This window comes from Telopea speciosissima, chromosome 1, assembly GCF_018873765.1.
Source record: "Telopea speciosissima isolate NSW1024214 ecotype Mountain lineage chromosome 1, Tspe_v1, whole genome shotgun sequence".
Lineage (NCBI taxonomy): Eukaryota > Viridiplantae > Streptophyta > Magnoliopsida > Proteales > Proteaceae > Telopea > Telopea speciosissima.
Genome location: NC_057916.1, coordinates 17,743,855 through 17,877,092, shown reverse-complemented (window position 1 = coordinate 17,877,092; position 133,238 = coordinate 17,743,855). Strand labels below are relative to the sequence as shown.

The 133,238-nt window shown below is 40.3% G+C and overlaps 4 protein-coding genes across 8 annotated transcripts; 2 read left to right on the top strand and 2 right to left on the bottom strand.

Moving 5' to 3' along the window:
- Positions 1 to 1,475: 1,475 nt before the first annotated feature.
- On the bottom strand, positions 1,476 to 10,818 carry LOC122669827. 3 transcript variants are annotated; one of them, XM_043866690.1, is made up of 7 exons: positions 10,597 to 10,818; positions 10,429 to 10,501; positions 6,334 to 6,780; positions 4,561 to 4,652; positions 2,580 to 4,332; positions 2,295 to 2,499; positions 1,476 to 1,866 (listed from the first exon to the last, which is right to left on the bottom strand). In XM_043866690.1, the coding sequence occupies exons 3-7, from the start codon at positions 6,719 to 6,721 to the stop codon at positions 1,611 to 1,613; spliced, it is 2,694 nt and encodes an 897-aa protein (XP_043722625.1). In that variant the 5' UTR covers positions 6,722 to 6,780; positions 10,429 to 10,501; positions 10,597 to 10,818; the 3' UTR covers positions 1,476 to 1,610. The 3 variants fall into 3 exon arrangements, with proteins under 3 accessions (XP_043722625.1, XP_043722633.1, XP_043722642.1); XM_043866698.1 differs by having other exon boundaries at positions 2,580 to 4,335; positions 4,561 to 4,634; XM_043866707.1 differs by having other exon boundaries at positions 4,561 to 4,634.
- A 28,364-nt stretch (positions 10,819 to 39,182) lies between these two features.
- On the top strand, positions 39,183 to 40,913 carry LOC122661354 (protein FAF-like, chloroplastic). The gene is made up of 2 exons (XM_043856723.1): positions 39,183 to 39,474; positions 39,538 to 40,913. Exons 1-2 carry the CDS (start codon positions 39,214 to 39,216, stop codon positions 40,864 to 40,866), a joined length of 1,590 nt encoding a protein of 529 aa, XP_043712658.1. The 5' UTR covers positions 39,183 to 39,213; the 3' UTR covers positions 40,867 to 40,913.
- A 6,820-nt stretch (positions 40,914 to 47,733) lies between these two features.
- On the top strand, positions 47,734 to 132,427 carry LOC122661362 (J domain-containing protein spf31-like). Of its 3 annotated transcripts, none has more exons than XR_006332871.1 (7): positions 47,734 to 47,884; positions 76,448 to 76,538; positions 76,622 to 76,682; positions 94,385 to 94,462; positions 106,872 to 106,945; positions 131,853 to 131,891; positions 132,292 to 132,427. XR_006332871.1 is itself a non-coding variant. In XM_043856739.1 (6 exons), the coding sequence occupies exons 1-5, from the start codon at positions 47,802 to 47,804 to the stop codon at positions 106,901 to 106,903; spliced, it is 345 nt and encodes a 114-aa protein (XP_043712674.1). In that variant the 5' UTR covers positions 47,734 to 47,801; the 3' UTR covers positions 106,904 to 106,945; positions 128,641 to 128,724. The 3 variants fall into 3 exon arrangements, 1 of the variants encoding a protein (XP_043712674.1); XR_006332873.1 differs by lacking the exons at positions 131,853 to 131,891; positions 132,292 to 132,427 and adding exons at positions 111,590 to 111,609; positions 128,647 to 128,724 and having other exon boundaries at positions 106,872 to 106,946; XM_043856739.1 differs by lacking the exons at positions 131,853 to 131,891; positions 132,292 to 132,427 and adding an exon at positions 128,641 to 128,724.
- Positions 122,935 to 124,533, bottom strand: LOC122665323. Its single transcript, XM_043861479.1, has 3 exons — positions 124,345 to 124,533; positions 123,984 to 124,282; positions 122,935 to 123,850 (listed from the first exon to the last, which is right to left on the bottom strand). The coding sequence occupies exons 1-3, from the start codon at positions 124,531 to 124,533 to the stop codon at positions 122,935 to 122,937; spliced, it is 1,404 nt and encodes a 467-aa protein (XP_043717414.1).
- Positions 132,428 to 133,238: the final 811 nt, after the last annotated feature.

Below are 133,238 nucleotides of genomic sequence, written 5' to 3'. Positions count from 1 at the left end.
CCTATGGTAGGCGTCCATGTATCATAGAGTTGTTGCCTGGGTGCGCAATCAAATTACAAATACCTTGTGTAATTTTCCTCCAGTTTGTACAATGTAACTTTCGTGTGAAGATAAAATTGACTTATGCTTTTTGTCCAAAACGTTTTCAGAAACAAAATTTGAGGGAGAAATTGGGGCCACGAGAGGCTTTGCTTTGTTTCCTGCAGAATGGGAAGAGATGAAACTTGTTACTGTTTATTTTCCCTTGGACTTGATTTAATGCTTGTTCTAATCCGTGTGTATGATTCAAACTTTCCTACGATCTCAAGGTCTGAAATCTGAACGGATGGTGGTTTTGTGTCTTTTCCTACGCCCCTTCTATATAGACCATTATCGCCCGCCAATAAAATTTTACGGGCCTACTTCCCTAGAAAATTGATTTTTTGTTTTGATAATATTAGAAAATTGACTGTCAGTTTTGGTTCTTTGCAAGATACCAAATATCTTGACGGGTAAATATTGTTGTAATTCGAGGTTGGTGGGAAAAAAAAAAAAAGTGGTAACAGTACTTTTTGCGATTAGTACAAAAATTCCAGAGGATTGCAGATGGGGTGAAATGACCACCCCGGCCTAGCCTGTCATGGTATTTATAGGAATTGGAGAGGATTAAAATTCATTTTTTGTCTCATCTCCAAATGGGAAACTGAACTTAAGTTGTAGGCACCTGCTACTACCACGACTAGTACCCCATCCCCTTCACAATACTCAAAACACCATTTACCTCCAACACCATCTTTTTACACCACCATAGACGCTCTAACTCTTACCATCCTAATATTTGACGGGATTTTTTACCCTAATACCATGGAAGGAGGATGGAGAACTGGGAACAATACTTATTTTTAACCATTAATTTATTGCAGCATCTATGAACTTTGGCAATGCAATGAGCGCTCAAGAGACTCAGGTCCGCGGGCTCAAACAATGGATCGAAAAAGCATCATCATTGGGCTACCAAAGACTAGAAATCTGGACAAATGTGCTAACGAATTTACTGGAGAATGGTACAGAGTTGTCCGGTGGCCATTTCTCCAGCGAGTGGGCCTCCGATCAGCAATTGGAGTGGGAGAGGGTTGTCCAGCGCCAGAGTCGGAAAGTCCAGTCCTCTCCAATTCGACATAGTAGCTTGGAGGTTCAAATTAGATGTTGCCTATTAGATGTTACATAACATGCACGAGAATTCTAAAATAAAAAAAAATCAATTTTAGCTAAACATGTATCCTAACATGTATCTCATAAAAAAAATCTCCTAAGAGGTAATATTTCCCCAAGGGCTCATTGGCATAACATGGTCATTAACACAAACGCCCTCCTCTCCCTTGGTCGTTCGACTTGTTACATCAGTTTTAGTGATATAAAGAGGGAGGGAGGGAAAGAGGGGGGGGGGGGGGGGGAGATCTGTACAGCCGTTACCAATTTTCTCACAACATAATTCTTATAATACAGACCTATGACTGCCAGTTCATAGAAAACTGTCAACATGAACAAAATCAAGCTTACAACAGACAATAACTTCAGTTGCATTTTTCCACTTGCACCAATTTGGTACACTCAAACAAGTTAAAAATACCTCACAGATCATCAGTTTCATCATTACTTTTAAAGTCATCGCTGTCTCTATCATCTAAACTATCATTATTATCTGTACTATTCCTTGCCTTCGAACTCAGAAGTGCATCAACGGGTACTGCTACATCCATCCAACTGAGCTCCTCTCCCTCAAGGACTCCAGGATCCTCAACCCATTCTCCAGCATCGTCACCCATTGCCTCCAGGCATAATGGATCATAAGCACAGCTTACGGATGATTTAGTTAGTGCTGATTGCCTGACGATATTAAGAAAAAATTGTCTCAGGTCATTCAATAGGAAACTTCTGCAACATACAACTTTTAAGAAAAGAGAGAGGCTAAGGGGTAGAATCCATGTCTCTGTCATCCCCAACAGAGCGCACCAGTTAGGGCTGTCCATGAGCAGAGAAAAGCTTGGCTCATTCATGGCTTGTTTAGCAACATGGGAGTTCAATCCAAAGTCTTGAATTAAGCTCAAAGAGCTACGTCCAAAATCGACGTGGTCCAATATCTCCGACTGATTGAATTATTTTGATCATTTTAAGGGACCTTGGCATGAACCATTAAAGGTTGGTCAAAGTCAAGTCTATGTACCTGTAAGAGGCATAGATGACATCCTGTTCCCATCTATTGCCCCGATGAGCATTCCTACTGGAAATTACTATTAGGGGCAAAATAAAATTACCTCTCCTGAAGGTGAAGGTTATAATGAACAAAGACAAGGTCATTGAACCTCTCCTGCTCCAACCGATTCTTTTTCTTTGAATGTATATGTTCAGATATCCACCATTTCCTCCCACCACGGGTTCCACTACATGTTTGACTTAAGATCCTTACAGCGAAGCGTTGAAGATCTGGACAGTCTGCTGCATACAGGGACCACCATGTAGCTGTAGAAAAAAGGGAGCACAGATTGATTATTGAATCAAATATAGAAATGTGAACCTGGAAATAACAAGTGAGCCCTCACCAGGGGATAATGACTCTCGACCTCTAAGTGCCACAGGTCGGCTGAAATCCCCAACAGCATCCTCATAAAATGTTACTTGTCTCGTAATCATATCTTGGGCAGTTAGGTTAGGCTCTAGGGTCTCAATGCAATCGAGTAAGCCCTTTTGTATCACTTTGTTAGTGCAGAAGCTAGGATTATAAAATACAGATGGGTTTAGATAGCATGCAGCAGCATGGAGGGGACTATGGAGTTCTTCTTCCCAAATACGATCAACAATCTTCAAGTATGGAAAATAGTCAGATTCCTTGTTGTTGAATGCCACAATAATGCTTTTCTTTGCCTTTCCCATTGCATCATATATATAACCCATAGAAGGCCTCTCTTCACTATCAGCTAAGCTTAAGACAGCCAAAAGGGGTTTTGTGACCTTCAAAATTTTGGCACAAACTGACCAGAATCCGGGATCCACTACAATTTCTGTAACCTCCAGCCCTGCTCTTTGTTTAGAGAAAGCTGACTGCATCCAAGTGCTACCAGTAAACATCTGATGAAGAGGATCTTTCAAAGATGCCATGCTTTGCAGTGCAAAGAAGTGGGTCGCAAATCTTGTAATGGCCGGTTTCACAATATCTTTTCCACCTGTCTTCTTCCTCATCAAATTTAGGACCCATGCATGGTTATATATGAACTGACTTATTCTTTTGGCCTTCAGCAGAGCCTCTTTCACCTCTTCCATTTTTCCCAATTCCTCCAGCATTAAATCAATACAATGTGCTGCACTGGCACTCCAGAAAAAGGTCTTGTATTTGTTCATTAACATTTTCCCTGCAGCTTTAAAGTTAGGTGTAGTATCTGTCAAAAATTGTACAATATTCTTCAGGCCCACCTCTTGAACAATACCATCAAAGAGATCAAGAAGTTCCTCAGAAGAATGTGTGGTATCTGATGCATCAATAGATTTAAGAAACATCGTACCCTTAGGACAATAGACAAAAAAATTTATAACCATATGACCAGTTCTATCCAGCAACCTATCAGCCATGACTGTACACCCAGTAACCTCCCAAGACTTTTTAAGTTCTTGGCATAGTTCTCCTACTTCTTGGATGCTTTTGTTTAACAAGTTACCCCTCAAAGAATGATAAGAAGGAATTTTATATCCAGGGCCTACAGCAGCAATGGCATCAGCCATCTGTTGGAAATATATAGAGTTTGCTGCACTGAATGGTAAACCAGCATCATACATGAAATTTGCAACAGCCATATCTGCTTGGTCTATACTTTCTTGCGAAGCAAAGTTTTGGAGCATTGGAAATTGAGAAATTGCTGTAACAGTTGGAATAAATGGCTTCCTGTGTCTCTTTCTTCTACCAGAGGTCTCTTCATCGCCTTCTTTTCCTTTTTTTATTCCACTACTTCCTAGTGTACAAAATGTGCTTGGACTCTTTTGCATATCATCACTATTTCCTTCTTCCTTACCTTGTACGTAGGGAGCCAAAGGATTTTTGATAGTTTCCAATTCTTTCTGCTTCTTTAGTCTTTCCAAAACTTTAAAACCTAAATGTTGTTGCATTTGCGCTTTAACATCATCAGGCACTTTTTCACATGGAGCTATGTTTCCCCTCTCCCCCGCTAAATGTTGCTTCAACCTGGAAATTCCACCCCCAAGGATCATCTTATGACAATATCTGCACTTAATCTTTTGCCGGTCTCCATTCACCATCACTCCATGGGCCCACCCAAGATCAGTGGCTCTAGGAGGTGCCAGTCCCTTCCAAGAATTCAAAGTGAAAAAGAAAAAATTAAGAACACAAAATTGAGTAAAGAAGTAATTTTTACTTAACAAGAAAACTTATAAAAGAAATTGCCTGTCAACATCACTAAAGCTACCCATTTTTTTTTTTAAAAAAAATTCTTTTCTCTGTGAACATAGAGGGTTATGGGTCAGGAGATTAAACCAAGACTCTGAGAATAAACACAAAAGACTATTGTTACACACTTGCTCTTCCTTGCTTTGTACAGTTGAGAAAGCATCAAAGAACTCCCGAGTCCCCACCATGAGCTGTTGATGTTCTGATTGGATTGGCACAGCACCACAAGGAAAATGATGAAAAATCAGCCAAATTTTAAGTTGAGAAACTTCTTCTTACAGAAGTGAATCAAAGTAAAATACTTCTACCCCCCAAAAAGAGTCAAAGTAAAATACTTAAATGATGAAGAGACTACTAAAAATGAATCAAGTAAGCATCTATACAAAACTGTTCTTTATTTAAGTTCAGGTCGTGGCTCATCATAAAATTCCTTGACACCATTTAGCAGGTCTCCTTAACAGCAATCCAGCACCTTCTGTAAAAATGTTAAATTAAAGCCCTGGCTGGATATTTTTTCCTTTTGGAAATTTTACAGCAGTAAACATTTTCTATGATCTGAATTAGCTGAAAAAAGAATAAACCAAGATATGATAATTAAACATCTATTATGCATGTGAATTACAATATCCAACTAATATAATAGATGAACCCCCCCCCCCCCCTCCTTTTCTTGTTTATGAATGTTTTCATCATGATTGGCAAATAATGCAAGTCTGAGAGGTTCTGTGATTATCACTGTGTCATGGGTAAGGGGTGTACTCAGAAACAGAGGCTGCAGTGTCACATTACAGATAAATTTGTGGAGCTTCTTCTAGGATCTTGTAAATGGCTAACCAGAGTGGTGGTTATTGTAAGCCAAAAAAACAGATTGGTTTTTACAGATCAAAACCTATGAATAGCTTGAGATAAAACAATTAGATTTCTTGCAGCATGGTATAGAAAAGATTGGCTCAAGTGGTGTGATCTGCTTCAGTTCTTCTTTGACTCTCCCTGAAAACTAGGTGTTCTCATAATGCACCATAAAAAATAGATAATTCTTTGGCTGATCGTATTTATGACTTTTGAGAGTTTCAAAAGACAATAACAAGCAAAAAAAATTATACACATACTTTTGTGAATGTGTTGGTTATAAAGAAGTGTGGCCAATTTGAGATATGGTATCGATAGATACTTCATAAATCTTTTAAGGTGTTTCCAAATCATTGACACAAATAACAGCAAGGTTTGTTCCTCAAAAACCATCCAGAAGGTTCATTCAACTTTTCCATTGGTTTTTCTTTTTCGAATTGTTATTTCAAATAGCACCTTTCAACATCTTAGAGGCATATAAAACTGTCTGAAGCATGTTTGCCATGCTTTTCAGTTAATAAAAATTGTGTTCAATAAATATATTGTGATAACAGAAATGTACAAGTAAAATCAGAGAAGAGATGATGGTAATGAGTATATCAACAGTGCTATTTAACCACTTTGGCCAATTGGTAATAGAAGTTCAGAAAATTCAAATCAGTCATAAACTTGGTCAACTAAAAAGAACAGTTGACACCAGGTGGTCCAAGTCTGTAGTGGTTATAGTGGGATTGTAAATTATTAGCTTTCAAATTTGATATTAGAATGTATAAATTAAAGAAAGAGATGTAAGAATTAAGTAGAAGAAAGTTGCAGAAGGGAAATACTAAATGCCATGTATAATACATAATATTTGACAGAAAATAATGAATAAAGTCCTACAGAACTCTATTTCTAATACACATGTGTTAATCTTTGCATTGTGACTCTGCCATAAATTGTACTACGTAAGAAACCAACAATAAGAATTTAATATTATATATGCAAGGAGAAAAAGTTATTGACACCAAGAGGATATGAAATAATTATAAGAACAGAAGAAGATAGTAGACCATTTTTCATTGACTGGCATGCTTCTTCTGCTTCATGCAAGGAACGCAAACTCTCCAGTCTAGCAGCTGCCATCTCTCGATCAGACTCATTTGACACTGTATCCTTATCTTCAGACGATAGCGCATTCAAAACTTCAGTACCTATCTTCTTTTGCTTCTTTTGTGATGTTTGCATCATTCCTGGGCCTAAGTGCTTTCTAATGAGATCTCTTACTTCTTTTGGCACAGCCTCACAACCCCTAATTTCACCCCTTCTATTTGCTAAGTGTTTTTTGAAGCGAGTAACACCTCCAATCATGCTCCTATGGCAATAATTACATTGAACATGGTGCCTATGTCCCCCAACCATTGTCCCATGTTGCCATCCTATGTCTCTGGCACGTGGCATCTAGTTAAGCAAAATTTCCCAATCCCTGTATACACTTTTCAATCCAAAAATCTGCAATGCTGCACACAATAGAAACAGAATATAAAAGATGCAAACCAAAAAATGTTCAAAAACATGTTAAAAATACAACAAGATACTAATATGGAAAAATACACATGCTTGTGAATAGTGGGTGTCCAAGATATTCTTTAAAACTATCAAATTCTCCCATGAATTGCAACGCCGACAGTCACAGTAAGTAGATGTAAGTTTCAGAATTTAACGATTATTCCCCAAACGAAATGGAATTATTTTAAAAAAAAAAAAAAGTGTCTATTTTGCGAGTTCACCCCCATCAAATTACCAAAAGAGTAGATAGCAACCACATTATACTATTATAAAAAAATATACACATTTTATAGCTGATACCAACAGATAAACCATCACATGCATACTCTCAAGAGTGAGCAAGATATAATTCAAAAAATAAAAATACCTACAGAAGGAAAGTGACAAATAAAAACATGAAAAATGAATCAATAAATTCATATTAGAAGGTAACTGGGAGCGCTAGCACATGTGAAACTAAAACAACAATAAGAAAGCGTGTTGTGCATGTGCATGAGTGAGCGAGCAAGCAAGAGAGAGACTACAGGCAGAAAACTACAAAAATAAACGATTTCTGCACCTCTCTCGTCACTAGATAAGAAGCAGAATGTACCATCACCTACTCATGAAAAAAACAAATCTGTAAAGCCTAAGCACAGTCCAAATGTCCAAGAGCCCAAAATAAAGGAAAGAGATAAAGGAATTTCTATACTTTATACGTACACAAAATAAGCTCTTAAAAATTAACAATAAAAAAATTCCGATTAGCCCTAATATCAAAATCTGGAACCCTTTACACAGTGAAGCCCCAGAAGAACAAACTCCTTAGCTTTAGAAGCTACCCGATAAGCCAGAAGACAGCAACCTTCACATCATAGTTGTCAAGGCAACGCCTTAGGCATCCTTTGCTGAAAGGGCACCTTGGTTGCCTAGTCATCACCTAGGTGCCTTCTTGTCGCCTTGACGTCCAAGTACCCTTCAACGCCTTGGGCCGCCTAGACGCCATGACAACTATGCTTCACATGATAAGCCAGAAGACAGCAACCTTCACATCATAGTTGTCAAGGCAACGCCTTAGGCATCCTTTGCTGGAAGGGCGCCTTGGTTGCCTAGTCATCACCTGGATGCCTTCTTGATCGCCTTGACGTCCAAGTCCCCTTCAACGCCTTGGGTCGCCTAGACGCCATGACAACTATGCTTCACATGCTAATAAATTTATTTCAAACCAAATGTACCAAAACACAGCTGGCAGAATTAATTGAAATAGCTTCTGACCTTTTCTGCTGCTCATCTGTAAGCCCCAGTTGGCAATAAATTGTTCCACACCCTTCGACTTCTTTAAAAAACTTGCCTCATTGGATCATAGTATTATTTTACCATTGCTTCCCATAAAAGGTAATTACAAAGTCACAGAACATACAGGTTAAGACATACCAGTCACCTATGAGTCAACAGTTACCAAGTTTTTTGTATGGTTGCACTTGGGAGATGAGTCCAAGCAATATGTCAACAAGCAATCTATAACCTCAGCGGCTCAGCCCACAAATAAAGTTAAAACATGCCTCCTTGATGTGGAATGCTTAGAAGTCTTTCCCCACAAGGATTTATTATGAGAGATTCGTAACACCTTCGTAGCATGTATTCCAATAATTAAGGGATGCCATCTGTAGTGCCCTTTTATATCAATATTTTATTACAATTTACAAAAGGTAAATGCCTTGGGAACCTCAGGGTCAGCCATCCAGAGGACCCCGAAATCTGATTGCGTTGCTTGCACCTCATGGAATAAAAAGTTCCTTAAAAGAAAACAATGGAATAAGAGATACCATGTGGTGCAATGCATTTGGGTGGGAAGAGAATCCACTAGATAGCTGACCAGATTGCTCTTAATAAAATAATTTATTATACCTAATCATATTCCAAGAAACCAAATTTAGTTTTCTACTCTTCACAATTACTAAAAAATTAATCTGTTTTAACAAATAAAATTTCTTCCCACCATTAGTTATAAGAGGGCTTGCTGTACAGGTTTTGGGATCCTAGCTGAAATGTAATAGGAATGTTTCGATGCTTCAAACCTCATCTCCTCCATTATATGTTATAGAAAATACCAGGTTACATTACAATAAGATTTTGTGGATCCCATCACAGTACTAACACATGGGATAAATTTGTTCTTTTGGTTGGCAGATGTCAGTGGTCAGTTGTTTCACTTGCTTGCAACATGATTTTGGTTTTGGGGATTGGTTTGGCAGGACACAGGCAGGAGTAAGACATATTATATATGTTTTCCACTTTTCCTGTCTGCTTGTGCATACACGTGTGTTGTGTGTGTGTGTGTGTGTGTGCATATGTTTGTTTGTGTCTCTTCACTTACTAGTTACAGTCTTGAGTGGTGATTAGGATAGTTTCAGGGGAAACTAAGTGTTTCCCATACTATAGTGGCAAGGACACAACAAAAGGACAGACTCTGCTCAGAGAATATTGATGTTTTGGTTGATATAGAGGGAGATCCTGTCTATTATGATGATTGTGTATGTGTGTATATGTTTGTGTCTGTCTCTTCATTTGCTGGTTTTTTCTTCTTTAAAGAGAGAATATACAAAGTTTCTTAATGACCAAAGTTTCTTTCTGGTTTATTTTTTTCCAGGTCCACTTTCTGCTCCAGGCCCTTGTTTATTGCAACATTGTAAACAAATTCATTATAGTCAATGAACTGAATGAAGTCTTACGGCACTCTAGGATGAGGATCAAGAACGTTTAAAGCCATTCTTTTAAGAAAGATTTATCCTAAGCATTACGAGCAGAGAAGCTCCACTATAGGAGCTTCTTTAACTACTAGTAATGTTGTCCCATTAAATTCTTATATTTTCAGATTCTCTTTAACTATTGCTTTCCGTAACTTGTAATACCAAAAAGCTACCAGCTCAATTTCAAACTGAGACACCATGTCTACATCTATACATCTAACACTAATCTCCAGAATGATCATCACCTCGGTACTATAATTAAAAGCTGGCCAAAATAAGAGAAAGCAATAACTGGTCAAGTAAAGGTAAAAACCATAAAGGAGAGAGGAACCAAAGAGAAAGAAGCAATCCTAGTCTCAAGTTATCACATATGTCACATAATCCTAACTCCAAAAACTTTCCCACGACAGTAAAATGAATGAACTACAAAAGGGGAACTAGTAGAAGATGTTAAACACCTCCTAGGCAAAAGCACAATGCCTTAGGATAGACCTCATTGCTCTGTTCATAAGGTGTCCACAGTGATAATTTTCTATCCAGAGCTGCCATTCTGAACAAAAAACGTGAACCTTCTGGACTGGGCAGTGAAGCTTCCCACAACATCTTCACCCGGAAAAGAGGTGCACCCAACACATCACAAGTACAATTTTTTATCAGACAAGAAAAAAAGTGGCTAGCTTAATTCTCAACTGTATGCAACACCAATAGACTCCAACACTGTAATAACAGAATTAGCCATCGCCAATTTTTACGTGAAAGGGAAAAGACCATCTACCTTAACAGATAAAGCATCTTTTGGTCCAATCCAGTTCTATTGCAATATCAAACTATTCTCATCAATAGAAAATGGCTCAAATCAAAGCGACTTACTCGTAAAAGCCCTCTTCCGGTACAAATATAAGAACCCGAAACGCCGGTTCCTTGATCGGGAACAGTAGTAGATCTGAAAGTAATCGAAGAAGAAATCAGAAGAAACCACTGTATAGAGAAACGAAAAAACGGAATTGATTCAGATTCATCTAGGTTTAGGTTCGAAACCCAGTAAATTCGATCAATTCCCGTCACGAGATCTTGAATTCTACGATCTGAAGCATGTCGGTGTTGGTTTCGGAGTTAATCGTCGGCAGAAATCGTCTCGGATGAAAGCCGATTGTTCGCGGAGGCGCAGAGTTTCGGAAAGAAGACTGTAGAAACCCTAGAACGGGACGGTGCGCTTATCGCCTCCCGTCAACGATCATAATCAAAGTTTGAGGTTTCGTATCGGTTTGTGTCGTAAAGTCAATTTTATTCGTTATCAGGACAAATGATGGGCCGAGAAAAAACCAGCCCATTCTAAATTGGGCTTCTTTTTTTTTGGGCCGCATGATATCTTGTTGGCCCAACTAGGAAGACCAATTTCTGCTAACATGGCAACTTGGCAAGTCAAGGGCTGAAATTTGGTGGGAAAAAAAGTCTAAAAGAGTAGGTAGACGAGCACACCTAATTTTTCCATAAAATGTGTCAAATGGGATTGAAATTGTGCGGCTAGAGAAACTCCAGCTAGAAGGAAAATGTACAAGACAAACAGATGGACCTCTTTTACAACATCTCTACTAGGGGTGTCAATTGGTCCGGTTTCTTAACGGTTTCAGCCTTAAGGGGTCAAGACTAGAATCGGACCAATAAGTTAATCGGTTTCACACTTGAGATCCAAAACCATTAACTAATGGGTGAGTCGGTTTCGGTTCCGGTTCTTAAACTGTTCCAAATAATCTAAAATTTAAAAAAAAAAAATTCCCTAGCACAGTCTACATATATTTAGTAATATTATAATAAGACACTAATTTCAATCACATGAGATATGCTTCATTCTTTATCAAAAAAATATATATATGCTTCATTTTATTTTTTTTCCTCAAATCACAGAACTAGTCTATATTATCTCTTATTTTGCAGTAATTAATAAGTAGGAACACCACCACCCTCATAAATGTAGTTTATTGGAACGTATGTTGTTAAGTTAGCATTCCCAAATAGACCTTTAAATTTACACCCAAATCTTTGGTAAAATAGTATATAAGACAAGTGGTACGAGTCAAAATTGAAAGACTAAAAATATAAAGGGTTTGACTTTAGCTCTCGTGACTTTGAGTCTTAAGAATTATATAATTAATAAATAGGGTTAGGATGTGAATTTGTACCGGTTCTTAATTGTTAGATCCAAAACCGGACCAATAAACTATTGTGTGGGGCGATTGTAGTTCTTAGCGGATCGATTCTTGATTTTGATCCAAAATTGACACCCTTAATTTCTACCAACATGACAAAAAGATACAGAAGAAAAGTAACACAAACAACAAAAGTATGCCATCAACGATGGTTGTTGTTGTCCAATCAAGAGGTGAGGCAAGCTTATTGAGAGCCCTGGTTACAGGTTGACTGTCTAAAGATATAACTAATGAAGAAATCTGAAGGCAGAGAACCCAACACTAGATTTGCATTTGGCCACCAAGAAAGAGCCAATTTCATCCTTTGAGGATAATAGGTCTGCCACCCTTGTGCCAGAGGGCAGAGGCAGCCAAAGCACCATCAATAAAACCTAAAATAGTAGCACGAGGGAATAATACCCTTTGAGCTGGGAGACCACCCAAATGCTGATCAATAGTAGCTAGACCACATGAAATCCCCACAAAACTATTTTCAACAAAGCTGAAAAAACAGGCGTCGTAGGTAATAAGTCTAGGGCAACAAAATTAAAGATGGCTCTATTGCTGAGTTTTCCAAATTTGCCATAAAAGGGAAGACCATTGAATGTTAAAATTCCAAGCCCCGATTCGGAATTCTTTAAACAAATTAGAAAGGTAAGAATCCAATCTTTAAATTGGGTACCTTGAAACGAAAGAGTATTAGGACACAAGGGGGACGTGCACCAAGACAAAAGGGACAAAAAAGGGTGAGGAGCCAAGTTCCTAGCAAGAGTAATTGATTTACAGCCAAAGCATCAGAGACGCATTTCCAAAGGAAAAGTTTACTTTAGGAAGTAGGTTGAAACTCCAAAGATCATGACAAAAGGGGGTCAAAGGAAACTGAAGCAATGAAAGCACCAAGGTTTCGATGGTGAAAGGTCCCATTCCTTGAATGGTTGATGAATGAGGGTAGAGACAAGGTCACAGGTGGATCACTGGAGGATAGGGGGATTTAAGGTGTATAACTTACCTATTCCCCCCCCCCCCCCCCACACACACCCACACACACAAAAAAAAAATCCATAGACATTGAAAATTGACTACCAAAAGGATGTATAATGTTTGCTACTGATACATAGACATAACAAGAGGTTTAATGATTTGAATTTAGGATTGAAATTTTACATGTGGCCGTCGACTCAAATCATTCCCTACTTATCCAACAGTTAAAACGACTAAATCACCCTTCCATACGACGCAATTGGGTGTACTTGTCCACTATCTTTCTAGACTTGCTCGTCAGGATTTTTTTTTGCTAAAAAGAAATCAAAGGAATGTTAAACTTGAGTAATTTGAATTGTGCTATACAAGTCTAAATAAATAAATAAAAAGAGTTGAGGTTTGAGACTACATTTGCTATATATGTGGGTTGTGGAGGGTTACGAGGCCCACTTGATAATTGTTAGCGACAATGTGGATTTGCCGGTGGTTAAAAAATTCGATCGTATGCGACTTGGCGTGGATTGTCCAATTGTCAACAACTTGATTATACGTCATTCAACCTTTCCCAAAAATTAAAAAAGGGTTCCCACACCCATTATTCTTTTGCTATGTGGGCATCTAATGAAATTATTCCGATCCATGGGATAGAGAGGTCATGGTTTGGATTAGCCATTTCTCAAATTTCAAAGATTAATTCAATCAAATACCCCATATATTGGAATATGTATTTCCATATATACCTATAGGATTCCAACAGCTATTTTGCATTCTCTCATAGCTTAGATTTTCCAAGCTTGCCTTAAGGCAGACTCTATAATGAAAACTTGATATGTGAGAGTTGAGGGGACTTAGGGGTCAACCAGTCCATAAAATTTTGTACCCTATCTTTTCTGACACTTGGGAGTTGTTGACATTTGAAATGGACAAGTGGGAAAGGGGTTTTATATTGGGCGTGTAGGAATTGGGCTCCCAAATTGAAATATACAGTTCTAATGTGACTTTAGTTGTTGTGGCTGTTAAGGTGAGGGACTATTTGTGGCTAATTACTTGTGCCCCATGGACCCTATAGCCCACCCAGCCCATCTACTAATTGTGGGTCTGGCTGAGATAATTGGGGTTTGTCTGCTAAATTTCTTTCAACTTTCCTATCTCAAGACCATGGTGCCAAATCTCCACTCTCCATACGAAGTTTTTCAAAATCCTCACAATACCCTTATAATGAAGGGCATAAATTTTGTTAATAGCTTGGGTTTGGATTGTGTTCTCCATACATTACTCCATATTCTGGCCCACTTATGTAATTAATTAAGTTTGACCCAGTTATTCCCCTTCTAAGATATGTGTATACCCTTGCCTTTACCTATAAAGGGTATATGGACTTGCCAAATCAATTTTCCACATGGCACAACTAGGTGAGCTGTGGAGGAAAGCCTTCCTAGCTAGGTAGATCTTGTAATTAAAGGACCATATGTCATTATATACTATAGCCAAATAACTCCTGTTTTGTATGTGTATGCGTGTGTGTGTGTGTGTGTGTGTGAGAGAGAGAGAGAGAGAGAGAGAGTATTGCTCATGTTTCTCAAAAATGAAAATATAACAGCAAATACATCTAATTCCTTGTAAGTAATTCTCACTTTATTTAGCAATTAGGATGACCACAGTAAAACTTTTGAATATAAATATTGAATAGGGTAAGAGAATGCTACCTGGTGACGTGGTCTCTGCACCAACTCAGGGGCCAATGCGAGCATGCGCACAAGCATCACGGGAGGCAGAAATTCTTCTTTTCCATTGGGCAAAATGGTCATTTCACACCCACTAGGATCTAGGCACTAGGACCACGCAGCCAAGTAGCATTATTTTTCCCATAAAATAATGTTTTGAACGATATGATATAGAAGGACAATTATATAGAAAAATCAGCACAAGCCCTATAGGAGAAAATTACCCATGAAATCTAAAAGGTCATGTATCATAAGTGGTTGATGGGCTTACTTTGTCCATCGTATATATGTTTCTATATCGATTTAAAAAAAAAGGAATTTGGAGTTCCTAGATTGGCAATTAGAAATAAATTCATGGTTTGCAAGTCTATATATATATATATATATATGTATATATATATATTTATTTATTTATTTATTTTTTTGGTAAAAATGCCTATATATATTTACTACATTATAGTTGGGGTTGAAAATTTTATGAATAAATAGATCTCCAAATCCTTGCTCAAATGTTAAGTTTCAATTCAAAGAGAATTTATCAAGTGGTAAAACAAATCTTTGAAAAATTAAGAGAGACCCAGTAGTGGTTGAAGTACTAATAGACATGCATGGACATACACATGAACGCATTCCAATATACATGAGCCTCTTTACTTGAATTAAGCTCTAAAATTTGATATGTAGCTAATCCAGATCAAACTGTCTATATCCAACGGTCAGAATGGCCACATTACCATTCCACGTAGTGCAAATGAATATGCTAGACCATGAATCTGTTTCTAATCCATCAGACTATGAGGAACGATCATCTTCATCTTCATCTTCATCATCAATTGACATAGGAAAGAAGAAGGATGAGTGATAGATACTATTGAGATCATTATTACACATGGGTGAGACTGAGATATTGGGTGTGAGAATTTTTGAAAAGGTTTTAGTTGTAATAGGTTGAGAGAGATAGAAGGTACTTTGTATAAATTCATGATTCATTCTCTTTGCATCCGTTTGATTGTAAGGGAAAATAAAAAGAGAAGGGAAGTGAAATTTTTAACATAAAAAGAAACATTTGTAACTATTATTATATTATTAACTTCAAATTATTTCAATTTTTTTTTAAATAAAAACTCACTTTACTCTACATTTAAATCTCTAAGATTTGAAAACTAAAATAAAAAATTACATCTAAAAAGCATCATTATTAAATATGGGAAGACATTTAAGTAGTTTATATAATCATATTGGACAATGATTACCAAAGTTTCCTTTTAGGATTAGAAATTTTCAATTCCCTTCCTCTTAAAAAAGCTCATTTGGATACTAAATGATGAAAAATCATTCTCTTAGGGATATGGTGGTTTGTCGAGGTTTTTGATTAATTAGGAAAATAAGGAAAACACTTCGAAGATGGTGAGAGGGATGAGGTAGGAAGCTTAAAACATCGAGAGGGTGGGGAAGGAACATGGGAATGTGATTAGAGATGGATTGAGGAATTGAAGGATTGTTAAATTATTGATTAATGAGAGAGATCTATCCTTCTAAAGAGGGGAGAGATTTAGTTTCCTTTGGTACTAGGAAATTTTCAATTGTTTATGAGTAAGAGAAAGTTGAGATATTTTCTAGAAGAATAATAGATTAGGACAGCATGGATAGTAGAGACTGATATGGACTGGTATAGGAGATTATTAGTTTATTACCATTCTTAAGTTTACAACATTAGTCCTTTATTAATCTTTTACTTAAATCATTTTAAGCTTATATTTTGATTAATCGGTCTTAATCGGTCAGTTTATATATTCGATATCGGTCTTAATCAATGAATCTATTAATTCGTTTAATATGATTGGACAAGGACAGGCCAATTAATAAAAAATTATATATCTTAAAACATAAATTGGATCATTTGATAATAGTGGAAGTTTGGTCTTGGTTTTGTTTAGGCCCCTGTCTAATTGGATTTGACACCTGAAGATGACACCCATAGTCGAGAATGGATCCTCTACATGTACATTTACTTACATGAACGAGTGAGGTGCCAACACATGTCTCTTTTGTTTTGATATGTACTAGGAGTACTGTAAATCGGTTGGTTCAAGGTGAGTCAATTTTGGTGTGGGAATGATGAATTCAAAAACCAAACCAATAAGGAATATTCGGTTTCAATTTAGTTCCATTTCGATTTGTTATCGGGTTGATTTTGGTTTTGGGTTTTGAATTGTTATCAGTTTCTTATTGGGATAGATCGATTTGGTTTAATTCGGTTCTGGTCTAGATTTTTAGTCGATTTCAGTTTTGATGTCGGGCTCTTTTTGGTTTCTGCTGTGGTTTGGTTCGATTTTAGGGTCGAAATACCCCAATCCGAAGCCGGCCCAATAATGCCTCATTTTGATTTGGTTCGGGTCGGGTCGATTTGACACCTATTTCACCTTTTAAATGGTAAAAAAAATAGTGTAAATTATACATCACCCCCTGGTTTTCAAACAAAACTCAGATCACCCCTTGGTTTTTAAAAAAACTCAAATCACCCCTTCTATAGTAACAATGTTAGTCTGATGTTTGTTATTGGTGTGAAAGGACTATTTTACCCTTATACTAAAACATTAGAATTAAATTTACAATACTACCCTTCCTTCATCTTCAACATGGGTCAAAGATAATTTAAGGATTTAAATTTATTTAACTGACTAACATCATCCCGTAATAACATAAAACTAACGATAGAGACTAATTTGTCATATTGGGGTCTAAACCAGAAGTTGATTTGAGTTTTTAAAAAAAACCAAAGGGTGATCTGAGTTTCATTTAAAAACCAGGATGTGTGACGTGTAATTTAACCAAAAAATAAAAAAGTTAGACAAATGTTGGCACTTAAAATGTACGTTCTTGTAGAGAAACTCTTCTATCCATTGTCTTTTTCAAGTTATCTCCAAGCGAAACACATGGACGGCTATAGCCTATAGGTATCATGTTATCCCTCAAAGGGGGAAGAATGAGAAGACATTAGGCATTGAGGAGTTGATTTTGAGAGAGAGAGAGAGAGAGAGAGACTCATCTTGGCCTTGGAAATGACCACATCACGGCTCCACCAAAACAAATTTTCTTCTAAACGTATGCACTACAGAAATGTACGAGGAGATCTCCATCTGATCTTCTGTTCCTGTCTTTTCTTTCTCTTTTTCTCTCTCTTTCTCTTTCTTGCCTGCTTGGACTATGGAGCGATGTGGATATATTGCTGGCATATTCACAATCACAAATCACAACGAACCAACCCTTTCGAAAACAAAAGAAACGATAGATGCTGGCCCTGAAACTCCCCCACATATTTAACCAAATTTCCGTGCGAAAATAAGTTTAGAGATAATATTGATATCGAACACCAAACAGTGACCTCTCACTCTCCCTTGTACGTTATCCAGGAACTCGTATTCCCCTCAGACATCTCTTCCATCAACTCAAACCCTTTGCTTTAAACTTTAAGAACTTTGATTTGTTTCATCACTTTAATGGAATGTGGGACGGGCTAGTAGTCCATTCCATCCTTCTATATATCCTGACCCACCAATATTTCTCATCAATCTCTCCTCGTTAGATAATATAACTCTGAATGAAATTTTTGCACATCATATTTATTTCTACAACTAGAGAGGTATATTCTACTACTTATGCTGTCAAGCTAATAAAGATATTCCTACTGTCTCTTCAACTAATAATAATCATGGAAAGTTGTTTTCCTAAATATCCTATGAGAGTGTGGTGTGGCCCTCTTATAGCTGTCTATCTTTCTCCTCTTCAAAATAAAGGGGCATATGTGTATTGTCATATGAGAAGGTGAGAGATAGAGACCACACTCCTAGAGTGAGTTCTTTTATTTCATTGGAAAGTAGGGATGGTATTTGTTTTTATTTCATTGGGGGGCATTGCGGTACTTTCACATTGTTATGTGTCTAATGGGATTCACTTTAGTGTATGGGCGCTAGATTGGACCAACCCAGTATAAGATAGGTTAAAGAGTTTGATTTAACATGTTCCATCAATTTCAGAATTTTTGGTGTATCGATCAAGTACCTAACATTTGGTATCAAAACTGGACACCACGTCACGGTTTCGAATCATAGAAAGAGGAGAGGGCTACCTGAAATAGAGTGAAAAACATCAAGAAAAAGTTACATGCTGTCAAGTTAAAAACCCTAGAACAAAGTGGAGCTCCTTAGAAAGGACTACCTACCACCACCATTAGAGTGAAAGCTACCTACAGTGAGAGCCGTCGAAGATGACGATTGCGAAAGTTTGATGGTCTATTATGTGCCTAATGGAGCCCATTCTAGTATATGAACGCTAGATTAAATCAATCTAATATAGGATAAGTTAAAGGACTTGATTTAGACACAGGAACCATGCATACCACGCAACCAGATAGGATTTTTTTCCCCTTCATATGTTTAATACTAAACACTTCCTCATACCTCGGACATTACCCTGTTTTTTAAAATAAATGGAAAACAAGGAAAAATAGACATCCATGCCATTTCATAACTTTCATGATGTGTGGCGGCCACGAATGAGTTCACGGGTTTCCCACATCACCATCACGGCATCACCTCATGTGATGACTACTTTCAGCCTAATTGGCTCTTTCGTATGATCGATATCAAATCAAGGGCATATCTTACCACAAAAAAAATAAAATCTAGGGCATAAGAAAGGAAAAAAATGAAGTTCACGTTATTTATTAGTTTTTTGGTTTTAGTAAAGTTTATTTATTAGTAAGTAGTGGGACAAAACGTACAATATGAGGACGTGATAATAATATATGGCTGATGTGGACAAAAGATTAGCGTGCACATGGCCAGAACAGAATGTCTCTTGTGAAACGAACAATCTGTATGGACCACGTCTACCCTTCACGTGGCAAAATGATTCTCTATTGTTGGGTAGGCCGTAGAGTCCGGCTCACGTGGAGGCAGTGTATTCCAGGTGGGTGGGTCCCAAGGACCGTCCTCGACGAGAACATGAGCCGGTTTAACTAATCAGTCTTCTTAGGTAAAAAACATTGACCTATTATAATTGATAAGTCGGGTTAACCATTTATAATCGAACTCATACCAAACGAGATTATAAACGTTGTAATTGGTTTGGGTCATATTCTAACCAATCAGGTTATGCTGTTTTGGTCCGTAATTATGGCAATTGGTCCATTCTTGTGGACAGTTTTTACTGGACTTCTTATAAAATAAGGGTGTTAAACGGTGTGGTTTCAGTTAAATGGAATTGTTTGGTTCACGAAATCAGAAGTATAAACCAAAATCAAAATTTTTATCAAAGAGTTCATATAATGAAATCAAAATCAAATCATTTAATAAAAAGTTATATAATTCCTAAACGGTTTCATAGAAAATGTCGCACCAAACAACACTCTCATAAAAAAAAAAAAAACATAAGTAATTATTTAGTACAAGGGAAAAAGAACTCTATCTAGGAGTGTGCACGATGAACCTAGACACGAGGGGCAAAATGACCACATTACCCCTTGAAAGGCGAAAAATACTACTCCTATTGATGCTTTTACACACGCTCCCATTGGATCCCTCATTGGCTCAAGGGCCACATTACTGGATAGAGAGCGTGTTACCTTAACATAAACCTTATCCAATTTTTTGGTGAATTTTGAAAAAATATTTTTTAAAAAAATAAAACATACAAAATTTCATTAATATGAGGTGAGGCCATCAGAAAGTCAAAGAATTAGAAAAATGTTATTTATTTAATATATAAATCAAAACTTGATCGGTTTTCATCAGTTTAAATAGTTAAAACTAATATCAAATCGTTTGTTAAATGGTCTCATTTTTATTTTTTTTTATAGAAAAAAAGAAAATATATATTAAACATTAGGAAAAATTACAGAGTTCATATTCTGGGCATTCTTAGCCAGGTTCATAGCTATATTTAGACAAAAAGTGTCTCCTTGAGTCCTAAAGTGTACATCTTGAGATAAGTCCAATATGTATACTAGGTCCTTAATAAGATGCCATGGTCAGGGGCATTTTTTAAATTAAAATCAAACCATTTATTAAACGATTTCACAATTCCAGTGTAAACGGTTCGTTCAATTTCAATAAACGATTTCAGTTTAATTTTAACAACCTTACGGCCCTTATCTCTATCTAAGCCCATAAATTTCTCAAAACAATTAGGGCAAGAGAATGCTAACCGATCATGTAGGCCCTACACCAACGTGAGGGTCAATGAGAATGCACAAAAGCATTAGTTTGGATGGGATTTTCGATTACACTAAGGGTTGGGTGGTCTTTTCACTCACTCCTATGTCTGAGTGCAAGAACCATGCAATTGGGTTAACTTTTTTTTTTCCCAAAATTTTATTGACAGGTTACCCTATCCCAAAATTTTTTTAACACATCTTATCAACCTTACCTAACTCCTTTATGCAAGCTTTTCTCAATCCTTGTTCCACTCTATCTAAATTAACTTCTATTTGCAACCATTTGTTTGGACAAGTCTCGGCCTCTCGCTTCCATCCACTAGAATACCATCTCTTCCCCAAGGTGCAAGGGGTTGGGAGTTTTCCAGTTTCTTATGCTTAAAAAAGATTTCTTGGCAAAAGTTGTGTGGTGGCTAATTCAACATTTGCATCATCTGTGGGTCTCTAGGCCAGGTCTCTCACAAAAACATTTTCTAAATCCATCATCTCAGACATTTCACTGTCTCATGCTTCTTTTTAGAGTTGGAGGGGACTTTAGATAGGGAGTGATGTTCTAAAATTGTCTTTAGTGGCATGTAAGCGGATCTGGCTCTCCTTCAACCGTGGTGGTAGCTGGAGGGTTTAGCCCAACAAAACAAGGGAGGTTTTGGTCTTTCTAACCTAGCTTTCCTCGTACGGTTTTGACATCATTTCACATGGAGACTGGGACCTAACCTCATTGCAAGAAATTTTGGATACTTGGATCTTTCCTCATATACAAAGCATTACTTTTATCTCCTAATTTTCCTATGATACTCTTCTTTGGAGATCAACATCAAGTGGTATTCTAATATCATTTCATCCATTTATCGTACTTTTCTTTCTCACTTATCCCTTGATGCGGATCTGCACTGGAATTGATCCTTCTCATAGAAACTATCACGTTCACCAAACATGCATCTATTTTTATGTCATACTCTTAAATACAATTTGATACCTTTGGCTCCAAATTGCTTGTCACGACTCACGATGGTTGTTGATTTCTTAGGTAGGTGGGTTTCAAGGCTTACCCACGAATTAATGGTGTCAAAAGCTGACCCGCATCTGTAGGCTAGACTAGGCACGATTATTTAAATTAAGTTCGAAAGCAGACCAATCATTTAATAGAGAATGAAAGTATTAGTGGTGAGTCTGGTGACGGACCAGGATCCTCTGCTGTGCCGTCGGATGTGCATTCCCACCTCACCGGTACTACAGAGGATTTTAACGTTCAATAATAACAAGAGACCCTAAGTACTTACCTGATTTCTGAATAGAAGGCATATTTAGAATGTTGGCTAAAAAGATTTTGCGTTGAGGGACAAATTTAGGACTAAAATAAATCGACGATTTAGAGTAATTAATTTGTTATTCTCAGAAGCACAAAACTTAGTGAGAATGGACAAAATAGAGGGACAGTTCCTTGGTGTGGCCTTAAAGAGTTATAAACTATCATCAACAACAAAAAATTGTGTGATACATAGGGTTAGATCGACAGATATTAATGGGTGCAAGGCGATTAGGTATATAATACCGCATTATTAATAATAGTAGTGAGGATCTGGAGCGATATAATGAATAAGAATGAGGATAAATGGTCACCTTGATAGATTTCGCATTTGGGAAGAAAGGTGTGAATTGGCAAACCGTTAATCAAGATGACTAATCTAACAGCCAACACATTCTATAATAAAATTAACCCAATTAGAGGAAAACTGATAAGCTTAATGGATAATCTGTAAAAAGTCCCATTTAATACGATCAGAAATCTTTGAGAGATCAACTTTAATAGGAATTTAGCTCGTCTCCAGAGAGCCCAGCACGCCCAGGGTACTGTCAGTCATTGGACTGTGTTGCACACATCCTTAGACATACACCGAAATATGTGCAGCACATTTCAACCGTTGGATGTCCCTTGACAACACCCTGGGCGCTGGGTTCTCCGAAGACGATCCTGATCCACTTTAATAGCCATTAACCCGGTATGAACAGGCTGTTTCACTTTTGGTGTCACTTGTCAACCGTGGGATATCATAAGAGTCATCTTATAGCTCAAGTCAACTTATGATCACAGTACTAATTACACAACAGCTGTCCCCACCAACTTCTGCCCATCCTTTAGCATCACAAACCCAAGTCAAGGTCCATTTTCAACACTGGTTACCCAGGCTTAGTTTCTTCCACCTTGGCCCATCAAATAGGTTTGTAAACGGATCGGATGTAATCAGATTCGGATATTTTCTAGTCGAATATGGATACCTCTAAAAGGATTCGGATGGATTCGGATGCGGATTGCATTTGGATTTTCGATCATCCGTTTACACCTTTGCCTTGTGTAACCCGAACCTTCCTCCCCCTAGTGGATACAATTCACTCTCAATCCATAGTTTTAGATCATGATTCTCTTCTCCTCATATCCTAGAACCTGTTGAATCTTAAAAAATCCTCAAGATCGTTATTTATTTAATTTTTTATAATTAAGTATTCGGATTCAGATTATTATCGGAGTATTTGGATTTTTTTTCGAATATCTCTAATCGAATACGGATGCTCCTAAATGGATACGGATACGGATACGGATCGAATTCGGATTTTCGGTTATCCATTTATAACCCTACCATCAAACACAAATTGGATTGGCCAAGACCATCAATCTATGTGGGGGGAGACATGGGTATCAATGGTTTGAAAACCAGGAGAAGAGATTCCACACCAACATCCAAATGTTATTCTTAGTAATATCTGTATGGGTTACACTTGGTGGCATATAGAGGGAGAGAGGGAGAGAAAGAGAGAGAGAGGGAATATGATTGTTCTGTATACAACAACTAATTAGAAATATCCAATGGATCCTTGTACCATCAGAAAACAAAATATGCCCTTTTGACATTGGAAGAAGATCCTCTATAAAGAAGTGTTGATTAGACCTATTGTTGGATTTATGTGTTCATCAAATTTAAATAAAATATATTTTCATTATTTTATTGTGGAGAATAGAATTTCTTAAGGTTTGATGTTAAATTGTTTGTAATCAGTGACACAATGTGATTGTTATATTGTATAATTTTAGAATATGCTTTAAAATATTAGTGTGAATATTCATATTGTGTGTGTATTGAACTGATTATTTTGAGATACAATATTCTTTGTGATAGTTATTCTTGATTCCCAAACCTAGAAGTCCTTAATGTTATAGTTAGACTTTGTGTGTTTTGATGTACTAAAAGTATATGCATTTACTAGTTATATATCAGTACGTATGCTAGATTCTCAACGTTTATATGTGAATGATAGAAATACTCAATATGGAATCCACTTTCCAAAGAAGATGAATATTTTGAGAGAGATTCGACTTTGATTGGCTCAAACTCCAATCCCGACAACACTTTTTGGCAAATGGTTTACAAAAGAATTTAAAATATTATTATTTATTAACATTTTCTATGAAAAAAGAACGCTGCTTGATCATGTGGCTTCTACACCCAGACATAGGAGCGCACAAAGTGAACCAATAACCCGTCCTGAAATAAAATATTTTATCCATGGTGATATTCCTATGCACGCTCTCATTGGCCCCCCGTGCAGGTGCAGGGACTACATTACCAAGCAGCGATATGTTGCCCTATTTTTATTTTAAAATAGTTTTAGAAAATTTTTCATAACTAATCAATGGTCGAGATTATCTAACTAATTAGTTTCTAGTTTCGATGACTAGGGTGGCAATAATATTTCCATTAGGTGATATTGTTCAGTGGAGGAATTTAAATATAAATACTAGCACTTAAGGGGTTTGTTAGTTATATACTTCCTATGTTGTACTTATAAGTAGAAATTGTATTTACTTAGATAAAGTTAGACTCATAAGTAAATATTCCTATTTACTTATGACTCACCGTGTACATATGTTTTTTTGTTAAATAATGTTCTTATTTTCATTAAAAATACAAAACAAAACAAAGTTCCAAATGAGAAAAGTTAAAGGTGAAATATGAGATATGAGATATGGTGAAACTATATGTTTAGTATGATGGATCTTTTGGGAAATTCTACATGGAACAATGATACCTGATCAACAATGTATTCCACATGACGTGGAATAGTTTGATGAGGTCCATCGATCGGTAATAAAGCCTCATCTTATGGAAGTGGCGTTACATCGCTAATCCACGACACTATCTTTATCTTGGGAGCTCTAAAAGGTTAAGAGATCTCTACTTGGTCGCATGGTCTCTATACAAGCGTCTAGGCCAATGGATGAGCATGTCTAGGTATCTACCTACGGGGCAAAGGCGTCATTTCACGGTGCTTGTGAGAGGGCGTAGGAAACACCAAGTAGAGATCTTTTTTCCACTCTAAATTTTGGATTTAAATACTTTCCAATTCCCCATGATGCACACCTGACAGGCGTGAGTGCATGACATCCAACGGTCCGAATTGCACTGCCCCAATTTTTTTTTTTTCTTCTCGAGCTCGGCACCGTTGGATGTCACGCCTGCAGGTGTCGACAGCTCCTCCCCGAACTACACCCTACACTGCACTTTTAGGGAATTAGAGGAATTTTTTTCCCCATTTTTTTTAACATCATGGCAACTCTAAATATTTTTGCATGGCAATGCACGTTCGAAAGATAGTAAAGGGGAAGAGAGGTATTAATGAAAACAAAAAAGACAAGTGATTACCTCTCACATGTACATTCACCTGCACGTACATAGAGATGATCCATTCTCCAATAAAGGCATTCTGGTAGCTATCATTATTTTGCTTCGTTGTCAAATGGGGTTGTTGATTTAAACGATTGAGGTACACTTAGGATAGATTGGAGAATAGATCATCTGCATGTTCCACCAGGTGAACGTACTTGAGAGAGCCAACCATCTATCTTATTTTTATCATTTACAAGGGGAGAAGGGGTTTTTATGAAAATAAAATTAAAATGTGATTGGCTCTCATATGTACGTTCACTTGTTGGTACGTGCAGAGAAACCGAACTCGATAGATTGCTCATATTCATAATATTATTATTATTATTATTATTATGATAATCTCATATTATTATATATTATTATTAATATGAGCATCGTATTATAGGTTTTTTGGTAAAAAGATTGCTCATATTAGTGCTCCTTCAACATCGAATAATTACGGTCGTTCTTTTGACTAGCAAAAAAAGAAAAAAGAGAAAGCAAAAGAAGGGACAAAAAAAAAGGAGTTGGAACTTGGAACAAACAGATAGGGTGAAAAAAGAGGGTTACATAACAGCCGTATACACCAAGTGGTCTGCCATGCAAGTTTCAAACGAAAAAATAAGCATCCTTTTCCAGCTTATGCATGCATGCACACTACGTTCTCTAATTTTGATTAGTTTGTTTATAAGACTCTTAACTGATTGTTAATTTTTTTTTTGGGAAAAGTTTTCATACACGTCTGTGTAAGTCGTGTATGTGAGAGGGTGGAAGTTTCAAGGCATTAATTGATGGGTGGGGGTTTATGATTTTTCCAATTTTTTATGAGAGGCGATACGATCGTGCATGCTTACATGGCCGTGTATGAAAATTTCCCCCTTTTTTTTTTATAAAAAAAAAAATATTACTGATAAAAGAAAGATAAAGCCGAAACATTTCAACTACATAGATCAAGAAATCAAGGAGTGACATTTAACCAAACTGTCTTACGCGCAATAGTAGCTAGAAAGTCTAGAATACTGTTGGAAGTATGAGATAACTGAAGCCACAAGTGAGGGAGCTAACTTAGAGGGAGAGGTGATGAAGGAGATGAGTTCTTTATTATCAATTTCCCACCTGAAGTTTATCATAGCATTCTAAGATGGTGGGAAGGAGGGCAACCTTGATAGCTAAATTCGGCGTTCCAACAAAATTAGTACTTCTAATTTTTTTGTGTAAAAAATTAGTACTTCTCTCTTTAACTGATATTTCTTAAACCCACAAAAGTAGAATCTAGAAGCTACTTAGGTAGACTCTTTATTAGGGAAAATTATCACCTCCAGTTTGCTGACCGGCCCAGTTCCCCAGTTCCTCTAATAGGGGGATGGTGGACCCCACCCGGGCAGGGTGTTTGGGCATGGGTAGAGAGGTCATTTCAGCCCCCCTTTGTTAGAGGAACTGGAGAACTGGGCCGGTCAGCAAACTGGAGGTGATAAAGATCCCTTTATTAGCTTCTTTCCTTCTTCAGCGAAAAAAATCATATAGTAGAATCTAGAAGCTACTTAGGTAGACTCTTTATTAGCTTCTTTCCTTCTTCAGCGAAACAAATCCTTGTTATTTGTTATCAATTATTTTTCTCTTCATATTTGGAATCGCAGTCACTTGAACCCGGCTTAGTGATCCAAGATTTTATGGTCCGGTGAATTTTTTCTCATAAGGTTCCAAGGGAAATTAAAAGGAAAAGAGAAAATTTTCATTTCATATTTGATTATTAAATATACTTTGCTTTGTACCAAATTCCCTTAGATTTAAAATGTAAAATAAATATTACATCTAAAAGATATCATTACTAAATATAGTAAGAAATTTAAGTAATTTATAAAAGATCATGATTATAAAATTTTCTTTTTAAGATTAAAAATTTTCATTTCTTTTCCCTTTTAATTTCCCTTGCAATCGAATATAGCCTTAAGGATAAACCTATGGAAGGAGGTCTTCACTTTTGTGACTTGAACTCATGGCTCATGTGACACAACGGGGTAAAAATCCCAAGACAATCCTCAGTCTCCTTCGCTCAACTTGGCCTAATCCAACCGAAGGATGAGTTGGGATATTACAGCCTAGACCTAGCCATACTAGATTCAACCCAACCCACCCAGGCTTTGATTGACCCAGCTAACGTCCTATTTTTGCATTTCTGGGATAGCCATTTTTTTTTTAACCAAATTTATGTTATTTTATGCTAATTTTATATATATATTAGGAAAATCTTATTATAAACAAGGTTGGTTACAACAAGATTTTGTCTTATTCTCAAAAGTTGTTTTAGTCATGGATAAAAAAAAAATTCTAAGATAACTTGAAAGTAATTTATCCTTATTTCATTTTTGGAAATTGTCATTGGCCATGTGAAATGACAAGATTACCTTTAAATTAAATAATTTATGAGAATAAGACAAAAGACAAAAAAAAAAAAAAACACGTTTACAACTTAATCATGGGTAAAAAATTGTTTTCAAATTTATGTTATTATTATGCATATATATAACAAGATATTGCAACCTTACTTTTTTGTGTCTTGTCATAATTTAAAAGTTAAGTTGTTTTCGTTATGAGTAAAAATTTGTTTTTAAAATAAGTTGAAAGTAATTTATTATTATTTCATTTTCAAAAAATGTCATTGTTCATGTGAAATGAAAAGATTATCCCTAAATTAAATAACTTTTGAAAATAAAATAAAAATGGGCAAAAAAAAAAAAAAAAAAGATTACAACCTGTTATTTCATCTACTTGGAGACAACAAGATCCACCCTACACACACACACAAACATCTAGGATCTCACAACACCTATAGGTGCCACATCCATACATAGATGGATCCCTCTATCTAACTCTGAATCATCGCCACCATCGAGGACTTGTGCAAAGGAACTAAAGAAATGCCTTCTGTCAACAATGCTTGATCCAACCGAATCCATTACTTTCTAAAGAACTCTAATCCCAACCAGACCAGGATTAGAATAGAAAAAGGTGCCAGTTCTCTCTCTCTATCTCTAGTTTCAAACGGTTTTGGAGGGATAGATTCTTGTTTGGGACATTTTCAGAACGAATCGATAAAGAGACTTGATTGGAGTTATATAATTATATATCTCATATTAATAAATTATTAATATTATTGGTGCCTTCAAGACTTGACTTGTTTGGAGTTATATAGTTATATATCTCATATCAATTTATTAATATTATTGGTGCCTTCAAGACTTCATATATGTACGTGAGAAGCTCTCCACTTAATGCCCAATTATTTTGAATTAGAACCTCCATCAAAAATCATTTTTTATCAAACCTAATTCTATTGTCGGATCTGATTTGGTTTTCAAAACTATAAGTTTGACCATGATCATACCCATCAAACTCATTTAGGTTTGGCACTTAGAGTTATCCACATTTCATTCAAATTAATAGAAAGAAAAACAAAAAAAAGAAAGAGAAAAGACATTAACTATGTGGTCGTGTGACCAGCGTGGTTCTCATGCCTAAAGACAAAATCTCCTGTCCACATAAAAAGTCAGACATCTTATCTAAATCGATGCTTGCATGTGTTTTTTCATTGGTGAACGAACATGTATAGGCTCTAGAGGCCCACAAAGTGCTCTGTGAGTCCTTATGTGATCGTTCCTCTATTGCCACCTCCATTTGCCGTACTGTCGGCATAGAATTGCAATCTCACCCACCCAATGAAGACATTAATGTAAACTACAAGTCAAAACTTGTGTCCTCATAATTAATTCAATACCACCGAAGCAAATGGATTAGATTCTTAAATTTATAAGGTGGGCCCAAAAAATCCAAAAATTAACATAAACTAATCCACATTCTCCAGTCCTTTGCTCTCAATCACTTCTCTCCTCAAAGGAGACCAGGGAACCACCAACCGACCAGCCACAAGTAAAGCATATCGGCTTATCCCGACACTCTCACGGTGCAACCCACTATACCAACCAAACAATGAACCGGCCGGGCCAGTCCTAACCAACACGAGTATAAGCGCGTAAGGTTTACGTGCGCGTGCGTCTGCGATTGGGAGGAATATACCAAGAATCCACTAGGCTGTCCACCAACACGAGTGGTGAAATTTTCAAACCAATCAGCGAAAGGCAAAGGCAATATAAGCAATCGGTGGTCTCACCATCATAGGGTAATGGTTGGCCCACGTGGCGTCATAATGCACAATGAGTAACCCGTGTCTGGTCAACGTCCCTAACACATGGCATGTTCTCATTCGGTATTCCGTTGTCCGACCTATATTATTGGAGGATTAAAGCAAAAGTTGAGATCCCAAATTCCCCTCATCTAATTCGTGAAAGAATCTTCTTTTTTCTTTTTTATTTTTTCTTTCTCAATTTATATATATTATATATAGACTTTCTTTTTTATATTCACCCATTTATTTCAGTGCTAATTATAGATAATTTAATAATAAAGTGGAAATTCCCAAAATTAAAATATGAGATTTTCTAAGCCTGTATAAGCACACTGTGCAAGGGAAGGTAATGTAAAGGATTGGGGCGAAAAAGGCTTGAGAAAAGCTACCTTCAAAGGAGGCCAAAAAAAAAGAATATCTTCGTTTTTTTTTTTTTTCCCCACCTTTTCCAACTTTCTTTTCGCTGATTTTAAAATGCAAAGAAATTAAAAGGAATTTATAAAGGGAAGATGGTGGCATGGTGCCGTCCTTGACTTTCTAGGGTCGAAAAGCTTAGAGATAAACTATATAGTTAATACTAGGCTGCAGGTCTAGACCCTAAAGATTACCTAAATCTCTATATATTATAGACCAGCCAAATTTCATGACCTGGTAATCAATTTGATGACCTACATACCTATAAGACCATATATAGTATAGGACACGTGGCTTTGATAGATGGGATCTTGATACACCATTAAGTGGATCCACATCAATTCTTTACTTGCCAAATAGATGTGTTTGATATGCATTCTCAACTCCGCATTCTCGAGTAATAAAAACAATTAAAATCTCAATAAAAAATACTTGTAATTCATTTACTGAAGAATAATATTAAAATTTATTAGATGATATTGGATTGTTTGTTCAACAGTTTTCATCTGTTAGAGTCTCAAATATGTTTATTACTCAAGTTTTCTTGTTAATCCCCCCCCTCTACTCTAGAATTAAATCATGGTAGTTTTTTGTTCAAAAAAATAATATTAAAAATTATAAAATAAACTCAGTTCCAACTTCTCTATTGTGAAAATAAATTGATGTTTTGCACTTGAGCCATATAATAAACCGTTGTGAAACATTTTTTATTTTTTTATTTTTTTTGTAGACAATCGTTGAATTGATGCAACAGTTAAGTAGCGCTATTGCAATTTGTCGGCTACGGGTTCAAAATTAGGAAATAGCTTCTCGTGCAAAGTATGGGATAAGATTCTGTACATTTGCCTATCTTAGACCCTACAGTAACAGGAGCCTTGTGCACTAGGACACACGCACATGCACATGCTTACACACAGACACACACACACACAGTTTTTTGGGGTCTGGGAAGGGAAGTGAAGTGGCTTCAGCCCAGGTTGAATCGGTTTCGGTGTGATAAGGATGAATACGAAATTAAACCAATAAAGAAAGATTTGGGCTCGGTTTGATTTTGATTTTGATTTTAATCCGGTTTTTTTCACCAGTTTCGGTCGGGCTAGATTTTGACACCCGTAGAAGTGAAGTACGAAGGAATTAAGTACACACGTACAGGTCAGCGACCCTAGTGGCTGAGGCTAAAGTCTCTTTATATGATAAGAGAAGAGAAGAGACAAGGCTTGGTGGTTAATTTATATGGCTCTGAACATCTCTGTGTAAGTGGGAATCAGATGGAGAGCGAGAGAGAAGACAAGAATTGGAGTGTTGTGGAAAAAGCTGGTGGACAGAACCATATGCTCTCTTTCCATAACGTTTGGTCAGCCTTTTATCACTATTTATTTATTTCTTCTTTCTCTCTATCTTTTTTCATGCCGTAATTGCTTCGTCTTTCTTATCCATTGTTGTGTGCTTGGTCCTCAAGGGTTTTTACAAAAACCAAAGCCTCCCTTTGGTGTATTCTGTTTAATTTCTATGTCCGTGACCAGAGAAGGAAAATAACTGAATAAGGTCCCCTCTTCTGATTGAACTTCTATGGTCACCTCGTGGTAGAAACACTAATCATCTTGTTTAGCCTTAATTACTAGGGTACGTAGGTACTCAGAAACCATTTACTTGTCTTTTACTGTTTAGGTTATTTCTTAATCCATTTCACAAGGAGTCCTACGTCCTCAGCTAGCCAAGAAAGGAAGGAAACTGGCGTAGATGCTCTCATTTGATCTTTTTCGTCTGTGACCTTGACACTGAGCAGGGATGTCAAAACCCTAGCCCGAACCGAAACAGAAATGAAACGTATTGGATCGGCATCAGATTGGGGTTTTGTTAATCTGAACGCAAATCAGATTGCACCGGAACTGATAAAACATTTTTTTCCTGTCCTGTTCCCTGTTCTGTACAGTGATCCTGTTCCTCTCATATACTCATAGGGAGGCAGAAATGATGTAATAACCTCCTTCGGGTATTATGTTCGGGCAGGGGGTTAGGTCATCATTTCCCACCCCTTATGAGAGGAATTTGACCACTGTTCCGAGTAAGAAACAGGAAATAATAATGATCTGTGAAACTGACATTAGAAAACCAAACCGAACCAATAACACATGCATTAGAGAAACCGGTGCAACCTTATTGGTTGGTTTTGGAGAGACCTACTCTCAAACTTGTAAAACAATTTGAAACCGACCCAAACCAGTCTGAACCGAAACCGAAATGACGCTTATTGGATTGGCTTTGATTGGGGTTTTGTGAAATTGAACCCAAACTGGATTGCAATGAAACCGGTGCAACCTTATTGGATTGGTTTTTGGACTCACCCATTCTCATACCGAAGCTTATGAAACAGAATTGACATTTATTGAATCAGCTTTGGATTGGAGTTTTGCGAAACTAAACCTAAACTGAACCACACTAAGACCGGTGCCTTATTGAATTGGTTTTTGGATTCACCCATTCTCACACCGAAACATGTGAAACCAAACTGAATCTGCCTGAACCAAAACCAAAATAACACTTATTGGATCACTCTTCGAATTGGAATTTTGCATAACGGACCCCAAACTGGACCACGTAAAAAATGAGAAGACATGAACCGACATTAGAAAACCGGATCCAAACTGAATCGAACCTGATACCAAAGCGATAGTATCCCGATTCGAGAAACCAAACCAAACCGAAACCTATGTCAACCAAGACTCACCCTCACACCGAAACCGACCTAAACTGACAGATTGATACCCTACTTGACAGCCACTAATAACGGAAACGCTACCTTGTTTACAGACACCCTAATTTAATAAACCTGTTCACCATCATTTGGAAGATTGGAAACCGAATCATTATCCTTAAACTAAGAATGTAAGAAAGTTGACTGACGACTGAGATGCTTTCTCTCTCTTTCTTTTTTTTTATTTTTTATTTTTATCTTGTTTTATTTTAATGATCACTAACAAGGTAGGGAAACCCTAAACCGAAGACTTTAACTTGTTATGATTTTAATCAGAATTGGATCCTCATAGCTAAAAGTCAAGCCATGTGGACTTATGATGTGGCCAATAAAACCAAAGTCATAAGACAAGGGACCCTCAATGTCACCCCAATTTACTGATATGTTCAGCATATGCTTCTCTCCTTTTACCAAATTCTGAGAAACTATTGGACTGAAAACTGCCACTTAAATTTCAACTTTTAATCTATAAAAAGATTCTTCTAATCGATCAGCTTCACTCTTAAATATTGTTCCAAAGAACACCAAACAAATGATTCCCGGCATAATGATATTAATGTTTTACGTTATGGACAGAATGAATATTTTAAATTATTTTTTGGAGGACGTTAGGATTTCCACCTTTTGTAATTAAGGAACAATATTAAATATTGATAAACAATTTTGGTATTTGAAATTCTTAAAAAGGGAAAAAATAAATGTCACCATTGTTAGTGAATTGTTGTCAATTCAAGAGGCCATGATTTTTTTGCCATGTGATAGGCTTCGAAGGATATATGTGAGTGAGAATCAATGTGATAATAACCCCACAATTATAAGTAATACGAGGTCAGGTTAAAACATGGTTTGACATTATAGGTTCCTATATGTAAGTAATGAGGGAGAACGATGGTTTTTAACCCCCCCAAAATAAATGAGGGAGAACGATGGTCATGCTATTGGTGTCATGTGTGTCCTCAGAAAATCTCTCTCCTCTCTAACATGTAGGTCGTTTTAATCGTGCGACGCTTCCTCTTGTGCTCCCATTCACTTGGGAAGGCAGATCCTATTCCACGCAGGTAGAGTGGTGGTTCCCTACCTTTGTATTTGTATGGAATACTATTGAGGTTAATAGTTTTACTTGGTTTTTACAATTTCGGATGAATTTTTTACTCATATTTCATGCTCATTTTCGGTTAAGATTTGATTATTGAGATGGATATGGAATCCTCTATGTTGTGAACTCATCCATATTTTTGATATAAACATTCATAAGTGTTACCGTTAAAATCTAATTTGTCGAGGAGACCTACACACAGTAGACTAGAATGTAGACAATAGAAAGGGCCAGAGCAGGCTCCGATGGGGATGTTTCATTGCTTAAATTAGAACTCAAAGTAACAGTAGGAATACTGAAAGAGCAATACTTTGAGAGAGTTTGTATGTATGGTTGAACATAATGTACCTTATATTTTACCTCCTTATTTATAGAATAGATGATGAAGTAATTTGATTCCTGGTTGAAGATCTTGAGAATGAAGGTGAATCCTAGTAGGAGCCCTAAATGGTAGGAAAATGTAGAGAGACTCTCTAGGAAAGGTTTTCATGAGGACAGTTTCCTTTCCTTGAAGGAAATCCGATCCCAATAGGAATGTTCTTGTTATGGGAAGTTAGGATCCCAGTGTGTCACAATAGCTTTTATTATGATTCGTGGTTTTTGGTTTGATCTCCTCTGCCATGTTTCATTCACCCATTGGTGGGTGGTTTTTATGCATATCAATACATGTTAAATATTGAAACATTAAAGAAAGAGAAGAAACACAAGAAAAATATGATTTGGTCGTAGGCCTACATTCAAGGGGAAGGAAGAATTAGGATTTTATTTCAGTATTACAAGGGTATATATAGTCCTAAGTAGGGGTAATAACCCGACCCTGTTAGGTACTTGACAGATACTTCAAAAGCTCCGAAGCTGATGGAATGCTATAAATCCCCTTTAATCTTTCCCATACTAGGCTGGCCCAATCTAGTACCCATACACTAGAGTGGACTCCATTAGGCACATAACAGACCACTACGCCTCCGTAGCCGTCGTCCTCAACAACTCTCACTCTAGGCAACTTTCACTCTGGCAGTAGGTAGCCCTTTCCAAGTGGCTCCACTTTGCTCAAGGGTTTTTGCCTGATAGCAGATAGCCCTTTCTTGACGGCTTTCACTCTACTCCAGTAGCCTCCTAGGTAGCCCTTTCAGTGACTCGAACCCGTGATGTGGTGTCCAGCTTTGATACCAAATGTTAGGTACTTGACCGATTTGCCAAAAGCTCTGAAGCTGATGAAACGTGTTAAATCAAGCCCTTTAACCTATCCCGTACTAGGCTGACACAATCTAATGTCCATACACTAGAGTGGGTCCCATTAGGCACATAACAGATCCATACGACTCAACAATAAGAGAGAGAGAAAGAGAGAGAGAGAGAGAGTCACTCTAAGTATAACTTATAAAGATCATTTTTTGTTTTAGTTTTGCTAAGATATAAATATCCACGTTAATTAGAAACCAAAGTGGCATTTTTAAACCCAAGACCCCAGGTTGCCTCTAGAATCTTAAAAACCAAGGTGATAATAATAGCAAATGAAAATAACATTCTAAAGCCCAAATATTGGACTAGGGTTTCAAACATCAGAATCGGATCGGTCGATTCAGATCAAAATATTTGGATCCGTAATGATCAATCCTCTTCCAAAAACTAGGATTAAGGAATATTTGGGCTGATTCGGATCCCGAATTTGGGTTTTAAACCCTAGATTGGACTCACTATGTAAGTCCTCTCAGGTTGAATAAAATGAGTCACCTAAGGTCACTAAGTAGGAAAAAAGAGAAAGGTCCATACGTTTTGTGGACATTGTTACAACGTCTACTCATTTTTACATAAAAACTAAAATTAAAGTAAGGGAAAAAGAGCCTCGAAAGGCAGCATAGCCCCTCAAATAGAGAGAGGCGTGAAATGACAACCCCGAAGACAGAAATCCTGCCCTTGTTGATATTTCCGTACATGCTCCCATTGGCCTCCACACAGGATCATGTCCTTGTACAAATACCGTCCAAGGTCCTCCAGGCCCAGTCACAAGGAATCCACTGTGAGACCCACAAGAGTGGATTCCTTGTGACTGGCCCTGAAGCCTGGAGGGCCTTGGATGGTACAAGGACATGATCCGCGCTCTTTCATGAAACCATCTCCCATAAAAATAAATTTATAAATCTTATTTATTGTATTGAAGGGGTTTTCTTATTGACACCTTAGATTTGCAGCCTTACTTTTTTGCCCCTTGTTTTATTTGCAAAAGTTTTTTAATACAGTATTTAATGCAAGGGTTAAAAATGATTTTAAAAATTAATTAAAAGTCATTTATTATAACATTTAGTTCATTCCTATTTGAAATGATAGATTTGCCCTCATTAAAAAGACTATATTAAATGTTTTCGAGAATAAAACAAGGGTCAATTTAATGAATGCACCAAATTCTAAATACACCTATTAGATATGCCATTTAGACACTCCCATATCTGAATGATGCCTAATATGTTGTGTTAGTTTTGTATACACATCAAGATTAATTCATGCATGTGGCAAATTAGGAACCACACAAAAAGAGGAGCAGATTTAAACCATGTTCTTGAGATCATTATTAACATGTAGTTGATTCAGCTAAGTCAATCAACAGTTTGAAATATAATTTGGTCATTGATATTGAATGATGGAAATTAAAGACTTATTTAATACACCTAGTTTTGGCATGCACTCTCTTGATTGTCTAAGATTTTTTAGTACTTTATCTTATCCCTTAGTCAATTATCTTTGAATTACGTTAAAATTGGCCATGTCAACAAGAAACATTTATTGTCCGCAAAATTTTAGTCTCGAATCATTTACCACACAATAGAATGAGATGCCTATGCCTCTATAAAATCTATGGTGGGGGTAAATCACCTAGGAAATCTTTTTTCAGTATGTATTAAAGACTATCATGGGGAAAAGAATTTGTTTTCATTTAGAATTCTTATTTTGATTATTACCAATAATAAGTTTAAATTTGGAAGTTTTCCGTTAGTAAACTTGTCTAATTAAGTCATAATCCATATATCCTAAGGGAGAAAGGGATCGATTGTCGTCACTATCCCTTTATATCTACATCGATCATACATGTTTAAAGAAGAGAAGAGTTTCAATGGGTGTCAATTTGCACAAGAGGGGAAACGCCTCTAGGCATGGTGGTGGCACCCAGTTGTAGTCGAGCGTTGACCTGAGTCCTAGGAGAGGAGAGGTCGTTTGTTCGACTCTCCGTCTCTCACCCCTCCCCCAAAGTGACGCGGAGTCTTCAATATAGAAGTGCACTAGCGCAATGTTTTCTTGCTGGGGCGCGCTAGCGCACTCATGGACTATAGGTCTATAGTTTTTCTCCAAACAACGCGCAAATGTCTGTCATAAAGAATGAAAAATCCTGTGAAGCACTGAACTCATTTTTTTAGCTACATTATTAGTGGGATATCGAAAATGCGAGAAACACGGCGGATACAGCTTGAATTAGAATTAAACTACAGAGTTGGTGTTCGTAATCACTTTTTTTTTTCTTTGGGGGGGGGTCTATATCATCAGAAATACGCGTACAATGTCCACAGCTTGAATGAGGATTAAAATATACTAAGTTGGTGGATAGACTTGTTTGGATACAAAAAAGATCTGCTCTTCTTATCTCTTTTGCTTCTACCCCACAAAAAATTCATGAGAGAGAGAGAGAATTTGGAAGGTTGTACCTGTACAAGAAGAGTAGCTCATTGATTAGGGAAGGTGGTAAATGGTTTGATATGGGTGGTGAGGGAGACAAACCCTGCATTTCTGTTGGTATCTACCCTCAATCTGTGGCATTAGAGGGACGGGTTTGGGTTCTTGTGCTGATAGAGTTCTTTTCCTCTCTGTCTCTCTCTCTCTCTATTTCTTTCACATTCTGCTTTAAAGTGATCAACATTGCCTTTTCGGGCCAGTGGACGACGTATGGAAGCACCCCAGGCCTCTATCGTCTTTCCTTTCCTTTCCCTTGCGAGGTTGCTAATGCCACGCTAGCTCTCATTCAGTCATTCGTCTCAACCTGGCCTTCTTCCAAAATCCAAATGACATGACGTGTTCCATTGTTTCCAAATTACATTCTTCCCCAAACCCACCTCTGTTCTCTATTTAATTAATTAACCCCTTTACTATTTTATTAGATTATTCAGCTCAAACACCAAAAAATCCTCTTCATTCCTCCCCCTGCCACAAAACGGTATCCGTAGGATTGGATTATGAATGAAACAAAATGGGACCCAGCTATCATATATGACGTGCGTGAGACTAGCTTCAGATCTCAAAATGCTTGCCTGGTTTTGGGGCTGTGCTGAGCGGAGCATGCAGTAGAAAAGGTTGAAAGGAAGGAAGACCAGGGTCGAGGGTGGTGGGCAGCTCAATCAAGTAGGGGATTACCCTGCCCCTTTCTTTTGAGTTTGAGCCATCTTTCCTCCATGTTCTGTTTTATTTCATTTCTATCCAACTGTTTGGGTCGAGGGTGGGTGGGCAGCTCAATCAAGTAGGGGATTACCCTGCCCCTTTCTTTTGAGTTTGAGCCATCTTTCCTTCATGTTCTGTTTTATTTCATTTCTATCCAAGTGTTTGCTTCATCAGTAAGTGACGAACTTTTTAAGCACCACTCTGTTTCCTCTTTTTCTGATAAGAAGTAAGAAGAAAAAGGGCGGAAATTTTTAATAACGATCTTTTCACAGTGGTGGCATTGATGTGGAGCCCATTGGACATGATTCCAATGCCCTTTTCGCACCTACAAATACCACCCTCCCTTCCCTTCCTTTGTTATCCACCACGGCTTGTTCAGTCATCTGAGTCACTCAGTATCATCAACATCATCTCCCACCTCTCTCTCTCTGTCTCTCCGTCTCTCCGTCTCTCAAGCAAATTTTAAAGCAACTGAAGTGAAGAAGCATCGGTCTTTGCCCTTTGTTCTTCTTCGTTCTTTGTTGTGGGTTGTTTTGAGGTAGAAGTTTTTCCTCTTTTTTCTCCTTAATGATAACAATCAGGGCTAGCTAGCTGTTCTTGTTATTGTTTGCTGATGTTGCATGCGCTTGCTCTCCCTCTCCCAATTCCTCCTATTTATTCCTCTTATGGTAGTGATTTATGCCTGCCTTGGAAGGAATGCTTGAGGGGTGTGTTTGTGTTTGTTGAGAGTTTAAGGGCTTTGGTGTAGCTTAGTTTTTGTTGGAAGCTGAAGGGGTGTTTGTTCTTCTTTGACAATTTGTATTCTTTTGTGGTGGTTTTTGGGGCTTCTCTCATTTTTCTTGTATTTGCAGTGAGAACCCTTTCTACTTCTCCTTTCATCTTCCCGGCCAACCGGTCGGGCAGAGATGTCGACTTCGACTGCTACTTCAGTCAGCACTACTACTAGCAATAGCAGCAGGGGATTATTGATCAGAAGAATGGAAGAAGAGACCAAAGCTACCGAGCGGCAGGGCATCGGATCCATCCTCGGGTCCGAACCCGAGAGACCCAAGACGGCCGCTTCCTTGCGAAGGACTCTCTCCGCCGACATGTCCTCCAAGAAATGGTTGGGGCGTCACGGGCTCTCTCTCTTGAAGAAGATCCCTTCCTCTGAATCATTCCCTGTTCCCTCCTCCTCTGTCGACTCTGATTCCTCTTCGTCTTCTTCGTCTTCGGCTTCAGAAGGTGAAGGAGATGACGAGCAAGTGCTGAGACGAACCAAGCAAAAGCCTGAAGGTGATTGTGGAGGACAATTCGATAATTGGAGCTCAATAGTCCAATCGAAGGACGAAGAGCAACAGAAGAAGGAAGACCTTGAAAGGCCCAGGCTTTCAGATATTTGGGGTTCGATTCTGTCCCAAAAGACAGACGATTTATCGAAATCTTCGTCAGCACCCTACATTCACCCACTCGTGAAAAGATCGAAGAGCTCGTTGAGTCAGAAGAGTCTCGAGATCTGCACTGAGAGTCTTGGGTCAGAGACGGGTTCTGAAGGCTTCTCCTCCTACCCACCATCGGAAACTGGCGATTTCGAAGAGAAATTAACAGAAAAACAACAGAGCGCCAAAGAAACAGAGGAGTTGTCATCAACGACTGCTACTCTAGTGAAAGAAAAGGAGGAATTTGGAGCCGAAAGCTACAATTATTTTTCTGCGACCAGGAAATCACCCCCTCGATCATTCCCTCCTCCGTTACCGTCGCTTTCTCGACGAGAAGGACCGGGCGTCCTTATGCGATCGCATCGCAGAGACGGTCGTTTGGTACTTGAAGCCGTTCCTGTTTCTACTTACAATTACTTCCATGCCGAACGCCAAGGCGGTCGCCTTCTCCTCAGTTACATCAACAAACCCTCTGCAGAACTAATGGAATCCGACGACGACGAAGACGAAGAAGAAGAAGTGGAAGAAGAGTTAGAATTAGAAGAGGACTTATTTGATGAATTTCAAGGACTAGAGGAAGAAGAGGAGACTGAGAAGACTGAGAAAGTGGAGAAGGTTGAAAGAGAGAATAATGGAGTCCAAATCGAAGGAATTTTGACAGAGGTAGGGAAGGGTAGTCAACCAACACTGATGGTTACATGTGAGGTGATTAATTTGCAAGGGTCAGCCGCCCTTTTGACAAAAAAGAACCCAATTTGGTCTCTCTCTCACAAGAAGAATGTCATCCACGAGGAGGAGGAGGAGGAGGAAGAGCTAATGCAGCTGCCACAGTCGCTGCCATGTCGGGTGCGTCACTTGATGCCATCGCCCGCAGCAGCGGCTGCCTCTTTCAATGCTTACGACTACTTCTGGAGGCCAAAGCCCACAGCTGCCGCGGCAGCCATGCATCCACTGACCCAGCAACTACCACCACCACCCATCATCGACAACAACAATTACTACAGTTACTATTACCCCAATAAACACAATAACGAGATAGTGATATCAAATTCCAAGGGGATTCTTAACCCTCAAGAGCAGCAGAAACAGATGCTAATCTTGGGAGGGAACGAAGCAGATTGCTTAGTTCCTCAGATTAGGGGAGGTTGCAAGGATTCTAGAAGCAGGTCACTGTTCATATGGCAACCCACCCGTTGCATTGCCACCTCTTAACCCCCATCATCCACGTGTTTATTTCTTCTCTCATATAGTTTTTTGGATCGATTCTTCTTCTTCTTCGTCTTTTCTCTCTCTTTGTTGCTGTTATTTACTGTTACACAAATAATAAAACAAAGGGAAATTTATGAAATACCCCCTAACAATGGATTGAAACTCGGATCATCTCTGAAATTTGAAAATACTCAGATCACCCCCTTACACTAACGGTGTTAGTCCGCTGTTAGTTATTAGTGTAAAAGGATTATTTTACCCTTGTACTAAATCATTAGAGTTAAATTTACATTACTACCCTTTCCTCTTCTTCTCTTCTTGCTCAACGCCATCTCCGTCTCCGTTAACGGTGGCGGCCACCGGATGGCCAGGGGGTGATTGCAGGCCCAAACCCTCGCCCTTCACGGCTTCACCCCTACCCTAACTGCTGCGTCTGCCGCCCCTTCTTCTCTGCCGAGACTCTCCACTCTCTATTCTTCTTATCTGTTGCGATTCAACGGCGGCCGGCGGCCGGCGGCCAAGCTCAGACCTCATAGTTTCTGACCTATACGGCGAGTTGGGCGCTCGTATAGGTCAGAGCTAGCACGAGCAGCCTGGCGGAGGAAGGCAGTGAGTTTCTCCGTTTGGATTTAAGTTCGGCGCACTCCTGCTTGAAGGTTTGGGCATCGTCGGCGAACTTGGTCACCTGATCCTCCAATTGAATCGGCTTCGCCAGGATCTGCTTCACGATGTCCGCCATGGCCGCAGCTGTCCCGAACGACCCAAACCCAAACAGATCAACGATCAAATCCAATACCAAATCAAATAAAAAAGGAGACGGGAAGAAAGGGCCAAAAAAAATTCACGGAAAAATTGAAAGAATGAATGAAGGGGACTTTCTGTGTGTTTGGTTTTCCAGATTCTGAAGAAAAAGAAAGAGGAAAAAACTCGAGAAGAGGTATATAGCTTCTTCTTCTTGTTCTTATTGTTGCCTGAGAGAGGGCAGAGAGATAGGAGACTATATGGATTGAGTTCAAGAATCGAGAGGGCAGCTAGCTACTCAAGACCTGCAACTCATCTCTGTCTGATTTCCACCACCATCTAGGTTAGGTTATTCTCTCTCCATTCCAATACTCCAACTGAACCAATGCTACCCTTTTCCTTTCTTTTCACTTCTCTTCCATTTGAAATCCAGAACCGAACCCCATAAACCTGCAACCCATCTTCTTCCTCTATTCTGAAACCACTTTTTTCTCCTTCTCCTTTTCATTTTTTCCTCCATTAACCGAGTCTGGGTCTTTGGGGGGTGGTGGTGGGGTGGTGGCGGGGTGGTGGCGGTTGCTGGGGCAATGGTGGTTGCAGAGGAGAGGGAATATTCCCTCTTCAATTCTTTATTTTAACTAAGAAAAACCAAAAAAAGAGCACATGTTGGGTTTTTAGATCTAAGGGTAAAATGGTAATTATACTCTTTTCAAGGATAGTTTAGAATTTTCAAGAAATTTAACTAGTTGATTTAATTAGTTAACTAACAGTAGGGTCTAATTTAAATATAAGGCTCTAATACAGGGGTGATCTGAGTATTTTCATATTTCAACGGGTAAAAAAGGTGTTTCGTAAATTTTCCTAAAACAAAAGAGGAACAAGAAAGATAGTAAGAAAAATAGAAAATCCTGGTAATTGAGACTTTATTGATCAATTAAAGATCAAAGAGATCAATAAAGATCAAAGAATTGAAAGAGAGAGATATTGATTAATTGTTAAGTTATCACTTCACTTGTGGTCTTGAAGAATAATAATTGAAGTCGTCCCACAATTTCATCTTTCTTCTCCACTACTTATGGCTTTTACAAAAAGGAAATTTTTTTCTTCTTTGACTAATTCATGGGTGGAGCCACCATGGATATTTGGAGGAAATTTTCTGTGAAGCCCGCCGGCTTTTCAAGATTTATTGTGGATTCAACTGGAAGAAAGTAGAGGATGAGGGGAACTGGACCAGTTGATGGAGGTTATCTTTTTCTGATTTTGGGGGATTTGTTTTGTTGGGTTGATGAAGACTGGGATCGAGAGTGGTGAGGCGAATGTAACTCTATTAAGAATTTACGGTCGATGCATTGCTTTGTGTTTGAAAGCCGATGGGGGGTGGGCGGATTGGATTATATTTATAATAACGTCATGTCTTGTCTGATTGACATTAATTTTGGGAACAGACCTCCTCCATCTTGGCCATTATCGTCGTCCCATCTTATAGCTCTCCCCTTCTTTCTAATTTCTCCATCAACGTGTTCCTTTCCGAGTTCCGTGACGACATACTCTTCCTTATTTAATTACGTTTGATATAATCCCTGCAACGTGATCAAAAAACGAAAAAATTATGGTGGTCGTGGTTTGAGGAATCGGTATCGGTAGGATCGTGCTGTCTAGACATGGTGAGGCATGCAATAACTGTCTTATCTCTATCTAAGCATCTTGTCCAAGTGAGGATAAGACGATCATTGCACGCGATCCTGTATCCGTGCAACACAGACCAGATGGGATAACGCGCCATAGAAGATCTGTTTTTGTATTGGCACCCAACGATGATCTGATGGTGTAGCACTATAGTGGTACGGACTAAGGGTAAAAATGTCAAAACAATTGAAAAAAAGAACGTTAACCGATCCTGTGGTTGTTGCACCAAAATACAGGAGCGTGTGAAAAATCCATTCAAGTCCCAGTAAAATCGAAAATTCCATCCAAACTAATGCCTTTATGTGCACTTTGAAGGGCCTCACTGGTGCAGGGGATTGATATTGGTAGTGATCAATTGGCTGTAACTATGAACTTAATCTAGGAATCGATGGTGATTCCCTGTTTCCAGTCTTCAGCCCACCTCACCTGAAACACTAAATTATAGTAGTGGAAATTGACATTGAACTCTCCTGCCAATTACTAAAAAAACACACAATACATTTAACTCATGTTGCATGCTATCTTTGGGTTGAGACAATGTAAGAAAATCATGTTTTGACTCGGCCGAGTCAACCAAGTTGAATCAAAAAATTGAAAAACCTGGTCTCTAGTCATATTGATCGGCCAATATAAAATTGACTAGACTCAGTTAGAGTTTATCGCGATCACAAGAGACTACGTGTTTTGATCTTAGTCACATGAAACCCATTGACACCAATCATTTTTTTCTTTAATATGATCTATAAAAGGACGTACTCAATACACGAGACTCCGACTACTACAAGGTTTGGGGAGGGGTATATGTACACAGCCTTACTCTCCACTTTTATAAAGAGGTTCTCTTGTTTTAACCCACAACCATTTGGTTGCAATAGCTATAACAACCTTACCTTGTAGAAGTCCCCTTTTTTGTTTTCTTTTTTTTTTTTGTTCTATTTTTTTAATTTTTTTTTATCTTTAACATGATCTAAGATTAAATAAACCAACTGAGTGCACGAGACTTTCGCTATTACAAGGTCTGGGGAGGGGTATATGTACGTAGCCTTACTCCCCACTTTTATGAAGATGTTTCTTTGTTTTATCCCACGACCATCAGGTTGCAATAAAACAACCTTACCATCGTAGAGGCCCATCTTTTTTTTGAGGCCCATCTTTTTTTCTTTCTTCCTTCTTTAACATGGTCTAAGACTAAATAAACCAACTTGAGTGTATTGTTGGTCACTTGACTTGATCTTGAGTCACTGCACTAATCTCCCCCTATTCGAGACTGAACCTTGAAGTTTGACACCCTAAGGCTAAGTGGCTTAGCCTTCACTTCTCCTTCAGGTTGCACCCATGGTTCAAGGAATTGGTATTGGATTGGTCAACTCATATCAGTATTGGTCTCTTTCTGACCAATACAATACCGATCCAGGATACTGATCAAGGGTAAAATGTAAATAAAATATATTTTTATTGAAATTTAGGGGTACAACCGTCCGATCAGTATCGGTATCGGCTCTAAAACCCTGATTGCACCTCCCCGTCTGGCAACAGGAGGGCAACGACGAGACGACAGGTTTGGCAATAATTAGTTAGACTGCTCTCTCTCTCTCTCTCTCTCTTGGTGATCGATGACATAGAAGCTCGCATTGTAATGTTTGTGAGTTTGGGATGGATGCTTTCGGACATCGATTGGATGAAGGTTAAATGCAAAGATAAGTGAGCAAGGATGATGTGTGAGATTCAGACGAACAGATCAGAAGCGAAGATGATATGAGAAATTGTAGGTTGCAGAAAAGTAGAATAAAATAAAAGAGCAAACGCAATAGACTGTTCAACAAAAAAAAACTGTGAAGAATTTGTTCTTACAAGTCTACTCACATGTACTTTTAATTATTTTTCAATATTTTTATTTTGGGAAAAGGTTTGGTATGTTAGCGTAATCGTAAGCTAGCATCTTAAGTGTCTATCTCTCTCTTCTTCCCTTTGAGGGGTAAGGGGGTCATTTCCAATAGAATAGAGAGTTATAGACACATAGGGTGCTAGTTTACGGTATACCGCTGCTGCTAGCATACCCATGCCGCTCCTAATTTTATTGTTCCAAGCATCTAATTAAGTTTTTGCATACTTAGCTAGCTAATGGCATCTCTATAAATATTTTATGTTTGTGATTTTCTAGTTTTCTTTTAAGCATTGCTTAGTGTAGTCTATGTTCCATGGATATTAATCTCTGTTTTTTTTTTTTTTGTAGCCAAATGCATGAAGTATGTGTCGATCCTTTCTTTTAATTTAATTTTCTTTTTATGTGTTATGTGTAGTTTAATTTTAACCTCGTAAAAAATGAAGATTAGTTTAACCGGGTGGACCAATGTGCTTACCACCTTCTTTGGTCCGTAATTTGACTCGAATCATAATTCTTTTGGTTTGACCACTCGCCGTAGGATTCACATGGAGAGTCATATGTTGTGTTTTTTTAAGAGTCCTATACCACAATCTAGATGAGGATTCTCTACCAATATTCCTACTCTCCCAATAGGAGGATAAAAGGTTCCCTTTAGTATGACGGGGGATCGAAAATCCATTGTTCTCACACCCAGTAATTGCCGATGTATATCCATGCATGCATACTTATAGTTTGGCCACAATTATGCGTTCTCCTAATGTCCTGGTTGTGTCCTCAGTTACCGAATTCCTCGAGCAAAGGGAAGAAAAAGATAATGACACCAGTTACATACTTGTGTTTCTTTAGTATATTTAGTAATAATATTTTTAAATGGTATATTTATTTAGGTAAAGCTGTTTGTAATCGGATCGGTTACAACACATTATTGTGATCGGACTTACTTATCCATCCTATCCCCCTTACCAAGTATTTTAGACAGGAATTTTTTTGTAATTAATTATCACTCCTCCTCTGCTCTTCCCCTGACTCCCCTCTTCGACTCCGGCCCTCTCCCCCTCCCTCTTCCTATGACAGTGAGATGGATAAGAAGAGGGGAATGGTGGGAATCAGATTCCTCGATGATTTCCATTATTTCATCGCAGGCTCCACAAGAGCAAAATCCAGAACATAAAAACTCCCACAAAACTAGCTCCGTAAAAACCAAATTCCATGTTAATCTCTCCTCTCCAACCTCAAAATCCATGGTTGATGCTTTGTAACCTGAAGAGGATGGGAGGACGGAAAAAAAGCCCAACGACTAATCAAGTGTTGAAACCTGGAATTGGAACAGTTGCCAAAGATCGGCTCATGCCCCCTATTTCCACGAACCGTCCAGTAGTTGGAGAGGAGGGCTTGAATTTTGAAGGTTTTTTCTCTTGCTAGGTGTTGATGCATCCGGAGAAGAGCTCAGGGGTTTGGGATGAGAAAGAACCAGAGGCGCCCAATGCCTGCACCGCTTCATCTCTCTCCTCTCCGGCTTGCTTTCCCCATCTTATTTGGTCTCGCAGTGAGATGTTCTCTCCCTCCAATTATGAAATCACATTATTAGCCTTCATAATCTAATGCCACATCATGGTATGAAGGATATGAAAGTGCGATTACAATTTCTGTTTGTAACCTTCTTGGTTACAAACAGATGCAACCTATTTGTTTTACTTTTGAATCAAAAGATTTGGTTGTTGCTTCCTCTCTTTTGATAGTTTTTTTTCTCGTCTTTTATTGTAGCCCAAATGTTTCTGTGCTGGAGCCTGAGCCTAGACATGGTTGTGTGCAAAATGATCACCCAACCCCCTGAATGGCAGGCCCATGTATCTGAGCGCAGGCTGCATTGCAGCACAGAGAACATCAGCCTTTTATTGTATCATCCCCTTGATGATTATTTTTTCTTTTTTAATAATCTTGTTGGTGTTTTTCCCTTGGTTAGCCATCATGCTATTATGTTGCATTTTTTTCTTCTGTTATTTAATATAAGGGAAAAAGAACTATGTTCGAGAGTGTGGCCTACGCCAATACTCCCATGAGTCTATCTCTTTCCGCCATATACGAAAAGACACCTCTATCCCCATGTTTTAAGGAGGAGAGAGGTAGACACGTGGGAAACCAGACTATTTAAAACCCTTAGCGCACTCTCCCCTAGTGGCTCGTAAAGGAAAAATTATCTCTTACGATTCTCTGTCCGGTACAGTTCCCTAGTGCCTCTAATATGAGGGGTAGATCCCACCCGGATAGTGGGTTCGGACAGGGGGTAAGGTGGTCATTTCCTTCCCTATGAGAGGAGTTGCAGGATCTGTACCGGGTGGGGAACCGTAGGAGATAAAGATCCTAAAATAACCTTTTCCAAGATTTGAAATATACTCAAGCCATAGCTTGGAAGGAATTATCTCCTGCAGGTTTGTTTGGCGGGCAAAAACGGGTGAGAAAAGAAATTTTCTCTTACTGGAATTTTAGACAATTGTGAGAGACAATTGCTTGATTACAAAAGTTTTCCACTTTAATATTGATTCGTATCCCTTACTTTCAATTCCCTTGCAAGCAGACGGAGCCTTAGGGAGTAGCTAAAGCCGCGGTGCAGAAAGAGGCCGGCCCGATGGGCGAGATCGACCAGGATTTGCTGCTCAAGAACTTATTTGCTGAAGTTAGTGAAGTCGAAAGGGACAACGAGGTCCTCAGGTCCCCTCTTTCTCTCGCTGCAAATCTCCTCATAATGTACACCTTTTCTGTTTGTTATCGTTTAGGTCATCCCAATTTTTCCTGTCCCCTTGTAAACTTATTGAATTATGTGTGCTCATGGCAGTTAGGGTTTTCGGTATGTGAATTTTCCTTCTCTTATTATCTTTGTTAACTTTTGAATTCCAGTAGCAATTTATGCAGCATATAGAAACATATTTAATCGAACGTTATTCGCAACTCCAATTTACTAAAGTGGTGAAATTTAGACGTATATTCAATCGGAAGAGCAAGCATCTACAGTATGTTTTTGCTTTGTTTCCGCTTTCTTCTTGTTTATGTCCGATAATGTTTTGATTCTACACTTATACCTTATAACTATAGGAATAGGTTCGTAACTATGTAAACTTTGGCGGATCAAATACATGATATGAATGTAGAAACAAGATTGATCTTGTGAGGATGATTAGTTTGGATGCTTTCATGGAAGTTCAAAAGGATGGGACTGTCCTGGTGTATTGGATATGCTGGTCAGAGACACCATGAAATTATCGCTGAGATGACTCAGGTCCTGGTACAAGTTTTCCTTTTCCGTAGAATCCTGTGTGGAGTTTGCGCATATATAAGTGAGCATAGATGTCAAGATGACAAGGCGACCCAGGCGGTAGAGAGGTGCCTAAGCGCTTAGGTGACGAGGCACCCAAGTGTTATTTTTTATTTCTTCTATTTTCTAACATTATTTTGTATGCTACAATATGTACCTCATATCATAAAAAAACCGACATTAAGCCACATCAAGTCATAAAAATTCAGCAATCACAACATACATTTAATTTATACTGTTATTGGAAATGATCATTGCCCTAGTATACCTATTCTCACATTTGGTTTATAATGTTCTTGGAAAATATGATCTTATCTATAAGTAATTTAATTGCTGTCGATTTATAGAAATGTTCTTGTTCCTCAATAAGTTTGAGTAGTCAAATGATTTTATTTTTACATGAGACATTTTGTATTAGGTAAAGCACAAAACCAGCTTTCCAACAAATTCAAGATTGCTTTAAATCTGATTTATATTGAAGGAGTTATGTTTGGTAAACCTTATTTGGTGTGTGCGAATGTTGTTTAAAATTGCCTTGAATGGAAATAAATTTTTAGACATCAAAACAAAACATTATTTTGCCTCTCGTTTGGTTATTAGTGATGTTCTACCACAATAATATTTATGAAATTTTTAGACTTGGAGAAAAATCCTAGCATTTGAAAGTTGAAAATCACCCCTACAACCAAAAAATCAATTTTTGTTCTTGAACCGAGGAGTTGACTTTTTATCCTTTTGAATTTGTATTTTTAACTATTTTTATTAGATTCATTTGGAAGGGTGTTTTCTTATTTATGAATAATATCTTAAGTAAATGGAGAGATAATTCATTTACTTAAATGATGTTTGACATAAATCAATGCCAAACCTGGTTCGATACCAATAGAAACGTAATAAAAAAATAATAAAAGACTCTTTCCTCTTACTTTCATTTTCTATTTCTCACTTTTCTTATCTCATTTCTTTATTTCTCTTACTTCCCTTTCTTGAAAGGATCTATGAAGCCGACCCCATTTAGTTGCGATAAGGCTGAGTTAAAAAGATTTATCCTAATACTGCCTTGTGTGGGAATGCTTTTTATATGATCTTGTGGGCCCATTGGAGATATCAAGTGGAGAAAGATTCTATCCTAATGTTGCCGTAGTTTAATTTTTATTTTTCAGTTTTGGAAAGTATATTTTATTTCATTATAATTATAATAGAATATTAGGCAGTTTATAATTTCTGTTTGTTACTATTTTTGTTTTGTTCTCTATAATAGGAGTTTCTATTTTGATGTATGACAACTAGATTTTATAGGAAATTTCTATTTTGGTTATAAGCTACTTGGTAGTAAACACTTTCTATTTTGTAGCTCACACTTCTATTATAAATAAAGGGAAGAGGGCAGCCTAGCCCATGATTTTTGAGTTAAAAAAAAAGAAAGTGAAAGCTTTGGCTTGGAAGCTGTGAAATGCAGTTACAGTGAGGGGCCATAGGTGAGAGACCCTAGATTGAGATAGTGATGCAGATTCACTACCTTGGACCGACCCAAACCCACTTGGATATCCAGACGAAGATGAACTGGTCCAGTTTGAGTTTTTGGATCTCCTAGGATTTTAGGAATTTTTGTTATTTGGGGAAATAATGTCTTTTTGATGCGCGGATACATCACCAAAAGAGGCTTATTTTAGTGGGAAAAAGTCTGGGGTTGGGTTGTATACATGTTGGGCCTTTGATCCCATGAGTCTCCTATGTAATACATCACTTTTATGGACCTAAAATACAGGCAATAGGGTTGCATACGGGATTAGTTGTTTTAGTTCCATAGTTTTATTTTGGTGTTTTTGTAGGCATAGTTGTCACGTCGTCACGGCGATCCAAGTCGGTGGAGGGGTGTCATGTCGATATATCGACATGTCGCCTGTCATGGCCGCCATGGCGATCATATCGACCATGTTTTATTTTTTATTTTCTCTATTTTTAATGTCATTTAGTATGCTATAATATATACCCTTAACATAAAAAATTAACATTAAAGTGTACTGCTAATCTACTATGGTTTAATTCATGAAAGTGTAATATCCATTAGTGTATATGAAATCATGGATTATCAAATAATTGATAGCAATAGTCTTGCTGATAATAAAGTTGAAAAATCATGAGAGTTGAGATATGATTCATATGAAAGTGACTATAAAAGTAACAAAACAAAAAAACAATTACAAGAACGTAATTTATATTGAGTGAATAAAGCTAATAAACAACCCATCTAAATATAAAAAAAAAATTGCTGATGTGAATATGTGATTGTGTATTAGTCAATAGTGTATTAGTGTTTTCTGTTTTCTGTTTTTTTTATAAATTATTTTATTTTAAGGAAAATGCATTAAAATAAAAAATGGTTAAAAAAAATTATTGTTAAAAAATTAAGTTTTATAATTTAAAACAACCATGTCGCCCCGATATGGCCATATGTCGTGGTATGGCGTCCATGGCGGCGCCATGGCGACGACATGGAGGCCATATCGGTCGGTATTCTTACATCATCCATATCGGTGGTCGATATGCCCACGTCTCCAGCGATATGACGCCATGGCGATACCATGACAACTATGTTTGTAGGGGAGTCTATCAGTGAAGGTTACGTTAAGTTTTAACAAGTTTAGGCCTTTTAATTAGAATTGGTAGCAAGATTAGGGTTAGGGTTTTGGGTTTTTGAAAAGTGGAAAAGATGGATTTTTATTGTTTATGATGGTCAGATGAGGGGGCAACTTAATGCAGAGCATCCAGCTGGTCCAACCAACAGCCCACCATCAAGAAGGCCTGATCACTACTTTGTTAAGAAGTATGCTAGGCTAAAGGCCCAGTCCAAGCCCACAGCCCAGCCCAACTAAGGATTCATGTGCATAGGCCCAAGTCTGGCCAACAGTAGTAGGCCTAACCCATGGCTAATCCTCTTAGGCCTAGGACCAGATCAGACCACCTTGACTGACTCTCTTTATTCTTGTCTTTTAGTTTCTCTAAAGTCATGTTTGTAACTTAAAATCATTAGTGGTAGGTTACTAAAGTCTTGGTTGTAACTTAAAGTCTTTGGTGGTAGGTTACTATAGTCTTGGTTGTAACCTAAAGTCATTGGTGGTAGGTTACTAAAGTCTTGGTCATTAATAGTAGGTTACTCAAGTCATGTTTGTAAGTCATTGGTGGTTGTAACCTATAGGCATTTATGCCTCTGTCCTCGTACTATATAAAGAGACCATGGCTGCTCATGGAAGGATGAATTACAACCAATAAATCAATCTCTTTGTGAGTCTTTTACTTGTTAGCAAGTGGCCTTAGGTGGATCTCCCTTGGTGGTCTAGGTGGGACTCCTACGGCTGGGACACTAGTGGGACTCTAGTTGTCTAAGTTATCTTTTATTTATCATCTTTATCTTCAAGCATCCATCATCTATTACAGCAAATCATCTTCAAGTAAGCTATCAAGGCATCTTATATTTTGTCCCTGCACCCTTCTTCCATTGCACCCCGTTTGTTGCTTTTAAACTGTATACATAACCTTCCTTCTATAACCCTCTAGCCATGGCCTTTTCATTACCTCCATCAAAACCTACAGCCAACCATCCTAATCAACCTTAGCCTAATTAAACCCATTTCAGTTCAGACCCTATCCCCTACCAGTTTCGATCTTGGCGTGCTAACAATTTCGGGTTTGCACCAAATTGGTATCAGAGCTATGTTTGGTGAAGAGGATAACCCCCACTCTCTCGAAGAAATTTCTGCTACTGAGGCAGATGCTTAACTCCATGCAAGAGATGTCAGCTCGTATATTAGCAATAGAGCAGCGACATCCCTCTATTTCTCACCCTCCAATCAACAACATGGAGGCTGGAAGTGAGCATCATCCACCAGCCAGATCGTTTGCAGCCAGCAGGGTTCCTTTAAGGACCAACATACATGCACTACCACCACTACCACATCAGCCACCAACCTTTGAGAATTACATGCGAACCTATTTTGAGCAAAATGCGGGCCAACATCTCTAAAGGCAAGACGATACTCACAAGGTCAAAATGGAGCTGAAAGAGTACAATGGAAAGCTCGATTCAAAGGTATTTCTTGATTGGTTAAATGCTGTTGATGATTACTTCGATTGGTATGAGATGCCCGAGTTGAGAAAAATCGAACTCATCAAGACCAATTTAATTGGTCCTGCTTGGGAATGGTGGAAAATGCATGAAAATAGAATGGCTGCCAAGGGCACTCCCATCACATCTTGGGAGGAAATGAAAGATGATTTAAAAGATAACTTAGACAACTAGAGTCCCACTAGTGTCCCAGCCGTAGGAGTCCCACCTAGACCACCAAGGGAGATCCACCCAAGGCCACTTGCTAACAAGTAAAAGACTCACAAGGAGATTGATTTGTTGGTTGTAATTCATCCTTCCATGAGCAGCCATGGTCTCTTTATATAGTATGAAGAGAGAGGCATAAATGCCTATAAGTTACAACCACCAATGACTTACAAACATGACTTTAGTAACCTATTATTAATGACCAAGACTTTAGTAACCTACTACCAAAGACTTTAAGTTACAACCAAGACTTTAGTAACTTACCACTAATAACTTTAAGTTACAAACATGACTTTTGGGAAACTAAAAGACAAGAATAAAGAGAGCCAATCAAGGTGGTCTGATCTGGTCCTAGGCCTAAGAGGATTAGCCATGGGTTAGGCCTACTACTGTTGGCCAGACTTGGGCCTATGCACATGAATCCTTAGTTGGGCTGGGCCTTTGGCTGCTGCTGGACTGTGGGCTTGGATTGGGCCTTTAGCCTAGCATACTTCTTAACAAAGTAGTGATCAGGCCTTCTTGATGGTGGGCTGTTGGTTGGACCAGCTGGATGCTCTGCATCGAGGGCTTTAGTAGCAGTAGGTGTCCATTCAAATTTTCCTTTGCCTTTGAGACACTTTGTTATAGGAGCCATGTTGGTATTGGTGGCGTTCTTATGCAAGTTGGACACCCAATCGCATTTTATAGTGAGAAGCTCAATGATGCAAAACGGCGTTACTCCACTTATGACATGGAGTTGTATGCTGTGGTCCAAGTCTTGAAGCATTGGCGCCATTATTTGATTGGAAAAGAATTTATCTTATTTACCGACCATGAGGCCCTCAAGCATTTGCATTCACAAAAGTCAGTTAGTCAAAAACATGCCAAATGGGTAGCCTATTTGCAAGAGTTTGTCTTTGCTCTAAAATACAAGGCAGGCAAGGAGAATGTGGTGGCCGATGCCCTCAGCCGAAAAATATTGGCGCTCAATACTTGTTCAGCCCATGCCATGAAAATTGATCATGTAAAGACTGAGTATCCCACAGACAAGGATTTTTCCGAGGTCTACAACACCTTGCAGCAACGTGGGACAGATTTCAAATACTCACTACACGATGGCTATTTGTTTATGGGCACTCGTTTATGTATTCCCGCATCTTCCCTAAGGCAGCACTTTATTCAGGAAGTACATGGAGGAGGGTTAGGTGGACACTTTGGGCGTGATAAGACTCTCCAACAAGTTGCTGATCGTTACTATTGGCCTCACCTTCTCAAGGATGTTGAGCATGAGATCAAACAATGTCGTACGTGTCAACTGGCGAAAGGAACTAAGCAAAATACTGGTTTATACTCCCCGTTGCCTGTTCCACATTCGCCATGGGTTCACATAAGTATGGATTTTGTGCTTGGTCTTCCTCCAACTCGAGACAAGCATGATTCTATATTTGTGGTTGTTGATCGTTTCTCCAAAATGGCCCATTTTATCCCATGCCGTAAGACATCTGATGCACGGCACATTGCTATACTCTTCTTCAAAGAAGTTGTTCGCCTTCATGGACTCCCTGAGTCTATTGTTTCGGATCATGATGTCAAGTTCATGAGCTACTTCTGGAAAACTCTATGGCTGAAAACCAATACCCAGTTGAAGTTCTCTACGGCATTCCATCCTCAGACCAATGGGCAAACAGAAGTTGTCAACCGGAGCTTAGGTAATCTCCTTCGTTGTTTGGTAGGGGATTACAAGAAGACTTGGCCATCTATTCTTGACATAGTCGAGTTTGCCTATAATAGCTCGGTTAACCACACCACGGGTCGCACCCCTTTTGAGATAGTGCTTAGAGTCCAACCCCGACGTCCAATAGACTTGGTCCCACTCCCTCCTAATGCCCGGGTCAGCATTGAGGCGGATGAGTTTATTAGGCACATCACTGAGGTACATGTAGATGTGCGTCGACGTATTGCCCTTAGCAATGATTCTTATGCTGTAAATGCTAATCGGCAGTTCGGCACCGGCGTTTAGTCACTTTTTCACCCGGTGACATGGTTATGGTTCGTATTCCTGCTGAGAGGATTATGTCTGGAACCAACCACAAGTTGCACCCACGAAAGATGGGTCCCTGCAAAGTGCTCAAGCAAATTGGTCCTAATGCTTATCTTTTAGAGTTGCCACCCGACATGAACATTACCAATGTATTCAATGTGTCTGATCTCACTCTTTACACTGGTCATCATTCCGATGATGGCGATACCGAGCATTCCCTTCGTCTTCCCCAATTCAAGGCTGCCCCGAAGGATACCATTGAAGACTTGCTTGATGACCATTATGTTGCAACTCGTAATGGGGGGTATCACAAGTTTCTTGTCAAATGGAAAGGACACCTGAGAACTGGTCTTACTTGGATCCATGCCGATGATTTCAAACACCTTGATCCGGATCTTTATGAAGAGTACATGACTATCCAGCATTCATCAGGGATGAATGATTTCAACATGGGAGGAGTTGATGCAGAGCATCCAGCTGGTCCAACCAACAACCCACCATCTAGAAGGCCTGATCACTACTTTGTTAAGAAGTATGCTAGGCTAAAGGCCCAGTCCAAGCCCACAGCCCAGCAACAGCCAAAGGCCCAGCCCAACTAAGGATTCATGTGCATAGGCCCAAGTCTGGCCAACAGTAGTAGGCCTAACCCATGGCTAATCCTCTTGGGCCTAGGACCAGATCAGACCACCTTGACTGGCTCTCTTTATTCTTGTCTTTTAGTTTCCCTAAAGTTATGTTTGTAACTTAAAGTCATTAGTGATAGGTTACTAAAGTCTTGGTTGTGACTTAAAGTCTTTTTTGGTAGGTTACTAAAGTCATTGGTGGTAGGTTACTAAAGTCATGTTTGTAAGTCATTGGTGGTTGTAACCTATAGGCATTTATGCCTCTCTCCTCATACTATATAAAGAGACCATGGCTGCTCATGGAAGGATGAATTACAACCAACAAATCAATCTCCTTGTGAGTCTTTTACTTGTTAGCAAGTGGCCTTGGGTGGATCTCCCTTGGTAGTCTAGGTGGGACTCCTACGGCTGGGACACTAGTGGGACTCTAGTTGTCTAAGTTATCTTTTATTTATCATCTTTATCTTCAAGCATCCATCATCCATTACAGCAAATCATCTTCAAGTAAGCTATCAAGGCATCATATATTCTGTCCCTGCACCCTTCTTCCATTGCACCCCTTTTGTTGCCTTTAAACTGTATACAACCATCCTAATCAACTTTAGCCTAATTAAACCCATTTCAGTTCAGACCCTATCCCCTACCCGTTTCGATCTTGGCGTGCTAACCATTTCGGGTTTGCACCGCAACTTGGATCTAGATTTCCCTATATGAGAGGAGAATTCGATCAAATTTTGGCGTGATTGGGCTGGCTGGTTAGGTCTGGGCAGAATTTAGGTGTTGGGAAAATTGAAAACAAAAAAAGGGAATTTAGGGTTTGGGCTATGAGAGGATTAGAAGAAGAATTGTTGGGGATGAGGATGATTCAAACTTAGTGTTGTTGAAGAAGTACTTGGACAACAGCTTGTTTGAATGAAGATCCTTGAAGAAAAACCAGAACTTGAACAAAGTGAACTTGAATGACCACCTGGGTTTCACACTGCAAGGTGTTGATTGGATCAAATTAGGGGTGTCAATTTTAGGCCTGGCTGGGTAGGCCCGCCCGATTAAAACCTGAACCGGTCCGGCCCGATTAGTAAACGTGTCGGGTTCAAGCTCGACCCATTTGCAATCTGTCGTTCCCGGTGTACAATGTAGCACCATCGGGTGTCCTACTGTATAGTAGCCCGATCGAAGCCCGACCCCTTTGCACTGTCTAAGCCGGATTCCTTAAGAGAATAGAAATTTCCTAATCTGCCCTTTGGACTCCCAAACCCTAAGACGGTAAGACCTAAGTTCCTTATGTTGCCTCCATTTTCTGATTTTCTTACTCCCCACTCGGCTGCAGCTGTGCTTCTCCTTCGCTGCTGCAACCCACAACGGCACCACCAGGCACCACTCCACCATTGCTTTGCCACTGCAATCTCCCCGTAGCTCCGGTTTCACACATCTTCTGTCCTATCTATTCTATTCTCTTCTCTCTGCCATTAATGACCTGGATAGGAGCGTGGAGAAGCGTTTGCAGGTTTTGTAGATTCCTTTGAGTGATGTAGAATCATTGTTCCACACTCAGTTTTCTATTTATTCTCTAAACTTTCGTTCGACACATTGGATTCTTAATACCTTAATAATTTCATGGTTGTTGAAAAGAGTTTACAGCATCCGGGGATGTTAGTATCAAAATTTAATTTCATCTTGTGTGGTTATTTGAAATATTTATTAATGGAAATTATGGTCAAAATCTATACAACGAATTGATTGAAACTAGTTAACTTTCTGAGCCTTGGAAAGTGGATTTGGTGACCGTTTCTATCTGAGAAAGAAGAGCTGAAGCAGGTAAGAAGATCGAGTGAAACAAGAGATCCAGTCTGCTACAATTGAAGAACTATCACAGGGAAGAAACCGAGGTGATGGAGAGCACTGAGCACCCCTCGATCATCCATATACGTTCTGTCATAGGACTCACATCAACGATACTGCGTGGTTCGAATCTCTGCATAATAAGGGGATAATCCTTGCAAGGGGATGGGTTGCAGGCAAGGGTTGCAGGCAAATACATATCATTTTATGCCTAAGGATGAGGCTTTGTAGATCCATGGGGATTTGATTTTCCCTAAAATCAAATCTGATCCAAAGAAAGTCAGGCAATTTAAAGGATGGTGCTTTGTTATAAATTTAAATTCTATTTTACCTTCTAACCCACCAAGCACCAACTTGCAAATTTGACATTAATCTGTAAAGGCCCGATTAAGAGTTAAATAGGCACATAGCCCGGTTAAAGCCCGAGCCCAACTTAGCCCTTCTAGGCCCGGCCCGATTAGCTAAATAGACGGTCATGGTGCAGGGTTTGGACTTGGTGACCGAGTCCGACCACGCCCGACCAGTTGTTTGATCTCACCAGCCTTGATCAAACACGAGACAAAAATCTTCAATGGAGAAGAAGAGCAGCAAAAGCTTTTCATTTATATCTATTAATGAAGAAACAGATTTGAATTAGGTTAATGCTTGGATGATTAGTTCATCCCAAGCACATTGTATTTATAACTATAATGAAATAGTAAAAATAATTACATAAGCAATGTGGGATTAAACCACATAAGAAACTAACAAACAATAAAGGAAAAAGTCCAGAATACCCCCACGGTATTCTGGCCCAATATAACTAACCCTCCCCCTCAAGTTGGAGCATATATATCATGTATGCCCAACTTGACTAAGATAGGATGAAACAGCTTGCTACTCAATCCCTTAGTGAACACATCAGCTAGCTGATCAGAAGACTTCACAAAGGGAACACAAATGAGGTCAGCTTCAAGCTTCTCCTTGATAAAATGTCGGTCAACCTCCACATGTTTCGTGCGATCATGCTGGACAGGGTTATGAGCAATACTAATAGCCGCATCATTGGAAAATGGACAGCAACACCAATATCCTGCAATAACCCTCTAAGCCACAGAAGTTCACAAATTCCTTGTGCCATTGCACGGAATTCAGCTTCAGCACTAGACCTTGCCACAACATTCTGCTTTTTGCTCCGCCAAGTGACAAGGTTTTCACCCACAAAGGAACAGTAGCCAGAGATAGATTTCCTGTCAGGAGAACTAGCCCAATCGGCATCAGTATAGGCTTCAACCTTCAAGTGACCATTGGCAGATAGAAGATATCCCTTTCCTGGAGCAGACTTCAAGTACCTCAAAATACGACGGACCGCATCCATATGAGAGGAATATGGATCGTGCATGAACTGATTCACCAAACTCACAGCAACTGCAATATCAGGGCGTATGTGGGAAAGGTAGATTAGTTTGCCTACTAACCGCTGATAGGCACCCTTATCAATCGGCTCACCCTCTTTCACCCTAAGTTTCGTAGTAGCTTCCATAGGAGTATCTGAAGGATGACAGCCAAGTAGCCCTGTCTCAGTCAATAGATCAAGGACATATTTTCTTTGAGAAAGAAAGATGCCCTTTGAAGATCGAACAACTTCTATCCCTAGAAAATATTTTAGGGGACCAAGATCTTTGACCTCAAATTCACGGCCAAGAAGAATTTTCAAATCCCTAATTGCAGCATCATCATTACCAGTGATCACAATATCATCCACATAGACTACAAGAAGAGTAACCTTGTCACCAAGTCGTCTGATAAACAAAGTGTGATCAGCATTGCTCTGCGTGTAACCTGCTGAAATCATAGCCTTATGAAATCTGCCAAACCAGGCCCTGGGTGACTGCTTCAAGCCATAAAGGGCACGCTTCAATTTACACACCTTGCCCTTAGTCCTGTCATCAGAGAAACCAGGTGGAATGTCCATATATACCCATAGTTCAAAATCTCCCGAAATCTCGATCGAGATTTCGAGAATTTCGACCCCCTCGAAACGAAATGACCCCTCGAATAAAAAAATACTAAATTTCGATCGAAATTCTCGAGATTTCGAGATATTTCGAGACATTTTCAAAATCTCGCGAGATTTCGAAAATCTCGAGAAAATGCTTTATATAAAATACCATGTTTCGATAGTCTCGGTCGAAATTTCGACCGAGACTGAGAAACAGAGCATTTTTCCTCTTTTGCTTGGTTTTTGAAGGTTTTTGCTTATTTCTTCTTCAATCTTCCACTTCCCACTTGAATCCTTGCCACATCTACGCAGGAATCACTTGGAGAACAAACTTCTTAGCACATCCGAGAAGCCTTTCCACTATTTCGAGTAAAACCATATTCTCAAAATTGATTTTTTAGGGAAATGCTTGATCAACATGTTTGTTTGTGATGAAATAAATATATGTTAGACACTGGAAGCCGATATACGACTTCACGGTGTCGAAATTTTTTTTTGGTATATATATTATTTATTTATTTTTCTACTTCAAAAATTGGATTTATTTACAACAAAAATCAAAAAATAATAGGGGTTATGTATATTGTATGGTGATGAATTAAATATATGTTAGACACCATTGGCCGATCTATGGCCTCATGGTGTCAAAAATATTTTTCTGCCAATAATTAATTATTTTAATTTTTGAAAATTATAAAAAATATTTAAAAAATTCAAAAAAATAGCAAAAAATAAGAAATAATATGAGGTTTTTGTTTTAAAATTACTGAAAAATATAAAAGTAAATTGTACATACTTCTTATTTGCTGCCCATTTACATATCTTTTCGATTTTGTTGTGCTAGGCCAATATTTATTTAAAAAATATTTTTAAAAATTGTTTTTAAATATGAGAAAAATATGAGGGTTAGGGACTTAGGGGGAAAATACTAAATAGTTATATACTTATATACTTGTGTTAGTGCTCTTAAATCTTAATTCTTAAACATTTAAAATTTTAAACTAAAAGAATTGATGTGCTTCCGTTATTAATGAATTGTCTTTTATTCATGTAACAGTAAACTAGTCTGATTATGACGAACCGTGGTAAACGACAGAGCCAGAGGCAAGAGGGGCAGAGGCAGCCGGCCCAGACCAAGGAGGAGGGGAGCACACCCAGGCGCACTAGGGGTGACATTGCATGGTTGCATGGCACTCCAATTGATGGGGATAAAAGAAAATCCCAATGCAACTATTGTCACATGCAGTTTTTGGGAGGTGGTGCCACTAGACTCAAACAACATCTAGCTGGGAATTCTCCTGAAGTAGTCGCATGTCATATGGTCCCTGTGGAGGTATCTAGGGCTGTCATTGATTACATGAAGGGAGGGAGTAAGAGGAAGGCTCAGAGGGAGAAGGCAAAAGTAGATCTTGAGGAAGCAGTGAGGTGTACAGCGGGAGGCCAATCAAGCCATCGTGGTGATGATGATGATGACAATGATGATGTCTATGTTCCTGATGATATAGAGACTGAGTAAGAGGCTAGGGATTGGAGACGAGCACAGATGATGAGCAGAGCCAGTTATCATGAGGATCAGGAGAGAGTCGAGAGACAGAGAGTAGGTGGTAGTGGAGGAGCTAGTACCTCTAGAGCTGGTGCTAGTGGTAGTGGAGGAGCAGGTACAAGTGGAGGAGGTGGGTTGCCTAATCCCTTTAGGAGATCACAGAGTACGAGGGCAGCTCCCCCTCCGCCTCCACCACCACTAGATGACCCAGCACTTCACCAAGCACCTGGTGTTTATAGAAAGAAAGGCAACAAACAACCAAAAATCAAGGGAGCATGGAAAAATCTGAAGGGGATGGTGAAGGAATCTATAGCTAAGTGGATGTTATACCATACCATCCCAGCAAACACAGCACAAGGCCCCTTTTATCAGACTATGATAGATTCCATTGCTGAGGCTGGCCCAGGGTATAAGGGGCCCACCCCATATGAGATTATGAATGTGTATTTGCCCCAACAGAAGAGAGAGCTTGAAGACTACATCAATGAAATGAGGGGGTGTGGGAGAACTATGGGGTGACCATAATGTGTGATGGTTGGATCGGTCCTACAAGAAAGTCCATCATCAACTTTATGGTGTATTGTGATGGGAGGACAGTCTTTACGAAGTCTGTTGATGCATCCAAGGAGAAAAAGGATGCAAAGTATATCTACAAATTCTTGAAGGAAGTGGTAGAAGATGTAGGAGTGGGAACGTTGTCCAAATTGTAACGGACAACGGAAGCAACTACAAGAGTGCCGGTGAGAGGTTGATGCAAAACAATAAGTACCGGTTGTTTTGGACTCCATGTGCTGCCCATTGTATAGACCTAATGTTGAAGGACATGGGAAAGATCAAATTGGTACAACATGTTGTGGAAAAGGTAAGGCAAATGACCAACTTTGTCTATAACCATGGGTTTGCACTAAACCTCTTGAGGGAGAAGTGTGGGGGTGACTTAGTGAGGCCAGGCATAACTTTGTCGTGGTAGTGGTACTAGTAGGCAGGCTGAGCTTATGGACATTGATGCCCTATCTGGCTCTGTTGGTGGACTGAGCATTGGCGATAGAGACAGTAGATCGAGTGGGCATTTTCGTGCCCCATCTTTTCATGTAGACAGCAGTCCATCTCCAGCACAATCAGAGCATGGTTCATCTCATTCACATCCATGTGGCGAAGGGCATTCTGGGCAGTACCCTTGGGGGCAGCAGCCTATATCTTCTCCATCCATTCCCAGTTTTGAGTATGACTCCCACTCACAAGGATATAGTGGATCGTCTTTTGTGCATGACTTCTTTTCCTATACTCGGCTACCCAACCCACCACCGCAGCTGCACAACCCGTACATGCTCCCGCAGAGCCGCCATACGACTCATATCATAGTGGATCAGTGGGTAGTATTTCTTCACAGTTTGGTGACCTATATCCTAGGATAGGTTACCTTCAACATGTTGATGATGCAGTTTACATGGCCGTTGTGGATGACTACACTTGCTTCTTCTCCCAGACTATGACGTGGCATGCATTTGTCCTACAGTCGGAGAGCAATACACGTCGGCTCCAGCAGACCATGAGTGGGGTTGATCCTGGACGGCGGAGTAGTTATTATTAGCAAATTTGTAAACATTTGAGATGAATGATGACTAGTTGACTACTTGACTTGTAGCCTTATTGGGGACAATTGGGGATATTGACATATTGTGATTTGGAATGTTTGATATCATCTTCTTAAATCTTAACTCTTAAGTTGTTATTTGTTAACTTGTTATTGACTTGATGTCTTATGTACTTAATATTATGATTTATGACTTAACTTATGAGTCATTATGTTTCCAACTTAGTTCCAAGTCAATTTACTTGTTTAATGTACAATGTGTATGTGTAAATGTGTAATTAACTAAGTTATACACTTATACATTAGGGTTCGACCGTACATTGCCAATCAATGGTGCACATCCAAAACACCATTTTGGGTGACTATTTTTGCAATTTGAACATTTAAATGTGTTTATATAGCCTAAAATAGGGTTTCCATAAAGTTTCAGGCCTTAACTTGGCCTAAAACCCACCGAAATGACCTATCGAAACATACCAGAAAAAATACAATATTTCGACCGAAATACCGAAACGAAACGAGTTCTCGAACTATGTATATACCTCCTCCTCAAGCTTCCCATGGAGAAAGGCGTTTTTGACATCTAACTGCTGAAGACCCCACCCAAGATTTGCAGCACAAGATAATAACACCCTGACAGTGTTGAGCTTTGCCACTGGTGCAAAGGTCTCCTGATAGTCAACTCCATAAGTCTGAGTAAACCCCTTTGCAACCAAACGTGCCTTGTACCTGTCCACCGAACCATCCGCCTTCTGTTTAGCTACGAAGACCCATCTACAGCCCACTGGTTTTTTCCCTGGAGGAAGAGCCACAAGATCCCACGTATTATTTTTGTGTAGTGCTCTCATTTCTTCCAACATTGCTGTCTTCCACTTTCCATCTGTAGATGCTTCCTGCCAATTTCTAGGAACCGAAACAGAGGAAAGAGAAGATACAAATGCACGAAAAGAGGGAGAAAGAGAGTTATACGAAATAAAATGAGATATGGGATGTAAAGTGTAAGTCCTAGTACCTTTGCGAAGTGCAATCGGTAGGTCGGAAGGATTACCAGGAGATATAGGATCTGTGTCTGGAGCCGGCAATTGGATGGGTACTAGTGCTATAGTGGGATGCAACTGCCCTCTGTGGACCTTCCCCTTGTATAGGCGATCATGTTGGAGTTGTCAATTCTCTTCTGAAATTCACCAATAGTTCTCTGGACCGGAGTCTGCTCCCCCTGAGTAGGAATATTAACAACACTATTTTCTATCGTCTCCCCCTGTAAAGGATTCCCATTAGGTGAGGGAGGAACAGCCAGAGGTTGTTGGGAAGTCTCCAAAGTAGGATGGGCAGCATCCAAGGGTGGATGGGAAGCATCCAAAAAGGGCTGGACAGCAGCCGTGGGTGGTAAAGAGGGCTGGGCAGCTCGAGGCTCCTCAGGTAGAGGAATCTCGAAAGCCACATGTTCACCAGCACTCTCCCCCTGAAGAGGTGGCGAAGAATAATAAGGAAGGGACTCATGGAAAACAACATCCATGCTAACCATGGTACGGCGGGAAGGGGGATGGTAATATTTATATCCTTTCTGGGTTGGAGAATAACCCAAGAAAATACAATGGAGTCCTCCAGGTTAAAGTTTGCTGGGAGATTTAGTGTCTCGAGCATAACACACACAACCAAACACCTTGGGAGGCACAATAAAGGAGGAATTACCAATTAAAACATCAGAGGGGCTACGGGAGTAAAGTACCCGAGATGGCAGCCTATTGATGAGATAGGCTGCCGTGATAACCGCATCCCCCCAATATTGAGACGGGACATTCCTCGCAAACATTAAGGCTCTGGCCATTTCTAACAAGTGGCGGTTTTTCCTTTCTACCACACCATTCTGGGCAGGGGTATCAACACAACTAGTTTGATGAATGATGCCATGGTCAGCCAAATATTTTTGAAATTATGATTCTTTATACTCTGTTCCATTATCACTTCTCAATATTTTGAGAGTAGCCTGGAACTGAGTTTGGACCATTTTATGAAAGTGTTGAAAGCATGAAAAAACTTGATTTTTGGTGTGCAAGAGATAAACCCATGTGTTCCTAGAATGACAATCAATGAAAGATACAAACCACCGATGGCCAGAAATCGAGGGTTTCCGATTAGGGCCCCAAACATCAGAATGCACTAACTTAAAACAAGAAGAACTTCTTTTATTTGAAATAGGAAAATTTGAACGTGTCTGTTTGGCCAGAACACACGCCTCACAAAAAAAGTCATTCTTAGTATGTAGGGTCACCAAACTAGGAAATAAATGTGCTAAAATTCCTAAAGGGGGGTGACCTAACCGAGAGTGCCACTGGTAGAGTTCAGAAGAGACCATGGAGTTCTGGTGCAGTGGAGAAGGTAATGGTGGTGGAGAGAAGCGACCATCATCAAGCAGGTACAGCCCACCGTGCACTTTACCCAATCCAATCGTCTTCCCAGAGGCCAGATCCTGAAACACACAATGAGAAGGAAAGAAAGTAACTTTGCAGTTAAGATCACGAGTAATACTACTAATGGAAAGATGGTTAGTAGTAAAATTAGGAAAGTGCAAAAGCAGTTAAGGGAAGGGAGGAGGTGCGAGTTGATGATTCCCTTTCCGAGATAGATGAAAGAGAACCATCGACTACCTTGACCTTGTCCTTCCCGGAAGTAGGAGAGTATCGATGAAACAAACTAGAGGAACCGGTCATATGATCCGTAGCCCCGAATCTATGATCCAAGGATGGGAGGCTCTGAAGCACAATGACCGCCAAAAGGAATACCTGACCGGGCAAAGTGTGAACTCGAATGAGCGGAAGAATTGGCGTAGCTGATGTAGTAGGGCGACAGTGAAAGACCTCGATACGTCGGAATGCCTGTAGCTCATCCTGGGATAGACCAAGGTCGATAGTAGGTCCGTAGTAATAGTCTCGATCCGATGGGCCTTGGGCTTTGTCTTTGTCTTGGTCTTGGCAGCCCGTTTTGCTTCAAAGTCACTGGTTTCCCATGAAGTTTCCAGACCTCTCCTTGGTGTGATATGGTTTGTGACAGTGCTCACAAACAACAGTCCCCGTAGTAGAATCACCAAGAGAAGCAAGTGCCAATGGGTGTAGGAGTAATGGGGCAGCAGCCTTGAGAGTAGATCTCACGAATAGGAGGATGTAACATGGCAGCCCTACGGTTCTCCTCAGAAGAAACCAATGCATAAGATTGTTCAAGTGTGGGAAAAGGTATATGGCCTAACACTTGAACACGAATGGGATCATACTCCATATTCAAACCAGCTAAAAAATCGTAGACTCTGATCTTGTCCACATGTTTCTTATAAGAGGCAATATCAAGAATCGTAGAGGGGTGAAAATCGGAGTAATGATCCAAATCTTGCCACAGGCTGCGGAGAGAAGCATAGTAGTCCGAAACAGAAAGGTCTCCCTGAGTAGTGTGAAGGACCTTCTTTCGAATTTCGTAAACTTGGGCATCATTGCCAAGCTGTCCGTAGGTCTCCTTGCAAGCAGCCCAAATCTGGTCGGCAGTGTCCAGAAGAAGAAAATTATGCTGCAAGGCTGAAGTCATGGAGCCTATGAGGTAGGACATGAGAACACCATTATTGGCCAGCCACTTAGTCTGATCAGGGCCTTTAGCACTAGGCTTAACAATAGTGCCATCAATATGGTCAGTGAGGCCACGGCCAGCAATGGCAAAGGAGGCTGATCTAGACCACAGAAGGTAATTTGAGCCATCCAGTTTGATGGGGTTAGGTGGAAAGCTGTGATAATCTGTCTTGTGATTGCCATCATGAACAGAAGTAGCAGTAGAGTTGGTAGAGTCACCCATACTGGCAGCAGAGAAGGCCAAACAAGCTTCAAGTAAAGTCCCAAACCAATAGAACCAGCAGCCAAAGAGAACCTTGATCGATTATGGTTTTTAGGGTTTTGAACAAAACCCTAAAGTGATGGAATCGATGGAGGAGCCTAGGCTGCAATAAATAATATCAAAGTGGCTGAAAGACTGAGGTAGAGAAGTCCTTAATACGAGAAACACATCTGTAGAAAAATTCAGATCCAAAAAACAGGTGCAGCAGCCCAATATCGATTGAGTTAGGGTTAAAAAACCCTGTAATGATGAGATCGATCTCAAGGTCTTCACACACCAAAAACAGATCTGTAGAAGCTGATATAGCTGTCGAAGAAGCCCTTACAAGTGAAGAAAAAACCTGCAACAAAATCAGCAACAGTGGGCAGCAATAACCCTAAGATCGATAGATGTCAGGGTTTTGAAAAAACCATGATAATGGAGGAATCGATCTTAAGGAAGTCTTCAATCTTGAGGAATAATTTCTGAACGAATAAAACAACAATTCTGCAGCAGCTTCTGGTCTTCAAAGAGAGGAGAGGAGCCCTTGTATCTGATGTAGAAGCCATCTCCAAGAAAGAACTGAAGAACCAATATTGCAGCAGTGTTGATTGGAGTCTATCGGACAGAATTACAAGTCATAAATGAGGTAATGGGGGCAGCAACTGGATCGCATGATTACCTCATCAGTGCTGCCCTATATGGGAATGAAGAACAAGGGAGAAGAAGGAGAGAACTAGAAGAGAAGAAGATCGAGAGAGAGAAGAAGAACAAAAATCGAGAAAAATTGGTGTCCCTGGTTCGAAATCTGCTCTGATACCATGAAGAAACAGATTTGAATTAGGTTAATGCTTGGATGATTAGTTCATCCCAAGCACATTGTATTTATAACTATAATGAAATAGTAAAAATAATTACATAAGCAATGTGGGATTAAACCACATAAGAAACTAACAAATAATAAAGGAAAAAAGTCCAGAATACCCCCACGGTATTCTGGCCCAATATAACTAACAATTAAATTAAGTGAAGAAGAAGAAGAAGAAAGAAGAAGAGAGGAGAAGGAGAAAGAAGAACTGCACAATTAGGACTGCAGCCGTTAGAAGGACTGCCCCCAAAACATAACACATTATTAAATAGGGTAAAAGTCAAATAACACCAAGAGACAAAAATACCCCCAACATAGGGAAATCGTGAATAGGGGCTGACGCTATTCCCTATTCACGACTCCCCCTCTCTCCCTTACTTCTAACACTCCCCCTCAAGCTGGAGCATAGATGTTAATCATGCCCAGCTTGGTATAAATGTAATTCACTCTCATACTTCCCAAAGACTTGGTGAACAAATCAGCAAGTTGCTCCCGAGCGAATATGGCGAGGGAAATAATCCCTACTTGCAGCTTCTCACGAACAAAATGACAATCGACCTCAATGTGTTTCGTTCTCTCATTAAACACCGGATTCTCGTAAATATGAATAGCAGCTTATCATCACACCACAACAAGATAGGAGAATCATCACCAAATCCAAGTTCTGTCATCAATTGTTTAATCCACGATAGTTCACAAGTCTTGTGAGCCATGCCTGATACTTTGACTCTGCGCTCGATGAGCTACTACGGTCTATTTCTTGCTCTTCCATGAAACAAGGTTCCCTCCAACAAAGACACAATAGCCCGAAGCAGACTTTCTATCAATAGGAGATCCTGCCCAATCTGCATCTGTAAATCCTTCAATCCTTCTATGACTATGATTAGAATACAAGAGACCACGGCCTTGATCCTTCTTAATATATCTCAACACCCTGATAACTGCCTCCCAATGAGCTGTCCTAGGGGCGGACATAAATTGACTCAGTACACTGACAGGAAAAGAGATGTCAGGTCTGGTCACAGTCAAATAGTTGAGTTTCCCTACAAGCCTTCGATACTTCTCTGGATCAGCCAGAACATCCCCATCCTCTGCCATGAGTTTCACATTTGGATCCATAGGAGTATCCAAAGGCCTAGAGCCCAGTAATCTTGTCTCTAAAAGTAAATCAAGCACATATTTTCACTGTGAGAGCGAAATCCCTTTCCTTGAGTGGGCTACCTCAATACCCAAGGAGTACTTTAGTCATCCCAAGTCCTTAGTCTGGAATTGCTGTCCCAAATATGTTTTCAATCTCTCAATACCTGAAGAGTCATCCCCTGTAATAATAATATCATCTACATAAACTACCAAAAATATCTTCCCTGCATTTGACTGCCTGAAGAACACTGAGTGATCACTCTCAGACCGAGTCAAACCAAACTCCAGCACAACATCTGTAAAGCGGCCAAACCAAGCTCGTGGTGACTGCTTCAGCCCATACAAAGATTTCCTTAGCTTACACACCTTACCAGACTCCCCCTGAGCAACAAAACCAGGAGGTTGCTCCATATATACCTCCTCAAGGAGGTCCCCATGCAAGAACGCATTCTTGACGTCTAGTTGAAATAATGGCCAGTGATGTATAGCAGCCAAGGAAATTAAAATGCGGACAGAAGTAAGCTTTGCAACCGGAGAGAAAGTATCCAGCTAGTCCACACCGTACACCTGGGCATAGCCCTTTGCAACAAGACGGGCCTTCAACCGAGCCACAGACCCATCAGGGTTAACCTTCACCACAAAGATCCAGCGACAACCGATAGCAGACTTACCAGAGGGTAAAGAAACAAGCTCCCATGTCTGATTGTCTTTCAGAGCAAATAATTCCTCAGTCATGGCAACCCTCCACCCAGGGTGTGCCAAGGCCTCTACCACCGACTTAGGAATAGGATAACTGTCAATAGTAGATAAACAAGCAACAAAAGAAGAGGACAAACGAGCATAGGACACAAAACGATCAATAGGGTGCTGGGTACAACTGCGAACCCCCTTACGGGTAGCAATAGGAACATCAAGATCAGAAATAGGAGGTACAGTAACAGAGGAGGAAGTACCTGAAGTAGAATCTAAAGGCAAGGATAACGTGGTAGATGGTGTTGCCTGGGTACTGTATCTCTCCATAGGTGTAATGCGATGTGTCGGTGCATCAGGTGGGCGACGACGGAAAACATCCAGTGGTTTGGTAGGAGGTGGCACCGTAGGCAAAGGATCCTGCACAAGAGTAAAAGTATCGACAACATAAAGAGGGAGATCATCATCCATCTCCGAAGCAGGCAACGAGGATGCAACAAATGGAGTAGATTCAAAAAAGGAGACATCAGCGGTAACAAAGTACTTTCGCAGATCAAAAGAATAACACCGGTAATCCTTTTGGGTTTTAGAATACCCCATGAAAAGACATTTAAGAGCTCTAGGATCCAACTTAGAGCGACCAGGACGATGATCCTGAATAAAACAAATACACCCAAAAACACGTGGTGGTAAGATAAACAACGAATGGGAAGGGAACAACAAAGAATATGGAATACCACCACTCAAAACAGAAGAAGGCATGCGGTTAATAAGATAACACGCAGTCAGAACAGCATCAGCCCAAAAAACTTTAGCCACTTTCATCTCAAATAAAAGAGATCGAGTAACCTCCATCAAATGTCTGTTCTTCCTCTCAGCTACACCATTTTGTTGAGGTGTATCCGCACAAGAGGACTGATGAATGATCCCATGTTGAACCATAAACTCATTAAAGGGAGCAGAAAAATATTCTTTTGCATTGTCACTTCGAAGAACTTTCAAAGAAGTAGTAAATTGATTCTGAATTTCAAGCACAAAAGTACAGAAAATGGAATATAATTCAGAACGATCCTTCATTAAATAAATTCAGGTAACTCTAGAAAAGTCATCTACAAAAGTGACAAAGTAACGAAAACCCAACACAGACGAAACAGGACACGGACCCCACACATCTGAATGAACTAAAGAAAAGGGTTGGACAGCCCTGTTACTGACTTGAGGGGGATAACTTACACGGTGAAGTTTCCCAAACTGACAAGACTCACACTGCAAACTAGACAAGGGCTGAAATCGACTATCTAAAATCGTCAAACTTTGCAATGAAGGATGACCCAAACGATAGTGAATCTGATGAGGAAGTGCCACACTCGAACACGCCACAGTGGATGCGTCGTCAAGAAGATACAGTTTCCCAGATACGTGACCTCTACCGATCGTCTTCCTCGACTGGAGATCCTGAAACTCACAATAATCAGGAAAAAAGGTAACCGAACAATTGTTAGCTTTGGTAAATTTTCGAACAGATAATAAATTGAAAGGAAATTTGGGCAAGTAAGAAACGGAAGACAACAACAAAGAGGGGGTAACATGCACAGTGCCTGTACCCCGAACCTTAGCAAGAGACCCATCGGCCAACACAACATTAGAAGAAGATTCACGAAATGAAGAAAAGATACCTGTTGCTCCAGTCATATGGTCCGAAGCACCTGAATCAATGATCCAGGGACGAGAAGTAGATGATAGGCATGCAATAGCATTACCTGGCTGAACTAGGGTAGCAGTGGAGAACTGAGATGACTGAGAAATCTGAAATTGCGTAAACCGCTCATAGTCTTCATCAGACATAGTCACTGTTTTACCCTCAGGCTTAGAAGGAGGGGTAACCACCGGATCACTGCTGGCTGAATTTGCAAACTGAGGTGGTTTAACATGAAGCTTCCAACAAAAACGTTGAATGTGACCAGCTCTGCCACAATGATGACAAGTGCGCACCTGTCCTGAAGTCTCTGAAGTATCAGATGTGGGTGCTTTACTGTTCCCTGACCCACGACCACGGCTACCGCCACTGCTGCCAGTACCTGTTCCACCACTAGGCCCACGGTTGGAAAAGGTTGCAAGTGCTGAACTCTCATTACCATGGGTGGAGTCTTGGCTGTTCTCACGAGAAACCCGTAACAGGCGAGAAAAAGCTTCTGGAAGTGTGGTGACTCTATCCCCACCAAGAATTTGAGACCGTACTGGCTCAAATTCTTTTCGAAGTCCACCCAAAAATACCATAACAGCCAGCTGCTCGCGCTGTTGCTGCATCTCCTTCACATCAGACGTGAGAGGAAGAATAGAATTCAGCTCCTCATATAGTCGCTTGAATTCCGCAAAATATTGGGTTACACTTAGAGTTTTCTGATCCACTTTATAAAATGCTTGGGACAGGTCATAAATCCGAGACAAGTTGTCCTTCCCAGAATAGAGGACATTCAAGTATTCCCATAAAGCCTTTACTGTGTCAATGTGAGTAACCAGGTCTGCAATCTGATTATCCATTGAGTTCAACATCTGACTCAATATTCGTGCATCCACTGTATCCCATGTCGTGTCTCCTTCAGGCTTTGGCTTTGTGAGATGATCCTGTTGATCACGTCCCGTCAAGGCCAATCGAACCACCTTTTTCCATTGCTGAATATTAGAAATCCCTTCAAGTTTCCTTTCGGTAATGCGATGAGAAGAGGAGGACAGTTCAGTCACAGTCGTCTTTGCATCACCCATGCTTAACTAAACACCTTGAATCTTCACTTGCAAACACTTCTGAAATTCACAGAATAGTCTCGGACAGAGGAGAGCAAGCACTTCTCAACTTGCAAACACTTCTGAAATTCACAAACAGTTCTGTAACTGTAGGACAGCAGGGTGATATGATCTTCAATCACTCACAACCAACAAACACCAGCCAGCAAGAAGATAAGAGCTTCAATCAACCACGAAAAAAATTCTGGAATTGATTTTTGTAGTGAAACCAATACACCAGCCAGCAAAATAAATACCCTCCAATAAATCAATTCAGAAAAAAAAGAACAATATCAGTCTCCAAATCGCAAAACAGCACCTGAATCGATCTCAATCTTCATACATACCAAAAATTGAGACCTAGTTCTTTTATGTAGACATGAACTAGTCTCAAACAGTTCCACAAAGTTGCAGCATAGGGTGCTGCATCTCCTTCACAGTATAAGATCACGAAAATCCTCAAAGCTTAAGGTCTCCAAAGTCGCAACCTTGTTTTGATCCAAACGAAGAGAATGGAGAAGGTTCGAGGATGTTAAATTGACTCCTACAGTCCTAGCTCTGATACCATATTAAATTAAGTGAAGAAGAAGAAGAAGAAAGAAGAAGAGAGGAGAAGGAGAAAGAAGAACTGCACAATTGGGACTGCAGCCGTTACAAGGACTGCCCCCAAAACACATTATTAAATAGGGTAAAAGACAAATAACACCAAGAGACAAAAATACCCCCAACATAGGGAAATCGTGAATAGGGGCTGACGCTATTCCCTATTCACGACTCCCCCTCTCTCCCTTACTTCTAACAATATCAAAATTCGTCTACAATACTTGCCCCCCATACAACCTTATATAAAAGACTCAAAAATAGACTCCTATACTAAAAGAAAGGCCTAACCCAATCCTTAACCTATTAGGTAACTTAAATTGACTAGGAAACTGAAATAGACTCAAAACAGAGTCCTAATCCAGCCCCACTGAACACTTAAAAGAAAACTACTAAAATCCCTTAAATTGAACCATTGGTTGAACCGGTTCAATTTATGAACAAAAACACCAAAATAAAATTAAGTATGGAACTAAAAGAACTAATTCCGTATGCAACCCTATTACCCATACTATAGGTTCATAAAAGTGACCTATTACATTGGAAACCCATGGGATCAAAGGCCCAACATATATGTAACCCAACCCTAGACTTATTCCTACTAAAATAAGCTTCTTTTGGTGATGTATCTACATCACCTTTAGTTTATTTTAGAATTTAGCTACGTAGGATATTTGGTTTCCCAATTGTTCTTAGTTTCCTTATTTGAATTATATTCCTTGGAGAGTTAGTCTTTATTTGTAGGAGTCTTTTATTTTTCTTTATATATGGTGTAATTCCCCATCGTTAAATAGATTGAAAAGTTGATTTGAGTTGATTGTGTTTGAGAGCTTGCGTGGCTGTGAGTGTGTGCGAGTTTCTTCTTCCCCCCCTTTTTCTTATGCGATTTTCTCTCATCCCCTGCAACTCTGAGACCCCTCTCAGATTTCTTTCCACTCCCTACCGGCCCTCCACCAATTTGGTCTTAGAGCCGAAAGATCCATCTCCTTCCGTGTTAATCTCTCTCATCCCATTCTTCTTCTTCTTTTCTATCCCCTCTCTTCGTTACTGTTCAGCTATACGACCAGCAGCAGTGGAGAAAAAAACAAACCACCCTTCGACTCCAGCAACCACCCCTCCCCTTCGATTCCACCCTCTTAGGAAAACCCAACCCACCTTCCCTTTCCCTTCTTCCTCGTTGTAACAACGAACCGAAAAAAAAACTCTGTTGAAAAAACAGAGAGAAGTCGAAAACCCTACCCAGCCCATTCCTTTGATTCCAAGCCAACTACTCTCCCCGCTGCCTCTTTCGTTTCCGCTGTAACCTTCCTGACAACCTCCCCAACCTTTTCTTTATTTTCTTCCTTCCTCAATCAAAACCCCCTCTCTCGCCCAGGATTCCGCCAGTTTAAAAAAAAAAAAAATGAAGAAGGGAAGAGAGAAAGGAGAGTTTCAGAGAGAGTCAAGCATATCTGGTTTCAGGGTTCTGTAGCAGAGAAATCCAGTATAATATCATGCGTGGAAAGATTCCTCGTCGAAGACTTACCCCTTCCTCGCCGGTTTCCCTCTGGTTCGACAGTAGACTCCAAATAGGACTCCCTTTGTTGGTAAACTTGGTACATGATTCCCCTTTTGTTTCTTTCTTTTTTGATTTGCCTTTATTTCCCAAATTGTCCTCAGTTCTACATTTATTCTGTTTTTTCCTTTTTTTTCCCACTCACTTCCCAGTTCACCCTTTACCACATATGTGTGACATACTCCCCTTGTGTGTTTATAGCTGCACTTCCCATAATTACAATTCTGCCATTATTGACATAAACTTCTCTTTATTTACGAGATTTGCCATTAACTCCTTGATTTGAGTTCATCTTAGTTGTTTGGGCCCATAGCGATGGATTCTTTTGTGCAGTTTAGAGTTCAATTGCCCAATGGAAAGCTTGCTATGTTGTTTATTGATGAAGGGCAAAGCAACAATTTTGTCTTGCGATCTGTGGTAGTGATATTATCAAAGAACGATCGGATCATTATTCACTCTGAGGATTATGTATTTGTCGAATTCACCGTTTCTCAATATTGTAAGGGTGCATATTGTGAAGTGTTTGATTCTCCTCGACGCATTATTAGTCGAGAATGGTTGGAAGAACGAAAAGACATCATTGATCGTTTCGGAAACTTGTGCACCCTACATCCTTTTCACATGCGCCAGACATTCTTTCTTCATGCGTTAGTTGATCATGTTTGTTCCAAGCCAAAAGAGGCAGCACCAGTGATACAGCCTCAACTAGAACAACTAGTGGCAACGGAAGACGAGAAGATCGTGGATCAGGTAACGATAGAATCCAGTGTAGTGAAAGCTATTCCACATCATGAGGTCGTTCTTCCCCATAATTTTCCAGCCATGGATGCAGTGATGCACCCTCAAAGCTTCATATTTTGGATTTTCTTCAAGTTGCAGCCATGGAACCTATATCCCCCACTCATGAGCTTTTATTTCTACCATTGTACAAAACTCATCACTCAACACCGGGGGAATTGATGTAGATACACTACCTTGTATCGACCCAAACCTAGTTGGGTATCCAGACGAAGATGAACCGGGGTCCAGTTTGAGATTTTGGATCTCCTAGGATTTTAGGGATTTATGTTATTTGGGGAAATAATGTCTTTTAGTTTATTTTAAAAGAAAGCTACGTAGGATATTTGGTTTCCCAATTGTTCTTAGTTTCCTAGTTAGAGAGTTGGTCTTTATTTTTAGGAGTCTTTTATTTCTCTTTATATATGGTTGCATTCCCCATCGTTGAATAGATTGAAAAGATGATTGTGTGCGAGTTTCTTCTCTCCCCCCCTCTCTTTCTTATGTGATTTCCTTTCCTCACCTGCAACTCTGAGACCCCTCTCAGATTTCTTCCCACTCCCTACTGGCCCTCCACTAGTTAGTCTTACCCCTTCCTATCTCTTTCTTCTTTTCTTTGTTCTTCGAGTGTTAGCTCAACTCGGTCCTAGATATGTTTCCTTTGTATCCTAAATTTCTTGTTGATTGTTTCCTTTGAAATGTTTTACTTTTTACAATTAAAATAGACCTAAGTACATGAATGCTTAGCCCTTTGTTTTCACATATTATCTACTTACCTTTTTCATTTTACGGAAGATAAATTGCTCTTTTATAATCTAAACATTAGCAGTCCTTATGTGAGATTGCCCTTCACTTTTGATAATGAATTGGATTACCTATTCTGTAATTATTCAAATACATGTCATGTATGATCGATCAATAAAATTTTCATACGGGGCATCCCTGTTTCTGGATTCTGACACTTGTGTGTGTGTGTGTGTGTGTCTGTCTATGACAAACACTGGTGGTGCTGTCCACACATCATAGATCTTCAACTCGGTATTGGGTTCAAAATTGACACTAGAAAATTTTTGGTCAAATGATAAGCTGAGTAAAATCATTTCAAGATGCTAAACCTTTGGCATAATGTCAGGTGTAACATATCCTGTGTGAAAATTTGGAGCAACTGGTATTATATGTATAGTTTGTCCTGAGCTCCAAATTGAAAAGCCATTTTATGTATGTTTGCTCCTACTTCGATCTCTCTTCTTTTTTAAATATCAATATGAATCTCTGCTGTTTCTGAAAATTTGACTGTATCTTCACTACCATATTACTTGTTTGGATATCAAGTATTAGAGAAGTGATGCTACTTGGATCCAACTATCACAAAGAGAAAAATGAGAAAGGTACTTGAATACATTTATCTCCAACTTAGAAGCTTACATGGTTGTTTCTGATACTATTGATTCTATACTTCGTTACAAGGTATAGAAGCTAAAATGAGAAAATTTCCCCCTGCAGTACAATGAGAACATAATCGAAATGATTTTGAGAGTTGTAACGGGTGATAATATCGGATACTCTATGAAATATATAGAGCAAGTGAGCAACTAATATTTTGTATTTATGGCTATGAATTCTTTTTATCTTCCAAGGTTTCTTAATTTGGAAATAGCTGTTTTTACATGTTTTTTGTAATATCTAAACACGAACCTGGTCTTGATCCATTTTCTTCTTGTTCTTAATGGATGTTTTTCCCCCTGAACTAATGTGAACAACTGCAGGATCCTTTCATGCTTCAAATTAAATGCATTTGAGTTTCTTAATCTGCCCTTTGATTCATCTTTGGAGGATGTGAAAAAGCAATACCGTAAGGTAATTTTTGAGAATATAAGTAAATTAACAACTGTGAAAATATCTCATTTCTCATTTAATCCTGTGCTTCTTAAATTTTGTAGTTATCTTTGCTTGTTCACCCTGATAAATGCAAGCATCCGCAAGCAAAGGAGGCATTTGGAGGTAAAAAACTTCTAATCTTTTTACAGTAACAGATAGTGGATAGTACTGGTACATGATTTTAGGTTGTTTTTCCTCCCCTTTGGTTTATTGCAGAAATCATTAAAGCAAACCTTGTGCATATTTTTTGTAGATTAGATATCAGGAATGCAATTTGTTAACAGAATGTTAATGCTTCTTGGTTGATCAATGTGATCCCCAAGCCCTTCTATTTATAATAAAATTCATAAGAACAGGATTACAATTAAGCCCCCTCATAACAGACTTTAATGAATTAGTCAGCTATAGGGGGAAAAAACCAAAAACACCCTTACGGGTTACATAACTCAACACTCCCCCTCAAGTTGGTGCATAGATATCACACATGCCCAACTTGGACAAATTAGGATGAAACAATTTCCCACTCAGTGCTTTAGTGCAGACATCGGTAAGCTGATCACCTGACTTCACAAAAGGCATACAAATCTGACCACTTTCTAACTTCTCCTTGATGAAATGTTTGTCAATCTCCACGTGCTTGGTACGATCATGCTACACAGGATTGTGAGCAATGCTAATTGCTGCTTTGTTATAACAATACAACATCATTGGGTGACGCACAGAGACACCAAGGTCTTGAAGTAAAGCTTTGAAGCCATAGTAACTCACAAATTCCCTATGCCATAGCGTAGAACTCTACTTCAACACTAAATCTTGCCACAACATTTTGCTTCTTTCTACGCTACGTGACAAGGTTACCTCCTTCAAACGTACTATAACCTGAAGTAGATTTTCGATCAGGAGAACCACCCCATCCGACATCAGTGTAGGCCTCAATACAAAGATAATCATGTGGAGACAAAAGAATCCCTTTTCCTGGAGCCGACTTCATGTAATGGAGAATGCGAAGAACAACATCCATATGAGTGGAGTAGGGATCATGCATGAATTGACTGACCAGACTCACTGCAAATGCAATGTCTGGTCTAGTATGGGAGAGGTAGATCAACTTCCCCACCAATCTCTGATAACGTCCCTTATCAACAGGTTCACCATATTTTTTCCTTCAGACGAGTAGTAGCTTCCAAAGGAGTATCACAAGGGTGACACCCTAACAAACCAGTCTTAGAGAGAAGATCCAGGACGTACTTCCTTTGGGAAAGAAAGGTGCCTTTGGAAGAACGGACAACTTCAATCCCAAGAAAATACCTTAGCTTTCCTAGATTCTTATTTCAAATTCTTGTCCTAAGAAAGCTTTCAGTTGAGAGATCTTATCAATGTCACTGCCGGTCACAACTATGTTATTGACATAGACTATGAGAACAATAACTTTATCTCCAAAACGTTTGATGAACAGAGTTTGGTCAGCATTACTCTGTTTGTACCCTACAAAAATCATGGCTTTATGAAACCTGCCAAACCAAGCCTGAGGAGACTGCTTCAGCCCATATAATGCCCGCTTTAGTTTGTAGACTTTGCCAACCCAGATTGACAGCATATGACAATAGAACCCAAACAGTGTTCAACTTTGCAACTGGAGCAAATGTCTCCTGGTAGTCGATCCCATAGGTTTGAGTAAACCCTTAGCTACAAGTTGCCTTGTATCTATCCACTGACCATCTATCTTTTGCTTGACTACAAACACCCATTTACAGCCAACCGGTCTCTTGCCTGGAGGAAGAACCACTAGCTCCCATGTCTTATTTTTTTTTAAGGATTTCATTTCTTCCATCATAGCTGCTTTCCACTTTGTATCTGCAAAAACCTCTTGCCACTTCTGTGGAATAGAAACAGAGGAAAGAGAAGACACAAAAGCACGATAGGAAGAAGAAAGGGAATCGTAGGAAACAACATTGGATATGCAATGTTGGGTACATGTCCCAGTGCCTTTACGAACAACAATAGTAACTCAAGAGAAGGATCCTTACCAGATGGAGTAGTAGGCTCTGGATCGAAGGATGGCGACTGGAGGAGCAGAGATGCTGTAGTGGTGGTAGTCTCAACTTGCTCTTTTTGCTTAGGAGTTCGGGTATAGACTTATCAGTAGGAATCTGACTCATAGGCCTTCGAATAGATTGCTCAACCTGAATAGGAACCGGAGGAGAAGCTGGGTCAAGCTCTACTGAACACCTTTCCTTGCAGAAGGAAGATCTTGCATAGATAGTGTCATAGGAACATGTATTATAGCAGACACATCTTCAACACCCATGAAATCAATCTCTCCCTGAAGTGGTGGCTGGGAATAATAGGTCAGGGATTCATGGAAGACAATGTCCATAGTGACCAAGGTGCGCCAGGTAGGAGGATGATAGCACTTGTATCCTTTTTGAGTAGCTGAGTAACCTAAAAAAAAACAACGAACACCACGAGGATCAAGCTTGCCATGAGGGTGATGGTTACGAGCATAGCAAATACAACCAAAGATCTTCACGAGAACAACAAAGGAGGAGGACCCAATGACCCATGGAGAATGTGTGTAGGTGCACGATCAGTAAGAACATGAGTAGGCATGCGGTTTTTCAAGTAGGCAGTAGTAGGAACAACATCACTCCAGTATTGAGAAGGAACAATTCGGACAAACATAAGGGCTTGAGCAACTTCCATGAGGTGACGACTTTTGCGTTCAGCCACACCATTCTGGGCAAGAGTGTCTACCCAGCTGGTTTGATGAAGTATCCCATTGTCAGCTAAATATGTTTGGAACTGACCTTCCATGTATTCTCTGCCATTATCACTGCGCAGAATTTTCAGAGTCGCATTGAACTGGGTTTGAACCATACGGTGGAAGAGCTGAAAACAGTGAAAAACTTCACTCTTGTGCTACATCATGTATGCCCATGTAGTGCAGGTATGGCAGTCAATAAAAAGAACTAATCATCTATGACCAGAAACGGATGTCTGACGAGCAGGACCCCACACATCAGTATGAACTAAAGTAAAAGGGGAAACATTTCTTTTATTCAAAGGGGAATAACTAGAACGTGTTTGGCTAAAACACAAGCCTCACATAATAACTCATCCTTGTTACAAATTTTTATTGAGGAAATAATGAAGTTAAAATCCGAAGAGGAGGATGTCCTAGTCGGCAGTGCCATTGATAGAGGTCAGGAGAAGAAGCTGAATGTAACTGATGAGCTGGAGAAGAAACTGTTGTGAGAGAAGTCGAACCCGTGTCAAGCAAGTAGAGACTACCATGTACCTTACCACCCTCAATCGTCGTCCCTTTCACCAGATCCTGTATGACATAGTGAAAGGGAAAAAAATGTTATTTTGCAATTCAAATCCTTTGTAAGACTACTAATTGAAAAGAAGATTAGTAGAGAAAGAAGGAACATGCAAGATAGAGGATAATGTAAGGCTAGGAGAGCAATGAATAGAACCCTTTCCAAAAATAGAAGAAAGGGAACCATCAACTACTCGAACAGTGTCTTTCCCGGAAAAGGGAGAATACTGGTGGAAGAGTTGGGAGGAACCAGTCATGTGGTTAGTAGCACCGGAGTCTATAATCCAGGGACTGGAGATTGCCGATGCACAATGACTACTGACTGGAATACCTGAAGCAAAGTTGAGAAACAGAAGGGGCAGCAGGTGCAGCTGAAGATGCCTTTAACATGTGACAGAAAGCTTGATGTTCATCCAAAGTGAGACCAATGTCTGTATAAGGAGTTGCAACAGCTTCATTGTGATTAGTTTTGGGCTTGGACTTTCCATGACCATGTTTGGCTTCAAAACCAGCAGGTGGCTTTGGTGTGATATGGCTTATGGCAGTGCTCACATTTAATAACCTCTTTAGAGGTATCGCCAGTGTGAGAAGACCCATCAGATATGGGAGTAGAACCTGAACCAGTTTGTAGGGCAGATCAATCAATAGTAGGAGTATGAAGCATGGCAGCCCGTCTATTTTCTTCAATATGAACTAAGGCATAAGACTGCTCCAAAGTGGGAAAAGGTGGTCTCTGCTAAGAACTTGAACATGAATCTGATTGAATTCGACTTTTAAACCAGCCAAGAAATCATATACTTTGATCTTGTCCACATGCTTGCGATAGGCAGTAATGTCTGTTGCATTAGTGGGCTGGTAGTCAGAGTAGTGATCCAGGTGTTGCCATAAGCTACGAAGGGCAGCATAATACTGGGAGATGGACAGTTCTTTTTGGGTGGTTTCATGATTTTTCTTCCGGAGTTCATACATCTGAGCATCATTGCCCACCTGACCGTAGGTCTCCAGTCTCCTTTGCAACAATCCATATCTGAGTAGCAGTATCCAACAACAAGTATCCACTGGCGAGACCTGGTTCAATGGAATTAAGTAAAAAAGACATGACTAGAGAGTCATTGGAAATCCATCGATCCTGAAGAGGACCTGCTGTAGATGGCTTCTCCGTAGTTCCAGTGATGTGTCCCGTAAGCCCTCGACTAGCAATGGTCAAGTATGTAGACCTGGACCACATAAGGTAGTTTGTACCATCAAGTTTGATCGAAGCAGCAAAGGGAAGGTACTCATTCCGCAGCTGCCCATCAGTCCCAGAGGAAGCAGTAGAATTGTCAGACATTAGGACAATCAAATCACCAGATTGAACAAGCAAGAAGACCCCAAAAAAATTAGATCAAAATTTTGGGAAAATCGATCATAAGATGGGGAATTTCAAAATCTCCAAAAATACTTGGCAGAAGGGGCTGAAAGTTGGGTCGAGTACTCCTCTGATGTAGGCCAAACTTTCCTAAAAAAATCAGCAATATCCGAAAATAATTGACCCCAAATCAGCAAAGTCGATTTTATCATCCTGAAAGGTTGAAATCACAGGGATAAAAAAACTTCAATGGTTGTTGATGATGATGATAGCTGTTGCTCAAGAGGTGCAGGTCTGGATCTTCAATAAGGTAAAGATTCGATTCTCAACAAAGGAGCAGAACTCGATCTTCAAAGGTGAAGACTCTATAATCGCAGAAGGGAGCAGCAACTATCGATCCAAAAAAAGATTATTTCATTCCTTGATCAAGGTGGTATATAGGGCAGCAGCTAAATCAATAGATCACCTCATTAGTGCTGCCCTTTAAGATAGGAGAGAACCAAGAAGAGAAGAGAAGAAGGGAGATGGAGATCGAGAAGAGAGAGAAGAGGAGTGGCGATGGAAAATTCTGTAACCTAGATCAGATCTAGCTCTGATACCATGTTAACAGAATGTTAATGGCTGTAATGCTTGGATGATCAATTTGGTTACCAAGCCCTTCTACTTATAATAAAATTCCTAAGAACAGGACTACAATTAAACCCCCCTCATAACCGATTCTAATGAATGAGTCGGCTATAGGGGGGAAAAACCAAAAACATCCTTACGTGTTACATAACTCAACACAATCTATTTTATCAGAAGGCTTTCTTTATAGCTTTTAAAGGGTTCTGGAATGAGCTCCTCAATGGCCTCAAACTTGTGCCAGCTGTAGGCATGCATCAGGGTTTCAAGAAAGGGTAATAAGGCCAAAAAAAGTACAAAAAAATACAGAATCGATGAGTGACCCTATGCTTGGATGACCAATCTCTTTTTAATGTGTGGAGATCCTTGAACTCTTTGCATGGATTATGTTAGAACTCATCAGATTACCTGATGTAGGATCTGTTTTCGATCCTCCTAAGATTGACGGATATATGGATTTTTTTAATTTTAAAGAAAAAGAAAATGCACAGCAGCCCTTGTTGCAGCTGTAGAAAACAAAGGAAAAAAAGGTGGGGCTGTCCTCTTCGTCATTTAATGTTGGCTACTTGGCTGGTAGAGCTGCCCTACCAGATGGTGGGTTGGAAGCCTACCTGCTGTTGATGCATTCTCCCTAATCAAGTGACGGTTGGTGGAGCCATTCCCACTGTAATCTGGTGTCAGCTAGTGGATAATTCCTAAACGCTGAATCATGTACCTTATATAAGTATTCTAAACTTAACACTGTTAAATTTTCACTCAAGCCTTTAGGGTTAATCAAGTTCTATTAGGTTCCATTTAAGGCTTGCTTAATTCTTAAAGTACATGTATATCCTTATGGCTTTAAAAACGTTATATTTAACCACAGCCACTTTTTTATGTTTATCTTACCACTATGTTTTTGGCTTTGCATCTATATCCTGACTAAAAATATATTTTTTTGTCTTTAATATCATAACAATTTAAAATATTTCAAACATCATACAAGGAACCCATTACCCTACTACTTGGCACATTTTAGCTGGGAACCTGTATCATCTCTGGGGACTGGGGAGTGGGCCCATATTCCCATACCCTAAGTTTTAGGGATCATTTGGGTCTGGCTCTTGTGTAACATAGCTCAATAGACCTTTGCTTGGTCCAAGATCTAAAGTATTTCGTTCCGGTGCATTCCCCTGGCCAATGAGAATGGACCTGCTAGCCCAATAGGATGGGGTTCCATCGATCGATGGGCACTGGAAGGTTCGTTCACTTGGAAGGAAAGCTCAGTATTGCCATGTTGAAACCATGGGTACTGCTCAGTGTGGGCCAGTCAAGGTTGCCAGTTCATGAGAGGTACTGCTAGTGGCATAGGTGTCAAGGCGACCCAAGGCGGTGGAGGGGTGTCTAAGTGCTTAGGCGACAAGGCATCCGCCTAAGCGTTGCCTAGGCGACCAAGGCACCCAAGTATTATTTTTATTTTCCCTCTTTTCTAACATTATTTAGTATGCTACATCATGTACCTTATATCATCAAAAATCAACATTAAGCCACATCAAGTCATCAAAAATCAACATTAAGTCACATCAAGTCTTCAAATCTGCCCTCTCCCTCTCTCCCTCTGGTTGCCCTTGCTCGCGAGCACAGGAATACCAAATCTTCCCTCCGCAGATGGAACCTCTCCACCTTCGGTAACATTCCCTCCAGGCTCTCCTCCTATCGTTCTGATCTTTCTCGGGTCCAATTCAAGCTCCAGTCTGACCCTCTCAACCCGGCCTTTGCCGCTGATGAGAAGCGCCTCACTGAAGAGCTCTCCTCTCTCTGCCTTGCTGAGGAAAGCTTTCTCCGCCAGAAGTCTCGCTCCAAATGGCTTGAGCTTGGTGATTCGAACTTTGCCTATTTCCACCGCTCCCTTAAGGCCAAGCAGAATTCGAACTCCATCACCATCCTCCTTGACTCTGGTGGGGCCTCGCTCTCCTCTCCCTCTGAAATCAAAGAAGTTGCCTCCTCTTTCTTCGCCAACCTCTTCAACCCCGCCCTATCTCCCCCTTCCCCCATTCCCCCAGCTCTCATTGATAAATTTATTCCGCCCTCCCTCTTCAACTCCCTTACTGCCATCCCCTCGGATGATGAAATTTTCCAGGCTATCCTCTCCCACAAATCCAACAAGGCTCCTGGCCCTGATGGCTTCAGCATGGGATTCTTCCTCAGCCGCTGGGACTCCTTCAAAGGTGAGATCTTCAAAGCCATCCGCAGCTTCTTCTTCAAGCCTAGTCAGCTGAGTCAGATCAACCAAACCTTCATTTGCCTCATCCCTAAAAAGGACGGGGCTACTTCTCTGCCTGACTTTCAGCCCATCTCCCTCTGCAATCTCATTTACAAATTCATTGCCAAGATTCTTCCCAATCGAATTAAAGCGGTGATCCCCTCCCTTGTTAGCCCCAACCAGTCGACTTTTATCGCCGGCCGGAGCATTGCGGACAACATCATCCTCTGCTCTGAGATCGTCGGCTCTCTTAAAAATCGATCTCCACAAAGCTTTTGACTCCATTTGTTAGGATTTAATCTGTGATGCGCTCTCTCTTATGGGCTTCCCCCCTGTCTTCATTCGCTGGATTTACGCCTGTATTTCCTCCCCCTCCTCTGTCTTGGTTAATGGTTCCTCCGCTGGGTTTTTTCGCTGCAAAGTCGGGATTCGCTAAGGGTGCCCCCTCTCCACTTTCCTCTTCTCCCTTGCCCTAGAAGTCCTCTCCTGAAGCCTTCAAACAAAAACTGACCTCCACCTCATCTCCCCTTTCCCTAAATGCAAGCACTCCAACCTCTCCCATCTGGCCTTTGCTGACGATCTCATGATCTTCTCCAAGGCATCCCACTCCTCATCTCCGAAATCATGGATTTGCTCCATCTCTTTGAGTCCCTCTGGCCTTCGTGTCAATCTCCTTAAATCCAAAATCTTCCTCTCGGGCATCTCGGACTCTTCGATGGAATCCCTCCGGCTCTTAACTGGCTTCTCCATCGGCTCCCTTCCTGTCATCTATCTTGGCCTTCACTTCATCCCTGCTAGGCTTTCGAGCCATCATTGCACCCCCATGCTTGACAACATCCGCAAGCATCTCCAGCTTTGGAAAGGCAAGCTCCTCTCTTATGCTGGTAGACTTGAATGTATCCGTTCGGCCCTTCAAGCTACCTACATCTATTGGACTGGCATCTTCTGCATTCCTAAGTCTACCATCAAGGACATTGAACGCTTCTTCTGTGCTTTCCTTTGGAAGGGTAGCGAATCTTCCAGATTTCTTCACCCAGTTAACTGGAAATCTATCTGTCTCCCCAAATCTGAAGGTGGCCTTGGCATCCGCCGCATCCGTGACTCTAACACGGCGGGCATCCTTAAGCTTCTTTGGAGAATCGCTACCAACCAGGATTCTATATAGGTTTCTTGGGTCCATTCCCATCTCCTTAGATCTGACTCCATCTGGACTGTCCCCACTCGTGCTGACTCCTCCTGGATTTGGCGCAAGATCCTCTCCCTCCGGCCTCTGGCTCTCCGTGGTATCTCCTCCTCCATTGCTGATGGCAATTCCACCTCTCTCTGGCTTGACCCTTGGCATCTTTTAGGCATGCTCTACAATCTTCTTGGTCCAAGAGCTATTTACTCCTCTGGCCTCCCCAAGGCTGCCCCGGTCTCCTCCCTCATCTCCTCCGGCTCTTGGACCCCCCACCCCTCCCTCGACCCTCTTATTCTCTCCCAAATCTGGCCAACCCTTCCCCCGTTGATGCCAAACCTCACCCCCCTCACTGATAAGATCACCTGGCTTCCCTCCCCCACCGGTAACTTCTCCAGAGACCCTAGTCCCTTGGTACCCTGGCACACCCTTGTTTGGTTCAAGGGCCACATTCCCCGTCACAACCTTACTGTTTGGAGAGCCCTTCGACTTTGCCTACCTACGCAAGCCTTCCTTATTCACCGCACCATCCCAGCTTCCCCCTCTTGCAACCTTTGTTGGACTGGCCATGAAGATATCCCTCACCTCTTCTTTGCATGCCCCTTTACCTCCTTCATTTGGAAAAAATCCTTAGCCTCCATTTGGCCGCGTAGCAGAAGGATCAGAAGTTTTGACCGCGAATGGCTTTGGCTTCTCCAAACCTTCTCTGGGAACTCCACTTGTGACACTATTGGCAAGCTGGTCTTCGGCGCTGCTGTCCATCACATCTGGAAGGAAAGGAATCTCAGGAGATGGACTTCCAACTCTAGATCTTTTGATGCAATTTGGAAAGCCATCTCCTTTGATGTGTCCTCCAAGCTCAGCTGCATCCGACAGAGGCCCTTCTCGGATAGCCCTAGAAACAGGCACATTTTGACTAGTTGGGGTCTTGACATTGGCCTTTTGCGGTCCTCCTCCTCTGCGTAGGCTGGAGGATTGCCCCCCCTTTCTCTTCCTTCTTTCTTTCTTTCTCTCCTTCCCCTCCTTTTTCCCCTCTTGTACAATGGTTCTTGAGTTCTTTCTCTCCTGCCCCCCCTTGGGGCTCGGTAATATAATTATTTACCAAAAAAAAAATCATAAAAAATCAATATTAAGCGAAATCAAGTCATAAAAAATCAACAGAGAAATAGAAGACAGCAGAATTGAAGAAGCAAGCTATTGGAATTTTGAAACAATCAAAACATACATTTGGTTTACTTGTTCTTGGAATTGGTTATTTTCAGGTATACCTAGTCTCACATTTGGTTTATACTGTTCTTGGAAATTATTATCTTATCAATAAGCAATTAACCTGGTCTCGATTCAGAGAAATGTTCTTGTTCTCTAAGAAATTTGATTGATAATGATTTTATTTTTACATGAGAGTTTTTGTATTAGGTAGAGTATAAAACCAGCTTTCCAACAAATCCAAGATTGCTTAAATTTGATTTATATTGAAGGAGTTATTGTAGAAACAGATTTGAATTTAGGTTAATGCTTGGATGATTAGTTCATCCCAAACACATTGTATTTATAACTATAATGAAATATAAAAAATAATTACATAAGCAATGTGGGATTAAACCACATAAGAAACTTACAAATAATAAAGGAAAAAAGTCCAGAATACCCCCACGGTATTCTGGCCCAATATAACTAACACTCCCCCTCAAGTTGGAGCATATATATCATGCATGCCCAACTTGACTAAGATAGGATGAAACAGCTTGCTACTCAATCCCTTAGTGAACACATCAGGTAGCTGTTCATAAGACTTCACAAAGGGAACACAAATGAGGCCAGCTTCAAGCTTCTCCTTGATGAAATGTCGGTCAACCTCCACATGTTTCGTGCGATCATGCTGGACAGGGTTATGAGCAATACTAATGGCCGCTCATTGGAAGATGGACAGCAACACCAATATCCTGCAATAACCCTCTAAGCTACAGAAGTTCACAAATTCCTTGTGCCATTGCACGGAATTCGGCTTCAGCACTAGACCTTGCCACAACATTCTGCTTTTTGCTCTGCCATGTGACAAGGTTTCCACCCTCAAAGGAACAGTAGCCAGAGATAGATTTCCTGTCAGGAGAACCATCCCAATCGGCATCGATATAGGCTTCAACCTTCAAGTGACCATTGGTAGATAGAAGAATTCCCTTTCCTGGAGCAGACTTCAAGTACCTCAAAATACGACGGACCGCATCCATATGAGAGGAATATGGATCATGCATGAACTGACTCACCAAACTCACAGCAACTGCAATGTCAGGGCGTGTGTGGGAAAGGTAGATTAGTTTGCCTACTAACCACTGATAGGCACCCTTGTCAACCGGCTCACCCTCTTTCTCCCTAAGTTTTGTAGTAGCTTCCATATGAGTATCTGAAGGATGACAGCCAAGTAGCCCTGTCTCAGTCAATAGATCAAGGACATATTTTCTTTGAGAAAGAAAGATGCCCTTTAAGATCGAGCAACTTCTATCCCTAGAAAATATTTTAGGGGATCAAGATCTTTGACTTCAAACTCACGGCCAAGAAGAATTTTCAAATCCCTGATTGCAGCATCATTATTACCAGTGATCACAATATCATCCACATAGACTACGAGAAGAGTAACCTTGTCACCAAGTCGTCTGATAAACAAAGCGTGATTAGCATTGCTCTGCTTGTAACCTGCTGAAATCATAGCCTTATGAAATCTGCCAAACCAGGCCCTGGGTGACTACTTCAAGCCATGAAGGGCACGCTTCAATTTACAAACCTTGCCCTTAGTCCTGTCATCAGAGAAACCAGGTGGAATGTCCATATATACCTCCTCCTCAAGCTCCCCATGGAGAAAGGCATTTTTGACATCTAACTGCTGAAGATCCCACCCAAGATTTGCAGGACAAGATAATAACACCCTGACAGTGTTGAGCTTTGCCACTGGTGCAAAGGTCTCCTGATAGTGAACTCTATAAGTCTGAGTGAATCCCTTTACAACCAAACGTGCCTTGTACCTGTCCACCGAACCATCAGCCTTCTGTTTAACTACGAAGACCCATCTACAGCCCACTGGATTTTTCCCTGGAGGAAGAGCCACAAGATCCCACGTATTATTTTTGTGTAGTGCTCTCATTTCTTCCAACATTGTTGTCTTTCACTTTCCATCTGTAGATGCTTCCTACCAATTTCTAGGAACCGAAACAGAGGAAAGAGAAGATAGAAATGCATGAAAAGAGGGAGAAAGAGAGTTATACGAAACAAAATGAGATATGGGATGTAAAGTGCAAGTCCTAGTACCTTTGCGAAGTACAATAGGTAGGTCGGAAGGAGATGGATTACCAGGAGATGTAGGATCTGTGTCTGGAGCCGGCAATTGGATGGGTACTAGTGTTATAGTGGGATGCAACTGCCCTCTTGTGGACCTTCCCCTTGTGTAGGTGATCATGTTGGAGTTGTCAATTCTCTTCTGAAATTCACCAATAGTTCTCTGGACCGGAGTCTGCTCCCCCTGAGTAGGAATATTAACAACACTATTTTCTATGGTCTCCCCTTGTAAAGGATTCCCATTAGGTGAGGGAGGAACAGTCAGAGGTTGTTGGGAGGTCTCCAAAGTAGGATGGGCAGCATCCAAGGGTAGATGGGAAGCATCCAAAAGGGGCTGGACAGCAGCCGTGGGTGGTAAAGAGGGCTGGGCAGCCAGAGGCTCCTCAAGTAGAGGAATCTCGAAAGCCACATCTTCCCCAGCATTCTCCCCCTGAAGAGGTGGCGAAGAATAATAAGAAAGGGACTCATGGAAAACAACATCCATGCTAACCATGGTATGGCGGGAAGGGTGATGGTAACATTTATAGCCTTTCTGGGTTGGAGAATAACCCAAGAAAATACAACGGAGTCCTCGAGGTTCAAGTTTGCTGGGAGATTTAGTATCTCGAGTATAACACACACAACCAAACACCTTGGGAGGCACAATAAAGGAGGAATTACCAATTAAAACATTAGCGGGGCTACGGGAGTGAAGTACCCGAGATGGCAGCTTGTTGATGAGATAGGCTGTCGTGATAACCGCATCCCCCCAATATTGAGACGAGACATTCCTCGCAAACATTAATGCTCTGGCCATTTCTAACAAGTGGCGGTTTTTCCTTTCTGCCACACCATTCTGGGAAGGGGTATCAACACAACTAGTCTGATGAATGATTTCATGGTTAGCCAAATATTTTTGCAATTGCGATTCTTTATACTCTGTTCCATTATCACTTCTCAATATTTTGAGAGCAGCCTGGAACTGAGTTTGGACCATTTTATGAAAGTGTTGAAGGCATGAAAAAACTTTATTTTTGGTGTGCAAGAGATAGACCCATGTGTTCCTAGAATGACAATGAATGAAAGATACAAACCACCGATGGCCAGAAATAGAGGGTTTACGATTAGGGCCCCAAACATCAGAATGCACTAACTAAAAACAAGAAGAACTTCTTTTATTTGAAATAGGATAATTTGAACGTGTTTGTTTGGCCAGAACACACGCCTCACAAAAAAAGTCATCCTTAGTATGTAGGGTGACCAAACTAGGAAAGAAATGTGCTAAAATTCCTAAAGGGGGGTGACCTAACCTAGAGTGCCACTGGTAGAGTTCAGAAGAGACCATGGAGTTCTGGTGTAGTGGAGAAGGTAATGGTGGTGGAGAGAAGCGACCATCATCAAGCAGGTACAACCCACTGTGCACTTTACCCAATCCAATCGTCTTCCCAGAGGCCAGATCCTGAAACACACAATGAGAAGGAAAGAAAGTAACTTTGCAGTTAAGATCAAGAGTAATACTACTAATGGAAAGAAGGTTAGTAGTAAAATTAGGAATGTGCAAAACAGAAGTTAATGGAAGGGAGGAAGTGCAGTTGATGATTCCCTTTCCAGAGATGGATGAAAGAGAACCATCAGCTACCTTGACCTTGTCCTTCCCAGAAGTAGGAGAGTATCGATGAAACAAACTAGAGGAACCGGTCATATGATCTGTAGCCCCAGAATCTATGATCCAAGGATGGGAGGCTACAGAAGCACAATGACCGCCAAAAGGAATACCTGACCGGGCAAAGTGTGAACCTGAATGAGCGGAAGACTTGGCAGTAGCTGATGTAGTAGAGGCAGCAGCAGCGGAAGACCTCAGCATACGTCGAAATGCCTGTAGCTCATCCTGGGATAGACCAGGGTCAGTAGTAGGGTTTGTAGTAACAGTCTTAGTCTGATGGGCCTTGGGCTTTGTCTTGGTCTTGGTCTTGGCAGCCCGTTTTGCTTCAAAGTCAGCTGGTTTCCCATGATGTTTCCAGCACCTCTCCTTAGTGTGATATGGTTTGTGACAGTGCTCACAAACTACAGTCTCTGTGGTAGAATCACCATGAGAAGCAGTGCCAATAGGTGTAGGAGTGATGGGGGCAGCAGCCTTGAGAGCAGATCTGTCAGTAATAGGAGGATGTAACATGGCAGCCCTACGGTTCTCCTCAGAAGAAACCAATGCATAAGATTGTTCAAGTGTGGGAAAAGGTGTATGGCCCAACACTTGAACACGAATGGGATCATACTCCATATTCAAACCAGCTAAAAATCATAGACTCTGATCTTGTCCACATGTTTCTTATAAGAGGCAATATCAGCAACTGTAGAGGGGTGAAAATCAGAGTAATGATCCAACTGTTGCCATAGGCTGCGGAGAGAAGCATAGTAGTCCGAAACAGAAAGGTCTCCCTGAGTAGTGTGAAGGACCTTCTTTCGACTTTCATAAACCTGGGCATCATTGCCAAGCTGTCCGTAGGTCTCCTTGCAAGCAGCCCAAATCTGGTCGGCAGTATCCAGAAGAAGAAAATTATGCTGTAAAGCTGAAGGCATAGAGCCTATGAGGTAGGACATGAGAACACCATTATTGGCCAGCCACTTAGTCTGATCAGGGCCTTTATCACTAGGCTTAACAATAGTGCCATCAATATGGTCAGTGAGGCCACGGCCAGCAATGGCAAAGGAGGCTGATCTGGACCACATAAGGTAATTTGAGCCATCCAGTTTGATGGGGTTAGGTGGAAAGCTGTGATAATCTGTCTTGTGATTGCCATCATGAACAGAAGTAGCAGTAGAGTTGGTAGAGTCACCCATACCGGCAGCAAAGAAGGCCAAACAACTTCAAGTAAAGTCCCAATCAAATAGAACCAGCAGCCAAAAAGGAACCTTGATCGATTATGGTTTTTAGGGTTTGATGGAATCGATGGATGAGCCTAGGCTGCCATAAATAATATCAAAGTGGCTGAAAAACTGAGGTAGAGAAGTCCTTAATAAGAGAAACACATCTGCAGAAAAACCAGATCCAAAAAAAACTGGTGCAGCAGCCCAATATCGATAGAATTAGGGTTTAAAAAACCCTGTAATGATGAGATCGATCTCAAGGTCTTCACACACCAAAAAACAGATCTGTAGAAGCTGATATAGCTGTCGAAGGAGCCCTTATGAGTGAAGAAAACACCTGCAAAAAATCAGCAACAGTGGACAGCAATAACCCTAAGATCGATAGATGTCAGGGTTTTGAAAAAAACCCTGATAATGGAGGAATCGATCTCAAGGAAGTCTTCAATCTTGAGGAATAATTTCTGAACCAATAAAACAACAATTCTGCGGCAGCTTCTGGTCTTCAAAGAGAGGAGTGGGGCCCTTGTATCTGATGTAGAAGCAATCTCCAAGAAGGAACTGAAGAACCAATATCGCAGCAGTGTTGATTGGAGTCTATCGAACAGAATTATAAGTCATAAATGAGGTAATGGGGGCAGCAACTGGATCGCATGATTACCTCATCAGTGCTGCCCTATATGGGAATGAAGAACAAGGGAGAAGAAGGAGAGAACTAGAAGAGAAGAAGATCGAGAGAGAGAGAGAAGAAGAACAAAAACCGAGAAAAATTGGTGTCCTTAGTTCGAAATCTGCTCTGATACCATGTAGAAACAGATTTGAATTAGGTTAATGCTTGGATGATTAGTTCATCCCAACCACATTGTATTTACAACTATAATGAAATAGTAAAAATAATTACTTAAGCAATGCGGGATTAAACTACATAAGAAACTAACAATAATAAAGGAAAAAAGTCCAGAATACCCCCACGGTTTCTGGTCCAATATAACTAACAGTTATGTTTTAGTCAAGCCTTATTTGGTGTGCACGAATGTTGTCAAAATTGCTTTGAATTAAAATATTTTTTTAGATATCAAATCAAATGAATATGTTACCGCACATTTGGTTTTTAACAATGTTTTTCCATATTAAGATTTATGGAATTTTTAGATTAGAGAAAACCCCAACATTAGAAAGTTGAAAATTCACCTATCGCCAAAAATCCAGCTTTTGTTCTTGGACTGGAATTTGATTTTTTAACTATTTTTATTGGATTCAAATAGGGGGTATTTGCTTATTTATGAATAATATCTTAAGTAAATGAACATTTACTTAAATGTTATTTGACATAAATAAGTGCCCGAACCTGGTACGACACCAATTAAACCAGTTCAAGGCGCCCTACAATAAGGCGGCAGCCACCTAGGCGCCTGGAAAATCACCTGGTCGTCTAGGCGGCGCCTTGGCAACTATGGCTTGTGGTAATGGGATTTAACATCCCTCAAATTCCTAGTGCTTAACTAAAATGGCCTGTGAAATTTGCGTTGAAATTTGTATCCCAACACTTGATTCCACCTGAGGCAAAGAGCATGTGGTCCAGCAACCTTTTGCACTGCAACTTAGTTCTTCAAGAGTCTCTCTGTGTCTTTCTCTCAAACTTCTGTAATCTACTGGATAGACATAGGCAATCAGTGTCCACACTTGTTGGCATGGTATAGTTACTGTTAGAAATGTCTGGGTATCAGCCTTACATATACGATAAAGGCATTTGGAATATCGTGATTATGTAACCTATTTTATGTATTGATAATTTGATATTGGCTCATAACTCTATGTGGATAATGGTGACCACTCCATATGCATGCTTAGGTTTATTTACTTGTATTTTATGACCAGGATATCATACCTACTTCAAATGTCAAGGTATTGGCAAAGGAGTAGTTTTCTTTTTTAAATGTGTGTTTGTCATTTTTTTTTTTTTTTTCTTTTTGGAAAAAGTACGCTGCCCGGTCGCATGGCCCCTGCACCAGCGCCGGGGCCAATGAAGGGACGCGCAGGGGCATTGACCAGGGGGGATATTTCATTTTGTAGGGTGGCTGGGCGGTCATTTCAGGGGGTCTTTGTCTGGGCGCAGGCTGGATGTGACCAGGCTGCGTTCTTTTCCCTCTTTTTTAATTTTTTTTGTTTTTTTTGTTTTTTGGGGGGGGGGGGGGTAGCATTTTGAAACGTCCTAACTTCCAACAGTAAAAACCGAATGGCCGACAATATCAAATTTATAAAAACATATTACACTGATGCAGATCTATTTACATTTTAGTTTCTGTTTGTATTCCCACTGTTGTTTCAACAACAACTCAGTTTTATCCCAACTAAATGAGGTCGGCTACATGAATCCTAGCTAAGTCAAATTAATAACAATACTAGTAAAACGCAAGGGGTATAACAACATCAACAAAAACTTGGCAAAACTCACCTAAAAAAGGGGCGGGGGGGGGGGGGGGGCAGCTGCATAGATCGATGCCCTCCAAACAGCTCTATATGAGGCCATACTTGAGGCAAGGGCCAAACTATGCTAGTCTTTCCTCACTACTTCTCCTAGGGTCATTTTAGGCCTGCCCTTAACTCTTTTAGATCCTTAATTTGGATCGAAACATTCCTTTGTGTTGGTCCATCTCAGTGCCTCTGTTGAACATGACCATGTACTGCTTTGAGAAATTATAATAGTCTTTGCCTTTACTGCTTGTATGTGCCACACTGTTGTTACCTTGTACTCTGTTCATTTTTTGTTCTAAATTCTAATTGGGTTGTGGCTTTTGAAGTCCGATGCATGAAAATGTTGTTGGTTTTAGAAAAGTCGGTACTAACCTGTGTTATATGTTGAGAATATATAAAATTGATGGAGAATCTTTTTTATACAATAATATGAGTGTTCATTGACAAAGAATTACTGCCTTGTGAATAGCATTGGCCAAAGCCCAACAAATATTGCTTGACCCACAAGAAAGAGAATATCTTCTCAGCCAAGTTAATGCAGCAAAAGGTATGCACTAATTTTTTCCAAGGGCAATTGCCTGGGTGTTCTGGGATGTGCTACAGTTTTACCACAGTTTCTTAAGATTTTACTGTTCCCTGGTGTAACATTTGGTTTTATATTGGTCTCTTCAGGAGCTTCTAACCAACCACTTTTTTTTTGTTCTCTCCCCATAAATATTGTGTGCTTACAGAATGAACTTCAATGGGGGTGTATCCATGTACTCCATCTAGAATTTGATCAACAAAGAACTGTCAGAACTAGAGTAAAAATTGCTGATGCTAATATAATGTGCACAGTTAATCTTTTAACTAATGGACATGCCTGTTAAGGCTCAGTATTGGACTACTGTTATCAAAGTACTTAAAAAAAGTAATTGACATATCCCTCCCTAATGTAGTTCTAGATTGGTAGGACACCAACTAGAAGCCAGACAACCAGGATCTGCTATGAACTGGGTAATTCGAATAGGTAAAAATAGGTGTTTTTGGTTAAATTAGGGTTAGGGTTTTATGGGACCTAGGGTTTCATGGTAGGGTTATGCTAAGTTGATGTAGGAGAGTCTTCCATTGAAGGTCTAGTTAAGTTTTAATAAGTCTAGGCCTTTTAATTAGAATTTGCAGCAAGGTTCAGGTTAGGGCTTTGGGTTTTTGAAAAGAGGAAAAGATGGATTTTTAGGGTTTATGGTGGTCAGAAGAGGGAGCAACTTGGATCGAGCTTTCCCTAGTATGAGAGGAGAATTCGATCAAAGTTTGGTGTGATTTGGCTGGCTGGTTTGGTCTGGGCATAATTTAGGTATTGGGAAAATTGAAAACAAAAGGGGGAAACCTAGGGTTTGGGCTGTGAGAGGATTAGAAGAAGAATTGTAGATGATGGGGATGATTCAAACTCAATGTTGTTGCAGAATTTCCTTGGCAGCAGCTTGTTTGATTGTAGATCTTGAATAAATGTCAAAACTTGAATTCAACTTGAAAGTAGAGCTTCAAAAGAACAAAAAGAGCTTGAACGAACCACCAGGGCTTCACACAGCAAGGTGTCGATTGGATCAAACAACAATCCCACCAGCCTTAATCAAACACTAGACAAAAATTTACAATGGAGAAGAAGAGCAGCAAAAAGTTTTTCATTAATATCAAAATTTGTGTTCAGTACTTCCCCCCCGCTAAAAACTTAACCTATTAGGTAACCTAAACTGACTATGAAACTGAAATATTGAAGGAAATAGACTCAAAACAGGGCTATACTTATAGAGTCCTAATCCGGCCCAACTTAAATAGTCACATGACCACTTAACCAAGTCACACGATCACCTAAGTGATCACATGACCACTAATTACATAAAAATAAAACTAAGGAATCCTGTATGCGACCTAATTACCTATATTTTAGGCCCATAAAAGTGGCCAATTACATAGAAAATCCATGGGATCAAAGACCCAACATATATATAACCCAACCCTAGACTCTGTGAGATGGCCAGTATAAAAAGTTTCTTGTAATTTCTCTCCTACTGTTGGTACTGTGGGGTAGGGGGTATTATGGGGTTTGTTTCTTTATGTTTTGGTTGAGGCCTTTAGGGTAGAGTGGTCCTAACTTATACTAACATGGAATAATCTTGTCTTTTCATTATTTTTGACCTTGTAAATAAAGATGCTGCTCATAATAGGATCATTAAGCCTAGCATGAGTTTCTGGTTTACTTCTCCCCATCGATCTCCTTTTCTCTTCTTCCCTCTTCCTTCTATTGATTGCTTGATGATCTAATACTGCTATATGGTATTAGAGCATCTACAATCAATACTTTCATCCTCATCTCTGTTTTGAGAGTCCTCCTTGCCTCTTCTTTCTCTATGGTTCGCAGCACCTATGCTGTCCCTTGCTTTGTTTGAAACGCTAGTTTATTCAACATGACAACTAGGGTTTCTAATGTCGATGAAAGCTACTACAAAATTACATTTTCCATGCGAATGAAGACTTGAGTATGGTTACTGTCCTATAAAACCGCTCTGTGATATAGGAGGAAACCTAGAAACTAAGTTTTCCTACAAGAGTGACATTGCTATCCTCAGGTTGACACAAAACCATACCTAAGACTGTCTAACATGGGCTGGCAGCAACATACACGAATACATACATGTTTAGAAACAGTACTTAATCGAACAAGAACAATAGAAATCTAAGGATTAGATGTACGCAACTAAGCAATAGACCAATTAGATGCTATATGGATCAGACCTAGGCAGCAATTAGTCAAATATATATGCATGAACATTTAAAATTCCAGAAATTGTGATACTAAAACAGTAGTAATATCAGCCTACTTCAATGTGAGAACAGCAGCATATCAATGTAAAGTCATCATAACAGAACAATAGTTTTTTTTTTTTGGATGAAAAGAAATTTAAATTACGAAGAAAGGAGAAGGAAAAAACAAGCCCAAGGGCCAAAAACCGCAGCTAAAAGCTAGCTAGGGCGCAAAATGGAGAGAGGGAGACCCCAGGAGACAACAATGAGCCTGTTCCTTGGGGTATCCTTAACATCAGAAAGGGGGAGGGAACCAACTTTAGATGAAACATCAAAGAAGATGGCGTTCCAAATCTTGTCGAAAGAGCGGGAGTTGGACGTCCATCTTCTTAGGTTGCGCTCCATCTAAATGTGGGAGATAGCGGCACGTAAAACAATCTTGCCTACTGAATCACAAATCGACTTTCCTCCGAACGTCATGTCAATTCAAACCCATTCCCTGCTGAGAGGGAGAGGGCTATGGTGGCTAGGCCAGCAAGTCCGAAGAACACGGGTCCAGATAGCTGAAGCAAAGGGGCAAGAGAAGAACAGATGGTCTACTTCTTCAATGCTATTCCAACACAGACAGCAGCTAGGGGGGGACCTGCATATGGCGGTGGATAAGGAAAGCCTGAGTGGGGAGGCAGTTCGCTAGGGCACTCCATGCGGTGATGCTGTGGAGAGGGATGTGCCCTTTAAACCAAACAACTTTGTGCCAAGGACATGTGGTCCCTCTATGTCTAACCATATCCCAAGCTGAGTGGGAAGTAAATCTGCCAGAGGGGGAAGGGAGCCACAAGGTTGTGTCACCTCTACCTCGGTGGCTAGGGGGAATAGGGGGGAGGGAACTCCAAAGATCTGCCAGGGGAGGGGGAGAAAGGGGGGGGGGACCAGGAACCTCTGCTTATGATGGAGGCAACTAGGGCTGATCTGTCCAATCCGGAGGAGTAAATGTCGCGGGGGCTGACAATGGAAGATAGAACACCTGAAGGGTGCCATTTGTCCAGCCAAAGAGAGGTAGACAAGCCATCATCGATCCTGCAGGAAATGGCCTCTCTGGCAATATGCCTCACCTGAAGAATTCTCCTCCACACCCAAGAGGAGTCTGCCGCTGGGCTAACAGTCCAAAACTCCAAATAGAGTCTCTACGAAGAGGCCCAACATACACCCAAGAAGACCAAATGCTGGTTTGGTTGGTGAGGAGCTTCCAGATAAGCTTGATCAAACCAACAATGTTGACATCTTTTATCCTTTGAATCCCAAGCCCTCCTTCAGATTTGGGAAGGCGAAGAGAAGACCAACTCTTAGGGTGAAGAAATCTGGCTGAGTCCATACCTTTCCAGAGGAAAGTACACATAATAGTCTCTGTTGCCTTGATAGTAGCGTTGGGGAGGCCAAAGACACCACTCCAATAGATGTAACAAGATTGGAGAACCGATCTGATAAGCTCGAACCGACCTGCATAGGAGAGAAGTTTGGCTTTCCAAAGCTGCAGCCTCTTACGGAGAAGGCCTAAAATGGGGGAGCAATGGTGGGCTGAGAATCTGGTAGGGATAAGGGGAAGGCCAAGGTACCAGACGGGAAGGGTACCTATGGAAAAGCCAGTGAGGGAGGAGAGGGACTCTTTGGTGGTTTCTGATACCCCAGCAAGGAAGATTTGGGACTTAAGGAGGTTGATGCGGAGGCCGAAAAGGTCCTGAAAAAGGCGGAGGGAGGATATGATGGACTTAATGGAGAGAGGGTCAGCCTTGGAGAAGATCATGAGATCATCAGCAAAGGCAAGGTGGGTCAAGTTGGTAGGCTTACACTTGGGGATGGGGGAGATGAGATGAAGGTCAGTTTTGGATTGGATGCTGTGAGAGAGCACTTCCAAGGAAAGGCAAAAAAGGAAGAGGGAAAGGGGACAACCTTGGCGGATACCAACGGAGGACGGGAAGTAACCAGCGGGGCTGCCATTCAAAAGAACAGAGAAGCGGGGAGAGGAGATGCAGGAGTGGATCCAGTTAACAAAGATGGGAGGAAAAGACATCTTAAGGAGGACTTTGGTAATGAAATCCCAGCGGATAGAGTTGAAAGCCTTGTGGATGTTGATTTTCAGAAGGGCCGACGGGGAGTGGGATTTGCGGTCGAAACCATAGACAATCTCTTGACAAAGGATGATATTATCCGAGATGCTTCGCCCAGAGATGAAGGCGGACTGGTTGGAGCTAACGAGGGAGTCAATGACAAGATGAAGGCGGTTAGCAAGAACTTTAGCAATGAATTTGTAGAGGAGATTGCAAAGGGAGATGGGCCTGAAATCGGCCATGGAAGAGGCTCTAGGAGACTTGGGGATAAGGCAAAGAAAGGTGTGATTAATGCTTCGGATCTGATGGGGGTTGAAGAAGAAGCTCTTAATGGCCTTGGTTAGCTCCACACCTATGATATCCCAGCAAGTAGAGGCCAGGAGCTTTACTAGCCTTGTGGGAGCGGACAGCAGAGGTAATCTCAGAGTCCAAGGGGATGGAGCTACGGGAATTGAGAAGATGAGGAGGGATGAATTTGTTGATGAGATCCTCTGGAAAGGTGGAAGGGGTGGAATGGATGGAATGGATGGAGGGAGGGGGGCAAAAGATACCATTGAAGTAGGCCATGGCTTCAGATTTGATGGCATCCACAAAGGAGAGAGTTGAGCCATCGGAGGAGGTAAAAGAGAGGATGGAGTTGGACTTAGAGCGGGCTTTAAGGGAGCGATGAAAGAAGGCGGTGTTAGAGTCACCAAGCTCGAGCTACTTGATGCGGGATTTTTGTTTAAGGAAGCTTTCTTCTTGGGAGAGCGTAGAGGACAGCTCAGAAGCAACAATGGCCTCTTCCTCCGCAAGGGAGGAATTGAAGGGGTCAGACAGAAGACGGGATTGGATGGAGGAGAGGGTGTCACAACAAGAGGAGACACGGGAGGAAATGTTACCAAAAGTAGAGGAGTTCCGGGACTTGAGGGCCAGTTTGACATTTTTGAGCTTCAGAGAGAAGGCAAGGAGGGGGGAGGAGAAGGATTGGACAGGAATGTCCCAAGCAGCTTGAACAACAGGGAGAAACTCTTGGTGGGAGGTCCACATGTCAAAAAATTTGAAGGGCTTAGGGCCAAAGGAAAGGAAAGGGAGGACAAAAAGAGAGATGGGGGAGTGGTCAGAAAGACCTGGGAGGTCAAAAGAGGCATAGGAGGAAGGAAGGGAGGAGAGCCAGGAATCATTTACGAGGACTCTGTCAAGCTTGCAGGCAACTCTGTCAAGACCAAAGCGCTTGTTGTGCCAAGAAAGGTCGGTACCTGACCATCTGAGGTCGTTAAGCCCAGAGTCCTTGAGACAAGAGTTGAAGGCAGCAACGGCATGATGGTCAATGGGGGAACCAACCAGCTTTTCATGACTGTATCTGACGATATTAAAGTCTCCTCCAATGCCCCAAGGGGAGGAACTAACGGAAGAAGAAAGGGTTCGGATGTCGTCCCATAAGGGAAGCCTATCCGGGTGGCGGTTGAAGGCATAGACCATGGTGAAGAAGAAGAGGTGATTGTCAAAGTGGTCAGAGATGTTAAGGTGAAGGAATTGGGGGGAGGAGGAGATGACCGTAAGATGGAATTTGGAGGGGTCCCACAAAATCCAAATGCGGCTGTTGGGAGAGTGGTTGTAGTTGGTAAGAAGGGACCAGGAGGGAGCTAAGGAGGTGGCTATACGAGAAGAATTGGGCTCCAGAACCTTTGTTTCAAGAAGGCAGCAAAGGAGAGATTTTGAGGATTTGAGACAGGAACGGATTTCAGCTTGCTTGGCCGGGGCATTAAGCCCGCGGACATTCCAAATGGTCCAAGGGATCATAAGCAAAAGGGAGGAGGAGGCAGCCAACTCGTGGTGGAACTAACACGGGAACCCAGAGGGACGCTGTGGGCCCGCATGCGGTACTCTCTCAAGGGGGGGAAACAAACTATAATGGATGATTGTCATACCCTGGCCCGGTTAATAAGAGTCAAGTGTGACTGGATGTCTTTGACATCCAACCAATCCCCCAGGATCGCAAGTGCAGTAGTCCATTTACAAACATATCTTACAAATACAGTAATCAGACACAGCGGAAATAATTTAAATAATAAAGGTAACATCAGTAATAAGAGAAGTCTAAGTAATATTTCATTTATATAAAGGATAAAGCTTGTGATACAAGTATACAGTTCTCAAAAGTACCACAAAGTAAAACTATACAAGAAACTATACTATAACTACACAAAAGTGTTTATAAGCACAAAAGAGTGGGGAGATAGCCTGGACTGTCAGGCCAAGATCAAGAGAATGCACAATCATCACATGCGCACGAAGCATCGTGCACTTTATACTCCAGCGCCGCAAATCCACCACCAGAAGTGACCAAGTCATCTAAAAAATAAGGATATCTATAGGGGTGAGCTCCATTGAGCCCAGTAAAGGTAACACACAAGCAAGTGCAAATAGTCCATGATGAATGACCTAGAACTAAGAATGCTTCTAACAACAGTACTAAGTCTCATGAGGTATAAGTGCTACTGTAATAGAATGCTAGCCTTGGTCCCGGAAACACATAACCAGACGTCAGTCACTCGAGCGAAACCATTGTACTACAGTGGAAACCTGTCAGTTCTGGAATGAACACATTGGACCCCAGCAAACCCCTAATGACTAACCCTACTATTTGTTCCCACAGCGGAGTACACACGCTAATATGGGACAGTGAATGGCATTTCGGAATTTACCCTTTGGACCTACCGCGGGTTATCCAACATCTCAACCCCTGTTGGTAAAGGTCGTAGCACTGGGTTCATGCCAATCCTAACCATATGCATACTATCATGATGACATTTGAATCATAATAGATAATACAACAATTCTGTCCAACAACATCATCATCATAATAAATTCCAAGATTCAAGTAATAAATGCAAAATGCAATATGAAAATGCAACCTAAAATCATACACATCTAATGCAAAGAAGTTAAAGCTAACAAAAATACATGATCAGTGTTATTAATATGATGCATGGCATGATAACCATAACAAATAGAAATTAATACAACAAACACTCTGAAATTAAGTCAAAATCCCCTTACCTGTATTGGAGGATGATCCTAGTCAATTGAAGCTCCAATACACACAAATATTTACACCTCTTGATGTTACTACTGCCTATATAGTCAATATACAACATTTGTTAGGTCTAACATAACCCTGGGCAAAGGCCCAAAGCATACAAGAACTAAAACCAAAGCTGTGAGTAGAACCGGATTCAGAACTGGCTGAATCCGGTTGACCGTAGGACTCAGCTGTCTGAATCCAGTTGGCCAACCAGTTGCTGTTCTGAGATCTAAAGCTCATGGATCCTTCATGTATGGGGTTATTTATCCAAAATTTGTTTAGGACTTTGATAGAGTACAGCAAAGGGGAGGTTTTGACCCATTTGCATGTAAGATCAAACTAGGTTTTCTAATTAAAATTAAACAAAATAGAAATTCTGCAATTTTTTTGGAATATGGCTGAAATCAAAGAAGAAACTAAGAATTTGGTATTACAGCATGGTTTTGGTGGCCAAACAAACCATACCCGAGTCTAAATTGGGGTTTTAACACAAGTTATCTAATACCTTAGGTCTAGGCTGAATTGGGTGTTAATCCCAAGAAGAATTCAGCAAGAATAATTAGAGAAACATTGAGAAATCAGGTTTAAGATTGGATTCTGTCCTAGAATAGTAAATTGGTTTAATTAGGTTAGGGTTTAGGGTTATCAACAACCCAAATTAGGATTTATTATACTAGGGTTGGTATGAATCAAGAATTCAGCCATAATAGAAGAGAGAAGAAAGGGAATTTGGAAAATAGATTTAAGGTTTAGATGTCCTACCTGAAATTAGAGTTCAATTGATGATGGCAGTCCCAAGTTTCCAAAGCCCCAAGTGTTAGGCTCCAAGCTCTAAGCTCCAAGCCCTTCTCCCTCCTTTCTCTTCTTTAGAGCTCGTAAGCTGAAACCGAATTCTGTTTTGGTGTAAAATGAATCCCAAGACTAAGAGTTACTTATATAGTTAAGTCTACTGAGGCTTGTTTGGTTAAGCCAAATAGAATTAGTTTGGAGAATGTGATTCTCCAATGTAATTAAAGACAAATAACTCACTAATATCTTATAGTTAAGTTATGGGATGGAGGTTTCAAGACTTATTATAGGACCCAGCTGTGATGGTACACGGGCAGCTCGGGGGCACACGGGGGTGTGGGTCCCACAAGAGAAAATTACAATTCTGCCCCTACTATACCATAAAGCATTAATGCTATATATATATATATATAGGAATGGATTCTTACCTAAGACCCGGCCCAATGGTATGCGGACAACTTAACCCGGACTGGTACGTGGGTCCCACAAGGAGAAAATTATATTGCAGCCTAGAATAGAGTGAGGTTCGCAGGCTATAAATCCAGTATGCCAAGCTTATGTGTTGTCCTCCGCTAGACACCTCAGACTCAATAGAGACTAAGTTAGTTGGCTGTTCGGAATGCCATTATAGGCGGGTCACGAGATTGGTCTGAATTTTCAACCGAGACAGCCCACATTATAAAGGCTAGCTTGGGCAATGAACCAGAACCTGAAACCACACAGGTTCCAAAAGTCCAAATTTATTGCAGGTTTCACAATGATGGTGCAGGATTCAAGGGAGGGTGAACCGAGGGGTAGGTAAAGGGGGCATCAGTAAAAGGTTCTAAAAGGTTGGACCCTATTGAGGATTTGGTTAGGAGGGTGATAAGTGAACCGGTGGATAAAGCATGGGAGGGGTTTAAGGTCGGGCCTGGTAAAGTGGGTATAGCATGGGAGTGGTTTCGGGTCTGGTCGGGTAAGGTGGGTAAAGTGTGTGAAGTTGAGTTTGAGGAGAATGGGACAAAGGAGGGGGTCACGTGGAAAGGTGTTTGACTAGGGGAGACCTCGTAGTACGCGAGGGCAGGTTGGGTTGAAAGCTTGAAGGGGGACGACAGGAGGTACTGGCAAGGAGAGGTTCTTGGCTTGGTTTGTCAAAAGGGGAAAGGTTGGTGGGCGAAGGCAAAAGGGAAGCAGCAGGAAGCTCTGCAGGGGAAGCCTGCAAATCGTCTCTAGGGGTCGACCAAGGCTCAGGAGGAGCAGTCGAGAAAGTGACATCGCCATCTGCATCGGGCTCGAGGGACTGCAGCACTGCGAACCTGTTGTGATCAGCATCTGCAGTTCTGCAGGCAGGGTAGGCATCGGGTGTCTCTCCGGCGATCGTAACCTCGGTAGGGTCATGTGAAATATTCCGGTGTCGATTGCGCCTCTTTCTCCGGCCACAGGAGGGGGCGAGAGAGGCATCTGGATGTGTTGCCATGGGAGGGGTTGAAGAGGGATCCACCTCAGGCTGTTCAACAGAAGCAGTGGCAGAGACGAGAACGGCAGCATCAGAAGCATCAGCAGCAGCTTCGACGGTCAGTGTCGGTTCAGCTTCAGCAACTCCAACAGCTTGATCGAGCGACGTCTTCTCGGCACCAGCAGTTACCTCGACCAAGGTAGAGTCATCAGCAGGGTTCGACGCAGCTTTTGATTCACCAGGAGCAGGGCAGCATTGCTTGGAGGGGTGGCCGAAGAGCTTGCAATGAGAGCAGTGGTGGGGAAGCCACTCGTAGATGATTCTCTGAGAGAAGGAGTGACCTTCTTCCAAGATGTTGATGAAATCCGGAGGAGAGTCGTCAGCATTGAGTTCAATGCATATTCTGGCATACAAGAGTCTGTCCATTCTCTTGGTGCGTTCGTCGGAGAAGAGAGGGGTTTCGATGGTCGATCCGACGATGCTAAGGCCAGAGGGGCACCAATAGTGAAGGGGAAGACCAGGCAGGGTGACCCAAATGGGGATGGTCTTCAGGTCGATTCTGCAGAGGGAGGAGCGATGATCCCATTGTCTAAGGAAGATTGGCTTCTTGCTGATTTGCCAAGGGCCACCCATAAAGCTCTAGTCTTGTCAGACTCTTCTGAGAATCGAAAGATGAAGATGCCACTGGACAGCAGGTAGGTGAAGACAGCACCGGCGGCTCGCCACTGTTTCAGGAGGGAGGATTTTACGACATGAAAGGGTGGGCGAGTGCCAAGGAAGTGGCCAACAAGGCAGCACTGCCATTTCGAAATTTCGTCATCCAGTAAACCTTTGGGGCAGAAGCCAACACGGGAATCATCAGGGATGGAAGGAGGGACGAAGTGGAGGGAATGTCTATCAGATGTTGAAGAAGGTTTGCCGGAGAAGAGGGAGCTCCAGGAAGAGGTAGGGGGGTTTTGATGGTTGAGAGCTGGGGCTGACGGGACTAGGAGGGGGGGAGGAGGGGGGTGCTGGGGGTGTTGTGGTGATAGAAGCAGGGGTAGCGACAATGTCTGTCGGAGGGGGAGGGAAAGGAAGAAATGACAGAGACAATAGGCAGTACACAAAAAGAATCAAAAGTAAGAATGTAAATGCATTTTTACCTTTAAATCAGTAGCATTCAATGGGCAGCAAAAAGAAGAAAATATGCAACTGTGGAGGGGAAGAAGAAGTTGAGAAGAAGATGAGAGGTAGAGAGAGACTCACACAGAGAAAAAAAGGGGCTCCATGAGTTCTTCATTTCAGCAATCAAACCAAATTACATGGCCATTTTGCTTTTAAAAATGAAAGAACCCACAAGATTCAGTTACAGAGCAGTTACACATGTTTTGAAAATAACTAACTGAAACTGAAATAAAAATTAAGCTGAAACTAAAACTAATAAATAGCATGCGCAGGACATATGCCACTGCATGTGGGCCAACCAGCTTTGCTCTAGCAATATGGTATCCTCGGAATTCATCATCACTCCACATAGAAGCAGTGGATGGCTGAGATCTATGACGCCTCCTCTGGTATACTCTGAATCCACTATCAGCTGGTGTGATGCTCATCACTCTGTTTATTGCCTCTTTTGCTGCACCTATCAACTAAATATATCTTCCCATCTACCTGTTAATGTGTTGAAATTTTTTTTGGGGGTTATCTTTATGGTCTGAAGTCTTCCATTACCCCATGTTTGATGCTAATCAGATTAGTATACTGTTGGTTCTTGCAAAGCTACTTATTCTGATTTTTTGAAGTTTCTATTTTGGTGAAAATACAAAATCTCCACAACCAGCCGTTGGATCGCCCTCATATTTTGGGCATTTTCCCTCCTTGCTGTACCCTCTATTCGATATGGGTTATGGCCTGTTCTGAGGTCTCGATTTGCTGATGTGAGTTTTCTCCCTTGTTGGCTCTTAGTTACCCTTGCAGGTTTGATGCTTGTGTCTGGTTTTCTTTCTCCTATTGCTGGTCATCTGCCTATCGTCTAGTAGATATTTATATATATGCTGGATTTGTGATTGTTGGTAAATATGAAGTATGACCGGTATTTGCTGATTTGCATTGGTGTGCACTCTCCTACAATACTTGATCTGTGATTCGTTACTTTCTCTTCATTCTTTGTCGCTGCCATATTTTTTTAATATACCATGGGTGACTCAATGCCTCCTACGGACTGTGTTAATGTCCAAATAACTTTCATAAGCTTGGTGGATTTCTAATTACTTGCTTTGGGCCGAAGCTGTTAAAGTATACATCAATGCAAAAGGGAAATCAAATAAAGACACTGCTCATGATAGGATCATTAAGCCTAGCGTGAGTTTCTGTTTTACTTCTTCCCCTTGATCTCTTCTTCCCTTCTTTCCTCTCCGCTCTTCCTATTGTTTGTTTGATGATCTAATACTGCTACTATAATATTTAAAATATAAAATTTATATTCCCCCTTGCCCCCACAAAGTCAACATCCATATCCATTAGACTGGTATTAGATGTGGCGATAAATGAATGCCCAATCAAAGTTCCCCCTTGGTGCCTAACATGATTTGTTTCTAACTTTCCCCCCTTGGGGAATAACCCTCTGTGAAAGCATGGGTAAGGTTGCGTAAGCATTATGACCCTCCCCAAACACCGCAGTGGCGGGAGCCTCATGCATTGGGTACGCTCCCTTGGGGGATAACGTAACGAATAGATGGTGCTTATGTGTGTGTGTGTTTTTATATGGGTAAAAGCTTTTGTGTTTTCAAATGAATTGCAGAAGAACTTCTGGCTAAGAGGAAGAAGCAGTAGAAGAAAGACAATGCAACAAAGATAAAGTCACTGGTTGAAGAGGTAATGTACAGTTGCACATGCATCTTATCATTTTGAGTTAGCATGCACATTTACATTCCTGCTGTTTACATTGATTGGAAGCATTTGATAAGCAGGACCTTATAAGATTGGGTTTCTGGGCCTGTATCTGGTAATTACACATCTGTTGTGGGTTGGAGAATTCCATTGAATTGGGGTAAGACTTATGAGCAGATTCATTACACTGATGGGGGTATGGTACATGTGGCAATTGGGTAGGTTGAGCTAGTGGGTTAAAGAGAACTGAGCCTGTCCAAACCTACCTCATTAAAGAATAGGCAGCGGTGGGTTCACTCAAGAAACAATTTTTTTTCTACTCTTTCACATATGCTGATCCCAATTACAGCATTACTACAACATCCGAAGGGGGCTAAGGGGAAGGAACACATAGAAGATAAAAAATAGAAGATCGGCAGTGGCAGCAATGCTGGCAACTGAGCAGATAAGCAGTAAGAAGCAGCCGCTTCTCCCTGTACTTGCCAATGCCCTTCTGATGCTACTCCGGGTTCAAACCCTGCCTTCGGGTTGCTATGGGCCTACACGAATGTATAAATCCAAATATAAAGGGACAGTGATGAGGTAAGCTAGGCTGAGGTAACAAACACTAGCAAACCTATGAGAAACCAGAATTGCAGTGAACCAGAAACTGAGTGTATCTATGGCAGAAACTGGACATGGATATAACTCTCAATCCATCATAGTTCTTAATCTCGGAGTTTCGACCCAGATCTGAAAAGAGATGAGACCTTGAGCCAATTCTGACTCGTACCAAGTTTCAACCTGGTTTTGACCATGTTCACACCTTTCGGTAATTCGACCAGTTTCAACCCGAAAAGTAACAAGTTTCGGCCAATTTTGACCTGCCCATGGTATGTCGAGTTTTGCCCAGAAAATACCAGGTTTTGGTCGAAACCTGGGAAATCTCGGTTTCGGCCAGGTTCAAAACCGGCCTTGAAACCGAAATTTAGAACCTTGCAATCCATACTACCAATGGAGCTGAAACTAATATAGAATGGAGTCCCTTATGGGATGACTATGTGTGGTTAAAACTTAAAATATCAAAGCAAGATGATGGTTAGATTGGGAGAAACAAGCAAGGACAGAAAATAGAAACTAAAAATCCAGAATTTGAAACTCAAAGAAAAACAACTAGAAGTCACAAGTGGCTGGTTGGATGAACACCAAACTTGGATCGAATGTAGAGGAGAAGGAGTAGAACATATGAAAATTGAAGATCATCTGACCATGGGTTAGAGAGGAATGCATATCTAAAGTTCTGTTGCACAGAATGGACAGAACAAAAATCGTATGATAGTAAATTTAGTAGAACATGCAGAATATTATACGAGGAACAAAAGCAAAGGTAGATATAACAGTGAAACACAAAATAGAGATCAGAACTCACCCAAAGTAGGTCTCAGTTGGATGAGGACGCTTGTTGTGGTTCTAAGCAAGTGATATGTATAAGCCTTAAAATCTAGTCTAGGTGGATGTTTAGATGTTCTGAAATCAGAGACTAAAACTTCATACTCAGATGTTGTTAAATAACTCTATTGCAAACATGAAACTTCATATAAAATAATAGAAAATAAAAGGAACTTGGAGAGCAACCATAGAGGATTAGTTAAAACACGAGAAGTTTAGAAATTGTTAAGATATGTATCAAGATTGAGTTAGATTTTAGGTTTAGTTAGAAGAGAAGAACAAGGTGAGAGAGAGGAGAAGAGATGAGAGGAAGAAGGAGACCAAGAGCGAGTGTTACGGTTGAACCTCTTGTGTGTTGGAGAGACTTCTCCACACTCTATATTACTTGAATAGAACTAAAGAGTTATTACATCTACCTCCCTAGGGAGGTACAAGGTAAAAAGGACAAACAAGATAAAAATACAAAACAAGGCAACTAGTTCACAGCTTAGTTCCCAAACTACCCCTGTTACATAGTTACTAACAACTCTAACACTCCCCCTCAAGTAGGAGAATATATATCATGCATTCCCAGCTTCCTTAGAAGAGAATTAAACTGAGGAGAGGTAAGGGGCTTGGTGAGGATGTCTGCCAACTGATCACCAGTCTTCACAGAAGGAGTACAAATGCAGCCAGAGTCTATCTTCTCCTTGGTAAAGTGCCTATCAACCTCAATATGCTTAGTCCTGTCATGCTAAACAGGGTTGTGGGCAATACTGATGGCAGCCTTGTTGTCACAATAGAGTCTCATAGGGCCTCCAGTTTCAAATCCCAGTTCCTGAACAAGTCTTTTCAACCATATGAGTTCACACACTCCATGCACCATAGCTCTAAATTCTGCCTCTGCACTGGATTTGGTTACAACATGTTGTTTTTTGCTCCTCCATGTAACCAAATTACCTCCCACAAAGGTACAATAGCCAGAGGTAGATCTCCTGTCTGTAATAGAGCCAACCCAATCTGCATCAGTGAATCCTTCCACTCTCAAATGATTGTGTCTGGCATACAACAGTCCATTCCCTGGAGAAGACTTCAAATACCTAAGAATGCAATATACGACATCTAAGTGGCCACTTTTGGGAGCATGCATAAATTGGCTCACCACTCCTACTGCATATGAAATATCTGGGCGTGTCATAGCAAGATAGATAAGCTTTCCAACAAGTCTTTGGTACTTTCCAGCATCAACCAGAGAAGGACCACAATCTTCCCCTAGTTTGTGATTTTGCTCAATAGGAGAATTTGTTGGTTTGCAACCCAACATCCTTGTCTCTGTCAACATATCAAGAACAAACTTCCGTTGACATATGTTGATTCCTTTCTTAGTCCTTGATACTTCAATTCCTAGGAAGTACTTCAAGGGACCCAGATCTTTGATCTCAAACTGTTGTGCCAAGTAGCTTTTCAGTGTACCAATCTCATCTATATCATCTCTTGTGACCACAATATCATCCACATAGACAATGAGAGCAGTGATGGTACCATCGCCCCGCTTGGTAAAGAGTGTTTGATCAGCTTGGCTTTGAGAATATCCATTCTTTAGGATGGTCTGTCGGAAGCGTTCAAACCATGCCTTTGGTGACTGTTTGAGACCATATAGTGCCTTCTTGAGGAGACACACTTTCCCTTCAGCTGAAGGCATTTTGAAGCCTGGTGGGGGCTGCATGTACACTTCCTCTTCCAAGTCACCATGGAGAAAGGCATTCTTCACATCTAACTGATATAATGGCCAATCTTTATTGGCAGCCAGTGATAAAAGAACTCTTATAGAGTTATGCTTAGCTACAGGGGCAAATGTCTCCTGATAGTCAATCCCATAGACTTGACTGTACCCCTTGGCAACCAACCTTGCCTTGTATCTCTCCACAGTACCATCAGACTTGTACTTGATTGTATAGACCCATCTGCATCCAACTGGGACACGTCCCTTAGGTAGATCCACCAACTGCCAAGTATCATTTTTCTCAAGAGCCATCATCTCCTCAGACATAGCTTGTCTCCACTTTGGGTCAAGCATAGCATCACTGACATTCCTGGGAATAGAGGTTGTAGAGAGAGCAGTGGTAAAGGCAATACTTGTAGGAGAAAGAGCATCATATGAAACAAACTGAGTTATAGGATTAGTACAAGCTCTTTTCCCTTTTTTAACAGCAATAGGAAGATCTAAGTCACATAGAGAAGAACGGATGTCACCTGACTGAGAAGGATGAGTCTCAGGGTGTGGATCTGGATCCAAAGAGGACTCTTGATAGGTCTTCTTTCTCTCATTATGCACGCCTTCACCTCTCTTGTAGGTAATATGGTAATCCTTCTCCTTATCAGTACCACTATCAACCACTAAATCTGTATTCACATTCGCATCCACAGCCCTGTGCTTTCCAATGTCAAGTGTAAAGGGAGATATGGGTAGAGGATAAAGGAAATCAGCAGCCTGTTCACTTCCACAATTCTCCCCCTGAAGAGGATGCTGAGAGGGGGCAAAGAAAGGGACAGATTCAAGGAAGGTGACATCCTTTGAAATAAAACACCGACGAGAAGAAGGATAATAACATTTGTAACCCTAGGAAGTAGAAGAGTATCCAAGGAAGAGACACTTGAGAGCCTTGGGATCAAGTTTAGTACGGGAAGATTTGTTTACATGCACATAACAAACACACCCAAAGATTTTAGGAGGAAGAGAGAAAGCAGAAGCCTTGGGGGATAAGATGTCCAAGGGAGATTTGAAATCAAGAAGTTTGGTAGGCATGCGATTGATGAGGAAAGAGGCAGTGAGAAGAGCAGTAGACCAAAAAGTCTTGGGGACATGCATGCCAAACAAGAGACTACGGGTGACCTCCAATAAATGGCGATTCTGCCTCTCAGCAACCCCATTTTGTTGGGGGGTGTCAACACACGCTAGCTGATGGAGAATGCCATTAACAGTAAAGAAGGGTTGGAGACCACCAAACATGTATTCCCCCCCTTTGTCGGATCGAACAACTTTGATCCGAGTGTCAAACTGAGTCAAAATCATCTGATAAAAAGCTTTAAATGCATCACAAACATCACTTTTATGCTTCATAAGAACAGTCCAAGTGGCACGAGAAAAATCATCAACAAAGGACACAAAGTAACGATAGCCAAATAAAGAGGTAGTGGGAGAAGGTCCCCAAACATCAGTGTGCACAATATGAAAAGGAGTAGTGGTTCTATTACCATGATATGGATAAGAGGAACGACAATGTTTGGCAAACATACATGGTTCAGATTGAAAAACATGAGAAGAAGCGACAGAAGAAAATAAGTGAGGCAATTGTTTCCTCATTACAACAAAAGACGGATGGCCTAGACGGCGATGCCACAACATAATAGACTCCACAGAACTACTATCATCACGTCCACATACATAGGACCGAGCTGTGGGCAAAAAAGGCTAAAAAAAGTAAAGTAATTGCTCCTCACGTCTACTACTAATAATCCTCTTCGTCACCAAATCCTGAAAAAGACAATAAGAAGGAAAAAAAAGTGACACGGCAGTTTAAAGATTTTGTCAAATGACTCACAAAGAGAAGATTAAGGGTAAGATTAGGTACATGAAGAACAAATGTAAGAGAAATAGATGAGGTAACGGGGATACTGCCCTTACCAGAAATGGAGGAAAGGGAGCCATCGGCTACCCGAACCTTATCCTTACTGGAGCAAATGGTATAGGAATCATAATAATGGGATGTACCAGTCATGTGGTCGGTGGCACCAGAGTCAATGACCCAAGACTGGGCTGCAGTAGAGGCTGGGGTAGAGACCTGCAGAGCAGAGGATGAAGAAGAGCTAGTTGCTGTGGGTGTAGAAGGTATGCTCAACTGTGACATGACCCTACAGAACACTACATCAGCCAAAGTAGAGTCATCCTGTGTAGCATCTGTTTCTGTCACAACAAAGTGGGCACCTCGAGCTCCCCCGCGACGACCACTACGAGTCCCACCGCGTGTACCAGGAGGACGGCCATGAAGAGTCCAACATCTATCCTTAGTGTGCCCAGATCTCCCACAATGATCGCATTTAAATCTATCTCTGCCACCACCACTAGTACCACCTGTCTCCACTGCTCTGTCCTCCCCATAAGTAAGCCCCTGGCCTCTACCACCACTACGTGTGTCCCGAAATGAGGAGGAATTGAGAGCTGATCTCTCAAGGGATGATGCTGGAGTAGGTGCCATAGCTGCACGCCGAGTCTCCTCACTCTGCAAATAGCTGCAAACCTCATCAAGAGATGGAAGAGGAGACCTGCCCAAAATCTGGAGCCTGATGGGTTCATACTCAGGATTCAGCCCACCAAGAAGAGTGAAGACACGCCCCTTTTCAAGAGCACGATACACCTTGGCCTCATCCACTGGGTTGGTCAATTGGAGATCCCTGTAATGATCATACTCCTCCAATAGGCTAATATAGGCATTGTAGTACTCAGAAATAGTCTTGTCGCCCTGCTTCATTGCATTAATTTTTTTATGAAGGTGATAAACTTTGGCGGAGTCACCCACCCTGTCAAATGTCTGAGCGACACTGTCCCAAATAGCCTTGGCAGTTTCCTTTCTCATAAATCTTCGCCCAATCTCGGGCTTCATGGAGAAGATAAGCCATGTCATGACTGTGGAATTTTCGGTCTCCCATTTCTCATAAGTAGGGGAACCAAGAGCTGGAGCAGTAATGGTGCCAGTAATATACCCAAATTTCCCTTTGCTCCGAAGGGAAAGCTTCATTGAGTGAGACCAATCCAAATAATTGGTGTTGTCTAATTTTACAATGGAGATCTGTGGGTGCGAGTTCTCAAAGACAAACTGTGGAGCAGCTGGAGTAGGTTGTGATTCAGCCGTGCCAAGCCCAGAGACATCAGAATCAGGCATCTTGTGGGGATAAAAGAGGCACTTAACCATACACAAGGAAGTCCAAACAAAGTGGGGAGTACACACTCAACCCAAATGAAGATTCCAATCTCAAGAGATAAATTCCAGCAGCAGAAAAAACAGAGGAAAAACTGAACAGAACTTCACCCAATCATTTTTAAACAAAAATATCCACTCATACAAGTTGTAAGACCTTTAACAAGGTATGCATACATACTTTTAAGCCAAGAGAGGAGTCCACGATGCTTCAAATGCAAGAAAAAAAGACAATAGCAGTCACAGTTGATACCTGGGCAGGAACAAAGAGACCACGAAAAAGAGCAAAGCTCCAGCAAGAGAGCCCTTCAGCTAGGGGATACACATGGGGCTTGAAAAGCACACTCGTACGATTCTAACAAGCCATTCCAAGCTCCAAACCCATGCCAAGAGAAGGAAATATAAGAGCTGCAACCCTGAGATGGCGGAAAAATCTGGGCAGAACAGAAGCTCACGAAACTGAGCTATGTTCAAAGGAACTCAGCAACCATCAAAGGAGGACCCAGGAGGCATGAAGAGGACTTAAAAACGATCTCAGTAAGCTGCTTCATGGTCCAAATACATGCTGAAATGCAGGTGAAACAAGGCCTGCAACAGAGGACTAGCGGAAGCCCTAGCAAGTCTTTGGTTGTCTTCAAAAACCAAACAAAACTTCAAGGCAGCTCAAATAACTTCATCCAACATTGAAACAGGTTGTGTAGAACCTTTCTCATACCATCCCAACAAAACCTTTTTACATATGGTCCTTCTCCTTGGAATCTCTTGAGTTTTCGGATTCCAAAGAGAGGAAAAAAAATGAAAAAAGGGTAATACAACTCTCAAACCCTGTGGTGGCTCTGATACCAAGTTAGATTTTAGGTTTAGTTAGAAGAGAAGAACAAGGTGAGGGAGAGGAGAAGAGATGAGAGGAAGAAGGAGACCAAGAGAGAGTGTTACGGTTGAACCTCTTGTGTGTTGGAGAGACTTCTCCACACTCTATATTACTTGAATAGGACTAAAGAGTTATTACATCCACCTCCCTAGGGAGGTACAAAGTAAAAAGGACAAACAAGATAAAAATACAATACAAGGCAACTAGTTCACAGCCTAGTTCCCAAACTACCCCTGTTACATAGTTACTAACAACTCTAACAGATTGGGGGTTTGTCCCAATGTGATATAGTTGATTTATAGTTTTCTTTCTTTTACCTTCCTAGTTAGTCTAGTACTTTATTCCCTAAGTTAGAGTTAGACTAGGATACTAGGGCTGCCTTTGGTATGCATTCTAGGTCCATTTCGCATTCTCGAATGATAAACATAGTTGTTTTTCTCATTTGAGAATGCAAGTTGACCTAGAATACATTGCAAGAATGCATTCCAAACGCAGCCTAGGATTTCTATTCCATAATGACTATGCTTTGTAACTGGTTGTTCTAGTATATATATACACGATGAAGGCAGCTGTTCTCCTTGCAGTTTCATTCTTCTATCTTTCTTCTATTGCAGGTACTGGTTACTTATCTTGGGTTTATCACATGGTATCAGAGCATTAACCAGTACCTGATTCTCTCCTTGATTTTAGCCGGTTTGATAGTCGTTTCAAGGTTCTCTGGTTTGTGGTGAAGCCCTAATTCATAGAAGAAGAAGAAGAGCTAGGTTTTTTATGAAGATTTTGTATGATGAATCATACCTGGTATATCGTTGATATCAATTTCTGGTTCTGTTGTAGCAATGGTCAAGTGCTCTACTATATCGAAGTTTTCTGAAGAAGAAAACCAAATTCGCTGATGTTTCTGGACGAAGAATTGACGCTGCTACTGCTGATTTTTTTATCTTCCTAGTTAAAAAATCAGTTGGAATAGAAATTCTGAAATTGTTTGATTTGATTTTTGCACCTTATTTCAGTGAAATAGAAATCAATTGGAATAGAAATTCTGAATTTGCTGAGGAGCTGTTTCAGAATTTCTGCTTTCATTTTATTTCACTCTCGCTCTTTAATGAGCACATGGTTAATTTGATGGGCAAAGTAGTAATTTTATGTTTCAGAATTTCTGTTTCATTTGATTTCACTCTATGTACTTCTTCTTCTCCTAATGGTCTCACCACCACCACCCCCTTCCCATCCCCACCCCATCACCGCCACCCTTTTCAAAGAAATATAGAGAATTATTCTCAGAAATTGAACTACCAAATGATTTTTTATTCTTGAAATTTTTCATATTGATACAACCAAAATAATTTCAAATTCTTGACCAAAAATCTATTTGTTGACTATTTCATGAAATCAATCCGAAATTGAAATAGAAATCATATCAAATCTGGCCTTAGTCTAGTACTTTATTTCTGAAGATCTGCTGAAGATTTAAGTTACTGTTCTGATGGATTGGAGTTACTGCGTAATTCCAACACTGTTATTGCTTTACCACCAGATCAGTTCCGCCTTGATCTCTTAGTTTCCGCCATAGCCTTGCAAGGTTAACGCCATCCTTCCTTGTTCCTCTCCTTCGTAAGTCTTTCCCTGTTGGTTGCGTGGCTGTCTTACCTAGACAGTCACGATATTTTGTTTCCTTATTGATCTTTTTTTTTTTTTTCCATTACTGCCCCTCCACTTATAGCCTTCCCACATTTTCTTCATTACTTTATTTTCTAAGTTTCCATATTTACCACCGTCTTTCCCTCAATTCCCCCCATATCCTTACTTTGTCTTGCTTCCAAGTTTATCCTTTGGCTTTATTTGTGTTTTTACTTGGAGTTCCACTAAATTACAGCCATGCCATTCCTTCTCTTTTGATCTCCCAAGAACCCCTTGAAAAATTCTGGTTATTTACCAAACTGTCATTGCTTTTTGATTCTTGGTGTCTTGTTAATGTAGTCCTTGATAGGTAGGAGACCTACTAGGAGCCAAACAACAGGATCAAATAACAAAAGGGGCTGCTGGTTCGAATGGACAGCACTAGGATTTAGGTCAATTCCTAGGGTTTGGGTTGGATATTGGGAAAGGGGTTTATAGGGTATTAATGGGCAGGTCTAGGGGGTCAATATGGTATAAAAAGGTTAGGATTTGGATGAGTTTTGAAATTCTGTAATTTTGGGCAGAATTGAATTTTAGGGTTTTGGGTTTGGGTTTTAATGGAGCAAGGAGATGAAGGGGTTAGAGTGGGAGTTTGGGGCTGAAACTTGGATCGAGTGTCAACAATGATGTGAGAGATGTATGCTGAAAGTTTGGTTTGAAGCTGATGGACAGATTTGGAGTTATGGAGGTTTCCTAGTAGAAGTAGGAGAGAGGGGTAAAACTGTAATTTCAGACAATCGGCTGGGTGGATGGTGCTGAAATTTGAATTGAGTCTCTCTTAGGGTTTGAGGAAGACTCGATCAAATTTTTAGCAAGTTCTAATGGTTAGATTTGGCTAGGCAGAATTCTCACGAAAATCACCTTGTATGTGACCTTCTAGAAGGAAGAAGAATAGTTGCAGAATTTCTTACTTGTTGCAGGTCTTCAATGGCAGCAGCTTTGAAGATGAACAATGGGGTCTCCCGATCTTCACGATGCAAGGAGATAAGTAGCAGCCCTCCCGATCTTCACGATGCAAGGAGTCGATTGGAGATCCACCAATCCCTTCAACCTTGATATTACTCACAAGCATTGTTTGAGAACTCGTTTCGTTTCGGTATTTCGGGCTGACCGAAAAATCCGAAATATTCGAAATTTCGGATATTTCGGTAGAAATATTGTATTTTTCTGGTATGTTTCGGTAGGCCATTTCGGTGGGTTTTAGGCCAAGTTAAGGCCTGAAACTTCATGGAAACCCTATTTTAGGCTATATAAACACATTTAAATGTTCAAATTGCAAAAATAGTCACCCAAAATGGTGTTTTCGACACCGTAAAGTTGTAGATCGGCTTCCGGTGTCTAACATATATTTATTTCATCACAAACAAACATATTGATCATGCATTTCTCTAAAAAAAACCAATTTTGAGAATATGGTTTTACCTAGAATAGTGGAAAGGCTTCACAGATGTGCTAAGAAGTTTGAATCTTGTGTTCTCCTAGTGGTTCCGGCGTAGATGCGGCAAGGATTCAAATGGGAAGTGGAAGAATGGAGAAGAAATGAGCAAAAACCAAGCAAAAACCAAAAAACCAGAGCTGTTTTGAAGTCTCGTTTCGACCGAGACTGACGAAATGTGGTCTTTTATATAAAGGGGTTTGAAGAATAATTCGAAATCTCGCGAGATTTTGGAAAAAAACTCGAGATATCACAAAATTTCGAGAATTTCGCTCGAGATATTGTATTTTTTCGATTCGAAGTAGCATTTCGTTTCGAGTAGCTCGAAATTTCCGAAATCTCGATCGAGATTTCGCGAGATTTTGAACTATGCTCACAAGGCAACCTTGATATTACTCACAAGGCACACTCACGATGGAGCAAAGGCAGCAAGCATAAAGCTAATTTTTATTCATCAAATTCGTATGTAATGCTGGCCTCCCTTACAAACTTATATAGAAGACTCAAAAATAGACTTAGACACTAAAAAGGAATGGCCTAACCTTATCCCTAACCTATTAGGTAACTTAAGCCAACTAGGAAACTAAAATACTAAAAGAAATAGACTCAAAACATGGCTGGACTTATAGAGTCCTAATCCAGCCCGACTTACATCACATGACTACTTAAGTTGTTACATGACCACTTAAATTGAACCAATTGGATGCAACCAATTTGAACCGGTTCAATTAAAAAACATAAAAATAAACTAAGTATTGGGCTAATCCCGTATGCAACCTATATACCCATATTTTAGGCCTATAAAGTGGCCTATTACATTAGAAACCCATAGGATCAAAGGCCCAACATGTATGTAACTCAACCCTAGACTTTTCCCAATGAAATAAGTCCTATTTGGTGATGAATCTGCATCAACTCTTCCCAACTTGAAAAAATTCGTCCTCGAATTTTGTAGTGATGAGGGGGAATCAACATGTGATCAGTAGCTTTGACCATCCCCAAACAGAATTCCGGTGAAGCAAGAACATTGAGGATAAAATCTCCAAGGTGTGGAGCTTTCTCTGCGAAGAACCATGGTGGCATAACAAACTCTATGTGTTCGTTTTCTGAATCAGCAGCAACTGTGAATGTCCTGTCCATAGAGTCTTCAGTGTTAGCAACCTTCTCAGCTAATACTTGAGACACAAGCTCCACCTCTTCAAAAACAGCATCTTGAATGCCAATAATTTCTTGTGGAGTGCTCTCAACCACTCTTCATCTTCTGCTATTTCATCTTTTTCTACTTTGGTTTCTTCGACATTGACCACTTCAGTAGGGTCTTCTACATGTCGACTTTCCATCTTTGAAGCTATAGGGGTTGTCTCTTTCTTTTCATCACAATTCACTACTATTTCAGCTTTATCTTTAACTTGTGCTCTCTCAACTTCCTTTGGTAATGGAAATTTGTATTCAGCCGCTGTTTTAATACTAGTGAAGTTAGGTTTCCCACACTCTTCAACTTGCAAACGGAACCTCATTGATGGAGGCTTCAAGTTGTCTTCAGATTTGAAGGCCTTTTGGTGGTGATGTTGTCGATGGGAATTTAAGTTACCTTGTTGTAGAGCTCTAAACGTTCGTGGGAAATATTTCTTACTCAGATCTTCTTTCATCTTTACCCATGTAATAGGTTCTCTACCACTGTAGTCAGGATAATCCATCTGGGTTCTCCACCAATTATGTGTTGGTCCCACTAGCTTGGTATGTGCTAGTCTCATTTTCCTATGCTCAGGCAAATTATACCAATTAAGTAATCATCTAAAGCAGCTAACCAATCACAAAATACCTGTGGATCTGGTCTGCCATCAAAGTCTCTCAACTCATACGCCTCTGGAGGTCTATGGCGTCTCCTGTGGTCTCTGTATCCTCTATTCCTATCTTCACTGTGATCTCTGCACCTTTCTCTGTCTTCTCTGTATTGATCTCTCCTTGGGGCTCTTTGTACTACCGAATTGACTTGATAACTGTCCTTTTCTAGGGGAATGTTGCTTACAAGAGGCACAATTGGCCTTTGTTCCATTGCTGTCATTCGATCACCAAGGGCTTGCTGGTTTGTTGAAATCTTTTGTAGCATAGTCATAATTGCAGCAAGGGAATCGGATGGGGGTGGTTGTGTGGGGTCCATAGCAGGGGTGCCATGCTCAGCCATGGCTCTGATACCACTTAATGTAGTCCTTGATAGGTAGGAGACCTACTAAGAGCCAAACAACAGGATCAAATAACAAAAGGGGCTGTTGGTTCGAATGGACAACACTAGGATTTAGGTCAATTCCTAGGGTTTGGGTTGGATATTGGGAAAGGGGTTTATAGGGTATTAATGGGCAGGTCTAGGGGGTCAATATGGTATAAAAAGGTTAGGATTTGGATGAGTTTTGACATTCTGTAATTTTGGGCAGAATTGAATTTTAGGGTTTTGGGTTTGGGTTTTAATGGAGCAAGGAGATGAAGGGGTTAGAGTGGGAGTTTGGGGCTGAAACTTGGATCGAGTGTCAACAATGATGTGAGAGATGTATGCTGAAAGTTTGGTTTGAAACTGATGGACAGATTTGGAGTTATGGAGGTTTCCTAGTAGAAGTAGGAGAGAGGGGTAAAACTGTAATTTCAGACAATCGGCTGGGTGGATGGTGCTGAAATTTGAATTGAGTCTCTCTTAGGGTTTGAGGAAGACTCGATCAAATTTTTAGCAAGTTCTAATGGTTAGATTTGGCTAGGCAGAATTCTCACGAAAATCACCTTGTATGTGACCTTCTAGAAGGAAGAAGAATAGTTGCAGAATTTCTTACTTGTTGCAGGTCTTCCATGGCAGCAGCTTTGAAGATGAACAATGGGGTCTCCTGATCTTCACGATGCAAGGAGATAAGTAGCAGCCCTCCCGATCTTCACGATGCAAGGAGTCGATTGGAGATCCACCAATCCCTCAACCTTGATATTACTCACAAGGCACACTCACGATGGAGCAAAGGCAGCAAGCATAAAGCTAATTTTTATTAATCAAATTCGTATGTAATGCTGGCCTCCCTTACAAACTTATATAGAAGGCTCAAAAATAGACTTAGATAATAAAAAGGAATGGCCTAACCTTATCCCTAACCTATTAGGTAACTTAAACCAACTAGGAAACTAAAATACTAAAAGAAATAGACTCAAAACATGGCTGGACTTATACAGTCCTAATCCAACCCAACTTACATCACATGACCACTTAAGTTGTCACATGACCACTTAACCAAGTCACATGATCACTTAAATTGAACCAATTGGATGCAACCAATTTGAACCAGTTCAATTAAAAAACATAAAAATAAACTAAGTATTGGGCTAATTCCGTATGCAACCTATATACCCATATTTTAGGCCCATAAAGTGGCCTATTTCATTAGAAACCCATGGGATCAAAGGCCCAACATGTATGTAACTCAACCCTAGACTTATTCCCAATGAAACAAGTCCTATTTGGTGATGAATCTGCATCACTTGTTCATTGAATGGGCACATAACTACATAAGCCATTCAAGTTGGGCTTTGAAATCGCAGATTACATTATTTGGTGTGTTTTTGCTTAGGTGGTCCCGTTAGTGTGGCCAGAATTTATGCAATTGCTATTGAGCTTCCATATTTGCCATATTATTACGTTGGTGGGCCCTCGATTGCCTCAATTTGGGATTTACAATGTTTGGACGGTTATTACTTGCATGGAAATTATTTGCCACTGTGAGGGGAAGATTGAAGATTTTTTTTATTGGAGATTATTTACAGCTGCTCTTGATTATGAGATTTATTGTGATGCTCATCCTTCGCGATGCTGATTATTGCTGTCATATGATGGTGGAATATTTTTTTATATCCTCTGCATTATTTGTCCATGTGTAATGCTACACATGAGGGGGAGATTGGTGGAGATTCTTACCTACTCAGAGATTATTGGAGATTCTTATCTGCTCAAAGATTCTTATCCGCTCAAGTCATCAGTTGGCGTTTATTATTATTTATTTGTTCGTGTCCTCAACAACGTTTTTTATTTGTGGAGATGGTATTCAGCAACAATGTATAATTATTTGGTGATGAAGGGCATCCTTTTGATCCAGCAGTCGGTCCATCAAAGAAGGCCCACCCAAGTCCAGTCCAGATCTGTCTAGCCTGGACTGAATTAATTGCAGTCCTCCTGGCCAATTCGTGGACTTCTAGGAGCAGTCAAATTCTGGTCTTGAATATGAAGGGATTTGAATCAAGGTTGGTCTCGCCTCCAACCATGCTCTGCTACCAATTGATGCAAGACTAGATGTCCAGCAACCCGGATCAGTCTAATGGAGAATAAAGAACCCGATTATGGACAGATCTGAAATACTTAGTAGATGTTGGAGAGTTCAGATTGTAAGATGTCAATGGTGATGAAAATTGAATGATGGATAGTTCAGATTGTAAGTGGGACTCTAGGCCGTAGTTAGTAAGTTCGGGAACGGCAATTGAACGGGAACGCATACGTATGGCAATTAAACGGACTAGACGGTAATAATACTTTTAAAAAATCGGGTTTCATAAAACGCATATGGTAATAATACAATACGCGTTTAATACGTGTATAATACGGCATAGACGGCAATAATACTTTTAAAAAAACGGGCATATATTCATTATATAACATGCATTCACCACCTAATAAACAAAATAATATCATGATTTTATGAACTAAAATAAACACAATAATATAATATCCTATATTACATCTCTAAGATTATCATTTAACATACCAAAATATCAATAAAGTAGTCTCTAAACCATAAAATATCAATATAATAGTCTATTACATCTCATCAAACATAAAAAAAAGTAAGACATAATGTGTTCTGGAACCATGAAAACCCCATAAAATAGTCTCTAATAGGAACAAGTCCCATAAAATAGTCTCTAACAATAACAAATCCTTCATGTCATAAAGAAAGAAACCATCAATCATTGATATCTAATGGTTCTTGTGTCTCAGAAGTTGAACCATGTCTGAAAGGAGTCTGTGAGATATTGCGCAGCTGACTTAGAGTGCCACCATATGTTGGAGTTTGAATACTATCACTGTCTCATGCATATTCTCCAATCCCAAGTTCTCTATGAAGCCAATCTGCATCATCTTCCATTCTTTCATCCTCCTCATCTTCAACTTCAACTCCATTTTCATCTTCATTTATTGGAATCTCAAGCAGTTTATCTAAATTTATTGATTCCTTGCTAAACTTCTCAATTTCCCTTGATTTGACTTTCATAAGGGAATTCATCCTTACATATACCAAATCTTCCAACATTTGAGGAGAGAGTTTATTTCTTTTCTTGGTTTGCACTGCTTCAAAAGCACTCCAATTTCTTTCACATGATGATGAACTACAAGGTTGACTTGTCATTTGAATGGCAATTCTTTGAAGCATTGGAACACAATTTCCATGCAAATTCCACCATACACATACATTAAAAAAAAGGATCAAAGAAATAATGAAGAATAAATTCATTACCAAATTTATAAAAAATTAAAAAGAAATGAAATAAAAATGTAACATAGAATAACAAACGATTCATCAAACTTTTACTTACGTGGATGACAATCAATCATTGCCAATGAGAGGTCATGAAATAGCATTTCTTCTTTGTCCAAATAAACATTTATTTCTTTGCCAAATTGTTTCTTCTCATTCGGAGGAACCATGCTCTTTGTGATATAGATCATTGCCCTTTGCACATCATTCTGGTTGTATGAAATTTTTCCCTCATACATTAGACAAGGATTAAGAAAAGCAGCAGCAACTTGCACAGGATGTAATATATTTGCCTCTTTTCTGCTATCAAACAATTGCAACAACCTCTCATACTTTGCTGGGTTGTTATTGCAATGGTGTATAATAGTATTTCTTGCCCTTTCCATTGTCTCATACAAAAAAGGATTTGTAGCTCCATCACCATCAACCAAGCGAAGAACTATAATCAGAGGCTCTAAAATTGAATATACATCCCTCCCATTAAGCCAAAACTCTGTAGTCTGAATTATTTTAGTGACCATCACACCCAATTCAGACCTGCAATGCCTATTTATCCTCCATTCTGCCGATGCTACCATCACTCTTAAGAAACCTTCAACTTCAAGAATAGACTTTAGCATAAAAAAGTTAGATGCAAACCTTGTCTTGCAAGGTTTTCTCAACTCTTTGTTTCCTATGCTTTCTCTCATCAAGGCCAAGACTGTTTCATGCTTATACATAAAACTAATAATCAGTTTTGACTTCTCAAATACCTCTTTGACCCATGGGATTTGTGAATCTATGTCTTTCAAGAGTAATTGTACTCCATGGACAGCACACCTTATCCTATGAATATGAGGATATTTCTCCGTTATTAAAGATATGGCAACCCCATAGTTGGAAGCATTATCTGAGATAAGTTGAACGACTTTCTCTGGCCCAATTTCTTCAATTATGGGTTCAAGTGTCTCTAAGAAATAACCCCGCCTTGGATGCATCAGAACATTCAAAAGATTTGAGAAAAACAGCCCCCTTGGGTGAGTATGCAATAACATTAATAAAAGCACGCTCCTTCATATCAGTCCACATATCAGACATTATTGTACATCCTGAAAGAGACCATGACTCCTTAACTGTTGAAACATATTCTTCAACGTTCTTCTTAGCCCTCTGCACTAACTTAGTCCTCAATATAGAATAACTAGGTATACTATAACTTGGACCATAACAAGCAACGGAACGTATCATTTGTTGAAAAAAAGGGGTTTGAATAACATTGAAGGCAATGTTATTCAAAATAAAATGTTGAGCCATGTCATCATCAACTCCATCTTTATCTTTCTGTTTAAACATTACATTGACAGATGGTTGTTGGACACTTGAAGGTTGACCAGTTTGTCTTCCAGTTTCTATGGGGTTCTGTGAAGAACAAACATTACATGCAGTAGAACTTTCCGCAGTCTTAGCTTTTTTCTTAGTACACGAAGTGCCTCAGCTTGTACATCGTCAGGCACATTGCAACAAATTCCAATATCATGCCCTTTTTGACAAGACAAATGGTATTTGACCCTTGGAATACCCCCCGCATACTCTTTTTTACAAAAGTTGCATTTGAAGCGGCCTTTTAAGTCCTCTACATACTTCCACAAATCATCTCTTTGTTTAACCATATTTTCTTAGTGACCTAATAAATAAATGAATATATAAGAAAATGAAAAATTCTATAATACCAAACTCACCTTAATAATAACTAAGATTCTTGATAATAAGAGCCAAAACGGAAACATTCATTAAACCATAAATATAACTGGATAGAAAAATTGCAAACAAATAGATGAGTGAATTAGATATTTAGTTAATTGGCATGATTCATGAATATTATTTCTCTAGAAAATGACATCCATACTAGCATTCAATTTCTGTGAATTTAACAGAACATAATCTCTTTGCTATTTGTTTGATCTCATCCCATGTCATACACTCATACCCGGCCAGGAGGCCATGGTAAGCCATGGTTTATATCTCATAGAGACTTGGACTTGGGTCTTTTAGTCTAATCGTTCCTCTTCCATAAGTTCTGGGAGTCATACATATTGAAACTCCATCCACTCCTTATCGAGTAATTTTGTATAAAATGGCCTTAAACTCATTCCCCATACACCATCTCTAGATTCATCTAATGCCTACCACCTGATTCTGTTTTCACACATGTACCTCAGAGATGAGAAAACTTCGCTTTCAAAGAAAAAAAAAATAGCTGTCCTCTCTCTCTCTCTCTCTCTCTCTCACGTTCTAGAATCTCATGTCGAGCAAAAGACAATAGCTTTCAAGTCATCCTTGTTAGATAGCAAGTCTTGATTAGAATTGGGCAAGGTTTACTTTCTTATAATATACATAGATCTATACACAGAGAGAGACCCACACCCCATAGTGGAGAAGGTTTTTTTTTTATTTTTTGGTTGAACCATAGTGGAAAAGGTGAGAATTTTCAACCAAAAGTGAAGTTCAGGTTCGATTTTGACAAAATTCCAATTTCAGACAATGAGAATAAGAATAAAACAGAAATTAAGAGACCTGCAAGGCATTTTAAAACGAGAACACAACAACTGAAGCTAAAAAAAAATAGGGAAAATTACTTGATTAACTACAAATGAGAATAGGGGAAAAAATAGGGAAACTTACTGTTTACCAAATTAATTAATCCTTGTAGATAAGAGTGAAACAGAGGATAGGTGAATGTGGATTGTGGTGAGAAACTGAGAATCAAAAAGGTTTCCCGTTTCTATTTTCCATGGAGATGCAGTTGGATCTTGTGATTTTTCGTTTGATTAGCAAACAATAGGAAATAGAGAAAGGGATACTAACCATAGTGGAAGAAGTTCTTCCGAAGAACAACAGTGGAAGAAGAAATAAACAAGGAGAAACGTCGCCGCTGCCGTCACCGATGCCGTTGCCGTCGAAGCTTTGACGATCGCAGGTGTTGAATGGAGATGGGGAGGATGATTGGAGATGGAGGGGGGCTGCCGCTGCTGTTGCCTTCTAGGGTTGGACTTTGGAGTGAAATCACAAATCGCAAAAGAAGGGAAAGTGAAATCGTGAAAAAATTCTAATCTTTTGGGGTTTTTTTTTTTTTTTTTTTTTTTTTTTTTTTAAAACATTAGGGTAAAACTTAAAAAGTATAAAACGTATAATACCCGAATTATACGAGTATAATACTCGATCGGTTAAAAAAACGCATTTTTTTATAAAAATACGGAAAAGTGCGGGGACAGGAGTATTATTCGTTCAAAAGTTCGGGTACGCGTATAATACACGTACTTACTAACTAACCTCTAGGTTGCCACCTATATATCTTCATCTTCGACTATCATCATCACCATCAACATCTTACAATCTGAACTCTCCAACATCTACTAAGTATTTTCAGATCTGTCCATAGTTGTGGGTGAGAGACCAAGGGCTGAGAAAGCCCATCCTAACCCTTTATTCTCTTCCTCTATCTTCTTCTCCTATCTTCTCTTCTTATCCCACTCGATTCCTAACTGTGTTGTTGTGCCTGCGATTGTTCCAACTGCTGGAGACCCTTTTGAAGTCTTGATTCAATCCATCCATTGAGTTAAAGTGCTGATGCTATTATTCAACACAAGGAAGACCAGAGACTGACCTGCGATTCCAATTCTTCCCAGAATTTCCAGCAAGCTTCGAGTGCTCATATCTCTGCAGCAAGGACTCTTCTTCAGCTGAGTTTTGGAGAGCAAAATCACACTACCAAGGGCTATACTCGATCCCAGCCTCAATTCCAGTTGCTGGCTGGTTTGGCCTGCAGAGCTTGACCTTCTTATTTGGTGTCTTCTTCATATCTTCCAACTTAGCCATTGGAATTGGCTGAGATTTTTAGCAAAGGTTCCCCTCACTGCAAGCTCCACTCGATCCAAGTTTGGATCCATTCGCATTGTTGGTTTGGTTTCTATACCCAGTCCTTTACTTTTTAATTTTGGTGACCTACTGTTACTAGTGTTCTGGACATTGAATTAAATCCTAAGCCTTACTTTCGGCTCTGGTTTATACCCTGCTGTTGGGGTTATTTGTTGATTGACTGCTTGATTATTGTGGGTTTATTTGGGGCTAGTTTAACCCTAATCTAGCCTTACATTACCTAGCCATCCCCACAATCTTCCTAGCTTTGTTTTTGGAATCATTATACCTCTTTTTATCCTCTGTTTCTTTAGTCCTTTGCCATGTCTTAAAACAATCTTTCTTGGTCTTAATGGTTGCTTGGACCGCATCGTTCCACCACCAAGTCTCCCTAGGGGCCTGACAACTACCCTTCACTTCCCCTAGCACATCTTTGGCAACCCTCTTAATACTAGTCAATATCTCGTTCCACATCGCATTAGTGTCTCCCTCAAAGTCTCACTTTCCTTGTTTGACCACATTATCAGTAAATGTCCTTAGGGACTCCCCTTTTAATCTCCACCACCTTATCTTAGGGTACATAGGCTCCCTTTTAACTCCACCACCTAATCTGCAAATACTGATTACAATGTATAAATAGATGCTACCAACTTACATTGACTCTAATTAGAAAACATGAAAACGGAAGCTAACTCAAACAGTGAAACTAATATCCGATGTACTCACTTTCCCAAATAAAATAAAGATTACAAGGATAACCCAAATTAATGCCTAAACATCCTACTGGACCAAAACTAGATTTGGACCTGGCTCATCCTGGTCTAGGCTTCCAAACAGGTTTGTGCCGGTCCATGGAAGCGTTACTGCAGCACCTTCTTTCCTATAATAGGAGTTTTTTTTTTTTTTTTTTTGGGGGGGGGGAGGGGGGTATGACGAGAAAAAATAAAATGAGTGAGGAGGAGGTGGAAGCAATGAAAAAAAGAAATGACATGAGGCCATAGGGGTCCGTCAGGGATGGGTAAAGAGCGGGGCTTGGGATTTAGGAAGGATGATGCCCTAAACTGCCAAGCCTCCTTCATTTTGGTTAGTCATAGTCAACTGTGTTTGGGCAGGTCTACATGGATTTGATCTTTGTTGTTTGTTTTGATGGCTTGCCAGGTCAGGTGGTCATGACTGTTACAGCCTGCCCAATAGACATACTACTGGGATGAACCTGATTATAGTGATTCTAGTTTTCGAAGTATCCTTATTATGTATTGTGACAATATAACATCAAGTTGTCTGTCTTCAGATTTGTTGTTTTCTACCAGTTTACTTGCTGGAATTATTTTCAGTACTTAATACTTCAGAGTTGTTAATTGTTATTTTCAGTTAATTTTTGTTGAATAGTGCCTTAGTAGTTTTCTGTTCTTTGATTGTCTTTTTTTTTTTCTTTTTCTTTTTCTTTTTTACATTTTTCATTTTCTTGTATTTGGATCTGTGTATGTTGACATTGTGATGATCGGTTTCTGAAGAAGAACTAGGTTTAGTGGTTCATTCTTTAAGAAATAGAAATATAGGTCAATGATTTTTCACTCAAGTTACGAGGGAATTTTCAGTCTTGTGACAGTTATCTATTTTCTTGGTTCATTGGAGATTTTTCCTAATTAATGCAATTGGGCTGGGGGTTGGCAGGAAGGGGCTTCATGTCTATGGCCACTTGGGAGCATGATGATCATATGTTTGGTCTTTTTTAGAACGCATTAAGAAAAAGGAAAAAGCACATTATCTTGCATCTTAATAGGCTGTTATTTTAAATCAAAAGCAGCACATGGCATGCTCTCTGAGTGTGGCTTACTAACTTTATGGACCATATGATACAGGGGAAATGGACAATCAGTAGAGTTTCAGCAGCAACTAAAACAAAAGGTGCAAGATCTGTTAACAGAACAGGAATGGCGAAGGAGAAAAATGCAAATGAGGGTAGGGTGGAAGCTCATTTCATATGTCATGATTCTTTGATTTTCTGTGAGGTAGTCCAGTTTCATGCTCTATATTCCGTTGATCAATTATGGTGCTCCGTTTTGCGGATATCAGAAGAGGAGGGGAGGTTGAAGAAGGATGAGGAAGAAACAAAAGAAATGTGGAAAAGAAAACGTGAGCATGAGGAACAATGGGAAGGGACAAAAAAGACGAGGGTTTGTTGGCCATCTTTTGTCTTTCTTTCTCTTTTTTCAGTAGTGTTGTTTGTTTCGTTGCATGTTTTCTTATATAATAGATATTCCATCTTTGCTTGCTTGAGATTGAAAGTATTTAATTGTTTTACAGATGGACCATTAAAAAAAAAAAAAAGATAGTAGGTCTTCTACAAAGTAATATACCTAAAAATACAAAAAACATCATAGAAAAAAGAGAGTTATTTATTTCATCATTATAGCTGATACTGATGTGTTGTGGAACTCTGCTAGTGCCTAGTAGAGGCCCAACAGCAGGATTTCCCGAAATCCCTTATTACGTCCTAGGTTCATCATTTCCATTAAAGAGCATCATTTTATTTCTGTCAAGCCATGTGTTCCACATGTTTATACTTAGAGCCTGTATTTTTCTCGCTTTCCTGCCTGTACCTCTTAATAACATTGCATTCCAGCTCTACTTCTTATTCTTCTTGCTACTGGCCACATCAACATCATTGAACCATTGATTCCAGACTTCCTGTGTATGGATGACATGGTTGTCAAGGCGACTTGATGCAGGGAGAAATTGGCTCGCAAGGTTCTTTTCCAGAACCTGGACCAACAGCTGGTCCAAAGCTAGCACCAGCCCAAGCCGCAGGCAGGTCCTTGCTGTCCCTACCTTGATGCAAACCCGAGAGGGTAAGCAAGCCAAGATCGAATCTGGAAGAGAATAGGATAAGTTGTAGAGGTGGAGTCCCAACTGGGTTGCTGAGTCTCACAGCTCTTGTTTCTCACAAGGATTCTCACAAGAGGGTTTTTGTTTTCAAAATTCTGGGTTGCTTTTGAGAGCAGCCAGTACTTGCATTATATAGAGATGGAAATCTTGAATACAGCAAAATAACATTAAATTGACCCTTAGAATTCCAAAACCCTTTTGGAATTCCCCAAACATAGATATCTGCCCCCAAGACAGAGAAAACTAAACCCGAAACCTTGAACCCCACCCCCAATACATAGGAACCATAAACCAAGAAAATTAACTACCTCTTAGAATTCTAAAAGACACCAAGAAAATTAATTAACTCTTGGAATTCTAGAAGATACTAAGAATACCAAAAGTCTTCTCCAGCAACTGTTCCAAAATAGGTCCACAGCCACTATTTCACCATAGATCTGCGAGATTATTTGAGATAGTTGCAGTCTTCGCTTCCACTGGGATGAGTAGTTTGCAACACAAGGTACTTTATTCTTCTTACTTCATGTACAAATCTTCATGAGCAGTCCTTATTTGAGGTGGCTCAGGCTATTACAATAGCTGAATCACCTTCCACCAAGCACCATAATTCAGTAAAACCTTAATAGCAAGTTCTGATCCTATTGAAGTGAAAGTTGTTCAACCTGATAGAATTAGTCTCCTTCCAGCCCTGGGTATACCTCGATATTATTCCCTCATATGTCCTGATTATGCTACCAACTTCTTAGGGGCCTGGGTTACCCAAGGCATTGAAGTTTAGCTTCATCACCTCAATTGGCTGGTGACCATATCTCCTATCATCTGCGTGCACTTCCTTGAATTGGGTCAGGTAGAGCCCTATGTGCCACTTTTGTGATATTCTCTATTGCTAATGCCTCTGCCCTATTACTCATCCATGAATGACCTGACATTCCTGTTCTCCCATGACCCCACATGACAGCTGAGAGAGTGTTCTCCATAGAAAATTACGCCTTTCCCCAAATGGAGTTAAATGCCAAAATCAGATCAACTCCGCCACATCCTTGGAAAAAGTCTGGTCTATGATAAAGTGAAATATTCAGAAAATGAAATCAGACCTGTTTAGCAAAGGGACAGTGCAAGGGCAGGTGGCTGACAGATTCACCATCAACATTATACATGAAGCAGATAAAGGGAGGAACAATCCCAGTATCCTCAGCTGATAGGTGTCTGCTTATGATCCTTCCATTGGCAAAAGAATCATCTTTCCAAATGTTTCATACTTGGAAGATGGAAGCTGTTGAATTGCCTTTTCTGACATTTCTCTCATGTTCCATTTCATGTTTGATGCGTAGACTGTTTTGGGCTTCATCCCAAGAATGTTCCATGGACTAAGTTCATGGAACTGTTTTTTTGGCAGGTGATAACTGTTGTTGTATACATTGACGCTGCCCTTCCCTAACAGTTTGAGCTTTTAGGTGAAATGGTAGGGAACATGGTATTAGAGCCGGGAGGTCAGGTGTTCGACCCCTGGGAAGTGCATCGCAAGAGTTTTCCCATCATTTATTCGCCCTCGGTGCCACCTGAAGGTAATTTCGCATGAACATGAACCAAGGGATCTTGGCCTGCACGTGCAGAGGAGTGTTGTTGTATACATTGACGCTGCCCTTCCCTAACAGTTCGAGCTTTTAGGTGAAACGGTAGCGAACAATATCTTTTGCATTTTGTTGTTGGATTTAGGAGAAAACAGAACTTTTGATAGGCTTAGAGAAGACACTCATTTCTCTTGAAGTAAGGAGACAACTAACATATATAGCTTGGTCTTTTGCTTGAATAACTTTTCAAGGGATTTCGCTTTTCCTTTTAGGCTGTATCTGATGATCTCATGCCCATTAGAGATTTGTGCCTTTTTCCTTTTAAGGTTGTTTTCTCTGTTCTTTGGCCCATGTGACAGTTCCCCCCCCCCCCTCCCCCCCCCTCCCCCCTTGTTTTTGGGTTCTTGGAACTAGCTTTTGGTTTGGGCCCTCTCTTTTTTAGTCATAATGCCTTCAGTTTTTTGGATTTCACTTCACCGGGAGAAAATTAGTTTTGGAACAAAAGTATGTTGCCTATGTTTAATTATCCTATTGAGATTTGTGCTAAATTACTGGAAAACTTATTAACCCATGTTTGAAATTTGATGATTTCCCTGGTTTTACTTCATCCATAGGTATCCAGCTGAAGAGATTTCATGAAGATGGGAAAAAAGGTATGTAGTTCATTTCAGAATCAAGTTGGGAGAATGATGTGACTTGTCATTAATGACAGAGGTCCTCTTTATTTATAATGTAATTACAACCCAAAAGGGTAAAAAGGAAAACAATGCGAAAAAACGTAAAAGATTTTCTAGGATTTTGGGCTCTGATACAAGTTCAGAATCAGAGTTGGGAGAATGATGTGACTTGTCATTAATGACAGGGGTCCTCTTTATTTATTATGTAGTTACAACCCAAAAGGCTAAAAAGGGTAAAATAAAGTGAAACCCTAATGTAACCTAATGTAAGGTGGTAACATTCTAATCCAATGTTTCTCAACAAGTTATTTATTTTGTATCATACTTAGAATCAGATACGAGGTGGCCTGGACATGGGTTTATGTCTGTTTTGCAGGGTAAGAAAGGGGAGATTCGACCCCCAAAGCTGAAGACAGAAGACCCCAACAAATCATATGTTCAAAGACCAGTGAAGCGAGCATAAAAGGGACATAGGTTTATCTATCATCATCAATGATGAACTGCAGCAATGTTTGTGGAAGCAGGGAGGCAGTGTAGGCCAAAGATGAGTTTCCAACCCTGTGTTCATTAGGAAATTATTTGGGGTTTCTGCAATGTGCTTTAGACATAATCTGTCCAAGCTTACATAGTGATGGAAACCCTTGAGCTAGGGTTCTGATCTTTATAGGGATGGTGGTCTAGAAAAGATAGCTCTGTTGCAAGGCAAATTGCATAACCAATTGTTTATCCAAAGGGCATGACGTATGCTGTCTCTAGAATCATATGATTCTTTTAAGAACTGACCAATGTCCATAGAATCCAGCCATCTGCCTTCAGCATTTTAGGTTCCCAATAGCTTGGGCTTGGGGTTTCTGGGTATCACTTTTGTACTGCGAAATATACATATCAATCCATTTGCATTTAACCTTTGTTTCACCAAAAAAATACAGAAAGGGCATTTACAAAAGGGAAATTTTTGTTGTAACTAAGGTTGGTGAAAAAAAAAAAAAGTCATAATCTTACTTTTTTGCCTTTTTAGTATAGGCTAAATTGTCTCGGTGTGGACAGTGAAGAAATTCACAGGGTGTTCTTCAATTGTAACTGTCGATGTAATGACGTCAAAATTACAGCCATTGAAGTTTTTCCCTCATTTTACCAGATACTGGCTGCAATGGTGATATTTGCAACTCCCATATTTGATCCCTCTGCAGTCTGGAACTGCCTCTTTACCCAGCACGCCGTGAGTCTCAGAAGTCTTCAGGAGCTAGGGGTATGAAGGATTTCTCTTGGGAGAAATTCTTTCTCTCTGAATCTGGGACCTAATAATCTCACAAGGGATGTGAG

Bases quoted from the DNA above. Each gene is read 5' to 3' on its own strand.
- LOC122661362 (XM_043856739.1), top strand. From the start codon at position 47,802: ATGGGCGAGATCGACCAGGATTTGCTGCTCAAGAACTTATTTGCTGAA. The intron at 76,539-76,621 runs GTAATTTTTGAG...TAAATTTTGTAG, and splicing joins TGAAAAAGCAATACCGTAAG to TTATCTTTGCTTGTTCACCC. The intron at 76,683-94,384 runs GTAAAAAACTTC...CCTTGTGAATAG, and splicing joins AGCAAAGGAGGCATTTGGAG to CATTGGCCAAAGCCCAACAA.
- LOC122665323 (XM_043861479.1), bottom strand. From the start codon at position 124,533: ATGGTTAAACAAAGAGATGATTTGTGGAAGTATGTAGAGGACTTAAAA. The intron at 124,283-124,344 runs GTACTAAGAAAA...TGTTCTTCACAG, and splicing joins TACAAGCTGAGGCACTTCGT to AACCCCATAGAAACTGGAAG. The intron at 123,851-123,983 runs GTCTCTTTCAGG...GATGCATCCAAG, and splicing joins TCAACAGTTAAGGAGTCATG to GCGGGGTTATTTCTTAGAGA.
- LOC122661354 (XM_043856723.1), top strand. From the start codon at position 39,214: ATGGAAGAAGAGACCAAAGCTACCGAGCGGCAGGGCATCGGATCCATC. The intron at 39,475-39,537 runs GAGCAAGTGCTG...CAATTCGATAAT, and splicing joins CAGAAGGTGAAGGAGATGAC to TGGAGCTCAATAGTCCAATC.
- LOC122669827 (XM_043866690.1), bottom strand. From the start codon at position 6,721: ATGCCACGTGCCAGAGACATAGGATGGCAACATGGGACAATGGTTGGG. The intron at 4,653-6,333 runs GTCTACTATCTT...TTCCTTGTGGTG, and splicing joins ATGCCAGTCAATGAAAAATG to CTGTGCCAATCCAATCAGAA. The intron at 4,333-4,560 runs GTGTGTAACAAT...AATTCTTGGAAG, and splicing joins TACAAAGCAAGGAAGAGCAA to GGACTGGCACCTCCTAGAGC.